The sequence below is a fragment of the Chiloscyllium plagiosum genome, unplaced genomic scaffold, assembly GCF_037043375.1.
Source record: "Chiloscyllium plagiosum isolate Xiang-an unplaced genomic scaffold, Cpla_swu_hap1 HiC_scaffold_1, whole genome shotgun sequence".
Lineage (NCBI taxonomy): Eukaryota > Metazoa > Chordata > Chondrichthyes > Orectolobiformes > Hemiscylliidae > Chiloscyllium > Chiloscyllium plagiosum.
In genome coordinates this window covers 36,039,326-36,183,504 of record NW_028270139.1, presented here as the reverse complement: position 1 = coordinate 36,183,504, position 144,179 = coordinate 36,039,326, and the positions used below count along the sequence as shown (strand labels likewise).

Genomic DNA, 144,179 nt, shown 5'->3' with positions numbered 1-144,179 from the left:
GGCCCCAGATCCCTCAAACCCTTCCTATTCATAAATCCAGACAGATGTCTTTTAAATTTTGAAATTGTACCAGCTTCCACCACTTCCTCTGGCAGATCATTCCATTCACACACCATCCTGTACATAAAATAAATGCTCCTTCAGTCCCTTTTAAAGCTTTCCCTGTCACCTTAAACCAAGGCCCTCTAGTTTTGGACTCCCCTAGTCTAGGGAAAAGACCTTGATTATTTACCCTATCCATGCCCCTCATGATTTTATAAACCTCTATAAGGTCACCCCTCAGCCTCCAATGCTTCAAGGAAAACAGCCCCAGCCTATTCAGCCTCTCCCTATAGCTCAAATTCTCCAACCCTAGCATCATCCTTGTAAAATTTTTTTGAACACCTTCAAGTTAAACAACATCTTCCTATCGCTGGGAGACCAGAATTGACGCAGTATTCCAAAATTGGCCTAACCAATGCCCTGTACAGCTGCAACATGACATCCTAACTCCTCTGCTCAATGTACTGACCAATAAAGGCAAGCGTAGTAAATGTTTCTTCACTATCCTCTCAAACTGTGACTCCACATTTAAGGAACAATGAACCTGCACTGCTTGGCAACAGCTTCCAGGGACCTACCATTAAATGTCCAGATTTGCCTTACCAAAATGTAACACCTCACATTTATTTAAATTAAGCCCCATTTTCCACTTCATGGTTCAGCTGCCTATCTGATCTTGTTTTACTCCAAGATAACTTTCTTCACTGTCCACCATACCATCAATTTTAGCCAGGAATGGTGATGAACATTGTGCGATCATTGGCAAACATCTCTGACTTTATGATGGAGAGTAGGTCATTGATGAAGCAGCTGAAGACTTTTTCACTCCTAGAATCCATAAAGTGTGGAAACAGGCCAATTGACTCACCAAGTCCACACTGACCAATCAAAGACCAGTCCCACCCTACTACCCTATCCCTGTAATCCTGCTTTCTGCATGGCTAATCCACCTAATTTACACTTCCCCTGGATACTATCAGCAATTTAGCTTGGCCAATCCACATAACCTACACATCTTGGAATGTAAAAGGAAACCAGAGTATGTGGAGGAAACCCACGCAGACACAGGGAGAATGTGCAAACTCCACATAGATAGTTGCCCGAGGGTGGAATTGAAACTGGATCCCTGGCACTATGAGACATCAGTGCTAACCACTGAGCCACCATACCACCGATGGTTGGCCCAAGGACATTACCCTGAGAAACCCCTTCACAGAGGTCCTGGAGCTGAGATGGTTAGGACATTTTACCTTTTAGTGAGGTAAACTAAGGCGAGTTAAGGTTTGTTAGAAATTTTAAGCTTGGGAAAACACCAACAGCTCAGAGAGATAGACTTTTCTTTCACTTTGTTTCGGGCAGTTCTGTGAAGGTCCTTTGGTGGGAGATCGTTGTATAGGGTAGCACTTGAAGTAAGGAATTAGTGATGGCCCCAAACCAGAAGTGTTTGGATAAAACCCTGATTAGATTATTTAGAGGTGACTATATTTAAGCTCGGCTTTGTAATACTTCTTCCTGGAGATATCAGCGTTTCCAATCTAGGAGTTAAAGTCATATTTAAGTGAAAGTGATAGTCAAATAATTTTCCTCAATTGAACCTCCTTCTGCCTCATTTCCGGGCAGTGCATTCCAGACATTAATTACTTGTTGAGTGATTTTTTTTCTTATATTACTCTTGTTTCTTTTGAAAAAAAACTTTAAATCTATGCCCTCTTTTTTTTGACCTTTTACGATGAGAAACAATTCTCCTCATCTATCCTGTGCAACCCAGTCATGATTTTGAAAAATTCCTTCATGACTCTGGAAAGGCAGATATATTAATTATTAAACCCTCTCATACACATGGACAAAAACCCACATGTCACTTGTTCAAAATCCAGGTTCGAAAATAAATGAAGTTCGCATGTATAAATTACACACCTGTCATCATAACAATTGGACCCACACTGCTATCCTGGTGATTATGATATAATTACAGATCTTTCATCAAAAACTCATTTTAATCCTCTGATAGCTAATTAGATAAAGGGGCCATATAGTTTGTTGCTGTGCTTAACATGTCATAAGTCTTATTAACTTGAAACATTTTGAGCCAGCCAGTCTCAGCTGTGATAATACTAAATTGCTAAAATTAGTGTCAGTATCTTCAAGCGGGAGGGAAGGGAGGAGTTAGCCTCAGTCTGTGTATATTTGCAAGCTTATTATTTGACTCAAGGGCGTGTGTGTGTGTGTGTGAGAGAGAGTGTGTGAGAGACTGTGTGAGTGTGAGAGAGAGAGAGACAGCGAGAGAGAGTAGGCATCAGTTGAGATCAGCAGTGCAGACAGCTGTGAGGGCCATGTTTGACTGAATGACCTGCTGACAGTAACTGCCCTGATGTTGCACATGCATAATGTCCATTTGGATAACGTATGCAAGGCCTCTTGCCATCTGTTGAATGATATCTCAGCATTAGTCTGGGGAAGGTGCTTTATTAGTGGAGAAAGATTAGCTTTGCTTTACTCATGAGAATAGACAAAATGTATCAGACCCTTTTTATTACTTGTTCCTTACAAAGCAACTTCTGGCGGTGGTTTAGCTTTCTAATGTGTTCTTCAGCAAAGTTGAAGAGATAGTAATTTTGTGACACAGTCATTTCCACTGAATTGAAAATATAAATAGCAATATGGGCATATGCCAGCATAAAGTAGACTCTTGCATAAATGAACCTCACTGTATAAGTCAGGGAACAGACGGCAAACAGCAAGAAGCAACAAAATTTATTCAGGAGATGGGAGCAACAGGATGCAACCTAAATCAGGATGATTGGCAATGATGCTGGCAACACGTGTGCAGTAAATAATACCAATAAATAACTGTTCTTTGTATGTATTTATTGACCGTGGAATAACTTGTGTTTGCCTGAAGGCACTCAGTGACAGTGATGAATCTTAACTCTACAAGCTGTCAATCATGGGAAATAATGCTGCGGATTTTCAGCTATTTATTTCAATGTTGTTTAATTTGAGAACAAGCTGATAATTAGGTCTGGACTTTAAGATCCTGACACAATGAAAGGGGGAAGGGGCAATCTAGTAGCATGAAGGATATTGTAAGAAAGAGAATGCAATACATTTGCCCGTGGAGCTTCTTTTTAACCTAAACATTGCATTTCTGGGTTTCACAGTCAATGATCTTGAGCAACATAATAACTACCTACGTTGATTTTGATTCCAGTATTTAAAGGTCACTCCAATCAGGTAACTAGATTGTGTTTGAAGGTGAAAGCAGAACGTGGATGGAATGAACTGCACCAGTTCCAAGGCCCACCTTATTTTAGAGATGCCTGCCTGGGTGAGATGTCTCATAAATAGTTTGCTGAATATGCACCCAAGTGTAAATAGGATTGATGACATTGCTTTGGATTCCTGTACTGCTAATGCCATCATTTTGGTTATCTTTGTCCTCATATCAGGTCAAGAGTCAAATGGCAATAGCAATACCAATGTTGGTCTAATATATTGGAGTTTCAAAGTTTAAGATTATAGAGAACAAAGTTGCTAAAGTAATCTCTAAAGTTGTGGAAATAAACCCTCAACAGAAGTATTGTGAGCAAAGCCTTTGATACGAAGGATTAGGTAAGCAGTTTGACACAAAGTTTTAGGAAAGCAATCATAAGATTTTAGTTCTTAATTGACATATTTCTCTGTCATGTTGTCAGCTCCTCAACTGCAGGTGTTATTTTAATGTGTGTTCCATAAAGCTCAAGCAAGCCTGTAGATACATAGTTATATTGTACAAGCTATGTTAATATAGCTGCAATGAACAATTAGCATATTAAATGTGACATCTTGCCTCTCTTGGGGACATTTTTCACATGCAGCCTTACATGCTGCTGTCAAATGCACAAAATTACCAGATTATAACAACTTGCTGATGTATTGTCAATTTCCTTTCTTTTAAATCCCTCACCCCTGTGCACTCACAAATTAAAACCCTAGGAAGATTGATGTCTGTAAGAAAAGAAATATTGAACCTCAGTTTCAATTTTATGAGATTTGTTAAATATCTTATAGTCCTGCTTGTGGATGGTATCTATTATAATCAAAGTGGTGATATGTTGCTATGGATTAGTGATGTTGAGAAATATGAACATCAATTTGCATAAACTGATTAAATATTGTTACAATTTATCCACCCTCTAGTGAAAGTGTATTGAATACCATAAGCTTTCTGACTGGTCAGCATATTTCAGATAATCAGTTTCAAGCTCCTTAAGTGACTGGTCAAATTTCAGCTAAAAAAAAAAGAAAAAGTAAGATTAAAATAAAAAATTGTTGAAAATATTGAACAGATCAGGCAGCGTCTGTGCAAGGAAGCAGAGGGAAAGTTTCAGGTCAAGCTGACTTCTCAACAGAAAGATTGTGAAAGTTTTTAAGACAATTGAAGGAGAATGGAGCCAAGAAAAACAAAAAGAAAGTTCTGATCTCATATTTATATCATGTTAGGTTTTAAATACTATTAAATAACCTCTCTGGCACTGAAAATTAAATCTTATAGAAGTCTTTACTACAGATTTGCATTATTGTTGGAGATTTTTAAGCATTAAGAAAAACTAATTTAGCTTTTGTTTTTTGTCGCTCTTTAATCTTTCTTCTATTTTGATGTTTGCACATGATTTGATATTGAATTGTACATGATGCTTCTTGGTTCAGACTCTACTTGTCGCAGTAATGGTTCTGTAATATGGTTAAATAGATATAACTTTATTCTCTGTTTATACAGGTCCCAGATACCCTGTAAGTAACACAATGCCAAAATGAATTTCTAGTCATTGCACGTTCTGCTGCATAACCCTATCTTTAAGTTTAAGTGTAGTGAAAGATTGGCACAGTTTGTTCATTACTAACTGTAAAACTGAATCCATTATGACCACATGGCTTTCTATATATCTTTATTTTAGAGCATGGAAAAATACCTTACAGGCACTTTAAACACTTCACAAGGAATATTTTAATAGTTTAGAATTCAATCAACAGTATTAGTCCCAGCATTTATATTAATAATCATGATAAGATTTTCAGTCATCACTACAAAATAGAATTGAGGAATTTGCTTGTCGAGAATCCAAGTGCAGCGTCATGGAAATATTTTCACAGGCAACTTAAAGTTTTTGATATTGGAAGCAAGTATTTCAACTATCCAGATGTGTCTGGTCAGTGATTCTTGGCTCAGCTAACTCTGAGTACTGTTGTACCAAATGACAGCTTTGGCTTTGACAGTAATGGGTCAGGTCAAAGATTCAATATAACTTTGTAGTGTTGATGTGGAAAGCAGAGATCATGTGTTTGTTTACTGTTTGATTTGGTTTTCTGCCTGAGGAAACATTGTTGCATAACTGGGAAAGAAAGAAAACGAACTTTTCCCTGCATCTAAAGGCAGAACACAGACTAAGATACACTAAATGCAAAATAATCCACACTTTTCCACGAGATTTACCTCATGAGGCTATAAAATGAACTTCCATGGTGAAGCATTTTACAAATTATTAATGTTGAAACTGGTATTATATAATACTTCTAATTACCATACTTCTAGTTTAATTTTTTTAAAGTTTTGCATCTATGTTTTTGAGAAATGAAATTTGGGAAATGAAAATTTCTTTTCAATGAAGTGATAGTTTATTGTGAATGAATAAATGAAAAGTTAAGGTGAAAAATGGGCATAGCGGCAGATTCTGGCACAAGGTGAATGGTGCTTCTAGAATGTGTGCCCAAAAATAGTGAACTCTCTCTAATGGAAAATTTATCTCACATAAAAGCAATGAGCTTCACAGATTAATCAATAATTCTGATGAAGCTTGCCGATCACAGCCTTCCAAACACCAACTCGTTCAGACACTGAACCAACCCACAAGGAAGTCTTTTACTAAAGGGTTCGAAGATGACAAGCATAATATTGGGGGGGTGAGGAGAGGAAGCAGAAGTTTAAACTGGCCCATGATTTTACTGTGGACCCCCACTGGACCAATCATGTTTTTCCCAGTTCCACATTGAACTACAAATAACCTAAGAAATTCTTCCACCTTTTGGTACTCAGTTGTCCATTTAAATTCTACTGGTTAGGTTGTGACACAACAGGAAAACTAATAATCAGAGCATTTTTGTGATTGTTCCAACCTTTGCCTAATTTAGCAGTGGTGTCCAAAATGAGTGATATGCCATGGTTAACATATCAAAGAGTATCATGTCTGTTTTAAGAGATGCCACCCATACTTCAAAGTCATTAGATGCTAAATTGACTAAATTTTGAGGGCAGTTAGGTTTGGCGCAAAAATTGATTCTCCATTCTGAATAAAAAAACCTAAATTTGGGGACGGAAGAGAACAATTAGAGTTCTGAAGGAGACAGCTGAAGAGATAGTGGAGGCTTTTAGTAGTGATCTTTCAGGTATCATTGGAGTCAAGGAGGGTCTCAGCGGACTGGAAAATCGCTCATGTAACCCTCCTGTTTTAAGAAGGGAGCATGGCAAAAGATGGGAAATTATAGGCTGATTTACCTGAACTCAGTTGTTGGCAAGATTTTGGAGCCCAATGTGAAGGCTGAGATTTCTGAATACTTGGAAGTGTATGGTAAAATAGGGCAAATTCAGCATGGTTTCATCAAGGGAAGGTCATGCCTGAAAAATCTGTTAGAATTCTTTGAGGAGATAATGGGCAGTTCAAATCAAGGAGAGCCAATGGATGTTATCTATCTGGCCTTCCAGAAGGCCTTTGATAAGGTGGCACACAGGAGGCTGCTGAGCAAGGTAAGGGCCCATGGTGCTAGAGGCAAGGTACTAGCATGGTTAGAAGCTTGGCTGTCTGGCACAGAGCAGAGAGTGGGGATCAAAGGGTCCTTCTCAGGATGGCAGCCAATGACAAGTGGTGTTCCACCAGGGTCGGTGTTGGGACCACAAATTTTCACTTTATACATTAATGGTCTAGATGAAGAAACTGAGGGCATTCTGCCTAATTTTGCAGATGACACAAAGATGATACAAAGAGAGAGGGCAGGTAGTATTGAGGAGGCAGGGATACTGCAGAAGGATTTGGACAAGTTAGGAGAGTGGGCAAAGAAGTGGCAGAAAGATTAAAATGTGGGAAAGTGTGAAGTCATGTGCACTTTGGAAGGAAGAATAGAGGCATGGACTATTTTCTAAATGGGGAGAAAATTCAGAAATCTGAAGTGCAAAGGGACTTGGCAGTCCTAGTCCAGGTTTCTCTTAAGGTAAACTTGCAGGTTGAGTTGGTAGTTAGGAAGGCAAAACAATGTTGTCATTCATTGCAAGAGGACTATTTTAATATAAAAGCAGGGATGTAATTCTGAGGCTTTATAAGGCTCTGGTTAGACTGTATTTAGAGTATTGTGAGCAATTTTGGGCCCCATATCACAGGAAAAATGCATTGGCCCTGGAGCGGGTCCAGAGGGGGTTCACGAGAATGATCCCAGGAATGAAACACTTAACATATAAGGAACATTTGAGGACTCTTGGAGGATACTTACTCTTGAAGTTTAGAAGAATGAAGGAGAATCTGATTGAAACTTTCATGCAACTGTAGTCGACTTGCCAAGTTTAAAGGCATTTAAATGGTCATTGGATAAACACATGGATGAAACTGGAATAGTGTAGGATAGATAGGCTTCAGATTGGTTCCACAGGTCGCGCAACGTTGAAGGCTGAAGGGCCTGTACTGCCCTGTAATGGTCTATGTTCTATGTTCTTCATATTGAATGGCCTGGACAGAGTGGACATTGGGAAGATGTTTTCATTAGCAGGAGAGATGAGGACCCAAGGGCACAGCCTAAAAGGAAAGACATTTTAGAACGGAGATAAGGGGAAACTTCTTTACCAAGAGAGTGTGAATCTGTGGAATTCATTGCCAAAGAAGACTTTGGGGGCCAGGTCATTGAGTATACTTAAAGCAAAAATAGATAAGTTCTTGATTGTCAAGAGGATCAAAGGTTATGGAGAGAAAGCGGGAAAATGGGGTTGAAAAATCTATCAACCATGTTTGAATGGTGGAGCAGACTCAATGGGCTGAATGGCCTAATATCTGCTCCTATGTCTTATGATCTTATGATCCAATTTTCTCCATTATGTTCTCACAACATAGTTGTGCAGATGGCAGAAATCCTGATTCTCTATTGGTCTCAGAAACCATGATTTCCTCTTTTATATGCTGTATTGAATATTTTGCTATCATCAACTGTCAAAAGTGATCTTACATTTCATTTATATACTTCAGTGTAAACAACTGGTGCTTGCAATGTTACTTCAGTCTACATGGCCTGTGCTATTTTTTTTGGGGGGAGTTTACTCCAATCATCTTTCAGAGAGTCAGCACCTTAGACAAGTTCTCTAGATGATCCCTCACTCTCTGCAAATTAGTGTGCCAGTCTCTGACATTGAATTGTCTCGGAATTGATGAAAAAACTTAAAAACACATCTGTCAAGCTCAAGTGGTAACCTTTATTAGGCATGAAAACACATGCCTACACTATTGTAATGAAATTGCCCCAGCTGCTGTTTTACTGCCCTATGACTTTCATATCATTTTATGTACTAATGCAAAAGTATTTTCCAACAAATGTAAGGATGAGTTAATCAAAAAACAGAACTATTTGTTTTTTGCTTACTTCAACATTCTGTGCATTGCACTGGAGGTTATTGTAAAAATGTCAATAAAGGACAGAAATACATTTTAATTGAGGTCCCCAGTATGGAGGGATAGCTGGTTATCTGAGGACTTTCTAAACAGTCACAAGTTAGTGACAAGTAGTACATACAACCAAAGATCAGACTGCTGGTCTATGGATGGGTTACACTCAGCGATGGGTTACTGTTTGCCTTTGAAGATAACATATGATTTTGGAAATTGTTGAACTATGCTATAATCTCATATGTATTCAGTTCACATTTCAGTGACCAATTTACCTTCATATAGTCTCAGTAGGTTTGAGCTATATTTGGCATGTTTATTTTTGTGTGGGTGTGTTTATTCAACAGGTTATATACAATCCAGAAATGTAATTTTGTGTATTGTCACAAAACATATTCTTAACAAAAAGGCATTTATTTGAATTTGACATTTTCTTTTAGGAAAGGGGGTTGATTTATCTTGAAAGCTTTCTTTGTCATTTAAATTTCAAACTGTCTATCAAAGAGTTTGTAGGTAACCAATTTCAAATATTCATGGTTTTAAGGAAAATCACAAAACTGACATGTCAGCTAAATTGAGAGTCCATAAATAAAAGAAAAGGAAAATACAGTCTGCAGTTCGGTGACTTGACTCGATTCAGGTTGAATTTGAAGGTTTCAATGCTCCCAATTTAAAGATGGAAACAAGCCAATGGTTTGTTCTTCTGGTGATATAGGTGTGGAGTTGAATTTTCCTTTACAATCTGTCTGCTGTAAGTGGAGAAACAGTTAAGCAATTGCATTCAGACCAAAAGCCTGAAATAAACTGAAGAACTTCAATGGATGAAATAAAAACATAACTTGCCATGTCTGTTCTGCAAAAGGGTCACCAGACTCAAAGTGTTAAGCCTGTCATTATTAGTGTTACAATGTTCTGTGCTGAATTCAGTGTGATGTTTAGCATTTGATGTGGGTCTGGGGTTGGGAGGGTACTGTTGTGCTGGAGGTATTCCCTTCTCTATGACATTGGGTTGTCACTTAGGTAGTGTGGCACCTTCACCAAGTGGTTGCACCCACTGAGCCTGAAGGTAGATGTTCCAATGCCATGCCTTCCCGTTATCTACATGCAGCCTGTCTCATTGTGTGGGTGAAGCTCTTATCTACAGCGTACAGCACCAATGACTGCTCTGAAATCAAAGAAATCCTTTGGTCCTTCTTTGCCCAATTTGTGTCCTTTCCACTGAGCGTACTGGAACCTGCCAGTGATGGGATGTTGATCCCTGTGGCTTATTTGCGCTAGTTTTACATTTGGACATTTACACTGTGCAAAGTCTTGCATTGAGCTTTTGCCTGAAAATAGGAGGTTGAATTTCCCATCTAATCACATTGCTGGACAGATACCCAGGCACTGGGTTTGTAATAGCACAACATAGGAGCAAATTACTGCAGATGTTGGAATTGGTACTGAAAACAAAAAATGCTGGAAATCACAGCGGGTCAGGAAGCATCCGTGAAGAGAGAGCAAACTAACATTTTGAGTCTAAATTGCTCTTCATCAGAGCTGACGTGACTTGTGGAAGAGGCAACATTTATGCAATATTGAGGGGGTGGAGTGCTGGGGGAGAAGGGGTTCAGATTAAGTCATGGAGTCATAGAGTCATAGAGATATGCAGCATGGAAACAGGCCCTTCCTATTCAAATACCCATCCAAATGTCTCTTAAATGTTGTAATTGCACCAGCTTCTGCCACTTCATCTGGCAGCTCATTCCATACATGCATCATCCTCTGTGCAGATAAAGTTACCTGTTAGGTCCCTTTTAAATCTTTCCCCTCTCACCTTAAACCTATGCTGCCTAGTTTTGGACAGTATAGGTTTAAGGTGAGAGGGGAAAGGTGATCGGAATGTGAAACTGTCAGAGCAATGGTGTGTCTGACTGACAGACTGGAAAGAACAGACAGTTCCACTGGAATCAGGGGAGGGGAGAGAGGACATGGTGACAGAGAATGTAACCAGTAAAGCTAAAAGGAGGGAAAGAAATGGGAGTGAATTCACAATCTGAAGGTGCTGAACTTAATATTATGTCCAGAAGGTTGTAAACTGCCTCACCTGAAAGTCAGATGTTGTTCCTCCAGTCTGTGCTGTGACTGGCTGGAGCATTGCAGCATGCCAAGGATAGATAAGTGGGCATGGGAGCAGTGGGCCCACTTTCCTTTATTTCCTTAGCTTCTCCGTCTCCATTTTGGGGATTAAACTGTCCACTGCCATCCACTACAAAGCCAATGACTCCTTTAGCCACCTTCACTACAACTCACACACCCCACATCCTGTAAGGATTCCATTCCATTTTCCCTGTTCCTTTGCTTACATTGTATCTGTTTGGATGATGTCACCTTCCAAAGCAGCATTGCTGGCGTGGGTTGCTTCTTCCATGACCGTGGTTTCCCACCTGCTGAGGTTGACAGGGCCCTCAACTGTATTCCTGAAGAAGGGCTCATGCCCGAAACGTCGATTCTCCTGCTCCTTGGATGTTGCCTGACCTGCTGCGCTTTTCCAGCAACACATTTTCACCTCAACTGTATCTGACCTATCACCCGTGTTTCACTCTTGCCCCTTCTCATCTCTCACAGCAGCATGATTGGGTCCCTCTTGTCCTCACTTTTCATCCCACCAGCCTCCACGTTCAAAGGATCAGTCTCCACCATTTCAGACCAGTCCAGCAGAGCGCCACCACTAGACACATCTTCCCCTAACTCCCCCCTCTGCATTTTGCAGGGATTGTTCCTTTCGAGACATCCGAGTCCGTTCCTTGATGACCACTAACAACTCCACCCCCACCCCATGGTACCTTCCCATGTAACTGCAGAAGGTGTAACACCTGTCCCTTCACCTCGTCACAGCTCACCATCCAAGAGCCTAAACAGTCTTTCCAGGTGAAGCAACATTTCACCTGTACCTCCACCAATCTTGTGTATTGCAGTTGCTGCACCCAATGGGGCCTACTCTACAGTGGAGAAACCAAAGCAGAACACCTCTGGTCTGTGCGCAAGCAGGACCCTGACCTTCCCATAATTTTAACACAGCATCCTGCTTGCACATCCACTTGTCTGTCCTGGCATACCACGATGCTTGCTCTCTCTGTCCACGAATGCTGTATGACCTGCTGTGATTTCTAGCATTTTTATTTTGTGATGTCCTGGTCATTGTTTCAGGGGTGTACCCCTCCATGTTGGCATTGTTCAATCACAGAATCAATCTTAGTGTATCTAGTAAACAATACACTTTTGAGTTCTATTGTGTTTAAAGGATATTCACATTTAGATTTTCAAAAGCATAAGGTTCAGCATCTGTTGATTTCCTCAATGAATTATTGCCAGATCCGTTAGTTGAACTGAAAACTGATTTGCATTAAGATGCAAACAGTGATAAAATTTGAAGAGACTCTGTCTAGGAAGATACAAGTAATCAAGATCTGCAGCAGCTGTTTTGAGGTCAGCTCTTTATGCTACCTATAAGTTAGTAGTGACTGGCTGATCAGCAAAGAGAATATTTAAAACATTGAAATTGATATAATTGGAATAATGAACAATGGAGGGCAAAATAATAGATTGACTTAATTGCAGGAAATGTAAATTGATATATGAAGGGACACCATATAATGTGAATGTTAACAGAGGTAAAAAATGAAAAGGATGTGTGATTACCTGTAATTTCCTGAAAGAACCCAATAACTGTCAGACTGCGCTCAATAAAGAGAGCACATCTATCAGACATGGGCCAAAACATCTATCAGACAGAACAGTTTTAAAACAGAAGCATTTTTTTCTGTCTTTTAATGAATTTCTTACATATTTGTTGTAGTAATGTCGCTGGATTGGAATATAACAGTTTCTTTTCATGAGGTGAAGAACTTGAGGGTATTTGATTTCCTTGTCCACATGGAGCCACAAGTGGAATGAGAAAACCAATACCAATTTTGAGAAATACTCTCTCAATGGCCAAAGCTCTCTGCTGATTGTAGCAGATTGGAAAATTACACTGGATATAAGACCATAAGACCATAAGACATAGGAGTGGAAGTAAGGCCATTCGGCCCATCGAGTCCACTCCGCCATTCAATCATGGCTGATGCGCATTTCAGCTCCACTTACCAGCGTTCTCCCCGTAGCCCTTAATTCCTCTAGACAACAAGAATCTATCAATCTCGGCCTTGAAGACATTTAGCGTCCCGGCTTCCACTGCACTCCGTGGCAATGAATTCCACAGGCCCACCACTGTCTGGCTGAAGAAATGTCTCCGCATTTCTGTTCTGAAATGACCCCCTCTAATTCTAAGGCTGTGTCCACGGGTCCTAGTCTCCTCGTCTAATGGAAACAATTTCCTAGCATCCACCTTTTCCAAGCCATGTATTATTTTGTACGTCTCTATTAAGTCTCCCCTTAATCTTCTAAACTCCAACGAATACAATCCCAGTATCCTCAGCCGTTCCTCATATGTTAGACCTGTCATTCCAGGGATCATCCGTGTGAATCTCCGCTGGACACGTTCCAGTGCCAGTATGTCCTTCCTGAGGTGTGGGGACCAAAACTGGACACAGTACTCCAAATGGGGCCTAACCAGAGCTTTATAAAGTCTTAGTAGTACATCTCTGCTTTTATATTCCAACCCTCTTGAGATAAGAGACAACATTGCATTCGCTTTCTTAATCACGGACTCAACCTGCATGTTTACCTTTAGAGAATCCTCGACTAGCACTCCCAGATCCCTTTGTGCTTTGGCTTTATTAATTTTCTCACCATTTAGAAAGTAGTCTATGCTTTTATTCTTTTTGCCAAAGTGCAAGGCCTCGCACTTACTCACGTTAAATTCCATCAGCCATTTCCTGGACCACTCTCCCAACCTGTCTAGATCCTTCTGTAGCCTCCCCACTTCCTCAGTACTACCTGCCTGTCCACCTAACTTCGTATCATTGGCAAACTTCGCTAGAATGCCCCCGGTTCCCTCATCCAAATCATTAATATATAATGCGAACAGCTGTGGCCCCAGCACCGAACCCTGCGGGACACCGCTCGTCACCGGCTGCCATTCTGAAAAAGAACCTTTTATCCCAACTCTCTGCCTTCTGTTAGACAGCCAATCCTCAATCCATCCCAGCAGCTCACCTTGAACACCATGGGCCCTCACCTTGCTCAGCAGCCTCCCGTGTGGCACCTTATCAAAGGCCTTTTGAAAGTCTAGATAGACCACATCCACTGGGTTTCCCTGGTCTAACCTACTTGTTACCTCTTCAAAAAATTCCAACAGGTTTGTCAGGCATGACCTCCCTTTACTAAATCCATGTTGACTTGTTCTAATCAGACTCTGCTCTTCCAAGAATTTAGAAACCTCATCCTTAATGATGGATTCTAGAATTTTACCAACAACCGAGGTTAAGCTGATTGGCCTATAATTTTCCATCTTTTGCCTTGATCCTTTCTTGAACAAGGGGGTTACAACAGCCATCTTCCAATCATCCGGGACCTTTCCTGACTCCAGTGACTCTTGAAAGATCTCAACCAATGCCTCTGCTATTTCCTCAGCCACCTCTCTCAGAACTCTAGGGTGTATCCCATCGGGGCCAGGAGATTTATCAATTTTAAGACTTTTTAACTTTTCTAGCACTATCTCTTTCGTAATGGCAACCATACTCAACTCAGCCCCGTGACACCCTTTAATTTTTGGGATATTACTCATGTCTTCCACTGTGAAAACTGATGCAAAGTACTTGTTAAGTTCTCCTGCTATTTCCTTATCTCCCAGCACTAGGCTTCCTGCATCAGTTTGAAGTGGCCCAATGTCTACTTTTACCTGTCGTTTGTTTCTTATGTACTGAAAGAAACTTTTACTATTATTTCTAATATTACTGGCTAGCCTATCTTCATATTTGATCCTCTCATTTCTTATTACACTCTTTGTTATCCTCTGTTTGCTTTTGTATCCTTCCCAATCTTCTGATTTCCCACTGTTCTTAGCCACTTTATAGGATCTCTCTTTTTCTTTAATACATTTCCTGACTTTCTTTGTCAGCCAAGGTTGTCTAATCCCTCCCCGGTTAATCTTTCTTTTCTTGGGAATGAACCTCTGTACAGTGTCCTCAATTATACCTCCAAACTCCTGCCATTTTTGCTCTACTGTCTTCCCGGTTAGCCTCTGCTTCCAGTCTATTTTAGTCAGTTCCTCTCTCATGCCCTCATAATTACCTTTATTCAACTGTAACACCATTACATCCGATTTTGCCTTCTCCCTTTCAAACTCCAGACTGAACTCTACCATATTATGGTTGCTACTTCCTAAGGGTTCCCTTACTTTAAGATCTTTTATAGAGTCTGGTTCATTGCAAAGCACTAGGTCCAGAATAGCCTGCTCTCTTGTGGGCTCCATGACAAGCTGTTCCAAAAAGCCATCCTGTAAGCATTCCATGAATTCTCTTTCTTTAGATCCACTAGCAACATTATTTACCCAGTCCACCTGCATATTGAAGTCTCCCATGATCAATGTAACCTTGCCTTTCTGACATGCCTTCTCTATATCCCGGTACATGTTGCGTCCCTGGTCCTGACCACTGTTAGGAGGTCTATACACAACTACATTTATGTTTTTTTTGCCTTTGTGGTTCCTCCATTCCACCCACACAGACTCCACATCATCCGACGCTATGTCATTCAATACCATAGATATGTAGCACTGTCAAATCTCATTCACTGATATCATAGAGATATGTGGTTATCATTGAGATAAGTATACTTGAAATAAAGTGACTGTAAAAAACACAATCGAATAACTATATATATTTTTAAAAATAAAATCAATCTTCAAGTGTAACTTGCAAGCTGTCAGAACATTCTGTGCTAACAAGGCACAACATGGCCCAATGGAGGGTTTAAATGCCTCTATTTGGAAATGAAGTGAACATTTTAATCTTTTCTTTAGCTTTAACACATATGGACAGATTAACTTTCCTGATCCTCTGTCTGATAACTATTTTTAAGTTAAAAATCACACAACACCAGGTTATAGTCCAACAGGTTTAATTGGAAGCACTAGCTTTTGGAGTGACGCTCCTTCATCAGGTGATAGTCAGTCCAACACCGGCATCTCCAAATCATATTTTTAAGTTGTATTCCACAGCCAGTATACCTACATACCACATTTGGGAACAAAATAACAGCTACTGCAGCCGTAACAGACAAGGGCTAACCCAGGGGGGATTTATGAGCCGTGAAAATTGTCTCGCAAAGTAACAGAAATATCAAAAATAATTGGCTTTTGTGGCAAACCTCTTTCTGAATATTTGTTTTGTTCCAAAATGATTGCAACGCTTTTTCTTGTAATCGGTATCAAACTGTGATGCAAATGACCAGAGATCAAATGTTACAGCAGAGGAAGGTATGGCGAACTTTGAAAAGTCATGAGAGTCCACTTTTGAAAGCTTTGGTGATACTTGTTGTGCCTGTATAAAGGTTATTATGTCAGACATATGTTAGTGCTGTAACTTCAATTTCAAACATTGGGACATCTCAGAAGTTCCGATTCGAGTGCACTCAGTGATGGCATTTTCATCAGCATAGTGGGAGGACTCATTGCATTCATCCCTGATACATTAGGTCTTTGTTTTGCCAGCTGTGATTTACAAAAGTTTTCTTAACATTTGACAGATATACATTTGATTGAATAAATATCTACAGAAGGTCCTTACTCACAAAACTGCCCTTTTAATTAGCCAGAACCTCTATTGTAACACTCCTTTCACAACTCATTGTTGAAGGGTTGGCTGCATTCTGACTGTATTGGAACACCAGAGTGAGAATCATAGAATCCCTACAAGGTGGAAACAGGCCCTTAGGCCCAACAAGTTCGCACCAACTCTCCGGCGAGTTACCCACCCAGACCCATTCCCCTACTTTTAACCTGACTAACGGACCTAACCTGCACACCTCTGAATACTATGGAAATTTATCACTGCCAGTTCACCTAACTTGCACATCTTTAGATTGTGGGATGAAACTGGAGCACCCGGAGGAAACCCACACAGAGAGAACATGCAAACTCTGCACAGACAGTTGTCTGAGGCTGGAATTGAAGCCTGGCGATGCGAGGCAGCAGTGCTAACCACTGAGCCACCATGCCACATTTGGCAGAAAGGAAGGAAACTGCTTTCCAAAAAGAACATTTAGCCCTCTGTATTTCTCTAAATTACAATAATAAGAGATAATAAACTGCAAAGTGTGACCAAGACCCGCAAAACAAATTAATGGGCCAATTATCACACTGTTGCTTTTCAGGACTTAAGTGAAGGCTGGATTCCACATTTGCCTACATCATAACTGTGGCCCTATTTCAAAAGCAATTCATTGATAATCAGTTACTTCCTGAGCATGATTTGGAGGTGCCGGTGTTGGACTGGGATGCACAAAATTAAAAATCACACAACCGCAGGTTATTTGGAAGCAATAAGATCGTAGGACACAGAACTTATTGCAAATGTTTACAGTGTAATCGAACTGAAATTATATTTTGGAAAAGATCTGGATTGTTTGTTATGTCTTTCATCTTTTAGAATGTCCATTTTGGTTTCAGTCCTTTCATATATAAATTCCAGAACTTTCTTAAGGTTACATTCTCAAATGAACTTTAACAATAGGTGCCATATTGGCCTAGATAATGCATTGAAGGTTTGCAGTGCCCCAATGTTCAGACTGATTCTTATCAAAAAAAGGGATTTACAGAATCTTACATGGATTCATGCAGTTTTTGAGCAAGCTAAAATGTAATTCTATAAACTTAGACGTGTGTGTGTACGCGGGGATATATGAGTGTCTGTGAGAGTTTGTGTGTATGTGTATGTGTATATGCATGTGAGTGTGAGTGTAAAGGGTTATACGTCTGCGAGAGGGTGCATATGTGAGTGTGGGAGGGTATGTGTGAGTGTATGAGAGAGAGCTTGTGTAATTAGGGGGTCAGCGTGAGTGTGAGTGTGCGTCTGTCTGGGTCGATGTGCATAGTGCAGTGGAGTCACCTGTAGCGTGTGTGTGTGTCTGTCTGTGTGTGTGTGTGTGTCTGTGTCTGTGTAGTGCACTGGGGTCACTTATAGTGTGACATGAATCCAAGGCCCCGGTTGAGGCCATCCCCATGGATACTGAACTTGGCGATCAGCCTCTGCTCAGGCACTTTGCGTTGTTGCCTGCCCCAAAGTCCTGAGTATGAGGAAGGTGCTATTTAAATGTAAGTTTCTTTTTAATTCTCATCTTGTTCAAAATTCAATAATTCAATTTAACAAATGCTTAAGGGCAAGATGACAAAATGAATTTAAACTAAAATCCTTAACAGCAAAAATACATGGAGTCTGAAATACCTGTTTATTTTATTTTTGTTAAAGTTTATTTCAGGAAACTGTGGTGTATTTCTGGCAGAAGTGACTGAAATTTTCCATTTTACGTCAGATGCACAAGATTGACCTATTCTAAATAAAACACTAACTCCTAGTGGAATAAAAATTGTATCTTTTGTCCTGACCTTAAGCTATAGGGACAGGTTCAGGTTAGGAACTTGAGGTATAAACAAATGTCCTATCCTGGATCTCTTGCTCTCACCAGGTAGGTCAGGTTAATATTGTACCTTTTGCTTCAGGTTTCTAGTTGCTGAAGCTTTTCAAAAACAAAAAAAACATTTTAGCTAAATTGCAGCAAACCTATTGCTGGTAGAATATATATCACAACTAAAGTTGTCCAGGTATCCGAATGATATAATAATAAGGTTCAAAGTTGTCATCTGAGAAATCCCAGCTTTTACACCAAAATTGTGTTCCATTTGACTTAATGCTATAAAGAAATGAGATCCTGGACATTTCACGAAACTGGTACAATGTTGAATTCACAGACTGTATTCACATTCTTTGTCTGAAATGTCATCTTTTGACTGGAGTGCTTCAAATTGAATGTTTAGAGTTCAATGCTGCCGAGACAGTTCAGCAGTTTTCACTCGGACTTTATTTTGCTTGCCAGCCTCTGTAATAAAACCACTGCCAATGGTTGTAAGTATTTCTTTCGTGGAAGTGAATAAGAGTGGGAGAAAGAAGATATGACAGAAGCAAGCAGAATAAGGTGACACAAATGGCAAAGAAAGCTACCTAAAGGTTATCTCACCCAAGAATCTATAGTCCACTTCTTTCATATGATGATGCATTGAAAGAAGTCTGCTTAGTCTCATCGGTTCAGTCAGCTAGTATGTCAGATCATGTGTCCTGTTTCAAACTAACATTTGAGCACCTTGAGAAGCCAACAGCTAACTTCAGTACTCAGCTTTGCAAATGGCTAAATTAGAAATACCAAAATTTACTAATTGTCCTTTTACAATCCTGTATATAGTCCCATGATACAAGGATAATGGAGTTACTGACTAAATATAGCAATCCACTTTTATCCATTAGTTTATTTGTGTACGACAATCACAGACACTCAGGGCACAGCCTCTACTCCTCATGGTCAAATCCCATTTCGATCTCTGACTTGACTCGTATTTTAAGAGAAATAAATGAAAAAGTGACATGAATATAAAGAGATGCAAAGAATGACCAGAAACAAACAGCTCATAAATAAAAACAGAAATTGATGGAAAAACTCAGCAGATCAAGTAGCATCTGTGGAAAGAAAGCATTGTTATCATTTCGAATTCAGTGACCTTTCTTCAGAGCTTCCAGTATCTGCAGTACTTTGAGTTTTTAGTTTAGAAGCAAACAGCTCACTTGGCTGCTCTGTTGAAGTTGTTAAATATTTTCTTGATGTTCAATGGAATTCTCAGGATGAGACACTGACTTTAATAACCGTCTTCCTCAACGAAGTACACACCACAGAGTCATGCTCATCATCTTCGTTATGAAGACACCAAGTTTGAGTCCATACCATTAGCTGTTTCAGTTTCAGTTTTATTACCATCTTCCTTGCTTTATCCTTTTACGTTAAACTTGCTCCATCAAGCAAAAGTAGGGTTTATATCCAGCTACAGCACTGGCATTTCTATTTCATCCCGCTTCCCTTCGATATACATTCATGGTCTGTGCCGGTAGCAATATTAGGAAACATTGCCTAGAAATGAAATTTCAAATCCAATTAAAATTAACAGTGATAATAGGAAAGGTGTCTGCGGAAAAAGTAAGCTGCATGATCAAAGGGAGAGACACTTTGCTAGAGTGAAGCAGAAAGCATAAATATTTGGAAATTTCTGTCAATATATAATTCAACTAGCAATTTTTTTTTGCAAGTTTAAATAAAAGTGAGAATTGAACTGAGAATCAAAAGCCTTTAAGGAAGTTAAGAATCGAGTTAAACAGGCAGCTGCCTGATAGTGGCATTTATCTATAAAACACCTGAATTATCTTGCCTGAAGTAGATGTTGAAGACTATAGCAGAAAGTTAAAATAAAAAGTGACTCATCAGAGGTGGTTCAAAATGCATGTTCAGAGGAAGCTGCATGGTCTGACTTTGCCGAAGTGAAATAGAGTGAACAAAGAGACCTTGGAGTGCAGGTTTATAGCTCCTTGAAAGGATAGATAGGTAGATAGGATAGTGAAGAAGGCGCTTGGCATGCTTTTCTTTATCCATCAGAGTATTGAGTACAGGAGCTGGGAGATCATGTTGCGGTTGTACAGGACATTGGTTAGGCCACTGTTGGAATATTGCATGCAATTCTGGTCTCCTTCCTGTCGGAAAGATGTTGTGAAACTTGAAAGGGTTCAGAAAAGATTTACAAGGATGTTGCCAAGGTTGGAGGATTTGAGCTATAGGGAGAGGCTGAACAGGCTGGGGCTGTTTTCCTTGGAGCATCGGAGGCTGAGCTGTGACCTTATAGAGGTTTATAAAATCATGAGGGGCATGGATAGGGTAAATAGACAAAGTATTTTTCTTGGGGTGGGGAGTCCAGAACTAGAGGCATAGGTTTAGGGTGAGAGGGGAAAGATATAAAAGAGACCTAAGGAGCAACATTTTCTTGCAGATGGTGCTACATGTATGGAATGAGCTGCCAGAAGAAGTGGTGGAGGCTGGTACAATTACAACATTTAAAAGGCATCTGGATGGTATATGAATAGGGAGGGTTTGGAGTGATCTGGGCCAGGTGGGACTAGATTGGGTTTGGATATCTGGTTGGCATGGACGAGTTGGACCGAAGGGTCTGTTTCCCTGCTGTACATCTCTATGACTCTATGACTCTATCTGAGAATTTGGACCAAAATGGGAATTTGTGGCTAAGGTTGACTGAGGTGGTCTAATTAAGGTTTACTGCTGGAACCAAAGTTTCTCGAATGAGAAGTGAGCAGGGAGAGGATATAAAGCTGTGATCAAGGTACATGCCTGCAAAAGGCAGAGTGAAATCACAAGTGAAGGGAAAGCACCTGACTGGCGACTAAGCTTAATCAGTATTTAAAGAGAAAGTTTAGGTATTTCATTTGTATTTTAGCCTCTAGTCATTTTTTCCCTCGCTTTCTGAGTAAAAAGCTTCTTAACTTTTCATAACAATTTAATACTTCTTTTCAGGTTAACAAATTGTTTTGACACTACAGGACAGCAAGGGAAAAGTGGAGTGTGCATTCTGTGGTATGTGTGAAGTCATGGACACCTACAAAAAATGTCACTGACTGTACAAGCGTGAGCTTTGCATTCCAAAGTCGCTGATCTGCATCCACGATGCAGAGGACTACACAGGTACCACACTTAGGGAGGTAGTCAGAACACAGATGAGGAAATTATAGGCAGACAGAGAGTGGGTGAGCAGCGGGGGGAGTTCAAGAAAACCAGACAGGTAGTGCAGGAGTCCCTTAAGTCTATCTTTCTTGTTATTTGCTCTTCCATTATGGAAACGTTTGAGGGTAATGGTTCCTCAGGGGAGATCAGCCAGAGCCAAATCCATGGCAGCACAGGTGGCTCAGCTCTACAAGGGAGATGGGGATTCAATAGTCCAGGCAACAGACTTGTATTTCTGTGTTATTACATGCGACTCCAGGATGGCATGATTCCTCCCTGGCCAAGGATGTCACAGTGAGGCTGCAGGGCATCCTCCTGTAAGAAGATGATCAGTCAGAAATCATGGTCCACATTGATAACACTGACATAGTTAGGAAGAAGGATAAGGTCTTGAAGGCAGATTGCAGGGAAATAGGAAGAAAATTAAAAAGCTATAATTGAGCAGCAATCTCAGGATTACACCCAATGAGGAGCATAAGAACAGGAGGATTGATCATTTGAATATGGTGTGGGAGGGAGGACATCAGATTTCTGAGGATTTGGGGCTAGTTCTCAGGGAAGTAGAACCTGTGCGAGCTGTAAAGGTTACACCTTAATGCAACTGCAACTGATATCCTGGTGCTGTTGTTTTAGGTTTAAACTCACTTGTCAATGGGATTGGAACCCTAATTGGAAAGAAACGTGCTAACAGGAAGTCAAAAGGATGTTACAGAGACTGGAAACAGGAGAAATAAAGTTGAGCACATAGTTTACTTTGAATGCAGAATGATGTCAGAAAGATAATGTTAAATGCACTCTATGTGAATGCTCACTGCATTCGCAACATGGTCAATGATCTAAAGGTGATAGATGAGAATGATTTAATTTCCATTGTAGAGAAATGGCAGAATGGTGACCAGGACTAGAAACTGAATATTCAAGGATATTCGATGTTTAGGAAAGACATACGAGAGAAAGGAACTAGAGCTGATAATAAAGCATGGCATCGGTACATTTGTAAGGAGGAATCTCAGATCGGGGGAACAATGTGTGTAATCTGTTTGGGTGGAGTTAAGAGACAGCTTGAAGCAGCAGACATTGGTCAGAATTATTTATAGGCCACCAAATAGCAGAATGAGTGTTGGGCAGAAGGAGAAAGAAACATGTAGCATGTGGAACACAGTAATGACAGGTAATCCAATCTACATATAGACTGGGTAACCCAACTGAGCACGAAATTTGTGTAGGACAGGTTTCTGGACTGTACAGAATGGTTTTCTTCAGCAGTTAACTAGAGGACATGTTAATTTAGATCTACTATTATGTAATGAAAAAGGGCTAATTAACAATCTTAGCGTTAAATAATGTTCAAGGATGTGTGACAACAATGTGATGTAATTTTACATTGTGTTTGAAAATGAGGTATATCAAAAAGAAACAAAGCTGTTAAATTTGCATAAGATAAAGTATAGAATCCCTACAGTGTGGAAGCAGGCCAATAGCCCATCGAATCCACACTGATCCGCCAAAGAGCATCCCAACCCCTACCCTATTCCCGTAACCCTACATTTCCCATGGCTAACCAACCTAACCTGCAAACTATGGACAATTTAGCATGGCCAATCTATCTGACTTGCACATCTTTGGACTGTGGAAGGAAACCAGAGCACCCGGAGGAAACCGACATGGACACAGGGAGAATGTGCAAAATCCACGTAGACAGTTGCCTGAGGGTAGAATTGAACATTAGTCCATGGCATTGTGAGGCAGCAGTGCTAACCACTGAACCACCATGCTGCCCCAGAACCCTATGGTGTGGAAGCAGGCCATTTGGCCCATCGAGTACATACCACCCCTCTGAACAGCATTCCATCCTACTACCCTAGCCCTGTAACCTGCATTTCCCATGGTTAATCCACCTACCCTGCACATCCTGGGACTCCAGAGGCAATTTAACATGGCCAATTCACCAAACCTGCACATCTTTAGACTGTGGGAGGAAACCACAGACATGGGGAGAATGTGCAAACTCCGCACAATCACTTGAGGGTGGAATTGAATGCAGGTCCCTGTCAGTATGAGGCAGCAGCACTAATCACTGAGCCAGCATGCAGATTGGTACAAGGGCATGAAGTTTAAATTGGCTGAGGAGGATTGGGAAAATCCATTAAACATATAGGCAATGATTAAATAAATGTTACATGACTTACTGCAACTCCATTCTCCTTCAAGGTGCATAAACTCAAAGGTTCAGTCAGCCATGGTAAACAATGGAAGTTCAGAATCATTTCAAATTAAAATGAAGGCCTATAAATTTGCCAAAAGTAGCAGTAAATCTGAGGATTGGAAAGTTTATGGAATGGAGAAAAGGAGGACCATTAAACTGATACCATAAATCTCCCAGAACAAGAAATCCAAGTGACTACTGAGAATGGGGAGTTGACGGAAATTCGCATCGGCAAAAAGATCATACTGGAGAAATTAATGGGCTGAAAGTTGATAAATTCCCAGTTCCTGATGGTCTATATCTCAGTGTTGAAGAATGTGGCTACAAGGATGTCACTACAAAATGCTATAGATTCTGAAATGATTCCTGTGGATTGGAAGATAACAAATGCCAACCCATTATTTAAGAATGACTACAAGAGAGAAAACAGGAAGCTTACAGAACTGTTAGCCTTACATTAGTAGGAGGGAAAATTTCTGAATCTATTATAAAGGATGAGATACCTTTTTGATAATGATCTGATTGTAAACAATCAGTGTGGATTGACATGTCAGAAATCATGTTTGATGAAGGCTTGAGATAAACTCCACTGCAGGAAGCTGGTTAGAATAATTAAAGCACATGGGATAGGAGGTGATGTATGAGTATGGATTCAGGATTAGTTAACAGATAAAAAACAGAGCGTAGGAATAAATGGATCATCCTTATTTTGTGACTAGTGGGGTACCACAGGATCAGTTTTACTTGGACCCAGCTATTCACCATAAATATCAATGATTTAGAGTTGGGTGGGGACCAGAAATGTAATATTTCAAACTATGCATTGAAACAAAGGTAAGTGGAGTGTGCTTTTGAGAAGGATGTAAATCGGCTTCATGAGCATTATTTCAACATAGTGAATGAACGAGAACATTGCACTTGGACTATAATGTGGAAAAATTAGGCCACCCACATAGATGGGAGGAACAGATGTACTGTCAGATGTGACAAATAATAAGTGGATGAACATTCTAGATGTACCAAGGGACATGGGTGTTCTTTTTGATCACTCACTGAAGCCTAGTAAGCAGGTGCATCAAACTATTAGGAAGGCTAATGGGATGTTAGTCTTCATTACAAAATGATTTGAGTAGTGAAGTCTTGCTTTAATTGAATACAAGCATGGTTAGACCATACTTGGAGTACTGTGTGCAGTTTTGGAGTTATTTCAAATGTAATACTGTATGATAAGGATGGGGTGGATAAAAGGCAATGAAGTGTCCAGTCATCCATAACTGTATTGAATAGTGGTGCAGGCTAAATGGCCTACTCCTGTTGCCATGGTTCTGTAACTTCAGTAGAAAGAAGCTTGGGTGTTGTGCAAATTCACTATGAGCCCATATTGTCGTCCTGTTTCCCTATTCCCTATCAGTCTAAGCAAACACTCAGAGACACAATATGACTTTACCTCTTTCATCTTTATTCTGGGCCCTGGAAGGAGAGAGAACAATCGCCATGTGCAAGGAGACATGAGCCCTTGGTCTTCTCTCGAACAGCAGAATCTTAAGGAATTACATAGTCACTAACAGGGAGCAGCATCCAAATACGGCAACACCTATATTGACTGGGTGACCGTTACAATCAGCGAGCATCAACAGTAAAGATTAAGCCATCTGGCATTATACAATTGATGTTCTTAACCTTGTTAATTGGCATTACACAATAGATGCTTTTTACCTTGTTAACCCACTACCCTTGCTTCCAGCACCTCATTGTTTACTGCAAGTTCTTATCTGGTCAAAGTCATGCTAGTTGAGCCTTTGTCAAGCAACCCTAAACTTAGGACAGCATGGTGACTCAGTGGTTAGCACTGCTGCCTCACAGCACCAGGGTCCCATGTTCGATTCCAGCCTCGGGCAACTGTCTGTGTGGAGTTTGCACATTCTCCCCGTGTCTGCATGGGTTTGCTCTGGTTTCCTCCCACAGTCCAAAGATGTGCAGGTCAGGTGAATTGACTATCCTAAATTGCTGATAGTGTTCGGTGCATTAGTCAGAGGGAAATGGGTCTGGGTGGGTTACTCTTCGGAGGGTCGGTGTGGACATGTTGGGCCGAAGGGCCTGTTTCCAGGGAATATAAACTAATCTCCCTGCTCATACTTTAGACACTTTCTCATTATCACATTGCTAGCATAGATCAATTCACACTTCAGTGCCTAATTCCCACCTTGATCTCAGTTAACTGCTCCAAAAGGTGTGATTAAAAATAACACACGAGTAGGGAAATAAATTTTAATGACACCAACAAATCCATGGTGAAGTTAGAAAAATATGTGATAAACGTGGTTTCTGGCATTCCCCTTTCTCATTGCTTACTGCTCTCACTACAACATTACAAGCTATTGGATGCCAAGAACAGGGCTAAAATATTTTCAGTTCTCAGAAATGTAATGAAGGTCATGGTCATGTACGGGATATGAGCTTTCTTTTGGTAAATTTGACAAAATAAAAACATGTTCCATGCAGGCATACATATTTTTAAGCACTTGGTAAGGTGAATTATGACAGTATCCTTCCTCATTCCTTTAAATGGGAATTTTGCATGTTTTCAGGCTAAATCAGTTACTGGACTGATCACAATAAACTGATAATACTTGGAGTGTCTTCTCTCCAAAAATTTGGATCATGCTGGAAAAACCTTGCAAAACTTCAGTTACTTTTGATTCAGGCTATCTCCGACAGCATTAACATTCTTCCTATTTTTTTCCCAGCTTGTTCCCTTGATGTCTTTTACTAGCTGCTGCATTTTTATTTACAATTTTTGGAGCTGCATGTCTTTGCCGTGTTAATTTCCATTTAAATTCTATTGAATCCCCATTGTGAGCAATCTGACCTGAGCCTGTTCATTTCAATCTGGCTGCAGTCTTTTTCTCTCTTCCCTTCTCATCTTTTTTCTTTTCCTTTACTTAATCTTCCTGATGTTGCGGTGAGACTGGACAGGTGTCGGCTGTGACTCCTGGCTTGTAGGCCCAATGCGTGGACTCATGGAATGGCAGCGAGGTGTTGGCTACAGCATTGGCAGAGCAGGAACTCCTGGCTTCGTAGGCCCGAGGCATGAACTCTTTTGGCAGTGTGAGTGTCAGTGCCTGGAACAGGGGCTCCTGGCTGCAGTAGGCTTAGAGTAGGGATCTTACAAAGGTTCTGGAGTCATATTTGGGAGCTGGGCTGATGAAGATGAATTCTATTTAAGTACTTTCTTCTTATTCTTTCGTATCCCAAAATGGTGCCATATCCTGGCAACAGAGCACATCTCCCTAGATATATGTGACAGTAAATCATTCATTCAATTGGACCCATAATTGGATGTGCAGTTGAATATATATCCATGCATTCATACATTAAGATGTAGGTGTCATCTTAATCATACATTGAATGGCAGAATGTGGTGTGGTACATATATATGAAGAATCTGCTTTTAATGGGTGTTTAACTTTAGACCTAATTACACCATAGCCTTGATATTCAACCACCTATCCCATTGTCCATTGAGGAACTGAAGGTAGTTTTGGGATGTTAAACTCAAAACATCCAGGAATATCTTACCAGTGTACCAACACCCACTACCAGAAATCTATCTAGGAGTTGTGAACACTTCATTAATGTGTTTAAATTGGACTCCCACAGTGTAGTCAGTCCCAGCCTAGCAGGGGTAAGCTGCAGTGACCGGGTCTCTGGCACGAGGTCCGGCTCTGAGTCTCAGAAGGGAAAGGGGGCGAGGAGGAGAGACTCTATAGTTAGAGGGACAGACAGGCGGTTCTGTGGACATGGGCGAGACTCTCGGTTGGTTTGTTGCCTCCCGGGTGCCAGGGTCCGAGACGTCTCGGACTGTGTCTTCAGAATCCTTAAGGGGGAGGGTGTGCAGCCAGAAGTCGTGGTGCACATTGGCACCAACGACATAGGTAGGAAGAGGGGTGCGGAGGTCATTCAGGAGCTCAGGGAGTTAGGCTGGAAGCTAAAAGCTAGGACGGACAGAGTCGTCATCTCTGGGTTGTTGCCGGTGCCACGTGACAGTGAGGCAAGGAATAGGGAGAGAGTGCAGTTGAATACGTGGCTGCAAGGATGGTGTAGGAGGGAGGGCTTCAGGTATTTGGACAATTGGACTGCATTCTGGGGAAGGTGGGACCTGTACAAGCAGGACGGGTTGCACCTGAACCAGAAGGGCACCAATATCCTGGGAGGTAGGTTTGCTAGCACTCTTCGGGGGGGGTTTAAACTAATTTGGCAGGGGGATGGGATCCGGACTTGTAGCCCAGCAAGTAGGTTAGCTGTTTTTCAGGATGTCCAAGAATGTAAGGAGGCTGTGGAGAAGGTAGCACTGACAGGGAATACTTGCGGACACTGAGATGGGTTCAAGTGTGTATACTTCAACGCAAGGAGTATCAGAAATAAGGTGGGTGAACTTAAGGCGTGGATTGGTACTTGGGACTACAATGTTGTGGCCATCACAGAAACGTGGATAGAAGAGGGACAGGAATGGTTGTTGGAGGTTCCTGGTTACAGATGTTTCAGTAAGATTAGGGCGGGTGGTAAAAAAGGAGGGGGGGGGTGGCGTTGCTAATTAGAAATGGTATAACGGCTGCAGAAAGGTAGTTCGAGGGGGATCTGCCTTTGGAGGTAGTATGGGTTGAAGTCAGAAATAGGAAAGGAGCAGTCACCTTGTTGGGTGTTTACTATAGGCCCCCCAATAGCAGCAGAGATGTGGAGAAACAGATTGGGAAACAGATTTTGGAAAGGTGCAGAAGCCACAGGGTAGTAGTCATGGGCGATTTCAACTTCTCAAATATTGATTGGAAGCTCTTTAGATCAAGTAGATTGGACGGGGCAGTGTTTGTGCAGTGTGTCCAGGAAGCTTTTCTAACTCAGTATGTAGATTGTCCGACCAGAGGGGAGGCCATACTGGATTTGGTACTCAGTAATGAACCGGGACAAGTGATGGGCTTGTTAGTGGGTGAGCATTTTGGTGATGGTGACCACAATTCTGTGACTTTCACCTTGGTTATGGAGAGAGATAGGCACATGCAACAGGGTAGGTTTTATAATTGGGGGAAGGGTAAATACGATGCTGCAAGATAGGATCTGAGGAGCATAAGTTGGGAGCATAGGCTGTCAGGGAAGGATGTCATTGAAATGTGGAACTTTTTCAAGGAACAGATACGACGTGTCCTTGATATGTATGTACCTTTCAGGTAGGAAAGAGATGGCCGTGTGAGGGAACCTTGGTTGACGAGGGAAGTTGAATGTCTAGTGAAGAGGAAGAAGGAGGCTTACATAAGGTTGAGGAAGCAAGGTTCAGACAGAGCGTTGGAGGGATACAGGATAGCCAGGAAGGAGCTGAAGAAAGGAATTAGGAGAGCTAAGAGAGGGCATGAAAAACCTTTGGCGGGTAGGATCAAGGATAACCCCAAGGCCTTTTATGCGTATGTGAGAAACATGAGAATGACGAGAAAGAGGGTAGGTCCGATCAAGGACAGTAGTGGGAGACTGTATTGAGTCAGAAGAGATAGGCGAGGTCTTGAATGAGTACTTTTCTTCAGTATTTAGAAATGAGAGGGACCGTATTGTTGAAGAGGAGAGTGTGAAACGGACTGGTAAGCTAGAGGAGATACTTGTTAGGACGGAAGATGTGTTGGGCATTTTGAAAAACTTGAGGATAGACAAGTCCCCCGGGCCTGAAGGGATATATCCTAGGATTATGTGGGAAGCAAGAGAGGAAATTGCAGAGCCGTTGGCAATAATCTTTTCGTCTTCACTGTCAACGGGGGTGGTACCAGGGGACTAGAAAGTGGCGAATGTTGTGCCCCTGTTCAAAAAAGGGAATAGGGATAACCTCGGGAATTACAGACCAGTTAGTCTTACTTCGGTGGTAGGAAAAGTAATGTAAAGGGTCCTGAGGGATAGGATTTATGAGTATCTGGAAAGACACTGCTTGATTAGGGACAGCCAGCACAGATTTGTGAGGGGTAGGTCTTGCCTTACAAGTCTTATTGAATTCTTTGAGGAGGTGACCAAGCATGTGGGTGAGGGTAGAGCAGTGGATGTAGTGTACATGGATTTTAGTAAGGCATTTGATAAGGTTCCCCATGGTAGGCTTATGCGGAAAGTCAGGAGGCATGGGATAGTGGAAAATTTGGCCAGTTGGATAGAGAACTGGCTAACCGGTCGAAGTCAGAGAGTGGTGGTAGATGGTAAATATTCAGCCTGGAGCCCAGTTACAAGTGGAGTTCCGCAAGGATCAGTTCTGGGTCCTCTGCTGTTTGTAATTTTTATTAATGACTTGGAAGAGGGAGTTGAAGGGTGGGTCAGTAAATTTGCAGACGATACGAAGATTGGTGGAGTTGTGGATAGTGAGGAGGGCTGTTGTCGGCTGCAAAGGGACTTAGATATGATACAGAGCTGGGCTGAGGAGTGGCAGATGGACTTCAACCCTATCAAGTCTGAGGTTGTCCATTTTGGAAGGACAAATAAGAATGCGGAATACAGAGTTAACGGTAGGGTTCTTAGTGAGGTGGAGGAGCAGAGAGATCTTGGGTCTATGTTCATAGATCTTTGAAAGTTGCCACTCAGGTGGATAGAGCTTGTAAGAAGGTCTATGGTGTATTAGTGTTCATTAGCAAAGGGATTGAATTCAAGAGTCGTGAGGTGATGTTGCAGCTGTACAGAAACTTGGTAAGGCCACATTTGGAGTACTGTGTGCAGTTCTGGTCGCCTCACTTTAGGAATGATGTGGAAGCTTTGAAGAGGGTGCAGAGGAGATTTACCAGGATGTTGCCTGGAATGGAGAATAGGTCGTACGAGGATAGGTTGAGAATGCTAGGCTTTTTCTCATTGGAACGGCGAAGGATGAGGGGTGACTTGATAGAGGTTTATAAGATGGTCAGGGGAAAAGATAGAGTAGACAGTCAGAGACTTTTTCCCCGGGTACAACAGAGTGTTACAAAGGGACATAAATTTAAGGTGAAGGGTGGAAGGTATAGTGGGGATGTCAGGGGTAGGTTTTTTACCCAGAGAGTGGTGGGGGCATGGAATGCGCTGCCTGTGGGAGTGGCAGAGTCAGGATCATTGGTGACCTTTAAGCGGCAATTGGATAGGTACATGGATAGGTGCTTAAGCTAGGACAAATGTTCGGCACAACATAGTGGGCCGAAGGGCCTGTTCTGTGCTGTATTGTTCTATGTTCTATGATTTTGGTTTAACGGCTGTCAAACAAGTTTCAAAGGCTTGGGAAAACTCACAGTGAAATTAAGGCAGGGGCATCAGAAAATAAATGCTTTTATTTGCTGCTTTTGTGGGTTAAGAGAAGTAGGATCTGAGCTGACTTGTAGCCTGCCCAAAAGCTGGTTCCTGACTGTGACTCACTGTGGATGGTTTACCAAATTTAAAAATTGGCAAGCAAGAATCAGAAAATATATTTTTAGTGAGGTCCTTAATCTCTCCTGCTCTTTCTTGCATTTGGATGCCCCCCGCACACTCTCTGCTTTTCTACAAATATCAGAGCCTTAATGGGAGAATGAAATAAAGCACAGCAATTTACAATAAAGTCAAGTGTAGTGATTTGCAGACCTGCCATAGAAAAAGCCTGTAGTGGGAAGCAAGACAAGTGCAACACTTTACTTTTTACTGGAATACATTAAAAGGAAGGAAGGTGATACAGTAAAATCACCTTTAATTTTGATGGAGTGATTTAATATACTCTTTTGAATTTGATTTCCAGTTCGCTGCTCATCACAGGAAAAAAGTCACATTACAGAGCACAACCAGCTATAAAAGTTTGAATTTAATTGAACTTATAGAGCAAGTACCATAGAAGCAATAACAGTTCCAACTTATCTGTGAAAGTAGAATATTGAAGGAAATAAATTTGACCTGAGAACTATTATAGAAATGTGGATGCAGGATGACAAGGGTTAGGTCCTGAATATTGAGAGGTATATGACATTTAAGAAGAACAGGAAGCTAGGTAAAGGTGGAGGGGTAATGCTGTTAATAAAAGATAGCATTTGTGCGATATTTAGAGATGACCTTGGTTCAGGAGATTAGGATATAGAATAAAATTGTGTGAAGGTGAGCAACAGTAGAGAAAGAAGTCAATACTGGAAATGGTCTCCAAGCCCTCTAAAAGTAGTCACAATTTAGGACAAAGTATACAAGAAGATAAAGGAACAGCAGTAATCTTAATAAGGGCAACTAATTAATCATGAAAGCTGAGTTTTCAGAAGTGAACTGGCAAAATAGTCTAGGACTAGATCAGTAGAAATTCAATGGCAGATGTTTAGGGAGATATTTCAGGTTACTGTAAATAAGTATATTCCAAATGAATGTAAATAAAATTCAAAATGAAGAACCCTTATGAAAAATTTAGAGAAAGGATCAAACTTCAGGAAAAAACATATATCCATGTAATGATGACTAGCAGATCAGATAACTGGTCGGAAGATAAAGAACAGCAGAGACTAATTGAACATTTCACTGAGATGAGTATGAGAGGAAGTTAGCTCAGAATGTAAAAATAGATTTTGGAAAAAAAGAGTAAATGTAGTTAGTGTTGGTCTTCTAGAGTGTCAATGGAGAGTTAAAATAGGTAATAAGGAAATGTCAGATGAACGGAGCAAATATTCCCTTGATTCAGGAAAGGTTCCGTATGAAAAGTAGCATTTATGACCCCACTATAAAGAAGGGAGGGAGACAAAATCTATAGGAGAATTTGCCTGACATCTGTTGTGAGGAAGGTGTTAGAATCGATCGCTAAAGACATCATACCTTTACACTAAGAAAAACTCAAGGAAATGAGGATGAATCAGCATCAAAGAGAAATCATGTTTAACCAATTTATTGGAGTTTTTTTGAAAGAGTAACATGTGCTGCGGACAAAGGGGATATACTTAGATTTCCAGAATACATTTGATAAGGTGGAACATCAAAAGTTACTGAGGAAAATAAGAGTACATGACATAGGAGACAACATGTTAGCACAGGTAGAATATTGACTGGCTGGTAGAAAACACAGTTTGCATAAATGGGTTTTTCATATGATTGGTTGGATGAGTGGAGTCCCATAGTGGTTTATACGAGGGCCTTCAAATTCTTACAATTCACATCAACCCCTTTGGGAGAATGAATGCATGATGTAGATGATACAAAGCTAGGTAGGAAAGTACATTGTAAAGAAGGCAGGAGAAAATTGCAGATGGTTCTGCAATAGGTTGAGTCAATGGGCAAACATCTGATAGGTGCAGCATAATGTGGGAAGTGGAAAGTTGCTCACTTTTGCAGGAAGAATGAAAGGCAGAGTGTTATTCAAATAGAAGTTGATGGCAGATTTCCAAGATGCAGACAGATTTATGTGTTTGACTGCCTAAGATGGGAAAGTTATCATGCAGGTAGGTTTCATCAAGAATGTAAATGGGATGCTATCCTTTATTGCAAGAGAAATTAAGTATAAAAGTAAGGAGGTTATTATACTTCAGTAATACAGAACATTGTGTCCCTCTCTCTGATCCAGGAGGCCCAAGTTCAAGTCCCTTCTACTCCAGAGGTGTCTATTGCCAACTCTGACAAGGTTGATTAGAAAATATCTACAGGGGGTTGGTGAAACCACATCTTGAATACTGTGTGCAGGTTTGGTCTCTTTATTTAAGGAAGGATGTTTATGCATTAGAGGAGATTTACTCAGATGATACCTGGAATGAATGAGTTGCCTTATGAGGGCAGGTTGGACAGATTGAGCTTCTTTCGACTGGAGTTTTGAAGCACGAGGGGGCTTGATGACCTGATGAAGTGTTTAAGATCCTAAATAGTTTTGACAAGTTGGATATGGAAGGATATTTCCTTTTGTGAACTAGTGGTGTTAAACTTAGGAGCCACCCTTTCAGTACAGAGATGAGAAGGTTTCTTTGACTTGGAGTGTTGTGTAACTTTCAAATTCTCTGCATCAGAATGTGGTGGAGGAGGTATCATTTAACATTCTTCAAGCAGAGGCAGATAGATTCTTGTTTGGCAAGTGAATCAAAGGGCACTGTGGGCAGATGGGAATGTGGAATTCAGAACACAGAGAGATCAGCCATGATCTTACTGAATAGTGAGGCAGTTTCAAGAGGCTGAATGATCTCCTTCTGCTCTGAATTCATAAGTTTTTTAAAAAGCTGGGATCCACGTGATTTTTTTCTTTAATTTTTCCCTAGAATGGGAAACTGTGACAAATTATGGAATCATACTGCTTCTGTCACTCGGTGTATGCAATTTCAGGATGGAACAGGCATTATTGGCCTGTGAATATTGATACTAGACATGTCCACCAAGAAAGGGCATAATATTTTGTATATATATTGAGAATTGGTCATCAGGAATTTACTACTTAAGAGAATCTCAGGGAGATTTCAACAGTCCATGACTCACTACAACCATACATTTGTTTAGTTAATGTGCTTTCTTTCCTTGACAATTATCCAATTCAAACATTGATTTCAGAGATATGTCATTCCCTTCACTTATTTGATAAACATGGCACATCAGAGGTTAATCCAATTTGCTGTCCTTGAAATTAGACATGAAAAAGTTGGTTCTTTTTGGTTCTTCTCCTGCCAGTTAGCCTATAAACATTGTGTACGTTTAATGGCTGAAAGCACGTTTACTGATATCTGATTATACATTGGCTTTGCAAAGATAACAAAGAGACTGTTTCCAGGACAGTTAGTATCTCGAATGATTGAAATGATAGTTATTATGCCAAATGTTGTGGTTGTCAAGAGATAAGGAAACTGCTGACGTTTGAGAGATATTTATTTCCTGTTTGACTTACAGCTGACATCTTCTAAGTAGGAAACAATTGGAAAATTCTGTGGCTGCTCTCCCCTCTGCATTTGGTGAAAACCTATTGTTCAATATGTTTTCTGCAGGAAGTATCAAGTCAGAAGTCATTGAAAAAGTTAGCAATAACAAGAAGGATGAAAATAATAGTGCATATTGATTTCTTCAGGGTTTCAGCAATAGCAGCATATTATACTTTTTTAAAATTATCACTGAAGTATTGCCATTGGTGGTGATGGAAAGCAGGGTAGAGTCGAATAGTCATCCAGTGGGTAGTTGATGAATTTGAACACAAAATGGACTAGTGTAGATTACTGCATGATAAATTCTGAGTAATAGTGCACATAGATGTTCCATTATAACAGCTTTCTCCCACTAATATAAGAATGTATGAAAACTTGAAATATGGCACAGCATCTGCATTATCTCCTCACAGTGGGAGACAAATTTAATATCATGCTGCAGCAGGATTCAGGATTGTGATGTACAATTAACCTGTTTGATTGCCATGTAGACAATGCCAACTTCACACTGCCTGCTCATTCCAATAACTTCAGCAACCAGCCAATGCAAATTATTGGCTGGGTGTATTATCAGGGGGCCAATACTGTGAGTAACCAGTAGCATATGAAATTAATTCTTAAAGGGCAGGTGCACAGTGACTAAAACAGGAGTGGCAGCGGCGCTGAAATTGACTGATCTGCGTACACCGAGTTGCGTAACATAGGAGAGAGCAGGTTTTGGACTCCACACTGGAAGGTTTGATGCTTAAGATGGAAAGGAGGGATGCTACATCATATCAGAATACCAAGCATCCTGAAAGACACTTGCTCAGAAGGCAATGGGAGCAGATAGTTGTTGAGACTAATATAAGAAGTCAAGCCCCATAAGGACATGGATGAGGGACTCCAAGATATTTAACAACTTCATGCGAGTGATCAAGGAATATAATTTCAACACCCAATTGCCTGCAATCTTTATGAATCAGGACATGTACCTGAAACCTGGTTGCTTCACAACCCTTCCTGATGAAGGGCTTATGCCCAAACATCGATTCTTCTGCTCCTCTGATGCTGCCTAACTGGCTGTGCTTTTCCAGCACCACACTCTTCAACTCTGATCTCCAGCATCTGCAGAGTCCTCAAGTTCTCCTGCTTCACAGTACCCTCAGGCACCAAGCATTTGCTGAAATCCTCACAACACAGCACACAACTTGCATTTATAGCTTTCAACCATTGTAGCCACATCAGTCAAACAGATTACACTGTACTCACTGGGACATGTCCTGACTCGGGCAGGATAAGACAGGAAGCAACAAGAGCTAACTGAAAGTGGATAACCTTGTCTGGTTTCTTTGACCGTGGAGAAGACGGTTCTGGTCATTGCTGAGGCTGTGTTCAGTGGTGGAGTTGCCATTGTTGAAGATGATGTTATACCCAGATCCAATAGCACCCACAACACACTTCCTCTCGTCCCATATGCTCTTATAATTTGCAAGATGCAAGTGAAGTTAGAACACATCTGTTACTTTAAACCTCTCCTGACATCACAATCTTACGCAAGTGTCTTCCTCTTTTTAGATACGCAGAAACTATAATAGGAAGTGGAGAAACAGCCATAAAAATAAAGTTCTATCTGATCTTATTCAAGCATACCATGCTGAAAAAAACCTCTTCTTCAAAAATAGTATTTATTTTTAAAAAAATCTCAAGTCAGCAATCTATTAACAAACATCTAATTCCCTATCATATAAAAACAGCTAACCTTTAGTAACCTCTTAAAACTGTCACAAAGTCTATACAAACCCTTGCTGAGAAACGTCATTCTGAAATTTAGTGAAGAATTCATGATGGGCTCAGAAATCATAACGAACAATGGAACCTAATAAAATTGCTACATTTTTCTCAGCTAATCCAGATGGTCTGTCAATCAATGCACTCTAGCAGAAGTTGTCTGTTTTTCATTGAAGTGAAGGTTTCACTCAAGTTCTTCATTCTGAGTAATTAAAATACTTCACATTATTACACTCGAGATCACAAGCAATGTTTTATTCAGTTTTGAAGGGTCCCTTGTGTCCGAGTGGTAGCCAGGAGGCTTAGGTTCAAATCCGACCTGTTCCTGAGGTGTGTTTCTTGATTAGAAAATATACTGAACACAAAACAGCACTTTTCGCAATAGAAAAAGTATCCTAATGTATCTCAGCACTGACACAATGCTAATCAATATAATGGTCAGCTTATCTTGGCCAAGAAAGAACCCTATAATCAGTCACTTTCCAAGTCCCAAGGAAAAAAAATCCTCTGGTGCATTTATGGCTGGAAACAACTAGATTGTGAAACATTTTTTTAACTTCTAACAACAATAGAAAAAAAATTGGAATACTTGCAGAAAAGTAGCAATAGACAGAGGAAATCAATCAGCACTTTTCCCATAAGCAGCTGATGTCCTTTTAAATAGTGCTCTTGGAAGTACATTCTTACTGATGAAAACTTGATTGAGTTATACAAGCTTAAGAGAGGGTATTGACTGGAGAGTTGAGCTCCAAAATGGTAACTCTTGCATCAAATCATTGTTGTGCACTGATTGACATGCTGATCACAACTCCTGTGGCCTTTGAATGCGTTGACAAAGTGCCCTCACCAAGATAGAGTTTCGTACTATGTTTTTCAAAATGTGGATATGCACCACAGATCCCATTCTGGAACTCTTAAGTCTACTTGCAGCATTCAAAAAGCAAGCACAAAGTATTCTAATTTCAAGCCTGGTATATCTAGCTTAATTTGACATGAAATGTCTCTTGTCTGTTTGATCTATTAAGGAAAAGTGCTAAAAGTGCTGTTAATTACCAAAGGGTGTTGATTACAGTGGCAGTTAAGTTTCAAATTCATCCTACTGCCCATCGGCACTTTTTTGGGTACCACTCACAATTCCAATTACTTCTATATCCTGAGTTTTGGGCAAAGAGAGAGTGCGTCACAAAAGTTGTGTGTTAATCTGTGATCTGAATGTATAATTGAAAGTTCATACACCTACATTCATGCATAGTTCTAGATGCCATCTGCTTGGTCTTCAGTTAAATGATGTTTACCGATTATGTAGACAGTAACAAAGGTACATGCATTTATCCCGTGCCTTTCAGTACAATTAGATGCCCCAAAGTGCGTAGCAATACGTAACAACACTTCACTACTTTTTTAAAATTATGATTGTGGTAATATAACAAATGTGGCGGCCAGTTTGCGTTCCACAAAGGCTGTCAAACAGCATGAAATAACGGTGAATTAATTGGTGAGTGAAGTTGGACTGAGGGTTAAATACTGGTGAGAATCTTCCTTCTGCTATTTGAATAGTGCAATGGGACCTTTTAGAAAGAGAGGGCAAGGCTTCACTTTAATTTACTCAGTTCTGAATTGATGTGTTAGTTCAGTCTTAAGTCCAAGTGTCTGGTTTCAGAATGGAGAGTGCTACCAACTGAACTACAGCTGTCTGTAAGAACTACAGCTGTCCACAACAGCCTTGTATGACAAGAATGTAAGAACGTATCCACTGCAAAGAGGCCATTTGGTTCATCATCCATCTCCTTCCACTGACTGTTTATAATCTGCATGATTATCTACACCCATTGAATCTGCTGAAGGATAAAGCCACCTAAATTTCTCTTGACTCCTGAGATCTCTCCATACATAGAGATGTGTTATTCACCCCTAGCTGATGGACCTCACCCACATGACATCCCACTGGCCCCAGCAGCTCAAGAACAATAGTTACTTTGTTCTTTCATTGCTAGGGGGATGCAGTTTAGGAATAGGGAGGTTATGCTGCAGTTGTGTAGGGCGCTGGTGAGGCTACACCTGGAGTACTGTGCACAGTTTTAGTCTGCTTACTTCAGAAAGGATGTACTGACACTGGAGGAGATGCAGAGGAGGTTCAATCAGTTGATTCCGGAGTTGGGAGGGGAGGAGGAGAGGTTGAGTAGACTCGGACGGTATGCATCGGAATTTAGAAGAATGAGCAGGGGAATCTTATAGCAACATATAAAATTAGGAAGGTAATACATAAGATAGAAACAGGAAGGTTGTTTCCACTGGTGGGTGAAACTAGAACTAGTGGGCATAGTCTAAAATAAGCAGGAGCAGACTTAGGATTAAGTCGAGGGGGAACTTCTTTACCCAAAGAGTTGGGAATCTGTGGAATTGTCTGCCTAGTGAAGCAGGTAAAAATCAACGAAGCAGTTGAGGCTATCTTGTTGAATATTTTTAAGGCAAAGGTAGATAGATTTTTGAACAGTAAAGGATCTAAAACTTGTGCTGAGTGGGGGGGGTAAGTGGAGCTGGATCTGCAAAAAGATCTTATTGAATGGGGGAGCAGGCTTGATGGGCCAGATGGCCTATTTCAGTTCATATTCCTTATGTTCCAATGTCTATAATTATCACTAATATCACCAATTCAATTTCTAGCTTGATATTTACCAAGCTTTTTTTAAGGGGAACAAGTGACAAAATGTCAACTGTTGAAATTGAAGACTGGTCATACATCCAGTCGTCCTTTATTTTACGAGTGTGCTTTAGTTTTGCTTCAGCCATATTTATTTTGAACCCATGCACTATGATTTTCTCTTCATAGCTCAAGTAAAATAGCTTGCTTGCCAATTCTATGTCAATGATTTAGATGTGGAAACGCAGGGAAATATTCCCATGTTTGTGTGTGTTGTGAAGTTAATGCAAAGAGGCTTCAATGCCATTTTGACACATAGAGTCAGTGGGCAGAAAGCGTCGAGTTATGCATTTTAGTGAGAGAAATAGTATTTATATTTCATTTAGCATTGTAAAAACCTGCATTATAATGTCCATTTTAGTACTTTTTCAAGATTCTCTTTATGAATTTCCATTGGGTTGTTCCACTTATCAACCTTATTTTGGTAGAAGTGCTATGTAAACCCTGAGAAATTGACGCATTTATTTGAATGGTGCTTTTTATCGAACTTTTGCAGATCCTGCAAGGAGAATTGCCAAATAAATTCACCTCTTAAAGTGCAAAGTCCAGTCATTTGTAATATTTTTCTCTGAATTTTAAACATATCTTGTTGAAGGTAAAATTACCAAACTGTCAGACAATATTATGAATATGGTCTCACCAATGCATACAAAGTTAAAATAACTTGATTTGAAGCATTTGAATTACTTTAATGCTATTATCGTAGTATTTTGTATGCCTTGAGTGCAGATTAGGATTTCTGGGGCTCACGTAATTTTACATTCTTTGTTGTAAACATTCCAGGCACAAACTTTACCGAGAGCAAATTCATGAATACTCTTACAGTGTGCAAAATTGCTATGCTGGAAGAAATATGTACAAACATTTATTGCATATGCAGATTCTTATGAGACGCATCTCAATGCTTGATTAGGTTTGTTGCTTGCAGCTTTGCATTGAATGGGAATATGCAGTGAATGATCAATAATCAATTTTTTTCCCATCTTTGCTAATAGAGATCTCTCCATCATGTACATGTGTCATGCTGAGAGGAAATGTGCTGATTATGGAAACGTGTTCCTTATTCAGATGATGATACAGACTTTGAATGAGTTCTGGAGATACACTTGGAAATAATCATATGAATGTACAGTTACAGATCAACTTAAGCAAGATAAGTAACAGTATTTAATCTGTTCATGTATCAGATTCAATTGTTCAGAGTTGCTGTGGACATCACTCATAAAGTGCTGGTCAATCTGCATATGAACTCATTGATGCCACATATAGGGCTAAACTTTCCCAATTTTTAGGTCAAGTATAAGTTTTGGGGAGTTTCTTGGAGGGTTTCCCATTGTAGCCTCTTTTCTTGCGCAGTTTTTGATGCTCACCTCATTAATTCTGCATCCGATCTCTATCTTGTCTCTATCTTATTGCAGCAGAAAATAACCAGGCAGAGAGAGTCAAAATGGACAGTAGGCTGGTTGACATTCAGCTTGTCACCTAATATGAGAAGAAGATCCTTTAGATAGTTGGAGAAGATCAAGTTGCACAAGTGGGGACATTGAGGTCTCCATGTACCAAGGCAATGCAGTCAGCTTTGTTGTTCTGTGCAATACTGCCCAGTTTTCTGAAATCATGTTGTTCACTTCATCTTAAGATGCTCAACTTCTACCTCCTATTGCACAATGATTGGCCTTTCTTGTCCTATGCAGACACCAGCTGCACCCAGACACATGAACTTTGCCTCCATCTCCAGAGGAAGAAGCTGCAACTCCCACATAAGACATACTGGTGAGGTTTTCTCTTGCATCCTACTCCAGTTCAGAGATCTTTACTTCAGTGGGTTTACTGTCTAGATTTGAAGAGCACCTCACTGACACATCTCCGCAGCTGCTCGAGGAGGAGATGCCCAGGTCTCTGACACTCAGATGCCTGATGGAGATAGGTAGATGACCTCACAGTGTCAGTCATTAATAATTTGGTATGAATGTTAGACACAGTCATGGGTACTGTAGTCAGATCTCCAGTAATTGAAGGTTGGAGGAGTACATTGATGTTATCAGTATCTAGCTCTGACATACATGTTTCTGACTGTTTCCAGGAATAGATTGGTAGCGGCCATGGAAAGTCAGGTCCAGTAGGACAACCAATTCTGAGGAAGAGTCAGATTGGACACAAAATGCGAAAACTGTTTCTCTTTCCACAGATGCTAGCACTTTGTGTGATTGTTCCAGCAGAAAAGTTAGTGGCTGCGATACATGCAGACCAACACTATTGCTTTAGCCAATGGTGCTCTACATCGGTGGCTTGGCAGGAGAGAAATGAGGGACCTTACCCCAGGTGCCCTTCATCTCAAGGGATCAGAGTTACGCCAACAGGGGAAGCTACATATAAGCCTTGAGAATTTTTCTCTGAGGACACTCCAAGCTTTCCCACATCAACTGTGTAGATGTTGCAACCATGGAGGGTGAGTCTGCCTCTGGACAGGACATTCTCAGTATGACTGAGTACTGTAACCACAAAAAGTTCCACTGTTGTGTGTCCAAATCTTTCAGGCCTACTTCACAGCTGGCTCCCTCTAACCCAACTGAGGAGACTGGAACTATCCCTGAATGTAGTCAGAGGCAAAGGGCTAAAGAATATGCTTAGCGTACATAAGAAGCACAGCTGCCACATCATTGTAAAGACACTTCCACATCTATAGGTATTTCTGCACTTTTAATTTGATTGACTTTCATTTTAGCAGTATGACCTGGTTAAGGAGCTACCTTGTAAGAATTAAACAGCTTCTTCATGATGCCATGCTGACTCAATCCTATTTTATGTGAAAACTTATGCAAAGTGACAATTCAGTTCCTCTGCCATTTCATTGTTCTCTAATGTTACTTCTCCAGCCTTATTTTCTTGTGGTCCAATGTCCATCCTTGCCTCTCTCTCATGTATATCTAAAAAAGCTCTTGAAGACCTCAATTAACTTGCTTATTCTCATATTTTGAGGAGAAAGTGAGGTCTGCAGATGCTGGAGATCAGAGCTGAAAATGTGTTGCTGGAGAAGCGCAGCAGGTCAGGCAGCATCCAGGGAACAGGAGAATCGACGTTTCGGGCATAAGCCTGAAGAAGGGCTTATGCCCGAAACGTCGATTCTCCTGTTCCCTGGATGCTGCCTGACCTGCTGCGCTTCTCCAGCAACACATTTTCAGCGCTATTCTCATATTTTATCTTCTTCCACCTTAATGTTTTTTTCAATTATCCTCCACTGGTTTGTAAAAGCTTCCCAATCCTCTGGCTTCCTACTAATTTTAATTTTCTTTTGCTTTTATGCTGTCCCTGACTTCCCTTGTCAGCCATGGTTAACCTGTCCCCTCCTGTGTATGTTTCTTCTCTGGGATGAATTTCTGCTGTGCCTCCTGAATTACCCCCAGAAACTCTTGCCACTGCTGCTCCACTACCTTCCCTGTTCGGCTCCCCTCATGCCTTTGCAGTTCCCTCTACTCAACTGTAATACTGTTACGTCTAAGGATGAATTCTATCATATTATGGTCACTGCCCCCTACGGGTCCTTTCACCTTAAGCTCCCTAATCAAGTCTGCCTCATTGCACATCACCAACTCCAGAACTGCCTACTGCCTAGTGGGCTGGACCATAAGCTGCTCCAAAAAAGACATTGTGGACATTCCACAAATTCCTTTTCTTGGGATCTGCTACCAACTTGATTTTTCCAGTCCATCTGCATATTAACTTCTAAAGATTTTTGCAATAATGCCTTTCTTACAGGCCTTTTCTATCTCCTGATTTATTTTCTGCCCCACATCCTGACTACTACTAGAAGGCCTGTACATAACTCTCATCAGGGAGTTTTTTTTTTCTTTGAGGTTTCTCACTCTACCCACACAGGTTCTACACTTTCTGACTTTATATCGCTTCTTGCTATCAAATTAATTTCACTTTTTACTAACAAGACAAGCTGCCTGTCCTTTTAATAGGATGCGTATCCTTAAATATGTAGTCCCCAGCCCTGATTCCATTGCAGCCATGTCTTTCTGATATCCACAACATTGTACTTGCCAATTTCAATCTGCACTACAAGCACATTTACCTTGTTTCATAAACTGTTTGTGTTTAAGTACAATACCCTCAGTCCTGCATCGACCGCCCCCTTCTCATAGTTGCCTCTTTATCTGCTGTGCCTGAAGTTAGATTCCTGACCATCTCCAGACTCCGTCCTATCACTTGTTCTGGAAGCTTTAATAAACTTTAATAAATGAGCTGTCCTCCACTTTAACTATTTCCATAATTTTCCATGCAACTGAACTCACCCCCCTATTATTTACTTTAAAGCCCTATCCACAGCCCTCGTCATGCAATTGGCCAGGAGTCTGGTCCCAGTATGATTCAGATGGACCCCATCTCATCAGAACAGTTCCTTCCTTCCCAAGTACTGGAGCTAAGGTCCTATGAATTTGAATCTGTTTCTCCTATATCAACTTTGAGCCAAGTGATTACGTTTTTGATCTTGTTGACCCTATGCCAATTTGCTTGTGGCTCAGATAGTAACCTAGAGATTATTACCTCTTTGGTTTTGCTTTTTAATTTAGCCCCAGGTTGGACATATTCCCTCAGCAGAACATTTTTCTTCTTTCTATCATGTCTTGCCTTCATCAATCAAAGCATTGAGTACAGGAGTTGAGACGTCATGTTACAGCTGTACAAGACATTGGTAAAGTCACATTTGGAGTACTGCATACAATTCTGTTTGCCCTTTTATAGGAAGAATGTTATTAAACTGGAAAGGGTGAAACAAAGATTCATAAGGACTTTTTCTCATGCAGCAGAGGAGGTTGAAGGGTGACCTTATAGAGGCTTATAGAATCATGAGGGGCATAGGTAAGGTAAATAGCCAAGGTTTTTCTCCCAGTCTAGGGGATTCCAAAACAAGAGGACATAGGTTGAAGGTAAGAGGGAGAAGACATAAAAGAGATCTAAGGGGTACCTTTTTCACACAGAGGAGTGTGTGGAGACAGAATGATCTGCCAGGGGAGTGGTAAAGGTGGGTACAGTTACAACATTTAAAAGACATTTGGACAGATACATGACTAGAAAAGGTTTAGAGGGATAGGGACCAAACATAGGCAAATGAAACTAGTTCAGGTTGGAATGGACGAGTTGGACTGAAGGGTCTGTTTCTACACTATATAACTCTATGACTCTATATCATTGGTATGTTCACGTACTGTGACATGTGACCTTCCCCTCCCACTCCAAGTTCCTCTCTGGCCCAGAGGAAATATCTCGAATCCTTGCACCAGGCAGGTAACAAAGCCTTCAGGACTCGATCCTGGCAACAGAGAATAGTATCTATTCTCCTAACTGTATTATCCCTGATTACAACTTCATTTCTCTTTTCTGCCCCCTTTTGAATGGTTCCCTGTCCCATGTGGCTATGGTCAGTTTGGTCATCCTCCCTACAGCCCACAATTTTATACACATGGAGCAAGAATCTCAAACTTGCTGGAGAAACTCAAGGGATAAGGCTCCTTCAGCATTACCTTCTGGAACCCTCTTCCTGCCTCACTCATAATCACACTCTCCTCTCCCTGACCACTGACCAAAGTTGAGATAGTTATTCTAAAAGATGTGACTGTTTCCTGAAACACAACATCCAGGTAACTCTCCCACTTCCTAATGTCTCACAGCATTCAAAACTTGGACTCCAGCTCATCAACTCTGAGCCAGCATTCATTATGCAACCAACACTTGCTATAGATGTGGTCACTATGAACCACAGTGGGGTCCATCAGCTCCTGCATCATGCAGGTACAACACATCGCCTGGCTCCGTATCTCTATTTTATTTACCTAGTTCTGAATTTGATTTTTAAAATTTTAAAGATTTCCTATGGGTCTTTTAGTTTGTAACCTGTAAATATTTCGCCTAGTTAGACAGTCAACTTAGTAGCTATCACCTTTGGTATTGACTGTCCATACGGTTTCCTACTTCAACCCTATATCATCCATCAAAAAAGCAGAAGTTCCAAAAGGTCCACCTCTGCAATGGTGATGGCAACATCGAAATATCAGCATGTGGGCTCCTGCCCTGCTCTTTCCTGGCACAGATAGAAATTGCTGAGCTAAATGTGAGGGTGGAAATTCTGGATCCAGGCCATTTTGGATGCTCACACATACTCACTTTGTGTTTGGACTGAAAACCATGGCCCTCTAAAAGAAAAATGATCGCTTTCATTATGAATTATGGTTGAATTTTAATGATGCATGATTCAAATTTTTCTGCCAACATGATGCAGCAACTCTTTACCTTCAAGAGGGTGCAAGACCAAACTGCAAAATTATTTCTAATTTCCCAGTTCACATGTGGAAGTATAGTTAGCACCCAACTTTACAATATTGTATTTTTCAATACATGCCCCCTCATACACTTACTGTGCTGGCACTGCTGTGTTTTGTCTGGAGTGGTAGGAAAAACAAGTGTAAATAATAATATTAAAGTGGCCATACCACTCAAACCTTCTAAGATTCATTTGACATCATCAATCTTTTATTATTGTGAAACAAAGTAAAGTCACTGCATGTTGGGCCTTCAAGAAGAAATGGCAGATCTAAAAGTTAAAGTTCTAAATTGGAGAAAGGCCAATTTTGACGGTATAAGGCAAGAACTTTTGAAAGCTGATTGGAGGCAGATGTTCGCAGGTAAAGGGACGGCTGGAAAATGGGAAGCCTTCAGAAATGAGATAACAAGAACCCAGAGAAAGTATATTCCTGTCAGGGTGAAAGGGAAGGCTGGTAGATAAAGGGAATGCTGAATGACTAAAGAAATTGAGGAGAAAGTGAGGTCTGCAGATGCTGGAGATCAGAGCTGAAAATGTGTTGCTGGAAAAGCGCAGCAGGTCAGGCAGCATTCAGGGAACAGGAGAATCGACGTTTCGGGCATAAGCCCTTCTTCAGGAATGAGGAAAGTTTGTCCAGCAGGCTAAGATAAAAGGTAGGGAGGAGGGACTTGGGGGAGGGGTGTCGGAAATGTGATAGGTGGAAAGAGGTCAAGGTGAGGGTGATAGGTCAGACTGGGGTGGGGGCGGAGAGGTCAGGAAGAAAATTGCAGGTTAGGAAGGCAGTGCTGAATTCGATGGATTTGACTGAGACAAGGTGGGGGGAGGGGAAATGAGGAAACTGGTGAAATCCGAGTTCATCCCTTGTGGTTGGAGGGTTCCTAGGCGGAAGATGAGGCGCTCTTCCTCCAACCGTCGTGTTGTTGTGGTCTGGCGATGGAGGAGTCCAAAGACCTGCATATCCTTGGTGGAGTGGGAGGGGGAGTTGAAGTGTTGAGCCACAGGGTGGTTTGGTTGGTTGGTCCGGGTATCCCAGAGGTGTTCTCTGAAGTGCTCCGCAAGTAGGCGGCCTGTCTCCCCAATATAGAGGAGGCCACATCAGGTGCAGAGGATGCAATAGATGATGTGTGTGGAGGTGCAGGTGAATCTGTGTCGGATATGGAAGTTTCCTTTGGAGCTTGGAGGGAGGTGAGGGGGGAGGTGTGGGCGCAAGTCTTGCACCTCCTGCGGTTGCAGGGGAAGGTGCCGGGAGTGGAGGTTGGGTTGGTGGGGTGTGTGGATCTGACGAGGGAGTCACGGAGAGAGTGGTCTTTACGGAATGCTGATAGGGGAGGGAAGGGAAATATATCCTTGGTGGTGGGGTCCGTTTGGATGTGGCGGAAATGACGGCGGATGATGCGCTGTACATGGAGATTGGTGGGGTGGTAGGTCGACGATGCCTTCCACCGCATCTCTTCCACTTCCCGCTCCTCTGCCCTTGAGCCCTGCCCCTCCAACCGCCACCAGGACAGAACCCCACTGGTCCTCACCTACCACCCTACCAATCTCCATGTACAGCGCATCATCCGCCGTCATTTCCGCCACATCCAAACGGACCCCACCACCAAGGATATATTTCCCTCCCCTCCCCTATCAGCATTCCGTAAAGACCACTCCCTCCGTGACTCCCTCGTCAGATCCACACCCCCCACCAACCCAACCTCCACTCCCGGCACCTTCCCCTGCAACCGCAGGAGGTGCAAGACTTGCGCCCACACCTCCCCCCTCACCTCCCTCCAAGCTCCAAAGGAAACTTCCATATCCGCCACAGATTCACCTGTACCTCCACACACATCATCTATTGCATCCTCTGCACCTGATGTGGCCTCCTCTATATTGGGGAGACAGGCCGCCTATTTGCGGAGCGCTTCAGAGAACACCTCTGGGACACCCGGACCAACCAACCCAATCACCCTGTGGCTCAACACTTCAACTCCCCCTTCCACTCCACCAAGGATATGCAGGTCTTTGGACTCCTCCATCGCCAGACCACAACAACACGACGGTTGGAGGAAGAGCGCCTCATCTTCCGCCTAGGAACCCTCCAACCACAAGGGATGAACTCGGATTTCACCAGTTTCCTCATTTCCCCTCCCCCCACCTTGTCTCAGTCAAATCCATCGAATTCAGCACCGCCTTCCTAACCTGCAATTTTCTTCCTGACCTCTCCGCCCCCACCCCAGTCTGACCTATCACTCTCACCTTGACCTCTTTCCATCTATCACATTTCCGACACCCCTCCCCCAAGTCCCTCCTCCCTACCTTTTATCTTAGCCTGCTGGACAAACTTTCCTCATTCCTGAAGAAGGGCTTATGCCCGAAACGTCGATTCTCCTGTTTCCTGGATGCTGCCTGACCTGCTGCGCTTTTCCAGCAACACATTGTCAGCTAAAGAAATTGAGGGTTTGGTTAAGAAAAAGAAGGAAGCATATATCAGGTATAGACAGGATAGATCAAGTGAATCCTTAGAAGAGTACAAAGAAAGTAGGGGTATACTTAAGAGGGAAATCAGGAGGGCAAAACGGGGACATGAGATAGCGTTGACAAATAGAATTAAGGAGAATCCAGAGGGTTTTTACAAATACATTAAGGACAAAAGGGTAACTGGGGAGAGAATAGGGCCCTTCAAAGATCAGCAAGGTGGCCTTTGTGTGGAGCCACAGAAAATGGGGGAGATACTAAATGAATATTTTGCATCAGTAGTTACTGTGGAAAAGGATATGAAAGAAATAGACTGTAGGGAAATAGATGGTAACATCTTGCAAAATGTCCAGATTACAGAGGAGGAAGTGCTGGATGTCTTGAAATGGTTAAAGGTGGATAAATCCCCAGGACCTGATCACGTGTACCCGAGAACGCTGTGGGAAACTAGGGAAGTGATTCCTGGGCCTCTTGTGAGATATTTGTATCATCGATAGTCACAGGTGAGGTGCCGGAAGACTGGAGGTTGGCAAACATGGTGCCACTGTTTAAAAAGGGCTGTAAAGGCAAGCCAGGGAACTATAGACCAGTGAGCCTGACCTCGGTGGTGGGTAAGTTGTTGGAGGGAATCCTGAGGGACAGGATGTACATGTATTTGGAAAGGCAAGGACTGATTCGGGATAGTCAACATGGCTTTGTGCGTGGGAAATCATGTCTCACAAATTTGATTGAGTTTTTTGAAGAAGTAACAAAGAAGATTGATGAGGGCAGAGCGGGAGATGTGATCTACATGGACTTCAGTAAGGCGTTTGACAAGGTTGCGCATGGGAGACTGATTGACAAGGTTAGATCTCATGGAATACAGGGAGAACTAGCCATTTGGATACAAAACTAGCTCAAAGGTAGAAGACAGAGTGTGGTGGTGGAGGGTTGTTTTTCAGACTGGAGGCCTGTGACCAGTGAAGTGCCACAAGGATCGGTGCTGGGCCCTCAACTCTTGTCATTTATATAAATGATTTGGATGCGAGCATAAGAGGTACAGTTCGTAAGTTTGCAGCTGACACCAAAATTGGAGGTGTCGTGGACAGCAAAGAGGATTACCTCAGATTACAACAGGATCTTGACCAGATGGGCCAATGGGCTGAGGAGTGGCAGATGGAGTTTAATTCAGATAAATGTGAAGTGCTGTATTTTGGGAAAGCAAATCTTAGCAGGACTTATACACTTAATGGTAAGGTCCTAGGGAGTGTTGCTGAACAAAGAGACCTTGGAGTGCAGGTTCATAGCTCCTTGAAAGTGGAGTTGTAGGTAGATAGGATAGTGAAGAAGGCGTTTGGTATGCTTTCTTTTATTGGTCAGAGTATTGAGTACAGGAGTTGGGAGGTCATGTTGCAGCTGTACAGGAGATTGGTTAGGCCACTGTTGGAATATTCGTGCAATTCTGGTCTCCTTCCTATCGGAAAGATGTTGTGAAACTTGAAAGGCTTCAGAAAAGATTTACAAGGATATTGCCAATGTTGGAGGATCTGAGCTACAGGGAGAGGCTGAACAGGCTGGGGCTGTTTTCCCTGGAACGTCGAAGGCTGAGGGGTGACCTTATAGAGGTTTATAAAATTATGAGGGGTGCGGATAGGATAAATGGACAAAATCGTTTCCTTGAGGACGGGGAGTCCAGAACTTGAGGGCATAGGTTTAGGGTGAGAGGGGAAAGATATAAAAGAGACCTAAGGGGCAACGTTTTCATGCAGAGGGTGGTACGTGTATGGAATGAGCTGCCAGAGGATGTGGTGGAGGCTGGTACAATTGCAACATTTAAGAGGCATTTGGATGGGTATATGAATATGAAGGGTTCGGAGGGATATGGGCCGGGTGCTGGCAGGTGGGACTAGATTGGGTTGAGATATCTGGTCTGCATGGACGGGTTGGACCGAAGGGTCTGTTTCCATGCTGCACATCTCTATGACTCTATGGCAACATCAGCACCATTGGTCATAAGGAAATCTTAAGCTACATTGAACAAAAGATGATTTGAGTGACACTTGAAACATTGCAATTCTGAAATTGTTCCTAACCTTCAAGTCCTGGGCATGTAATTTGACAACATAATCTACCCTGAAGTTTCAAAGCAAACTTGTTGATTTATTTCTCATGTTGATCAAGTTGGGGATCATTGAAACAAGTTAATGGAACATTTTTCTATTTGTGGCAGGTGACCTCGATTTCAACAGGGAGCTGGGCTTCATTTGTTGATTTAAAAGTTAACATTTCACCAGCTAGCTCAAAAATTAAAGATTAGGTTAATTTTAACTTTTGGACTAGGTTTACATTGTGTCAGACATGTCCTTGCCAAAAAGGGAGATAAAGAAGCATTGGGCTATTGTTGGGCTGTGAATATTGGGTGGCCTGTGGCCTGATATCTTGCATTCAGCTGAGGCTGGGCGTTTCAAGAAGGACATGCAGATTGGAAACAAGGAGTAAGAATGGGTAATTGGAAGGAATGAGAACAATACTACTCCTTCTGGTTGCATATGGACAAATTTGAGAATTACCTTTTTTCCTCTCTGCTTCCTCTTCAACAAATTATAATGAGCTTAATGTCTGTGATGAGTGCACTATATATTCTGCACTCAAAACACCTTCAGGCCTCCTCTGCCATAATACAATCTAATTTGGCAGACTCCTGATTCAGGCAAGTATCTCCTTTAAAGCGAATGAAAATCAAAGGAAATAGAGAAAGGGTGCTTGAGCCCAGATCAATGGTCATACATTATTGCTCCAAGTTCAAATTATCCCCCATGATTTAAATCTAATGAGTCATGGCCTTGGCCTGATGGATATTAGCAATACTTTCTCAGGATGCATCTTGCTTCCTGCAGTATACAACAAATACCTTCGTGTAAGATAACAAATTAACAGCTCTTTCTCTGTTTGGGAAATATTTCTGTGGCTTGTGTTTTGATTTATGTAAATTGAACATATAATAGTGACATGTCTCAGCATTAAATGGATTCTTCTCCTTGTATATCTAGACTATTATCAGACTATTAATACATAATCTTGTAGCCTTCTAACACATGAAATAATTTAACTTAATTAATTTTGGCCAAGCAAATCATTAGATCAAAGAAACTCATCTATATTGACAAGTGATTAAATCAGGTAGTAGTCTGAAAGACTCAATAATTCTTAGTGTGCAGTGCACAGACTTTAAGAACTAATTAATGATAATCCCCGCACACAATTTAGGCATATATTACTTTGAGATATTCATTTTAATTACTAATCTGAATGATTTAAATATGATTTTACCTCTTGGGGTGATTAAAATTGAGTATCTCTTTCTTTCACTTTATAGTCACAAGTGTAGATTACTTTTAAAATTAATCACAGGTGTAAAGGTTATTTTATACTTTATCCATTATAAGTGCTCTGTATGGGATGCTTTGTCCTTGACCTGGCCAGCAAAGCAGATATTTTGATTTGCAATCCTGTTGCAATTGAGGTTCACCAGTTTCAAGAATAATTTTTTTGTGAATTATTGGACACGTGAGCCATTAAACTAAACTCAACTTCATTCTTGTCACAGAGTAATGTACTACTTTAACCGATAAAATCTCTTTTTTTAATGTAGTTTGTGAGTGACTTGAACAATTCCTACTTTTACTATTTTAAAAGCTGCAGAGAATTGAACTTCGGAAAACAAGGCTACTTCCTAAAAAATAACCTTTGCAAATATAAATACATTTTGGAAACCTGCTATAAATTGTGAAAACATCCAAGAAGTGAAATTCATTGACACTCCAGTGAGAATTACAATACCTAATTCATCTATTTTTGTTTTATTTACCAGCCAATATAACAGCTCAGATTTTGGGTTAAAGATGACTGCTAGACTGATAGCAACTAGTAACAGCTCTGGAGTCTCAGAAAATTAACAGTTAATAGCTTACACATTGTTGTGAGAAAAAAACAGCAGAAGAATCAAAGGAACATTAAATTACTTGAGCTTTTAAATTTTATTTGAGTACTTTTATTTATTACATATCAAAATAATGGAAATGAAAAAAGTGATGTTTGACTGGAGATGACAAGTCATGTGACAAACCCTCTGGGCTTCCATCCAGAGTTGCAAGCCCTAACTTGGACTTGATCCATTATCCAAATTAGCCATTATAGGGTAAGACCATTTAGCATTATAAAGTGGATTTATTTGCATTAAGAAAGCATATTCTTTAGAAGTCAAATCCATAATTCTTATTCATGCTTATTAGTTGAAACTGCTTTTTAGCCTTTCATTTGACCATAAGCCTGAGTAAAGATCCTGCCATACATAGGCAATATGTTCATTCTAATATGATTTGACAGCTATATGTACCAGATGATAAAAGCAATGCAAAGCTACCTGAAGACTTGATTTTCTGACCGACTCCTGTAATTGGTAACAATGCAAGCAGCTGATTGAGGTGCCAGATGACCTGATTATGGCCGAAATAAAATAAGCCTCAAAATTGTAAATATAAGAATAAACTACATTAAACTGCCAGCATAATTAAGGTGTGTTAAGTCTGAAATTGAGTCATGCAATGATAATAAGTAATTATGAGCAGTTTTCTGGTATAGCAACAATCTGGGATATTTGTGGATGGTGTAAGTGATGGGAACTCAACAGATCTTGCTAGAACATGAAAAGCTATTTGTGGCATGCCAATCTACTTTTAATTTAAATCAGAACAAGCAGACAACACAAAAAGAGGTCACTGGACACATTAGGGAAATCCTACTTCTTAGCTAACACATTCCAAAATGATCCCCGTTGCTGTACCTTCTCCCAGCAGTCTTGTGTCACTCTCTGGCTTAAATATCTATCTACTTTTCTCTTAAATAGACACACTGCTCTTTATTTAGTTTATTCCATGCTGTGAATTATTCCTAGGTTTCAATAACTCCCATGCAAAGATACCTTTCTTCCCAAAATCCTTTATTCATGTCATCATCATTTTAAATTTGTTATTTTATTATTAACTCCACAATTAAAAAAAAACAGAGGAGGGTACTAATTGAGAGGGTGAAGGATAGGGTGATTGTCAAACATTTCCCCATATTCCCTACTGTCCCTCCCCAATCCCAGCCACCATCACACAACATCAATTTGAGCTATTTCAATTCCCAATCTATGTACATATCCCACACATCAGCTGCCATCTGAAAAGACCCGCAAAATGCTATAGCTGGCAGGTAGCTAGAAAAAAAGACAAGACTCACTGACTCAAAGTAAAAGGTATGGTCTAACTCCAGCGGTAATATTTTTAATTTAAGAAGTTCGTAACGACATGTGATCTGTATTCTCTTGCACTTTTTATTAAAGGTAAAGTAATCATAGTCCCAGAGGCCCGCTCTCTCATTAGAGAAAGCAACTGGTGGTAAGTTTAACCTGAGGGGGACTATGCCTCAGACTAGGGGTGAGGTTGTGAAGATAGGTCCTTCATGATGACCTCAGCTGGTACAGGAATTGAACCTGCACTGTTGGTGTCACTGTATTGGAAACCAGACATTCAGGGAAATAACCTCCTTCATGTTGAATTGTCTGCTTTTCCTAATCAATGTTTATCAGTTGCTGTGCTACTGGTAAATAAAAATGTAACTCTTTATGTGATTTATTTCCATCAGTAATTATCATAAACTTCCTTTAGACATGTCTTTGTATGAATCCAAACAGTCAAGAGTTAATTCAGTCCATTGATTCTAGTTAATACATCCCATTCAGGAGGAAGAATTCTAAGACAGGGATAACTAATGAAGGCTAACCAAGGTAGTTAATGAACATATTAAATAGACAGAAAAAATATACAAGGAAGCAAAAGTTGGCGATAACCCTGAAGGTGAGTTCAGAATCCAGTAAAGGAGGATGAAGAAAGTAAAAGAGAGAGAATAAACCACGATTGCAAACTAGTGAGAAATATAAAAACTGACAATACGAAATCCTTAAGTATATAAAAAGGAAGAGACAGGTCAAAGTGAATATAAAATTTGAGACTGTTCCTCTTTGAGAAATAAAGACTAAGGAATCTGAGAGAAGTTTTGAAAATCATGAAGGATTGGGACAAATTGTTAAGGGGAAACTGATCTTGCTCATTAAAGGATTGATACCGAGAGGGCACAGTTTAAATGGATTTGCCAAGGAAGCAAATGCAAGTTGAGAAAAGACTTTTGCATTCAATGAGTAGTTAGGATTTGGAATGCACTGCTTGGAGGTGAGATGGAGTCAGGTTCAACTGAAGCATTCATGACAGCATTGGATGAATATTGAAACAGAACCCGTGTGCAGGGTTATGGGAAAAAGACAGGAAGTTGGAACTAAATCAAAATGCTCAGGGAGCCAGAACAGTTCTGAGAAACTGAAGAGAACTATTCTGAAGAAAGGCCATTGGACCTGAAGCTTTGAATCTGTTTTCTGTCGACAGTTGCTGCCAGATCTGCTGAGTTTCTCCTGTTATTACTCTTTGTGTTTACCATCATTCCATTCTTGCTGCATTCACCCAAATTTTTCACCTTCACCCATGCTGCTCAAGGACTGGGAAAATTCCACTGTCTGCCTACTTGATCAAATGAATGCATGAAATTCCACAGCAATCAATGAAGAAGAGCAGGCTATTTTCCCAGTGTCCTAACTGAAATTCAAGCCTCATTCAATATCACCAAAGATCTGATTTCTGGTCATTGCTCTCATTTGCTGATTGTGTGGCCTTGCCGTCTGCGAACTACTAGATGTGGGTCCCCACAAAACAATAATGACTACATTTCAAATGCAAGCTATCCCATTATTTTGGTCTCACTTATTTCCTCATTTCTTATTTCAGTTGAAGCTTCTCTCATGCAGCCCTTATAACTGCTTTACACAGGAATTCCCTGGTAAAGTTACAAAGGACAAGTGGGTAAATTCCTTCAGAATCGCACTCCCTATATAATTACTATGGCATATTTACATTTGAGGTCAAGCCTGTTCTACAATACCCTTAAAGGAGAGATTAGAGAGATGTGCTAAAATGCTGGCGTAAATCAGTTATGAACTGACTCCTCCTGATGGACTAGATACCAAACTCATACGAAGAAGGTCAGCAAGGTACAAGGTCAACCTTTGACTTATGTAGCTGAAACATAAGGAAACGATACAACTCTAGACCTCACTAAGCTGGATTAATGGGGAAGTCATAGATAATGTAGCACATGCAACTGACTCACTGAAACACAAGAGAAATTTAAAGGAGTTACTATCTTCTTGCAATCATAAACTTTCTTGAAGCTAAATTGGATCTAATACTTAGTAAACTGATACCAGGGCTCCCAAGATATTATATTGAGGTACATGCCTTGTGTGAAAGGCTGTGTAATCAGTCTTTGTTTTATGATATATTTTGAATGAAATGTGAGCACATTTACAAGCATTTCCTCTTTTAAGATCATGTCAGATCATTAGGAGAACTCAATGCTGACTATTAACCTAAAGAAAATTGTGGAAACATCTACTTAAATTTTTCTTCACCCCCAACTCTCCTTAAAATCTTTCTGCATTTTTTCTACTCATCCTGTCAAAATGTCATCCCCACCTCCAGGTTAATAATAATTGGCCAGTCCCTTATGTCTCACAGAGAGTCCTGTAGGGATGGTCCAAATCCTATGCAGTTGTTTTGTGAAAGAACAGTGCTTTAAAATCTCATATTTGCATATCTTTTGTTACAAGCATGCTGAAACCCTGAGATCTCAGCTGTTTATTTGAAAAGGACATTTTTAATGGCCTGAAATAGTTCTGAGCATTGTTGCAAACAACAAAATGTATTTTAGAGATTTCAAAACAGCATGCCACAGGAATAAAAAAAGATATGTCATTGTGCCGGTTTTAGTAAAACATGGTTTATGGATTGAACTATGAAGATTTCTCAAAAAAAGTCACTGCCTAAATTTAAAGTGAGCTGCTTAATGCCTTGATGTTTATTCAAGTGTTGAAGAGAACTGGCAGATGTCAGAGTAAATGGGGGTCTGTCAATTGCTAAATTACTGCCTTTCACAGGGTGATTTTCATGGTCTGTCAGGTGGGATTTGTATGCACATCACGCAGATTGCTGAACAAAAAAGGGGGAAACAGCAAACCCAGCACAAAAACTTTATAGTCACAGATGTTGTTGCTTCAATTGCAGTTTACTTAGCTTTCTTGAAAATGTTGTGGTTTTATTTTAAACTCATGCTAACAGATTGACTAAGTGTTAATCACAAAGGATAGCACTGCACAAGATGGACATCATCCATTAGTTAAATTAGGGCCAATGTTGATGGGGGAGAAACTGTGGAGAGTATTGTTTCTAAATATCTCTCAATAATAGTGTCTTTGTACTTACACTTCTTCTCCATTTAGTTTCAGTACTGTACTATTCATGAGCTACTTTACTGTTTTGGGATACTCTGTAGGGTTCTGGAACTCAATTTTTGTACTCATGTTCTACATCTACCATTGGTCTTTGTGCACATGCTTTTGGACTCTGTGGTGAAAATTCTTGAAGCAAGTCCTGTGTGCCTGCAGTCATTTGCACTCGTATGTTGTAATGGCACCAAGAGACATTAATTAAAATAATAAATTATTTTAAAGTACTGCCTATAGATTGCACCAAATGTAAAAATTCCTAATTATCATCTGCATTGTTTATAAGTTACATTATACATAGCAATTATTATTGAACTGAACTGAAATGAAAATGCAAATTTATCTGTTCATGAAAGATAAAACTGATCTTTCTTGGTGGGAAACCAAGCAGAGTAAGTAAAGCAGGAGCTAATCAACAGGGAGAAGCAGGTAGATTTGTTGGAAGAGAAACATGTTTTGCAGAATTGTGGCCCAGAACTTGTGACAAAGTCCTGCTGCATTAGAGGCCAACTGCAATATGTTGTTTTGATTCAGTGGAGAAGGCATTTTATTACCATCAAAAGACCTTTGCCTGGAGTTACTTTGGTCCAAGCTTTTCTGGATTTCTAGCTTTGAATATGATGACTGTTCTCCAGTTCTGAAGAATTTTCAGATTTCCAGCATCCGCAGTATTCTTTCTTTATTACTGGATTTCTCATTGGCTTTATGTAGATGGTGGACATGGTCATTTTCATTTATATATCATCAATTATGCAACTGTACTTTCAAATCCTCTATAAGTCTCTTTTATTGCTGGAATTTTTTTTTGCTGGAATACATCCTGACTTACATTAAGGCTAAAACGTAGCTGCACAAATTTTTACAGTGCAACATGGTAATGTATGTTATCAACAACAAAGTTTCACATTTCAGTAGCTATTTCTGGTATTAAGTTTGCTAAAATATTTGCTCTCACCAGTGCTGATGTGATCTCTTGCAATGTTGGAAAAGGGTGGTGATTCTTCTTTCTTACTTGATGAAGATCTTTACTCATGATATTCATATGGCTTTCTTCTCACTACAATGGAAATGATCCAATCTGTAGGCTCTGTGATTCTGGCAATAGCTTTGTTTTCTCCTATATTTTGATACCAACTTTCAAGCCTTCCATTTAGTTTTATTGATATGTTGCAGGGGAATGAATCACTGATTTCTTCTCTGGGTCAATAGCGATGTGATTTGTCAAATCTTCAAAGCATGTAACCGTCTCTTCAGATTTCCTTGCTTCTGATCAGAAGGCCCATTTCACTGGATGCCCTTCAAATCCTCTGTAAGGGTGCCTTCATTTCATGCATTATTGGAATCATTTGCATCCCTAGCAATTGCTCAACATCCAGATAAGACAATAATTGGTTTCAATGATGGACAACATGTCTATTCCCTTTCATGGTCCTTCTGATTTAGCTTGTTCCTAACTGTTGATTCTCAGCTCCATTCCCTTGAACCCATGTGTTGGCTTTATTTCCAATTTTGTCACAAAATTGTCAATAAGCTCACCCTATTCCTGGCTGAGGCCAGACATTCATTTTGGTAGATCCAATGATTTGACTTTGTGTGGAGATGTGTGATGAACTTTTCTAAAATGCTGTCTGGATTTTTACTGTCATCCCAACTGCTTCATTGCTTTTAAGAAATTATTTATTTTCCTTGTAGAATGGTTTCAAATAAAATTTATCACTTTCCAATCTCTCCCCAGAGTGTGATCCCTGGGATGAAGGGCTTGTTGTACGAGGAATAGTTGAGGATTCTGTCTCTGTACTCAATGAAGTTTAAAGGATAATTGTGTGTGTGTGTGTGTGTGTGTGTGTGGGTGGGGGGGGGGGGGGGTGGGGTTGGTGGTAGGTGGGACTCTCATTGAAACTTATAGAGTGGATGTGGAAAAAGTGTGTTTCTACTAGTAGGAGAGACGAGGACCTGAGGGCACAGCCTCAGAGTGAAGGGATGACCCTTTAGAACTGAGAAGAGGAGGAATTTCTTCAGCCAGAGGATGATTAATCTAAGGTACTTATTGCAGTAGAGGATTGTAGAGGCCAACTCTTTGAGAGTATTTAAGACAGAGATAGATAAGTTCTTGATTGATAGGGGGATCAAGGGTTATGGGAAGAAGACAGGAGAATGGGCTTGAGAAACATATCAGTTGTGATTGAATGGCAGAGCAGACTCGATGGCTGAATGGCCTAATTGTGTTCCTATATCTATGGTCTTAAGGTCTTGAGGATGAAATATTCAGGTACAGTCCCTTGACACCCAGAAAACGTGGTGAGTCTTTGATTTTCAGGCTACTCTTTGTTAAGCAAGTCCGCTGGTATCATTAATGTCATTGTTGAACATTTCTCTTCCTTAGAGGCTCTGTAGTTTCCTCAAATCACATCAGCAAAGATCAAGTTGAAAATGACACAACACAAAGTTATAGTCCAACAGGTTTATTTGGAAGCACTAGCTTTTGGAGCGCTGCTCCATCATCAGGTAGTTTTTAACTTTGTACATCCTAGTCCAACACCGGTATCTCCAAATCATGACTATCAGCAAAGATAGTTAAGCTTGGAAAAGGATTAATTTTTATGGCTCAAGTTGTGGACTAGTGCATTGAAAATCAAGCTCCACTATTGTCACAAATGTGAAAATTTGATTAAACCATCAAACTGTCCAGTTCTACTTGTCTAATCTTGGATACAAGACTACAAACTGCAGGGCTTTCCATGAACAGGAAAATAACTATTTGTGGTAATCAAACTATTTTTAACAAATGGCAAACAAAAACATGAATTACTAATGTATATCTCTATACCTTAACCCTTTTCCTAAAATTCCCATACACATAAAAACTGTATTGTAAACACGAAAGGCTGTACCCACCTGCCCAGGAACCAATGAAGTACTTGTTACTAGGCTGAGTCCTTCTGAACCCACAACAATTGGTGCTGATTGAAAAGCCAGTCAATAGACTGTGTCTAGGCAAAATTGCCTTGAACATACACAGGCAGTGCCAATTTTGTCTGGAATCCTCGAATAAGGTAATATCATACATACAACTCTCAATGTGTTCAGTAATTTGTTTTTAAACCTGTAAGCATTTCCTTACATGGTTACCTTAGTTTAAAGCAGTAGCTTTTCTCCTTTTTATACCATAGTCCAAAAACGTAACTGTTATGTAATCTTTTCCTTTTTATACTTTAGTGAGATATGATTGCACATGATCCATTCATTCTTGCTTGTATTTTTTGGATAATATTGTGATTTTACTAGGTTCAATCATAGACAATAGACTGACTGGGCAGGTTTGGTATTCTTCTGCTAAGCAGGTGAATTGGTTTTATCAACAGTCTACCGGTAACTCCTAGGGAAATCCTAGGATTTTGATGATGTTTCTGCAATAGAAAATATTTGGTTAATTCCTCCAAAACTGTGTAATTAGAAGTATCTTTTGATCCATCTATGGTGAAGAGTGTTCATTCACCAACATAATTAATGTTGACTGCTGTATTTTGTTTTGGTTTACTGAACAGTCTTCCGAGATCTATGATGCCTTTCTCTTGTTCAGTAGAGTTATGCTGATCACTAGCAATTGACTTTTGAGCTGGTTGATGTTATTCATCTTACTAAAGGATTTAAAAAACAAAGCATGCTTTATTGCTCAGAAGTGAGAAATGTTCCAGATGGTGTACACCTGTTCCAGAGTGTTTGCCTATTTTAAGAATATTCCTTTGATCTTGAAAAGTGAACTTCTTGTGCCATGCAGTGCTCTCTTGTACAATTGCAGTGTCATTCTCTTCAACTAAGAAACTTGTTTTCAAACATAATACTGACATTTGCTGCAGTACTTAGTTTGAAACTAATTGAATGATAGTTAAATTGTGTCATCTTTGTCCCAACTGGTTCAGATGCAACACATATTAACCTTAAGAAAGATTGATGTGTTTTTTCAAAGGTCACGTATTATCATATCTCAATATGTGTTCTAATAAAGATAATTTTTGGTAATCTGGGTTTTATTCAACTGCATATTGTAAGGTGTTAACCTTTTTGTGCATATTAACTTTAATAATTTTGAAAAGCGATTCAAAGTTTATTTTGATTTTTGATATTTTCTCTGGGAGTGTCTTATTTTCTTACGCATTCCATTGGTGTGATCAAGCTGGACAGTAGTTCTGTTTATGTGGGTTTCCCACCCCACATTTGAAACAGAGGCTGAAACAGTAACTTCTAGCCTCAATGTAAAACCATTGTGTATTTGTCCATTATGTGATGTTTTGTTCTTTTTGCACTTTAGAAAGTTGAGAAAGTTTGATGAGCTTCTTGAACTAGGTTAGCCTTCTGTTTCTATCATTCTCTAGCACTGTTTTTAGATTTTAGCTTTTGGCACTATCTCCAAGCTCTTTCCAATGTGAGATCTCTTTTGATTGTAACACATGAAAAAGACCTGTATCAGTAATTTTGACAACAACTTTATCTCAAATGAGTTGTGGTTGTAAATCACAATATTTAGAAATATAGAAAGATTATTAATAAAGTTACAATAGGAAGCCGTGTTCTGTGAATTTGGCTTTCTATGTTATATGATTGGCAGTTGATAGAAAATAATAACATATTCTTACATATTATCAAAGATATCCATCTCTTATCTTACCTCCTTTCTTGTTAATATATGATCTGAAAGCAGACCTACACAGTAAAGAACTTTATTGACTTGTTCTTCTCTAGGTTTCTTATGTATACTTGAAGCAATTCTATTTGCACAATTTGTCTCTTCCATATCATCTAGTTCTATTCCCTGATTGAAGGATTTGTGATTTTAAATCTGCTTGATTATAATATCTTTTCCCATGGTCATCAAGTGTATTTTAAATGATTAGCTTAAAAGCTGTTTCATGATCATTTATTTTGGTTTGTAGATGTCGCAGATTTTCTTTTTAACTTTTTAATATTGTACAATCACTGCAATTAAATTTTAGCTTCTGAGTCTAGAATTTTCCTTTTAAATGAAAACTTTTTCACCCTTCCTCTAAGGGTCAATCACGTATCACGTGTCCAGTATTTGACGGCTATATGGTGAAATTTTGACTTGGATTTTCCCCTTTGCAGTTTCAGTCAGAATGCTTGGTCTTGGTCAGCTTTTTCAATATTTTTCAATGATTCTGGTTGGTATGAACCTTACCAGGCAGCCTCAGTGCTGCTATGGCTGCTGCAGACTGTTTTAAACTCCTGGTTGCTGACAGTGTCTGTATGTTCATCAGTGGCTGAATACTTAAAGATGAACTCGGCTTGATTTTTTTCCATCTTTCTTCTCCTTAGATGGCTGTTGTTTTGTGAACTAGGTAAAAACAATGACTGCAGATGCTGGAAACCAGATTCTGGATTAGTTGTGTTGGAAGAGCACAGCAGTTCAGGCAGCATCCGAGGAGCAGTAAAATCGACGTTTCGGGCAAAAGCCCTTCATCAGGAATACAGGCAGAGAGCCTGAAGGGTGGAGAGATAAGTGAGCGGAGGGTGGGGGTGGGGAGAAAGTAGCATAGAGTACAATAGGTGAGTGGGGGAGGGAATGAAGGTGATGGGTCGGGGAGGGGGGGAAGGGTGGAGTGGATAGCCAATCAACCACACCGCCCTGTGGCCCAACATTTCAACTCCCCCTCCCACTCTGCCGAGGACATGGAGGTCCTGGGCCTCCTTTACCGCCGCTCCCTCACCAGCAGATGCCTGGAGGAAGAACGCCTCATCTTCCGCCTCGGAACACTTCAACCCCAGGGCATCAATGTGGACCAACAGTTTCCTCATTTCCCCTTCCCCTACCTCACCCCAGTTCCAAACTTCCAGCTCAGCACTGTCCCCATGACTTGTCCTACCTGCCTATCTTCTTTTCCACCTATCCACTCCACCCTTCCCCCCCCGACCTATCACCTTCATCCCCTCCCCCACTCACCTATTGTACTCTATGCTACTTTCTCCCCACCCCACCCTTCTCTCTTTTAACTCTCCACCCTTCAGGCTCTCTGTCTGTATTCCTGATGAAGGGCTTTTGCCCGAAACATCGATTTTACTGCTCCTTGGATGCTGCCTGACCTGCTGTGCTCTTCCAGCACCAGTAATCCAGCATGTTGTTTTGTCAAGCTAAACAGTTTTCACGATATTACTGCTACTAGCATATTTTATAAGGCCGTCATGTCCATGGTTACTACAATTCTGTAAATGTGGGTTGTTAAAGTTTCTGTTCATGGGATGGGGGTGTTGCAGGCCAGACTTTATTGGCCAGAGGGCAGTTAAGAGTCAACCACATTGCTGTGGGTCAGACCAGGTAAGGATAGCAGTTTTCTTCTGTAAAGGACATCAGTGAACCAGATGGGTTTTTCTGACAATCATGGTCACCACTAACCCCTTAATTCCACTTTTGTTTTATTGAATTCAAATTCCTCCATCTGCTGTGGCAGGATTAAAACCACAATCCCTAGAACATGACCTGGGTCTCAGTGACAATATTGCTAGTCTATCACTTCCCCACATTGGAACCATCTGGATGATCCTGGGTAGATTCACCACCATCAATCCTTCTTGATGGTATCTAATTTAAGTGACTGATACCATATGGGGAAGGATGTCTTCCGCCCAATAGCGATAAACATTAAATAGGTTTATTATATATTACTGAATAGTTAGCTATACTCAATTGACAATACATGGTGGTACTTGCGAGACATCAAGCTCAATGCAGGTATAGATTCACATTACAATCACTAAGACGTCTGAAACAGCGTTGGTGACAATCATAAAACTCCAACCTCTCTACGACTCTTGGAAAACCGGTTAACCCCGCCCTGTAACAAACCTTTGTGTCCTGATGGGAGCTTATTCCGTGATGTCATTTAACCCTTTCAAGTACGAACTGTTTTATACAATACTATTTTACCTGTATTTCCGTCATCCCTCCGTGAACTATCTATGAGTTTTTTAAATTAAAGATAGTACATAAATGCTAATTTATTCCTGTTGATTTACGCAAAAATGTTTCACATTTACGTATAATCTGTGCAACATTAAATCACTGTTAGTCACTGAACGGCGCATAATTCTCAACACACTTTGGGCTAATTTGTATATTTTAACATGTTAGTACCGGTCCAACAAGCTGTAATTCCCCTCAGAACAAATACCCCAGGAGACATTGCATGAAGGAGCCGTGGTGCTTCTTATTTGCATAAACGCTGACATCCTTCACAAGGTTGGCTCCTGCTTATCCCAGCTCCACTCACTCCTGTGAACGCTGTATGTGTGTCATTCAAGTGGGTGGAAGCCTGCATCAGGCACATGTGCATTGAACAAAAACAACAGCACTTGTGTTCACTGAAGGTTGTTTATGGCTGTGAGTGAAGCTGAAAGTAAGAGCTCTGTTCTGTACTGGTGCTCCGAATGAAGAGGAGGCAGGAGAAAAGCAATGACTGTGGTGGAACTGTCTGTGCCTGCATGAAATGAAACATTTACTCCCTACTCTTTTTTTTAGGTGGAAGCTTGAAATTTGGGTTCTGTGACCCTCTTCGTTGGTTTTAGCTGTACATTTTCGAAAGGTATGCTTCCCTTTTTTTTAACGACTTAATGAAATAGGACAAGTAATCTGTGCTAAATCGGTGTTTCTGTTTTGTGTTGCATTCAGCCTAAAGGGTGGATTTGGTTGATGACTATAAGCGACCCTTTTTACTTTGTGCGGTTTGGATTGATAGAAATGAAAGCGAAGCAACACAGAATGGGATGCACATCAAATTGATTGCAAACTTGCCGAGAGCTTCTTGCCCGATACGTGCGTCGCTGCAGATGAGGGCAGTCTGCCGACAGTGTATTTTCAGACGAGTCTGAATAAGTAATTTAAAAAAATTAGTCCCAAATTAGCGGGGTTTACGTCTTCTTGCTCCTTTGTTTACAAAGGACAACAGAATGAGTCCGAAACAAGTAGAAAGTTCTTAAAATAAATATGCTCGCGAAAAAAAAACATTAAAATAGTCAAAAACGCATCAGATGCAAGGTTAGTGATGGATTGTGAGATCTGGTTCTGGATTTTTCTAGCAATCACGTTTATTTCTCTGTTCTTTTGCATCAGCTTGGTAGTACTTTTTGCCACGAACTCAGATGGCTGTGGCTTCAAACCAATACTTTAGCCGAGCTAGCACTCCGCTGCATTCCGCCGGGAGTGCTGTCCTTTGGATGAGGCATTGCACTGAAGCCAGGCTGGTTCGATGGACATTAGGGATTTTCCTGCACTGTTTTTGAAGGGGAGCAGCAAGTTTTTTCTGGTATAAAGCTGGCTAGCATTTCTTACAACTGAACCACCACTATCCAGAAGCAGAATGACGGCTCATTTCATCGCGTTTCGTTGCGTTGTTTTAAAATAGTTGTCACATGAGGCTGCAGCAGCAACTGCACTTGTGAAGTAATTCATTGCATGTGAAGCATTTTCCAGTGCGCCCGGACAGTGCCTCGAAAAGCGAAGTAAATGATTCCTTTCCCTTCTGTCGAATGAACAAAATAAGGCACGAAGTGTGATGTGTAATGAAAGAGTTAATAGACCTGATGAGTAATGAATACGTTGCTAAAGCGCGGTGACAACAATTTCCCGCCAGTCTCTCCTGAATGACAGGTATTAGGGCTTGAGCAGTACTCACCCAGCTAAGATGTGAAGCTATTCACGGGGAGATAAGAGTAAGCTACATATAACAGGATTTAACAAGATGTAGAGTAGAATAACCATATTTCTTACTGGTAATAAAAACTTACTTGAACCTGTAAATTTGGATACCTGATTGTAAAGTGTACTTTGAAATCTAATTAATGGAGAATAGGATTACAGAATACTCCAGTGATTCTATTAATTGTATAGGCGGATTGATGTTTGTGTAGCAATGCATATTTTATTTTATTTTTTGGAATGTGGTTAAGTTTGATTATATATTAGGAATGCGTGCTGGTCTACTGGGAGAGTGGAATGCAATAACATATTTGAGATTGTTGGTTATCTGTGGTACTGTACATTGTAACAACTTATAAACCTTGCATTTTTCCATTGTTTTTATTCTTGCAGCCCTAATTTGCATATTTGAATTTCTATCAGTGTCATTTATATTGTAGTAGTGTAAATATCCTTGTGTCGAAAATGCCTTGGGATGTTTTCCTACATTAAAGGCAATAATCAAATGCAAGCTGTGGTTACTGTGAATATTATCTGAGGCTGAATCAAGTCATTTTTGACTGTATGGTATAGTAAGTGAGAGTGAATGCACATTAAGAAGCACTTAAGAAACTGCTGCGGGCAGATCTCAAGGCAAGTAGAAAGTGCAGAGTTTTCTCATCTATTGTGCAAACAGATTTGTGGCACAGTGTAAATAGAAACAAAAGTCTTGTTTATTTAAAAGATTAACCTATCACAGAGAAAGGTAAAACTAATTGATCACAGAAGCAAGTACAACATTGGAAACCATTCTGCAATCCACTTGACTGGACCAAACAGTTACTACTTCAAGTATCTATCCACTGTACATTTTTTCACATGGTCTTTTACTGCATCCCTGGGCAGTCCATTCAGCATACTCACTGTCTTTTGTGGAAAGTAGATCAAAACTTCCTGTCTTCTCCCCTTTGCAATATTTGAGCCTGTGACCCCTGGTTCTAGAGATTGTAACATCCCTGAATATATTACCAGGGTTCAGTTTATCTGCTCTGGTGAGTGCCTTGACTACTAGAATAATACGTCACCTGAGCTTTCCTTTCTGCATGATACATAATTACACACTCTTCAGTTGTTCACTGTAGTTCATATGCTGCAGGTTAGTTATCAGGAGGCTTGCAACTGTTGTGTTTCCTGTGATGTATGACTATCCCCGCTATAATACTGGAGTTCTGCCGATGCTGTGACGATACCACATCACGGTACACTCATTGTCAACTCTCAGATTTGTGCTACATCATTTTATTATAAGTGCCTCGATCCAGTTAATTTTTCTTATTGTTTTTGTCCACTGAGCAATTGATGTTAATTAATTATCTTACTGATTCCTCCCCAATTCCTTTGATTCCATAGATTAAAACATTTTATTTTATCTTCATATTGCTTACATCCATACCATAGCCACATTAATTAGCTTTGTTTACATTAAATTATATTTGCTTTTCATTGACCAACCTTTCAAATCTATAAAAAAGCTTTGTATTTTCACACAGAATACAGATTCACACAGAGAGATTATTTGTACATGATATTGGAAGCTAATTACTTTATTTGTGAATCATTGACGTTTCAAACATTGTTTTTTATTGTCTTGCCTCCCATTTGTTAAATATTTTGCCATGTATGCACCCTTACCTGCATAATACAGGAAACCTAGACCTATGTCAGTTTTAGCAAACAGCAATATGTTATTGGCTGCCAAGAAAAGTATGAAAATAATTGGAATTATTCAGTGGATGAATCCAGTCTTCCTTCTCTCCTTGATGAAAATCCCACTGTTAGTAACAACATGACCAGGACTGGCAGAGCTACCTTATTGGAACTAAAGCAGAAAATCCAGATCCTTCACATCTTTTATCATGCTGGGATTCATTGCATAATTCTGAACCTCTTCTTGTTTGTAAAAGAATGGGAGAAATTATTCATAGAGACAGGATAATTCTATCTTACCCAGAAAAAGAAATCATAGGACTCTATAAGAATAAGACTAATTCATGACAACAAAGTTATTAAGTAATGCTATTTGTAATACATGGGTTTCTGTTTAATTATGTACTTTTTCCCCATTGTGAGCTGGGACCTTGGCTATAGTGTTGTTAATGCAATAATGAACAGGATAATATAGATAAATGAAGAGATAGTTGTTGATGAGAGGCTACTTATCCAGTCTTTGGTTTTAGCAAGACAGACTTTAATGCTAAGGGAGTCACCAGTGCAGAGTAAAACCTTTTATTTAGTATTTTCACGTTTGTATGTTAGTCAGAATCAATTGTACTTACCAATTTAGAACCAAACTTTAAACAAACAATGATAAGTATCTGCATCAGCTGTATGTAAAGTTTTTACATAGGAAGATATAGAAGACATGATTACCACTTTCAATTGTGAGCCATAACCACAAAAATTGATATGGATTTCATGCAAAAATGACTTTTGATATTCATAGGTGAAAGTGAGGACTGCAGGTGCTGGAGATCCGAGTCTAGATTAGAGCGGTGCTGGAAAAGCACAGCAGGTCAGGCAGCATCTGAGGAGCAGGAAAATCGACGTTTCGGGCAAAAGCCCTTCATCAGGAATGAGGATGAAGGGTTTTGTCCGAAACGTCAATTTTCCTGCTCCTCGGATGCTGCCTGACCTGCTGTGTTTTTCCAGCACCACTCTAATCTAGACTTTTGATATTCATAGTCTATCTCATACAATGTTAAGTCATACTTGGCCTGATTTTGTTAGCATATATTTAATTTGGTTGTCAGAGGGTTGATATTTTTTGCAGAAGATGAATATTCCCACTAATGGAAACTAATATAGCACTTGTAGAAGTTGATAATTAAAGATCTTGGTATTCCAATAGATGAAATGTTTTTGATGTATTCTTATTTTTCTGCATCAATGAATAATGCACCCTTATTTTTGATAATGGACAATGTGAAGTGCTATCCTATAACAGAGTGATGCCAATTTTTTTGTACAGCTGTTAGCTCAGGCTGGTGTATGGTCACTTTGAATAGTGATCCTTTTTTTGCGAGCTGTTTGTCTTCAGAAACAGGGAAGTAGCATTATGCCTCAGCAAGTGGAGTATGTTCTTGTTCAAGAGACAAATAAAATGCTCAGTCTTAAAATGTTGCCAACTTTATGCATTATTTGGATGCAAGATTTTTTTCATTAAGTGTTGGTTATGATTAATTTAGATCAAATAAAAATAATCCTAACAAAAAGCTTCTCAGTTACAAATATGTTGCAGGTTTTTGTATAATTGGAATAGTGCAAATAACAAGCTGTTGGGCGGGTTGAATGGGTATAAAATCTTTCTAGCTGCACCCAGATTACTAGGTCCTGGCATATGACTATAGACCTCATGAGAGTAATGGTTAAAAATAGCATAGATGTGAAACCACGTTCTCTGAAGAAATTTTTGCAAATAAAGTATATATGTTGGATTCCTTCCCAATCGCAAACCAATAATTTAAAACATTACATGCTTCATCTTCAAGGTAGTCCTGCATAACTGTTTCATTTGTGCATTCTAATTATATATGTGTTTTCTGTTTAATTTTCCTAAATGCTACCCACTTACGCAAGGGTATATGAATGATTGAATCCCAGTTGATCATATTTCTTGATTACAGATTTTAATTTTTAAAATTTTTTTTGGTTTTCAACTAAAGTATTAATTATCTATTCAGAGTCATGTGTTGGTGCAAAACAGATCAGATATTATTTATTAAATAAGACTTTGTTCACAGTTTTAGGATGCTGGAAAAATATAGATGTTATTCCTTATTATTTTGTGCTCAATATTTAACTGCACTGTCAGATTTATGAGTTTGTACTGCGATAACAGATTGTATAATTGGTGCTTATAGTTACTTAGATGAGGAAAGATTGTATAATTGGTTCTTATAGTTATTTAAGTGAGGAAAGATTTCTTTTGTGCAATAGGTTTATAATATTATAAATTTTATAAATAATGACTTAATTATTTCATCACACCCTACTGCACAGATATGTTTTTTCCTCAAAGTCAAAATGGTTGGTTGGTTGAACATAAATGATATCAGTGTTTCACATCAGAAAACATGAAAGTCACCATATCCCAGAGGACCGTAGGCTGCTGTCTCATTAGAAAGAGAGAGTCAGATGACTAGTGGTGAGTTTAAGCTGAGGGTCACCACACCTCGGGCGAGGGATGAGGTTGAGAAGGCAGGCCTTCATCGTGACCTCAGGTGGTACAGGAATTGAACCCTCGAAGTTGGCATCATTCAGCATCACAAACCAGCTATTTAGTCTTTGAACTAACAGACTCCAAAATCTACATGGAGAACTTTCAAGTTAAGAAGGGGTTAAACAGAATCATCAAGACAGTATACGATAAGGAGAAAGTGAGGTCTGCAGATGCTGGAGATCAGAGCTGAAAATGTGTTGCTGGAAAAGCGCAGCAGGTCAGGCAGCATCCAAGGAACAGGAGAATCGACAGAAGCCCTTCTTCAGGAATGAGGAAAATGTGTCCAGCAGGCTAAGATAAAAGGTAGGGAGGAGGGACTTGGGGGAGGGGCGTTGGAAATGCGATAGGTGGAGGGAGGTCAAGGTGAGGGTGATAGGCCGGAGTAGGAGAGGTCAGGAAGAAGATTGCAGGTTAGGAAGGCGGTGCTGAGTTCGAGGGATTTGACTGAGTCAAGGTGGGGGGAGGGGAAATGAGGAAACTAGAGAAATCCGAGTTCATCCCTTGTGGTTGGAGGGTTCCCAGGCAGAAGATGAGGCGCTTCCCACGAGGAGGTTGAACAGTTCATCCACTTTACCAACACCTTCCACCCTGACCTCAAATTCACCTGGACCGTCTCAGACTCCTCCCTCCCCTTCCTAGACCTTTCCATTTCTATCTCGGGTGACCGAATCGACACGGACATTTACGAGAAACCGACCGACTCCCACAGCTATCTAGACTACACCTCCTCCCACCCTGCCCCCTGTAAAAATGCCATCCCATATTCCCAATTCCTTCGTCTCCACCGCATCTGCTCCCAGGAGGACCAGTACCAAAACCGTACAACCCAGATGGCCTCCTTCTTCAAGGACCGCAATTTCCCGCCAGATGTAGTCGACGATGCCCTCCACCGCATCTCTTCCACTTCCCCCTCCTCCGCCCTTGAGCCCCGCCCCTCCAACCGCTACCAGGACAGAACCCCACTGGTCCTCACCTACCACCCCACCAACCTCCATGTACAACGTATCATCCGCCGTCATTTCCGCCACCTCCAAACGGACCCCACTACCAGGGATATATTTCCCTCCCCTCCCCTAATCAGCGTTCCGAAAAGACCACTCCCTCCGTGACTCCCTCGTCAGGTCCACACCCCCCACCAACCCAACCTCCACTCCCGGCACCTTCCCCTACAACCGCAAGAAATGCTAAACTTGCGCCCACACCTCCCCCCTCACTTCCCTCCAAGGCCCCAAGGGACACTTCCATATCCGCCACAAATTCACCTGCACCTCCACACACATCATCTATTGCATCCGCTGCATCCGATGTGGCCTCCTCTATATTGGGGAGACAGGCGGAACGTTTCAGAGAACACTTCTGGGACACCCGGACCAACCAACCCAACCACCCTGTAGCCCAACACTTTAACTCCCCCTCTCACTCCACCAAGGACATGCAGGTCCTTGGACTCCTCCATCGCCAGACCATGGCAACACGACGGTTGGAGGAAGAGTGCCTCATCTTCTGCCTGGGAACCCTCCAACCACAAGGGATGAACTCAGATTTCTCCAGTTTCCTCATTTCCCTTCACCCCCACCTTGTCTCAGTCAAATCCCTCAAACTCAGCACCGCCTTCCTAACCTGCAATCTTCTTCCTGACCTCTCCGCCCCCACCCTACTCCGGCCTATCACCCTCACCTTGACCTCCCTCCACCTATCGCATTTCCAATGCCCCTCCCCCAAGTCCCTCCTCCCTACCTTTTATCTTAGCCTGCTGGACACACTTTCCTCATTCCTGAAGAAGGGCTTATGCCCGAAACGTCAATTCTCCTGTTCCTTGGATGCTGCCTGACCTGCTGCGCTTTTCCAGCAACACCTTTTCAGTATACGATAAGAACAAGCTGGCTATATTTTTCACAAATTTTCCAACACTTATTAATTAGTAGATAGTGAATATAAATTTAATCACTTAAATGTTGTCAAATTGATATGTGCACTTCCAACAACGAATGCAAATTCATATATTGAATGCACTCAAGCACAAAATATTTGTACTTAAGTCACTCAATGAATGCATTTTACTTGTACATTATGTATTTGCATACCCTGCAACAATTTCAATTTTAAAGTAAACATTCTTTTTAAAATTAATTCAGGATGTGGGTATCACTGTCTAGGTCAGCATTTATTACCCTTCCCAAATTACTCAGAGCAGTTGAGAGTCAACATCATTGCTGTGGGAATAGAATTTGGGTTAACAATTTAGGAATAGTACCATTAAGTCATTGTCTCCCCTTATCTTTGTTAAAATTAAACCAAGTCTCTTTCTGCCCGAAGAAAAAAAATAATGGAAATGTGAAATAAAAATGAGAAGTCGTGTGGCACGGTGGCTCAGTGGTTAGCACTGCTGCCTCACAGCGCCAGGGACCCAGTTTCAACTCCTACCTCATGCGACTGTCTGTGTGGAGTTTGCACATTCTCCCTGTGTCTGCGTGGGTTTCCTCCTGGGTGCTCTGGTTTTCTCCCACATTCCAAAAGATGTGCAGGTTAGGTGAATTGGCCAGACTAAATTGCCCGTAGTGTTAGGTGCATTAGTCAGAAGTAAATGTAGGGAAATGGGTCTGGGTGGATTACTCCTTCGGAGGGTCGGTGTGGACTTGTTGGGTCGAAGGACCTGTTTCCACACTGTAGGGAATCTTAAAAGAAAGTCCTGGAAAATCTCAGCAGATCACGCAGTATCCATAGACAGAAACAGAGTTGATGTTTCTGATTCAGATGAAACATCAATTCTGTTTGCACAGATTCTGCCTGAACTGCTGTCCCAGGAACTGGTAAGAGATATTCACACGAAGAGCAGCGGGTAGATCCTTAGTGTTTTGCTTAATATTTATCATCGTTCAATTTAATTGAAAACAAAGTATCTGATTATCGCATTGTTGTAGATGGCAACATTCTGTGCATAAATTGGTTTCTTCACTTCCTGTATTATAACAGGGACCCTACTTCAAAAAGCAGTGCAATGACTGTAAAGCATTTGATGTCATGAAACATGCTGCATAAATTCAAATCTTTCTTTCTTAGCAATATGAACGACCTGGTTAAATCTATGAAAACAAACCAGTTGAATGTGCTGGAAGTTTCTTGTTCTGGGTTGAATAATTTCTTCTTCTGAATTGAATTGAATTGAATTTATTGTCATGTGTAACGAGGCACAGTGAAAAGCTTTATCTTGCAAGCAATACAGGCAGATCACAGAGTTAAATAGCATAGATAAGTAAATAACAGGTAAACAGCAGCAAAAACAAAAACACAGGTACAGGCAAATGCTAAGAGTTTGTGAGTCCATTCAGTATCCTAACAACAGTAGGGTAGAAACTGTTTTGAAACTGGCTGGATCCTCTTCCCAAAGGCAGGTTGATATACAGTACCAGGACCTTTGGTACAATTAATTGGAGAGCCCTGGATAGTGCTGTAGAACAGAGAGACCTGGGACATAGGCACATAATTTTTGAAATTTGTGTCACAGCTAGACAGGGTGGTTTAGAAGGCGTTTAGCATGCTTGTCTTCAATGTTCTTTTGAGTATAGGAATTGTGATGTCATGTTGTGGTTGTGCAGGATGTTGGTGAGGCCTCTATTCGAGTACTGTATGCTGTTCTGGTCACCCTGCTATAAACTTTAGAGGATTCAGAAAAGGTTTACCAGGATGTTCCTGAGAATGGAGGGTTTGAAATATAAGAATAGACTGGAAAGATTGGGATAGTTTTCACTAGCATGTAGGAGGTTGAGGGGTGACCTTATTGAGGTTAATAAAATCATGAAGGGCATAGATACAGTGAATGACAAGGCTCTTTTCCCTAGGGTGGGGAAGTTCAAAACTTGCAGGCACATTTTTAGGGTGAGAAGAGAAAAGATTTAAAAAGGACATGAGGGGCAACGTTTTTACACAGATTGGTTTGATTCCACCCTTGGGTGACTGTCCATGTGGAGTTTGCATGTTCGCCCCGTATCTGCCTGAGTTTCCATCAGGTGCTCCGGTTTCCATCCACAGTCCAAAGGTGTGCAAGTGAAGTGGATTGGTCATGCTAATTCACCCATAGTGTTTGGGAAAGTGTAGGTTAAGTGCTATAGCCATGCGAAATGCAAGGTTACAGGGATGGGTTAGGAGGATGGGTCTGGCTGGGATGCTGTTTGGAGGGTCAGTATGGACTCTTTGGGCTGAATGGCCTGTATCCATTCTGTAGGGACTCTATAAAATCTCCAGTGGATGACTAGAGCCTCTTTAACAATGATAAATATAAGGGAAGAATTTGCTTAGTGCTGATATAATTCACCCGAGGAAGGTAGTGACCTGTACCGTTGCCTTCTCAGGTGAATCGATGTAAATGAAAGAAGTGCCCCTACATCACTTCAATATATTGGAGCCAACTTTAGAAATTTGCCACAACGTCCTGTATTGAACATGTAACCAGGAGTAAACTGGCCTGGGTAGAACAGCAAGGTCTGAATCTGCCTTTTGGATTTTGTGCTTTTACAACACTTTATGTATAATATGTACATGTAGTAATCTTTTAGTTAATTTAAAACACAAGCTAATTTGCTTTAAGCTGCTGTCAAACCTGTGTTGTATAATTTTACATATTTTTAGTACATTCTTATTTTCTTTTGAATTCAATCTGTATTTGAATATTCTTTCAGACTACCAATTTATTTCTGTGCTACATAAGATTTCATTGCAAGTTATTTTTGCATTTTGTATCTATTACTATAAAAAAGTTCAGCACAAGATAGAACAGATGTGAATGTTGGCAATGTGACTGCATCAGCAGACACATCCTTCATTTGGATGTAAATTTTAATGGCATTATGAAAAGGATTAATTAGGTCTGCAGGAGATTGAAATGCACTCTCTTTTACTTCTCTATTCCTGTCTCTCAGTAGGGATGTAATTTTCTGCCATTATCATTTATTTCTGTATCGCTCTGGCTTGCACTGTCCTGAATACAATCACTGTGAGACCAGATTGCAAGATGTATCACACCCCAGTCTCACAAAGAATCCATCTAAAAGCTTATAAACTGATTTGAAACTATAAAAGCCTCGATTAGGAGCTAGTTATTGTTGAGGATCCTGGTAGTCACTATTAAAGTAATGTGGCTCAAGCGCCAGATAAAATATTTATTTTCAAGGAGCTATTGCAAATGCATGGCTTTGGGTAAAAGAAGTAGCATGCGTATGCACTGATGGTGAGACTGGAATGAACCAAATTTAGAAACAGTGAATATTCAAACTCCCAGCATTATCTGGATAGGTTTGTGCCATATATTGTGTGTACCACAGTACCATCATTGACCATACAATTAACAACTATATTCTATTGATGACCACATAGAGAAATTTTGATGGTACAGTAATGCATAATACTATATTAACATTTCCTAACAATCTGGCAAATTTGCAGGAATAGTATCTTGAAAGAGAATAGAAGAATACCAATTATTTTAATAATATCATGCTTTCTAATCAACTGAGATAAAAGCAAGTCTGTGGAAGCTTCATTGAACTCAAGATCTCTGAACCCTTATAAAATTCCCCCTATATACACATACAGCAAGACAAAGGAATGGTGCTGTGGGTGGAGGGAAAGACTGGGAAGGTGGTTCAATGGTCCCTGTTTGCTGAGATGATCATTTTGACTTGTCAAACCTTGCTGCTATTCGATCTCTCTTCTTGAGTATTTTCACTTGTTTTCAGAAGGCACAGAGCGGCTGGTTCTGTCTTATCAGTTAAGTGCCACAGCTTACTGCTGATAAGGGGAAATAAACTGATTTTCTTAAGGATTGAAGTGTTTTTACTGCAGAAAGAAGGACAGCTTCTTCCTTCTCAGAGGTCCAACGGCTTTTCAGCAAAGATTCACAGCCACAAGTTGTTCAGCTACCTGGGAGCAAATCATTATTATTGTTGGCAGGCAGAAAGCCTTTGTCATCAATAGTGGTTCATCATCACTTCCTCGACCAAACAGGTACTTGTTGCTGGCTGAATTTCCATTCGTCCACATCACTTCGCTCCAGCTCGTGTAACTAGATCTGCTCCCCACCCAAGCCCGGCCCATCCACCCCAATGCTTAACGAAAAAAAGCAGTGTAAACAGCACTTAAAATGAATATCAAGTATCTTGCTTTTAAAAGGGCATTTAACATAATTGGTTTTCAAAACAGAACTTTACCCAATACAGTTCTCAATAAGAAATACTTTTAAAATCAGAAGAAAAGATCTTTACCACAGCCGCTTGACAAAGGGAGTAAACCTCAACACATTTTGCAAAAGAAGGGAGAGCAACTGGATGTTACAGTCCACTTTGACAGCAAATGAAAGTTTGAAGCCCTGAAAATTAATTTAAGAGATTAGAAGTGATATTTAGAAGCAGGACTTCACGGTTAATCATCTCAGGGCTATATCAGGTAAAGTGTTTGAAAGGGTTGATGATGGAGACTATAAATCGAGTTCAAGAATCTAATGGGATTAAATGCATCATCTGTGGCTTCTGATAATCTTAAGAATTATGTCGAACTAACCACTATAACCTGTACCCATTGCTAACTTGCAAAGAACTATAGTTTGTTGTAAAGTGCCTCCTCTTGTTGAGATTCACTAGTGATTTATCCTCCAATGCTGTTAACGAAACAGGTCCTTAGGTCCAGTATCACAGATATACAAAAGTGTTACAATGTAGAACGAGGTTATTTGGTGCATTGTGTCTGCAATGGCCTTCCAAATTTAATTTCTTCAGCCAAGGATGGTTATTCCGTGGAAGTCATCGCCAAAGAAAGCTGTGGAGGCCATGTCTTTGAACGTATTTAAGACAGAGATCGACAGGTTTTTGATTAGTAAGGGAACAAGGGTTATTGGGAGAAGTCAGGAGAAAAGGGTTGAGAACATATCAGTCATGATCAAACTGCAGAGCAGACCGGATAGGCTGAATGATCTAATTCTGCTCCTATGTTTTATGGTCTTATGAGCATTATGTTTCAGTGCCATTCTCATGCTTTTTCCACATATCATTGTGCTCAGCATACATTATACTCCAGCTGAAGTCTAATAAGTGTCTTGTATAAACTTAGCGTCATCTCTTTGTTCCTGTACTCTTTGCCTCTATTAGTAAAATCCAGGGTATGATGTGTAATTAACTGTTCTCTCCATCTTCAGTGATCTGTGCACATGTGCACCTGGGTCTGTCTGCTGCTGCTGCATCTCCTCAAGAATTGTACCCCTTATTTTGTATTGTCTGTCTAAGTTCTTCCTATCAAAACGCATCACCTTACACTTCGCCACATTGAACGTTATCTGCCATCTAACTGCTCACTCTACCAACTTGTCTGTGTCCTTTTGGATTCTCATTGTCCTCCACACAGTTTACAGTGCTGCTGAATTTTGATTCAGGGAATAAATTTGAAATTGTGTCCTGTACATCACAATTTAGCTCATTAATGTATACCAGGAAAAGCAAGAGTCTTAATGTCATCCCCAGAGAACTCCATGACAAACCTTCTTCCAGGCCAAAAATACTGATTGTATTTTGTTGCCTTTTCCTATCACTCAGCCAATATGTTGTTACTGTGCCTTTTAATTTTTTCAGAAGTCTGTTCTGTATTGAATACTTTTTGAAAGTCTATTGTTACCCTCATCAACAATGTATTTTAACTGTTCAGAAAGCTTCAGGAAGTTAGTTAAATATGATTCTGAGGAAGGGTCACCGGACCCGAAATGTTAACTTTGATTTCTCTTCATAGATGCTGCCTGACCTGCTGAGCTTTTCTAGTACCTTCTGTTTTCGTTTCTGATTTACAGCATCCTCAGTTCTTTTGGTTTTTCGATAAGTATGATTGCTTAATTGGTTTGTAAACAACCCATCTATCTCAAATAGCTTTTTCTAGAGACTTCTCTACCACTGAAGTTAATCTGACTAGATTGTAAATGCTGGGATTATCCTTACAGACCTTTTTGTAATATTTGCAATGTTTCAGTCTTCTGGCACTAACCCAAAGTCAAGAGAAGACTATGACTTTGCAACTTCCCTCTCACTTCCTTCAATATCCTTGGATACATCATATCCGGTCCTGGTGACTTGTTAGTTTCAAAATCCTTGTGTCTACCAACACTTCCTCCTGATCCGTTTTGGACCGTTCTAGTGACAGAGTTACCATGGCCAGAGTAGCGCTTCACAGGAGGCTCCCAAGCACTGAGGATGTCACCTAGACAGGGGACGAAACGTCTGCCACACAAATTCTCAGCTCGGCGAACATAACCACAGCAATGAGCACCCGAGCTACAAATCTTCTCTCAAACGTTAACAGAGTTCCCTCCTCTGTTACCATGGCCAGAGTAGCATTCATCTCCGAGGGAAAGACAGATGCAAAATATTCATCAAGTATTTCTTTCATATCCCATGCCACCAAATGTAAATTCCTTCTTTGGCCCCTAATTACCCTACTCCTCATTTTACCACCTTTTTACTATTTGTTTACCTACAGAGCACTTTGGGATTCTCTTTATCTTAGTCACCAGTCTTTTATCATAATCCATATTAGATTTTTGTCTTTGCTTTTACATCTCTTCTCTGAACCTTCTGTATTTCTGTAGATTCTCAATTATATTTTCTACCTGATACCTATCATAAGCATACATTTTTTTCTTTACCATATTTTCTGTGTTCCTTTTAAAGGAATATATTTTGACTGTGCCTGGACCATTTGTTTTTGAAGGCAGCCCATTATTCAGCTGCAGTTTTTCCTGCCAAAGTTTTATTCCTGCTTATCCAGAACAGCTCTGTTCTTGTTTCCTTGAAGTTGGATCTTCATCAGTTAATAATTCTTACTCTGATTGCCTGATGTCCTCACCAACCATCATCATCCTTAATCTTACAATACAAAGTTTGCTGTCCCCCAAATGTTCCCCCATTGACACTCAATCTTTTTGCCTCACCTCACTTCCAAGAAGGATAAAGAGGAAGATAGGCAGTGGCACTTTACCCCAACCCCATTAGTAATAGCCATCAATTCCTCAGACAGAAGTGAAGGATTACGACCCCAGCCAAGCATTAGAATGGGGAAAGTGAGGAAACTGAAGACAGGAATACCCATACATGGCTGCAATTCTAATACCTGTGGAGCACATTCTAGTTTTTTGAACCCAGTTCTAAGACGGACCCGAACCATTTCCCAATGACGTAAAATTGTGAATTAGAAAAGTAACAAAACATGTCAACTAGGAAATGGGTCAGCGTTCTGGGAAAATAAAACCAACCAGGACCAGTTCATAATAGTGAGGGGAAATTTAGATGAGGATGCCATCCAAGCAGAAAGCAAGCTATCAAGGGAGGTATAAGAGATGATTTTAACTCCTAACACAGGCTGATACTGTGAGGCAAAAGCCCAGCAGGAATTCCAGTCAAGAGCTAATTAAAATGTTACATCATTGATTTGTATGTGGTGGTGACACCCCTCCAGAGTTGAGCAGAAGCCTCATCTATCGTCATTCCTGATGAAGGGCTTTTGCCCGAAACGTCGATTTTGCTACTCGTCGGATGCTGCCTGAATTGCTGTGCTCTTCCAGCACCACTGATCCAGAATCTGGTTTCCAGCATCTGCAGTCATTGTTTTTACCTCATCTATGGTCATACCTAGCAGTATTAACACTGTAGATTAGAGTACAGCCAAATAGAGATATTCCTTGTAACTGCTTGCCTGCTTTGTTCTGCTGATAAAGCAGTTGTAAAATCATTGCTATAGACTTGAAGAGTAGAATCAAATTGATGTTTTATAGACAGAGAAGCAGTTAAAGTCAAGGCAGAGAGGAATGACTTAGACAGTGAAATGAATAGAAATGAGTAGTTTTAAAAAGGAATAGTTTCAAAAACAATGCTGAAAAGGCTTGGTTACACGCATAGTTGGTAAATAAATTGGATGGGTTAATGGGAAACATAAGTCTGAAACAAAGCCATGAAGGAACCTTGACATAGAATTTGTAGTCTAAGGCTTTCCTCTTCACTACCACACCACACAGTTTTCTGTCATTTGCAAACTCGCTAATCATACTTCCTACATTCATGTCAAGTCATTAATGTATACAACATAGAGCAAGGGCCCCAGCACCGAACATCACTGGACTTGGGCTTCCAGTTACAAAAGGAGAAAGTGAGGACTGCAGATGCTGGAGATCAGAGCTGAAAATGTGTTGCTGGAAAAGCACAGCAGGTCAGGCAGCATCCAAGGAACAGGAGAATCGACGTTTCAGGCATGAGCCCTTCTTCAGGAATGAGGAAAGTGTATCCAGCAGGCTAAGATAAAAGGTAGGGAGGAAGGACTTGGGGGAGGGGCGCTGGAAATGTGATAGGTGGAAGGAGGTCAAGGTGAGGGTGATAGGCCGGAGTGGGGGTGAGGGCGGAGAGGTCAGGAAGAAGATTGCAGGTTAGGAAGGTGGTGCTGAGTTCGAGGGATTTGACTGAGACAAGGTGGGGGGAGGAGAATTGAGGAAACTGGAGAAATCTGAGTTCATCCCTTGTGGTTGGAGGGTTCCTAGGCGGAAGATGAGGCGCTCTTCCTCCAGCCGTCGTGTTGCTATGGTCTGGCGATGGAGGAGTCCAAGGACCTGCATGTCCTTGGTGGAGTGGGAGGGGGAGTTAAAGTGTTGAGCCACGGGGTGGTTGGGTTGGTTGGTCCGGGTGTCCCAGAGGTGTTCTCTGAAACGTTCCGCAAGTAGGCGGCCTGTCTCCCCAATATAGAGGAGGCCACATCGGGTGCAGAGGATGCAATAAATGATATGTGTGGAAGTGCAGGTGAATTTGTGGCGGATATGGAAGTAATCCTTGGGGCCTTGGAGGGAAGTGAGGGGGGAGGTGTGGGCGCAAGTTTTGCATTTCTTGCGGTTGCAGGGGAAGGTGCCGGGAATGGAGTTTGGGTTGGTGGGGGGTGTGGACCTGATGAGGGAGTCACGGAGGGAGTGGTTTTTTCGGAACGCTGATAGGGGAGGGGAGGGAAATATATCCTTGGTGGTGGGGTCCGTTTGGAGGTGGCAGAAATGACGACGGATGATACGATGTATCTGGAGGTTGGTGGGGTGGTAGGTGAGGACCAGTGGGGTTCTGTCCTGGTGGCGATTGTAGGGGCGGGAAGTGGAGGAGATGCGGTGGAGGGCATCGTCGATCACGTCTGGGGGGAAATTGCGGTCTTTGAAGAAGGAGGCCATCTGGGTTGTATGGTATTGGAACTGGTCCTCCTGGGAGCAGATGCGGTGGAGACGAAGGAATTGGGAATATGGGATGGCGTTTTTACAGGGGGCAGGATGGGAGGAGGTGTAGTCTAGGTAGCTGTGGGAGTCGGTCGGTTTATAGTAAATGTCCATGTTGATTCGGTCGCCCGAGATAGAAATGGAAAGGTCTAGGAAGGGGAGGGAAGAGTCTGAGACAGTCCAGGTGAATTTGAGGTCGGGGTGGAAGGTGTTAGTAAAGTGGATGAACTGTTCAATCTCGTCGTGGGAGCACGAGGCAGCGCCGATACAGTCATCGATGTAGCGGAGGAAAAGGTGGGGGGTGGTGCCAGTGTAGCTGCGGAAGATGGACTGTTCCACATATCCTAAGAAGAGGCAGGCATAGCTGGGGCCCATGCGGGTGCCCATGGCTACTCCTTTGGTTTGGAGGAAGTGGGAGGATTGGAAAGAGAAGTTGTTCAGGGTGAGGACCAGTTCAGTCAGTTGAAGGAGGGTGTCAGTGGCAGGGTACTGATTGGTACGGTGGGAAAGGAAGAAGCGGAGGGCTTTGAGTCCTTTGTGATGGGGAATTGAGGGACTGGATGACCATGGTGAAGATAAGGCGTTGGGGACCGGGGAAGCAAAAATCATGGAGGAGGTGAAGGGCGTGGATGGTGTCCCGAACGTAGGTGGGGAGTTCTTGGACTAAGGGGGACAGGACCATATCGAGGTGTGCAGAGATGAGTATGGTGGGGCAGGAGCAGGCTGAGACAATGGGTCGGCCGGGGCAGTCAGGTTTGTGGATTTTGGGCAGGAGGTAGAAACGGGCGGTGCCGGGTTGTGGGACTATGAGGTTGGAGGCGGTGGATGGGAGATCCCCCGAGGTGATGAGGTTATGGACGGTCTGGGAGATGATGGTTTAGTGGTGGGAGGGGGTCATGGTCAAGGGGGCAGTAGGAGGAGGTATCCATGAGCTGGTGTTTAGTCTCAGCGGTGTAAAGGTCGGTGTGCCAAACTACTACAGCGCCTCCCTTGTCTGCCGGTTTGATAGTGAGGTTGGGGTTGGAACGGAGGGAGTGGAGGGCTGCACGTTCCGAGGGTGAGAGGTTGGAGTGGGTGAGAGGGGTGGAGAGGTTGAGGCGGTTAATGTTGCGGCGGTAGTTGGCTATGAAGAGATCGAGGGCAGGTAAGAGGCCAGCACGGGCTGTCCAGATGGATGGGGTGTGTTGGAGGTGGGAGAAGGGGTTGTCAGAGGGTGGGCGAGAGTCTTGGTTGAAGAAGTAGGCGCGGAGGCGAAGGCGGCGGAAGAATTGTTCGTGTCACGCCGTGTGTTGAACTCGTTAATCCGAGAGCGTAGGGGGATGAAGGTGAGGCCTCTGCTGACGACTGATCTTTCATCCTCAGAGAGGGGGAGGTCTGGAGGGATGGTGAAAACACGGCAGGGCTGGGAGCTAGGACCTGGTGTGGGGCTGGAGATTGGAGTGGGGGCGGGGTTGGGCGTGGTGAATGAGATCCAGTTACAAAACCATACTTTGAACATCACCATCTGCTTCCTGTCTAATTTTGGATTCAGTTTGCCAAACTACCCTGGAACCCATGAACTCATCGCTTCTTAACAAGTCTGCCATGTGAGACCTTGTCAAATGTCTTGCTGAAGTCCATGTATGTTGTATCAATTGCACCGCTCTCGTCTGCACACCTAGTCACCTCAAAAAAAAATTCAGTCAAATTTGTTAGACATAATTAGTCCATACCTTTCCAAGTGGAAATGAATTCAGTGTCTCAGCATTTTTTACAATATTTGTCCTTCCACTGTTAGTCTCACCGGCCTTAATCAGTGGTTCCACATTATCTCTCCTTTGGTCCTCTGGCACTCCTTCTGTGTCAGAGAGGATGCAAAAATTCGTGTCAGGACTTCTGCTAGCTCCGTGTTTGCCACCCATAGCAGCCTGGGATAGATCTCATCTGGGCCTGAGGATTTATCCACTGACAAGCCCTGCATACCTCCTCCCCGTCAATGTTAATTTGTTCAAGTATATCACAGTCTACCTCCATGAGTTCCATACATACATCATCCATTCATATCTAATTGTGGTGAGGGAGGACGGAATTAATGAGGTCTTACTTCAGGACTCTGCTAAGTGCGGATGTTAGAATCTGTGGATTGCAGTTCATACATTTTACAGACCCCCCCTCCTTTCACCTTTCACGAGAGGGTAGTCACTGAGGAAGCTTTCCATGCAGCTATCCATCAGTTTTCCACCACTTCCACAATGGAGAGGGGGGGCTTTAAGCTCTTTGCCAAACTGGAAACTGAAGTCCTCCAGAATTCTTGACAATCGCGTTCGGATTTCTGGCAAACCTGCCAGTGAGTCAAGCATTCCAGGGTGAAGTCCTCATTGGAGGCTTTTGATACAGAACTCAGGGGAGATATCACCCTGTAGGACCTTGCAGCTACAGTATCCCTTTTCCCTGTCCTGGGTGCAACCAGTCCACACGTGGTGCCTCCGCATGTGCAGATTCCCTCAATGCTATCCTCAATGGAACAAACAGCTCCTGAACCAGAACAGGTGGAAGTGTGAGAATGAGTGCTTCTTCCCCACGAGTCTCTTGCCCCTCTTGCACTTCACAGTGGCACACTAATGGTTGACCAGATTGTAGTTTCTGTGTTGGTGTAAAGATAAAGGCACAAAAGTGGGGTTGGGGGCTGAGGGAACCAAGGGAAAAGTGAGAGGTGCATGCTTATGGTATCTGCTACATGAAGCTTTCAAGAGATTACAGGATGAGAGAAAGCAGGATGTGAGTAAGGTGAATTTGGTCAAAGGATGACACCTTCCTCTATAGATTCAGCATCACCATTAGCCACAACCTCTGTTGTGACTGCACCAATAATAACCACCAGGCAAATTCTCATGATTGTTTGGATATGTAGCTGTGGTCGCCCCCTGCTGGTGAGTTCGTTCTGTTTGTGGTTATGCACCATCTTGTCATACAGGGGAGAGGGAACTGTGTTTGTGAGTTAGATACAATATGTTTGGGTGATATGCCTGTCATAGATGAACAGGTGGCAGTGTGTAGAGGCTACCTGTGGATTCGGAAGATCTGTTTTAATTTGAAAGCAAATACTGCAGATGCTGGAGGTCTGAAATAAAAACAAAGTGCTGGAGAAACACAGCAGGTCTTGGCAGCATCTGTGGAGAGATACACAGAGATAACATTTTTGAGTCCAAAGTGACTGTTTGGTTTCTTTTTCTCTCCACAGTCGCAGCCAGACTGCTGCATTTCTCAAGCACTCTCTGTTTTACTTCTGCCTTAGTTTGTTCACCCAGAAAAATCGTACGTTCTTCTTCCTCTTGTAATTTCCAGTTTATTCTTGGGTGATTCAATGACCTCCATTACTTTAGCTAAGAATCTAATCAGGCATCTACCTCCTTTATATAAAGCAGAACTTCCTGATATCATTCCTGAATATACCCTTTACTATTTTCACTCTATGTTCCATCTTCTTGTGAGTTAATTGAAAGCAATTTTGCTTTTATTGCTTTGGTTTCTATTTCATTAAGTTCTGTAAAGTCAGTTCTCTGTTCTTCAGTGAGGTCAGAAACTCACTGGGGTGGAGGAAGTTAACCTGTCTCCAACTTTTCTGTGATGACATCTGCTGGTGTGACAATGCACAGTATGAGAAGAATTTAAAGTTAAATTCAAAACCGCAACAAAGATAGTACAGGATCAGGGTGTTTAAGACAAATTACCATTGAAAGATTTCCATAAGCACGTTCAACTCACTAATTATCATTAGATTTGGATTATAGCAACAATTTTGCTGACCTGTTTAAAAATATATTTTAAAACGTTGAGATGGGTTTAGGATGCATCATGTAAATTGTGCTGTTTAACGAAATTACATTTTCTAGAACTATATCACATTCTAAATATACTAGTTTTTACATTTAAAACTAATGATTCTACCATGTGGATGTTGTTGGTTTTTAAATGAGCTAAAATCTTGTCCAGTATGTATGATTGGTAATCAGTCACTGAGAATAGCCTAGCAGCATTATCTAATAACATCTGATCATATTTGATTTACATCAAGTTTTACTTCAGTTAATATACCATCTTTTTAATTGAGGATGTGAGCTGGGTTGCAAAATATAGCCAGCCTAAGTAAAGAAAGGAGTAAAAGTCGGTAAGAGAGCATTGTCAGGTTGCAGGCTGCCTTCTTGTTCTTTGTCCTCACACTACATATAGTAAATTTGAATAGAAGTAAGTGCATGTTGACGGTTTCTGCAATTTCAAGGCAGTTTGAGAGAGGGAGGAACGGACAGCATTCCTCCTAGTGGTGAAACTTCAATTGGACCTTTCACCACTACTGGGACCCTAACCCGGGGATTCGTACTGTATGCAAAACGGTTACCTGTCAGGTTTCTTCAGGAACCCTGATGATGCCTCTTTATACATTCCTACAGGCCACTGCCACAACATAACAATATGGCAGTAACAAGCAGGGATGGGAACAAATGATGGCCATAATGTTAATTTCTGGGAAATATGAACTAGGCTTCAGTTTCACAAAGAAGTTATCCAGTCTACATCATTACTAATCAGCAGCTCTGACCTCTGCACTGATTTATAAATTGGCAATCAATGACGTCTCTCTCTATGTTCTTCTGATATGCAGGAAATCATGCCACAAACACCAACCTTTGCAGCAATGTTTAACAGCAGTGGTTACAGCCGACACCTGTACTCATCCAGTGAGGAGAATTGTGGAGGCCTATTTTACCATGACAACAACCTCGTCTCAGGGTCTTTGGAGGCACTGATCCAACACCTTGTGCCTACAGTAGACTACTATCCTGATGTATGTATAATTCAACTGTGGTTCATAGTGAAATTGTTTTGCATAAAAATACATGCCTATGGAAAGATCTGTACCATGGCACAGTGGCACAGAAGTAATTTGGCCTTTAGCACTGATCAAAGCAGAAAATGTGAAACAGCTGATGTACCAAGAGTAATTCACTCAGTCTACTAGCAGCATTAATAAAAATAACAGACAGTACATTAATGATGGAGACTTTGATTTTCTTGTCCCTAAAAACAGCCCACTTATTTTAAGAATATGCCTTTGGTGTAAATTATGCTTACGTATCAAAGCTTAAAGTGAAAATGGATCGAAAAAGATAACTTACTTGCTTTTACCAGCTCAACAGGAGTCCAACATTTTTAAATGATAATCTCCGAGCAATTTTAAACTTTGCTGCAAAGCATACAGGTTTGTTGTGATGGGAACAGCATGAATTTGGCGACATGGCAAATATTATTAGATTTTTCTATCTCTTTGCTACTTTTTCTGGGCAGCCATGCAGACCTTTCATTTCAGGACAAGAGTAATTTTCTTTATTGGACTTTTGTTTTTACACCATTTTTGGTGTATTTGGGTTTCTTGGGAGCTAAGGCAGGGTAAAAAAGTAACAGGACTTTGTAAGCAACAAACTAATTTTAAAAATTAGCGGAAATTGCAGACAGGCAGATTAACTGAGTGCTATTAAAGCTTTTGCCCCCCCTTCTTATTTACGATCATCAAAAGGTAATTAGGAAGTTACCTATTGTTTTGCTTTCAGATTCCTGCAGAGAGTGAAATGGTCATTAGCGCAGAGTGAAGACTGTGACTCAGCATGTCTAGATTATAAATACACATTAAGCATAAATATTTAATGCCAACTTGGCAAATGAAAATTTCTGTGTTAGATTTGTGATGCAGATTTTGATGTTACTAATTTGAGAGAGTGAGTTTAATTGCATTAATCCATAACAGTATACATTTCAGTAATTATATCTTCAGCATTCCCCACCGATTTCTGGTTTTATTCTGCATACACATCGATGCGGAACAAGCTTGTGCTTTCAACAAACATCTTTATTAGGACTATATATAACTATTATAAGAATACTCTTATTCTTATAGGCTGAGGCACTTGGGGCTGTTTTCATTGGAGAAAAGAAGGTTTAGGGGTGACTTGATGAGGTGTACAAGATGATTAGGGGTTTAGATAGGTTTGATCATGAGAACCTTTTTCCATGTATGGAGTCAGCTATTACGAGGGGGCATAGCTTTAAATTAAGGGGTGGTAGGTATAGGACAGATGTTAGGGGTAGATTCTTTACTCAGCGAGTCGTGAGTTCATGGAATGCTCTGCCAGTAGCAGTGGTGGACTCTCCCTCTTTATGGGCATTTAAACGGGCATTGGATAGGCATATGGAGGACAGTGGGCTAGTGTAGGTTAGGTGGGCTTGGACCGGCGCAACATTGAGGGCCAAAGGGCCTGTACTGCGCTGTATTTTTCTATGTTCTATGTTCAAGACCAGCAATTAGCCTTTCAATTAGAAAGAGTCCAACCTTGGGTGGTGGATTCATTGAACAAGATGTCTGCACACTCCATTCGTTGACCAGGCCACTCTTACTTGATGATTGTTTGCCCTTACTCTTTTAAGCTTCTGGTGTTTGTATTGTGAAGTATGTTACTCATACCCAGCATCATAACCCCATTTGGAATGACCAACAACATGGCACATATTATCTGGGCTTCTTGTCTAGCAATTTTCTTGCGTCAAACGAAGTTTACAAGATGCACAGAGTTCAACCTTCAACTAAGAAAACACCATTACATATTTACTCAGACTTTCTTAAAGGGAAATAATCTCTGTTAGTATCTTGTCAGGCCTAGACACTGAATTCCTTATCCACAGTTTGCAAGTGGTGACCTTTTCTTTAAAGCAAAACTGGAAAACATTATTTTAACCTTGTTCAACCACATCTGCAACCACTATTATCTTCCTTTCTTTAACCTTCCTTTGCCCATCTATGCAGGACTATCTAGTGCAATCTGCATACAAGTGTGTAGGTACAAAAGATCAGATCACTTCAAAGCACTAATAATAATGGGATACTATGACTAAAAATTGCTATCTTTAAGATTATAATCAACATTCTGATCAACACTAGCTGAATCTAGCTTGTTGGCCAGGGGCATTTCAACTGGTAGCTCCATCATTAATAAGGCTTCTCCTTCTCTTCTGTTTTCTTACTGTATCATTTTGACTCTAGTTTTCCTGTTGATGGCACTCATCACTCCACACACACACTACTTCCAAGGATTTTTTTTAATGTAAAGCTTTGATTCCTGTTTGCAGTTCATGAGGTACAATACCACTGATATCACTTCATGGTGTACATCATGATATAAAATCTTCCCTGTTAATGTTAAGAGCAATTCATTTTTCAGGTCCGATGTAAATCTGGCCATGAAGTGTTTTTAAATTTTGTTTCTGGAAGTGATAATTGTAACTCATACTCCTAACCCCTGTCTGTCTCATATCTTTTGACAAGTGGTCCTGGTTAGGGTGACCCCCTTCACCATGATTCCCTCAAAATGCTCTTTCCTGCATTAGGATACACCCTGGAGATAAACATGCTGTTTAATATGAGTTTGAACATTGTATACAAAATTGGATGCCTATCCTTAACTGCAATCTTGGTTAAATGCTGTTGGTTATTCCCCTCTCTCACACATGACAGAATATTCACATAAAGTCTTTCCATACCTCATTTAAGCCCATCTATTTCTGCTTTGATTTTCCTGATGTTTTGGGAGGAACAGCTCTTTCTTGCGCCTTTCCTGTTGTAGATGTGTTCCCTTGTACAGGCTCACCATTGTCTACCTTGTCCAAATTCTATAAAACAGGTCAAGAAAAAAATGAATTTGCAGCTGTCTGAGCAAGGCGCATTAACTGGCATGATTGGGGGAGAGATTGGAGCCTGAATGCGGATGAGGTTGAATACTTTGAGTGGAAGCCTCTTGTCCTTGTGGAGGGCAGAGGGTGTGTGGCAGACGCTCCTAGGGTAGGCACCTGGATTCAGAGGGTAAGTGTGAGGCTATTATTTGCAGAATCCACCAGGTCTTTGCCTAGAGGGAGCTGCTGTGTTCCTTGTTTTGGGAAACCCAGTTGGTAGCTGTTAAAGTCCAAAGGTGAGATTTGTGGCCTCATTAGTATAAGGCTTGCAGCCCACCCTCATGAATCATGTTGGCTGTCTCAGCTTTTGACCTGAGTGAAAGTTGGAAATGGATGGGCTGGGTAGAGGATTATATTTCTCAGACTTTTACCTTCTTCCACCCCTCAAAGGACCCATTTTGTTTTTCAGTTAAAGCTTGTCTCCAAATGCAATCTGTTGCCAAAGAGGATATTTAAGCACCAATCAGGCTTTGATTCTTTATGTGAGATTTTCTTGTGTTTCTTTCTTCCAGAGAACATACATATTTACCTTTCTGCTGAGCTCACGTCTTTTTATTCGGCCGTATGAGCTCCTAGCAAAAGTTTGTCTCATGTGCATTGAGCAACAGCGACTGAATGAGGCCATTTTAGATAAGGTAAGATTATCAAGGGTGGTTTTATGTTTGCCTATGACTGGTGCATTTGCAAATATAAATAAAATAGCAAATCATGGGAGTCTTTCCTTTCATGACTGTTGGAATAAGGGCTCCATTTATGTGAGGAGAAAGTGAGGACTGCAGATGCTGGAGATCAGGGCTGAAAAATGTGTTGCTGGAAAAGCGCAGCAGGTCAGGCAGCATCCAAGGAGCAGGAGAATCAATGTTTCGGGCATCAGCTTCTTCCTGAAGAAGGGTTTATGCCCGAAACGCCAATTCTCCTGCTCCTTGGATGCTGCCTGACCTGCTGCGCTTTTCCAGCAACACATTTTTCAGCTCCATTTATGTGATGTGACTTTTTTTTCCAATAATTTGTAATAACAGAAGGGACGGTTAATGTCTACATATGTTGGTGCCTCATGATGCTAATATTGTTCTTTAGACAAAATACATATTAGTATACATCTTGCATTTATGTCTATCATCTCTGTAAGTCCAATAATTAAGCACAATTTTCTGGATAATTCTAGGCTAAATTAAGAAAATTTGCACCAAAAATAGTGCAGCTGTTGGCTGAATGGACTGAGATATTTCCCTATGATTTTCGAGATGAGAGGATGATGAGAAACCTGAAGGACATGACGCTGAAGATAGCTACTTTGGATGAGGTTAGTTATTTGAAAACAGCAACTCATTTATGTATGGAGCTATTGAGTAATAATTAATGGTGATTGCATGAAGAGTAAAAATAAACACTAAGCTGAGCAATTCACTAAATAACGTAAAGAAGAAGGAATCAAATCCAACCAGGTGATGGATATGTAACTCGTAATTTGTTGCAAATTCTATCATTTATGCCTAACCATAATTATTATCTTTACAGAAGGAACTGCAGACACCTTGTGATTAAACACAACAAACTAATTTGGCTCCATGTTAATTTATTTTTCAGAAATATACTTCTTATTCTGAAAACAAGTCTAGACTTTATACCATATTGTTTTGAAGCATGGCCTATGCTATTACATATTTTAGCATCTGACTGACCCCATCGATCCATTTTTTGGATCAAGATTCACCACATTATCTCTTGGAAATGCAATGCCTATGAATAAAACAAAGAGTACATTTGAGAATGTGACATTTTTGTAACGCAAGATCAACAATAAAAACAGATTCTTGTGGACTAGAGTTGGTGAGCTGGTTCAGTTCATTCACAGGATTTAGGACTCCTAAATTCAAGCCTATATTTCCTGGGAATTCTTCTCTGAATAGTTCTCGACAAAATCACAACTGGCATCCTGTGTTACTGTAATAAGGGTAAAGCCCTTCCTTTCCTTTCTTTGACCTGTCTGCAGACTTGAATATGATTCTTTAAGTACTACTGTACAGTTAGCCAGCTGGGTGAGACTGCTTTCCTCTGATTCCATTCTTTGTTGTTAGTATCCAGAGTAACATTTGCAATACCCCAATACATCTGTTGCCTTGTTATTCTAGATGCATGTGGTCGTGGTTTTGGAAGGTGCTGTCTAAGGAGGCTCTTTTTTTTTGAGAATATCTTGTAGATGGTGCACATTGCTGCTGAGTATTGATGGTGGGAGAAGTGAAAGTTTGTGGATGTGGTGCCAATCAGAGCAAGGCTGTTTCATTCAGAAACATAGGGATTAGGACTGGGAGTAGGCAATTCAGCCATTAGGGTCCGCTCTGCTATTTAACATGATGCTGGCTGATCTTATCCTGGCCTCAACTCTACTGTCTGCTCCCCGTAGCCCTTTATCCCGCTTTTCATCAGAAGCATATCTGTTTCTTTCTTGAATCCGTTGATTGATACTGCACTCTGGGGCACTGAATTCCACAGATACATAACCCCCTGAGAAAAGTCGTTTCTCCTCATTCTCAGTTTTGAACCTGCCTCCTCTTACTCTGTGACTTTTTGTTCGAGACTGTCCCATAAAGGGAACCATATGTTCAACATCCATCTTATCCATCCTCTTTAGAATTTTATATACCTCAATCAGAACCTCTCCCATTCCTCTGAACTCTAGTGCGTACAGAAGTGGGGCACGATCATAGAACACAGAATTTAAAGTCCCACGAAGGGGGAAAATCTGTTCAATGCCCATCTTATCAATCTCCTTTAGAGTTTTATATACCTCAATCAGATCACCCCCTTATTCTTCTGAACTCTAGTGAGTACAAGCCCAAGCTATTCAACTACTCCTTGTACAGTAGCCCTTTAATTCCTGGGATCAACCCGGTGAACCCCCTCTGAACTGCTGCCAGTGCCACCATATCCTTCCTCAAGTAAAACTGGACACAGTATTCCGGATGTAGTCTCACTAATGCCTTATTTAATTGTAACAACACTGTTACTTTTATTATCCAGTCCATTTGTAATAAATGCCAGGATTCTATTTGCCTTTCTTATTATATGCTGCACCTGCATACCCACTCGCTGTTATTCATGTACAAGGAGGCCCAGATCCCTCTGCACTGATGCACTTTGAATCTGTTCCCCATTTAAATAATAATTTGCCGTTTTATTTTTTCAGCCATAATGGACAACCATGCACTTATCCACATTAAATTCCATCTACTAAATTCTGGCCAATTCTCTTCGATTATCAACATTGGTCTGTAATCTCTTTATCTTTTCATCACTGCCTGCTTTTTCATCAATTTTAGTATTACCCACAAATTTTATGTTGCACTCTGTCCCTACTTGCAGACTTTTTATAAAGTTTGCAAGAAGTTGAGATCTGAGAACTGAACCACTGTGGCACCTCACTAGTTAAGTTCACTATCCAGAGAATGACCCATCGATCCTGACCCTCTGCTTTCTATCAGTCAGCCAATCCTCTATCAAAGCCAATACTCTACCCTTAACCCCCCTGGGATGTAACCTCCTGGATCAGTCTATTATATTGCATCTTGTCAAATGCCTTCTGGAAGTCCAGGATGCCGTAAAGCTTCTTGAGTGTTGTTGGAGCTGCACTCATCCAGGCAAGTGGGGAGTGTGCCATCACACTCCTGACTTGTAATTGATAGACTGGATTTGGAGAGTCAGGAAGTTAGTTACTCACTGCAATAGTCCTAGCCTCTGATGTGCTGTTGTAGCAGTATTTGTGTTGCTGGTCCAGTTCAGGTTCTGATCAATAATAACTCCCAGGATGTTGATATTGGGGGCTTTGATAGTAGTAATGACTTTGAATGTCAAAGGGCCTTGGTAAAATTCTGTTTGTTAGAAATGGTCATGTATGTTTTTTTTATTCATTCACGAGATGAGGACATCCCTGGCTACCCTAGCATTTATTGCCCATTGCAAAATATCCAAACAGCAGTTAAGAGTCAACCATGTTGCTGTCGGTCTGGATTATACGAAGGTAATTTCCTTCCCTAAAGTAAGTTAGTGAACCAGATGGGTTCTTCCAACAATCAGTTCATTACTGGATACTTAATTCTAAGTTTGTTTTGATTTAATTCAAATTCCACCATCCACCGTGGCAAGATTCAAACCCAGGTCTCCAGAACATTACCTGTGTCTCTGGGTTAACAGTCAGTGGTAATACCACGGGACTATCACTCCCCACTTTTGATGTAAATATTACTTATTGAACAAGGGATGTCATACAGGTTTACCAGGTGATAAGAGGTTAAGTCTTGAGGTCTGGTTGTATATATTAGATTTTTATTTCTTTAAGTTCACAAGTTTGAGGAATACGTGTTTAAAATTATCAATGACTTGTTGGGTTAGACACACAGAAACTATTTTGTCTTATGGAGCAACCTGAGACAAAAGCATGAGTTAAGCTACTTGGATGTAAAATCAGGGACAGTCTTCCACACAAAGTACAGTGAAAATCTGCAACTCACTCTCAAAAAGCTGTGAACATTCAATCATTTGAGATTTCTAAGTTAGGATTTGATAACTCTTTGATAATATTGCCTAACAAAAAGTTATTGAGCAGAGGCAGTTATTTCATTAAATGGTGCTGCAGGCTCAAAATGCTGATTAGCCCACTCCAGTTGCTATGATTCTTTAGGATGAACTGTCATGGACTCTATTCCTTGAGCCAGCATTTCCAGCCATGAGGGAGTATGCAGTAGTGAGTCAGAACAGGAGACTGTTTGTTTGAGGGTCTACTCTATGTCAAGCTGGCAGTTCCTGGCATGGAAGAGGCCAAGATAGAGAGGGCAACCTGACATGGTGAGATGAGATGGATGGGAGGTGCCTCCACTGGAGGCCTGCTAAAGAGGAACCCTCTTTCTGCTACCTCTCTGTGCAGGGATCATGATGGTTGTCTGGTGTGGGACTCTCGCACTGCAGGTTAAATACTGGTGGCAGTGGGAGTGAAGTGAACGTTAGTTAAGAGCCTCAATGAGACTATTGGCTGAACTGCACAATGCCCATCCCAATGATGGTGTAATTGCCATATAGAGGCCGGCTGATGCGGAGAGGAGAGTGTGCCCACTATGTGCACCCCTACCTTCGAACCATTGCCAATAGGAACATAACATCCAGCTGTATGCTCAGCACAGCTAAGATCAGGAATGGAACAGAATGTGGGAAACCTCAATATCAATGGCAGTGAATTGCCAATGAGCCATAGTCCTTCGTTGCTTAATCATGCTCTGTTGTTCTCTCTAATTATTCATTCTAATTAGATTTTAAATTACATTGTTCCATTTGTTCAGGAGTCATATGATAGGATCTGTGGCTTTTTAAAATGTGAAATGATACTTGAGCATTGCAGCACTTAATACAAGGGATGGCATGGTGGCTCATTGGTTAGCACTGCTGCCTCACAGGGCCAGGAACCTGGGTTTGATTCCAGTCTTGAGTGACTGTGCAAACTCCATACAGACAATCTCCCTGTGTCAGTGTGGGTTCCCTCTGGGTGCTCCAGTTTCCTTGCGAAGTCCAAAGATACATAGGTTAGGTAGATTGACCATGCTAAATTGTCCCATAGTGTGCAGTCTACATATGTTTGCTATGGTCACTATATGGATGGGTAGGATGCTGTTGAGAGGGTTGGAGCAGGTTCAATAGGCCAATGGTCTCTATCTGCACTGTAGGGATTCTGTGATTTGTCAGGCCTTCTGAAATGGCTGACATAGACCTGTCACTGACTCTGCACTCAGTGGACAAGACCCTTATTACATCCATTAAGTACTGCACACAGTCTCATTAGCTTTCCACAAGTTTGAGACAGTTTTAGTTGTTACCAAAATAAAGACAAACTACTGTGCATGCTGAAATAAAAGCTTAATTTTAGATTTATTAGACATAGATAAACATCTCCCAGGAAAAGAAGCTGACATACAATCCTCTGAATAGCCTGCTGAATTTTAATAAGCTTCAGCGAGACAATAAGCATTTTAAAGGTCCAGGATTTCTCTCTTCAGAATATACACTTAAGAAAGCCTTTAAGAGATCAGAGTTTGACTCAGTTGCAACCGAAAACCTAAATGACATGATTAATGAACTTCACAGTTTTATTAACAAGCAAAGCACTTTAAATCGTTAAGAATACCACCGGTTCAAAAACTATTGCCAAAAGAGAAAATGCTGGAAAATCTCAGCAGGTCTGGCAGCATCTATAAGGAGAGAAAAGAGCTGAAGTTTCAAGTCTAACTGACCCTTTGTCAAAGCTGATTGAATGAATGTTTTCATGTCAAATATAATAGAATCCATTTTGATGGCATTTATTAACATTCAATAATGTCAAAGAATGTCTAGGGATATCTAAGAAACATTTTAAGTAGTGTTTTACCTTAAAGCCCTGAGTGTGTAACCAGGAAAGCATATCTTTGAGTGTTCTGAAGACTTCTGAAATTTCAGTGAAAGGATTTTTTTTTAAACATCATCTGTACAGGTCCCTTCAGAATACTTCAGAAATATTTATCAGTGAAGATGTTTAATTTCTCTGTCTTTGAGTGTTATCCTAGTTTCAAATGGTATTCTTGAAATAAAGATCATTGCAATTCTTCTCAGTTCAATGATTCCAGTTGTAATTACAATTTTCCTTTCATGCCCAGGTATGATTTTGCTATGCCTTTATAAGTCTCCATTTTAATGATTAAATAGTGGTTATATCTTTTTGTTGTCTGTGCTGAGCATTTCCCCTTTTAGTTATATCCTTTTCCTTCTAATTGCAACAGTGTTTTTCATGCTTAACTCCGAGACGAATCTTTATCATTAAATATTTCTAATATTTATATGTGTCCTACCTAATTAGTTACACTTATTTCTGAATCAAATCAAAAAACTATAAGATGCAGAAGCAAAAATAGGCCAGTTAGCCCATCGAGTCTGCACTGTCATTCATTGACATAATGGCTGGTCTGATTCCTCAATTCCACTTTTCTGCCTTTGCCCCTTAAGATTGATTTGCTTCCCGATTAAAAATGTGACTATATCGGCCTTGAATGTACTTGCCGACCTGTGGAATATTACCCTCTGAGAGAATAAATTCCTCCTTGTTTCTACACTAACCAATTATACTGTCTGGTCCTAGCTTCTCCCACAAAGGGAAACAACCCCTCCTCAAATACCCTACCCCTAAGAATCTTATATATTTCAAAAAAGTCACCTCTTACTCTTCTAAACTCTGAGTACAGGCCCAATCTTTTTGACCTAGCCTCATAAAACAATCCTCCACAACCTAGTGAAACCTTCTTTGGACTGCTTCCAATGCACATATATATTTCCCTAGATTAGGGGACGAAAACTGTTCTCAATACTCCAGGCATGGTCTAACTTATTCATTGTGTAATTTTAGCGAAACATTTCTATTTCTATCCTCCATAAGCTTTGAAATAAAGGCCAATATTCCATTTGCTTTCCTATTACCTGCTGATCTTGTATGCCAACTTTTTGTGATTTATGTATGATGATTCACAAATCCTTCTGTGCTGTAGCTTTCTGCAGTCTTTCTCAATTTCAACCTTCAGCTCCTCAGTTCTTTCTGCCAGATGGCACGACCTCACACTTATCCACATTACATTCCATGTGCCACATTTTTTCCCACTTGTTTATTCTGTCTATCCCTCTGCTCTCTTCTTGTCATTTTCACCACTTGCCTTCTCACCTATTTTTGTGTCTTCCTCAAACTTCGTGACTATAGTACATTCACTTTCCCCAGTCATTAATATATATTGTACATAATTGTGGCTGCAGCCCTGATCCTTGTGGTACTCCACTAATTACAGTGGTTGTCCTGAAAATACCCCCTTATTTTCTCTTAGTTATCCTATCCTCTATCAGTGATAATACATTACCTCCAACACCAAATGTTCTCGTCTTATTAAGTAATTTAAAATGTGGTCCCCATCAAGCAACTTCTCGAAATCCAAATACAGAGGAACCTTGATTATCCGAATATCAATTATTCGAATTTCGGATGATCTGAAGAAGATCTCAAGATCCCACAAAAATGTTACATCAAAAGATTAAGTGTACTTGATTTCCCTGTACTGAAGAACATGTGTAAATGCTGGCAAAAACAAAGAAACACAAGCACCTTAAGCACCAGCGACTGGATATTTTTTAGGTAAGAGTTAGTTGCACACCCTTTGCAAAAGTAAGTGTTTTACAGGGTATTGCCATTACTTTGCCGTGCCGTTCATGACAAAATAGCCAAGAAAATAAACGCATGTGCGAGGCAGTGCTTCTGTCTTCCTATCGCAACACTGAGTTCCCGCAAACTGACAAATGCTCTTGCAATCTTGTTTAATGGCTTCCCTTGTTTAAGGTAAAATCCACCCATCTCATTCAGATAATCGAGGTTGCTCTGTACATTTCATATACTGCTTCCCCTTTATCTATCTTGCTTGTTAACCTCTCAAAGAATTCTAATGAAATTTTCAGGCATGATTTTCCCTTCATGAATGTTACAGTTTGCATTTCAAAATGCTCCACAATTGCATCCTATATAATAGATTCTAACATTTTTCCATTAACTGATGTCAAGCTAACTGGCCTGTAGTAACTGATTTTTTTTTGTTTTCTCATTTTGGAGAAAAGCGTTACATTGTCAGGTTTCCAATCCTCTTGCATTTTTTTCCAGAATCTATGGATTAGAATGCTAAATCTAAAGATTACTACCAGTGTATCCATTATCTCGTAGCCACTTCTAATATTCCCGGATGCCATCTATTAGTTCCAGAAGATCCCTCTTTCTTTAGCTTCCATATTATATTTTTTCTAGTGACAGTCATTGCATTTATTTTCTCTCCCCTTTTTGCCCCTTGAATGTTCAGTATTTTTGGAAGTCTGAACAGATATTGTTAGAGTATGCTGATCCTTGCACTGCCAACAAGAAACAACTTTAATTAGCTATCGGATGTGTACCGTACAGACAACAACACTGGCCCTTTTTCTCCCAGGGAGTTTTATCTCAGTGCAGCTTATGCAGCACAAGATTATCAATGTTGACCTCTTTTCATTTGCAAGTGGTGATTATGGTAAGAAACAGAAATAGAAGTCTGTATTTGCTAACCCAGCTAGTATTTCTTCCCAGTTGCTTACAGCCCTGTTATTTTGTTTCACTGCCATTATGAAAGCAATACATTTAAAGCTTATGGTTGACTTTAAATAAAAGGAAACAGGGTCTGTCAATTATTTAAAGATGCTTTTTATGTAGGACATTGTTGCATTGCCTACAGGTATCCGTATTAATACTTCAGATAGCACAGCTTGAAAGACTTGCATGAATGCAAAAACCCATGAAATCATGTGGAGTTTTACATTGGCTTTAGTACAAGAATAATAAATCTATGATTCTGGCAATTTCATTTGCCCTCTAAGCTCAGTGCCGTGATTTCCTTAAGCATACCAACATTATAACTTTAAATCACTTGCAGTTGGAAAGATTTGAACTCCGGTAGAGGTCAGTATTCCAACCTGTTCACCACTGGCTGTGATGAGCTTTCGTGGTTCTCAGTTGCCTCACTGGTGAGAGCAAACAGATGGCAGGACATTAGACAAAGTAATGAACGGAAAGGGAGAAGAAACATGTCAGAAAATAATGCTGCAATTTTTCTCCACAGAAAATTTAGTTATATTTTTGAAAATGTGATGCTACTTCTTGATGGTGTTGTAGCTGAAAATTGATCAAGCACAAATTAGTCTTGCTACCATATTTATGGACATCAGAAATGTGTTTATGAAGACTGATTTTAGTTACTTCCACAGAAAATATTCTCTTTTTGAATGTGTTTAAGTTTTACCAGGAGCACCAAACAGGAAAGAACCATCATTGCGTTTAAATTGTCACTGAAAGTAGCTACAGTGAAATTTGTACTCCAGATTCTTCTTGAAGAGATTTAAACTGTTTTTGTAAATATCCAATAACCTGTTTTTAGTGTTAAAAATATAAAATCTATTTCTAACTGGTTAACTTTACATGGATGGAAGGTAGGATTAGGATACAGTGACATAAGCACACTTTAATTATGCTGCATTTTTAAGCTTGTCAAAAAACCTACAATTTGACATTTATTAAAAACATATTTATAGATAACTGTGGAGTTACCACCTGCTTTCAAGTGAGTTAGAGAATGATTGCAGCACAGAAGGAAGCCATTCATTGCAGTACACACTGCTTCTCAGTGTGATACTCTAAGAGAATCTGTATTTGAAATATTTCTTGAAAAGTTCTACAGAGCGTTGGTGTAACCACTTGCTTGTGATCTCAGTTGTTTTTTTTCATTAAATTTAAAAATATTTTGACCAAATTTCTCTCCATTAAACCTGTCATGTCTGACAGTGTCTCATACCAGGGCCAGGGAACTGAAGTCGGAAAGTCCAGGAGGGCCTTGATGTTCTACTCCCATCCCCTTTGTCCAGGGCCCTGCCCCAAGCTATAGTTCATTTTCAAGTTTCCACATGTCATTCCAGTATCAAGAAGCCATTCTTGTATTTCAGCAGATATAATGAGCATTGACAGGCTATTCAAATATGGGCAGTGCAGTGGGGAGGAGGGAGCTTTTGAGCTCAAGCCTATTTTCTAAATAGCCTCTGGAGTTCTCTGCATTACTCAGAGGCCATCCTTCAGTCATAAGCGATCGAGGAAACCTTTTGCTTATCTGTCTTAATGAGATGCCAGCAGCTGCAGTGTTTTCCTTTGTAGAATTATCTATATACTGGCTTTACTTGTATTTGTTCTTTTCTTTCTGTGGCAGTTACATCGGAACACCATGCAGCAGATTACTCAGAATCTGATCCAGAAGCTGGCTACCCTTAACCAGTATGAAGAAGTTCTGTCAAAATTAAATGCAACTGTCACAGACCGACTTACTGTGCTAAAGACCAAACCGCAGTCCATTCAGAGAGATATAGTGACCATCTGCAGTGACCCGTACACTTTAGCTCAGCAGCTAACACATATAGAACTGGTTAGTGCTTCATGAATTATCGTTACAACAGTAATACCATTGGATTATGTTTATAGTGCATCATTGCATTTCTGATTTGTTTCTTTTCTAATTTGCATATGGTGTTTCTGTCTCATTTTCTGGTACATTTCCCTCAGTTTTGGAGGATTATGTTCAGTAAGTTTTTGTGGATCCACGATAAAGGTCTGGAGGTTATTTAACAGTCCTGTTACAGTGCGTAAGTGATGGCTGTTAAGAGGGTGGATTAAGTAATTTTAGAAGGACGACATGAATACTCAAGAAGTTACTTCAGTGGGCTTCAAGGAAGTGGAAATTGGGTAGCTTTTCTGCTTACGACCCATCATCCACACTCTTCCACCACAAATCCAAACTAGCAGATTGCTAATCAGATAGTGGAGGCAAAATTCCATCTGATGGAATTGGTTGAAACATAGAACTGTACAAGATTGGGTCAGGAATAGGCATTCTGTCTGATCGTAGCTGATTCTGTTCCTCAAATCTATATTCCTGTTCTCACCCAATAATACTTTAGTACCTAGAGATCTTTTCTTTTCTTAAATGGGCGGCATGGTGGCACAGTGGTTAGCACTGCTGCCTCACAGCGCCTGAGACCTGGGTTCAATTCCTGCCTCAGGCGACTGACTGTGTGGAGTTTGCACGTTCTCCCCGTGTCTGCGTGGGTTTCCTCCGGGTGCTCCGGTTTCCTCCCACAGTCCAAAGATGTGCAGGGTTAGGTGAATTGGCCATACTAAATTGCCCGTAGTGTTAGGTAAGGGGTAAATGTAGGGGTATGGGTGGGTTTCGCTTCGGCGGGTCGGTGTGGACTTGTTGGGCTGAAGGGCCTGTTTCCACACTGTAATGTAATGTAATCTAATCTAATCTAAATATATTCAGTAATTTATCCAATGCCATGGCCTGTAAAAACATTCTGTGGAGAGTGTTCCCCAGGTTTACCACCTTCTGAGTGAAGATATTTCTCCTCATCTAAGTCCTAAATGGTTGACCTTGTATCCTGAGACTGTGGCTCCTTGTTCTACACATCTTCACCACCACCGGGCCAGGGGAAACATCATCCTGCATCCAATCTCTCTAGACTTGTCAGAGTTTAAGTGTTTCAGAAATGTCCTGTCATCCCAGTAATTGGTCTGGTGACTCTTTGCTGCACTTCTTAAATGTTAAGTATATACTTTCTTGGGAAAGGAGATTAAAACTGTGCACAATACTCCAGACATGTTCTCACCAAGATCTGATCACCAGCAGTAAGACATACTTGCTTCTGTACTCAAATCCTCTTGTAATAAATGCCAGGATATCATTTGTCTGCCTACCTACTTTTAATGTCTGGTATTCAAGGAACACCCAGGTCCCTTTATACATCAACATTATCCAATCTACCACAATTTTAATAATATTGTCATTTGGTTTTGCCCACCAAAAGTGGATAGCGTCACGCTCATCCATATTATACAGCACCTACTATGTATTTGACCACTCACTCAACTTTTCCAAATTGTCCTGAAGCCTTTTTAAATTCTCCTTATCATATACACTCTTATCCAGTTTTGTGTCATTAGCATGCTACAGAATATTATACTTTATTCCTTCATCCAAATCATTTATATATACCAAATCATATATTTTGAATAGCTGGGATCCAAGCTTTGTAGTACTCCACTACTCATTGTCTTCCATTACAAAAAATATCCATTTATTCCTGCTGACTAATCTCTATCTGCTAAACTAGTTCTCAACTGGGATTTTATCAAAAGCTTTCTCCAAATATTCCATTGATTCTTTCTAATCCTTTCTACCAGTTACATCCTCAAAATTTTAGTAGTTTTGTCAAACATGATTCCCTTTTTGTAAATTCTTGTTGATATTGTCTAATCTTTTTATTTTCTAAGTGCCCTATTATTACACCCTTTATAATTGACTTGATCACTTTTCCATACCACTGCTGTACTTGTCTGTTCTCTCCATCCCTTCTTCTTTTAAATAATGGGGTTACATTACCACCTTCCAATCTGCCAGGACTGTTTCAGAATCAAACAGACAATCAACTTATCCACTTTTTTCATGATAACCTTCTTGTTAGTTTTAACCTTGGGATATAGATTATCAGGCCCTGGAGATTTATCAATTTTCAGTCTTGTTAGTTTTTCCATTTTGTTTAACTAACAATTCATTTTTCTCAATAGAACCTTGCTTCCCTGGCATTTCTGAAAGGTTATTCAAGTCTTCTTCTATGAAGACAGAATTAAAGTCGTTGTTTAATTGTTTGTCATTTCCTTGCTTTCCATTATCAGTTCTCCCATTTCAGACCTTAAGGAATCTACACTTGTGTTCCCTAATCTTTTCCTTTTCTGCATTTGTTTAGGTTTTACTGTCCACTTCTTTATTTACTTCCAAATTCGATTCTCTTCACTAATCAATCTCTTTGCTGAATTTTAAACTGCTTCCAGTGCTCAGGCTTGCTACATTTTCTAGCAACTTCATATGTCTCCACTTGGATTTATTACTATTTTTAATTACTTTTGTTAGAGATGATAGAAATATTCTTCCTATTGTGTTCCAGAAAGGAATATATAACTGTTGGTATGTAGTCAGTCATGCTTTAAATATTAGCTGTTGCGTATTCATCATCATGCCATCTTCTAATGAAGTTACTTAATCGCTGGTAGCTAACCCATCACTCATGTATTCAGAGACTTATTTGTTTACTTTAAGGACTCTCGTCTCAGATTGGACTACTTCACTTTCCCAATGAACAATTCCATCATGTTATGGTCAATCTTCCCTAAAATTCCATAATGATTAACTAACCCCTTGTAATTACAAAATCCAAATCCAGGATTACCTGTTCCCGAGCTAGCACCTCAATATACTGGAATGAAAAATAAATATTGTCCACACTCTACTGTTCATCCACCACACTACTATGAGTGGTTTGCTGAGCCTTTATTCATGTCTCCTCTAATTATCGAAGCACGCTTGTGTCATTATTCTCCAATTTCCTATTTAATGCCATCTCCCACTACTGTTTGGAGACCTATAGACATCTTCCACTAACATTTTCAGCCCTTGTTGCTTCTTAGCTCTGCCCAGACTGATTCCACATCTCAAATTTCTGAGCTAATATCTGTTGTGACTAAAATAAGCACAAAGAACTCAAAAGCAGAGTACTGGAGAAATGCATTGGATCAGGCAGCAGCTATTGTGAGAAAAACAGAGTTAACGTTTCGAATCTGGTGACCTTTTGTCAGAACTGTTCTGCAAGTATCCTGCATGCTTTCTTAACGACCCTATTAACCTGCCTTGCCACCTTCAAGGATCTGTGGACAAACACCCTAAGATCCCTCTGTTTCTCTGAGCTTCCTAGGTCCTGATATTCATTGAATACTCCTCTGTCTTGTTATTTCTTCCAAAATGCATGTTTACACATCATATTTGTACTATGGACCTGTTTTCTGCTTGTTGCTATTTTCTACCCCTTCCACTTTTGCTTTTGATTTTTCAATCTTTCATTTCTATCTCTGCTTCACTCTCTTGTGTATCCCTGCTCAGGTTCCCATCCAAAGATTGAAGAATAAATGTTGTCAAGTGATTAGGAGAATTTCCCTGCTTGCCTTTGGATTGACTCTTGGATTGATGTTGTGTCTGAAAGACAGCAGCTCTAAGAAAGTTGCACTCTGTCAACACAGTATTGAAATGCTTGCTTAACTTATAGACTAAAGTCTAAATGCAAATTCTTTTGAATGAGAAAAGAATTTCGCTAAACCGTGCTACTGCATATGTGAAGTTCTGTAATGTTTTCTAAATTGATGATTTAAACTTCTTAATAAATGCAAGTGAGCTTGAGTTCAATCAATCGTTGTGCTACTTGCCATTAATCAGGGATATGTATAGGGTAGAAGCATGCATTTATCAACTGGACGAACATTGTGGAGTGCACTGGTCACTCAGATATATCTTAAGTTGTGCAGAACATTAAGTTTAAGTTTGTAAAATGTGCAGGAACGGAATACGCCTGTATTCACACAGCACTGCTTCTACATTGATTTTCCAAAGACCCACAGTGCTGTGTGTTGCTATCTGCACAGCATTCTTCAGTGATTCAATGAAGAGAGTCATGCAAGTAGCAGCTGGAGAATTGATGTAATTCTGTATGCACAAACAACTATCTCCCTGTGTACTTGCTCACAGAAGATGATATTTTTCTTGAGCAGAACTGAAAAATTATGCAGAGACCTCAGATAATAAATTGGCCAACACTACATTTTTACTTCAGGCAAATTTGCTATCAGCTGCTCCTTTGTGCTGAAGGTGCAGCTGAGTTCAATACCAACAGTGTTTGCCCCACAAATGAACTTGAACTTATTCACTAAAGCTTCTCCTGGTTATTGTTGAGTTGAACTGTTCTATTTATTTATGTTCATGTATACTTTGACACTCTGGAGTACCGTTTGGATTGGGTGAGATGGCACTCATTGGGCTGACAACTTTCACAGTGTTTATCTTTGAGCATCTAGTGGTTAGGAACTGACATTGGAAATAACATATAAGGTGGGGGCTGGATTCTCTCCAAATCCTGCCCTTCATCTAGCGCAGGAGCCATTGCTGGGAATGAATTAAAAATTAATAATTAATTTCAAAATTTAATAGGCAGCTACTGTATGTGATTATTAATGAAGGGAAGGTTATTGTTCATATTCTGCTGTACATGGTTAGGCATACCAAGCTGTTGAGAGAATCTAGCCAATATAGCTCATTTTATATGGAAGCCTGAATAAATCCATTTAAATCTCATTTGGATGTCCTGTGTGGAGCAAAGATAAAGCAAGATTTTATAAAGCATGGGATTTAGGAAGAGCTTGCAATTGGATACAAAATTGGCTTGATGGTAGGAGACAGAGGATGGTAGTGGAGGGTTGTTTCTTGGACTGGAGGCCTGTGACCATTGGTGTTCCACAGGGATCAGTACTGGGTCAACTTTTGTTTGTCATTTATGTAAATAATTTGGATGAGAATTTAGGAGGCATGGTAGTACATTTGCAGATGATGCCAAAATTGGTGGTATACTGAACAGTGAGAAAGGTTATCTAAGATTACAAAGAGGTCTTGACAAATTGGGCCACTAGGCAGAGGAATGGCAGATGAAGTTTAATTTGGATAAATGTGAGGTGTTGCATTTTGGTAAAACAAACAAGGTCAGGACTTATGTAGTTAATGTTAGGGCCCTGGATAGTGTTTTCGAACAGAGAGACCTAGGAGTTCAGGTACATAATTCTTTGGAAGTTGTACCACAGGTAGACAGGGTGGTTAAGAAGGCATTTAGTACACTTACCTTCATTGCTCAGACCATTGAGTATAGGAGTTGGGATGCCGTGCTGAGATTGTACAGCTACTTTGGGAGTACTGTGTACCGTTCTGGGGAGGGTTCAGATAAGATGTTGCCAGGAATGGAAGGTTTGAGTTATAGGATAAGCCAGGAATTTTTGTTTTACAGCAGTGTAGGAGATTGAGGGGTGACCATGTGGAGACTTTATAAAATCATGAGGATATAGATAAGGTGAATAGCAGACGTCTTTTCCCTTGGGCGGGTGTGGTTCAAATCTAGAGTGTTTCGTAGGTGAAATGAACTACAAAGGAAGTGATAGATGCAGATACAGCGACAACATTTGAAAGACATGATTAAGAAAGGTTTAGAGGGATATGGACCAAACACTGGCAAAGGGTATTGGTTTAGTTTTAGAAACTTGTCTGGCATGGATTAGTTGGACCGAAGGGTCTGTTTCCATGCTGTATGACTCTCTGATGCTATAAGATAGGAATAGGATATACATAACCTCTGACAGATCTGAGCAGAAGCTTGCTGTATAGCCTATAGTGTTACGAGATCATAATTAGGTTTTTCTTAGATGGCAGGGTGTTGAAAATATAGCAACAGTTGAATTCTTAAGAATTTTTTGATCTTGTAATGCAGTGATTGTGTCCCTGCCCCTGGGCTAGGAGATTGACTAATGTCCAGGAGATTCCAAATCATGACCCATCTGCTCCAACTATATGTCAAAACATGTCTAAACAGGTTAATTAAAAATATCTGTAGTGACTCAGAGGTAATTTCACATGCAACATCTTGACCAAATTCTAGAAAAAAAATTTAAAAATGAGTAAGCTTTTCTATGCATGGTACATAAAAAATAAACATGTCAATAAATTAAGTTTGGCTTTCCATTGACTTTAGTTTATTTCTGTAGGAACGACTCAGTCATATCGGACCTGAGGAATTTGTTCAAGCCTTTGCACACAAAGACACTTTAGACAACAACAAGGTACAGTTCTCTCCACTGTTACAAATTAATACTGTCTTCAATGTTCTTTAGCTCAAGTGTCTGCTTGGCAGCTGTACAGTGTGTTTTTAATGTTCTTTCTCATTTCAACATTTCTGCAACTTCTGATCTCTCTTACATTAACATTTAAAACAATCAGGTCTAGTCAAACTTGGCTGGCATGGATTAGTTGATCTCTGTTAATATCTGAATGGAGGTATTGACAGAAGAAAGTTCTCCTGGATAGAGTACAGAGCTTCCTTATTTTGTCACAATGTCATAAGAAAGAAACTTCTGACACATCCTAAGTTTTTTTCTCTCTCTTAGCTTAAATAAGAAAAGATAACAAAGAGAAAATAAGTATTTGATGTTATTTCTATATAATTAGAGGCGGAGAGATTATAACCACACTTAAAAGGAAGCTGAATAAATATTTGAGAAAAAAAATGGAAAAAGGATTAAGGATAGAGCAGAGAAATAAGAACAGGTATTATAGTTCCTGACACTGATACAGGAACTATGTGTCAGTGGGGTGAATGGCGTACTTTGTTCAATTTTCTATGTTGTCTGTTAAGGATCTAATATTTAAGATAAGATGCAGCATGTCAAATGATTTTTTTTTAATATGTATTAATCATTCTGATAACATATAACTTGATGCATTAAAGGAACTACCACAAGGACTTTGGTAAATGCTAAGCTAAATGTGACATTCAGCCAAAGACATCCAAAAAGGCTCAGTTGCTGTTGTTTCTTACTCTCACTGAGGGTAGCATTTAATAAGGTTTACCTCTCACAGCACCTCAATTTATTCACAGGATGTGAGAAGCTTTGAGATGTGATAACATATAAATGTAAATTGTAATTAAGAAAACAGTTCAGTATTAAATTATCCAAATGACAGGGTTCATTATGATAGTATCCACTATATCTTTCCCTCTATAATAACCCCTGAACTTTTGCAACCTAAGAGAATGGAGGTGATGTTGAACTTGTATAAGACATTTGTTAGACCTCACCTGGAGTACTGTGTACAGTTGAGGGCACCACATTACATGTGGAGTGTGAAGGCACTGGAGAGTGTTCAGAAGCGTTTTACTAGTACAGTTCTAGAGAAGAGAAACATTAGCTATGAGGATAGATTGAAGAATTAGGACTTCAAGTTGGAGTGAAGAAGGCTGAGAGGACATCTGACATAGGTTTTTGAAATCTTCTGTAGAAGACCATTCTGAAGTGTAATCACTGGACCCAAAACATTAACTCAGATTTATCTCCACAGATGCTGCTGGACCTGCTGAGCTTTTCCAGCATTTTCTATTTTTGTTTGTGGGTAGAGGGAAACTGTTTCTGTTTGTGAAAGGAACAAGCACAGGATGAGCAGATTTAGATTCATGTGCACAAAGAGCTAGGGTGACATGACAAAAAATATTTTCTCTCTGCAAGTACTTAGGATGTGAAATTCACTACCTGGAAGTGTGGTGGAGGCAGTTTCAATTGAGGCTTTCTAGAGGCCATTGCACATGATGCCATGAGACTTCATGGGGTTGGAACTTGATGTTGAGGACTCCCAGATTAACTCCCTCATAACTGTGTACTGCATTGCTACCATCTTCTCCAATGGCATAGCATTTGACCTGGTAAAGGAGTCATCTTGGACAAGTCGACAGCTGGCAAGAGGATAGTGGTGATCAGGTCTTTGGGCAGCAGTACTGCAAGATGTTAGAATGTGTGAGGGAGAGTGCTGGAGAATGTATCAGGTTTTGACCTGTTGCGTGCAATCAGTTATTGCAATAGTCTTGTCCTATGTGTGTGAGAGAAGCAGCTTTCTCCACAATGCAGGCCATCGAGCAGAGGAGAGCTATCTACTCAGAAACTGTAGAGGTCCATCTGGAGTGGGGACAGGTCTCTGAGGGAGAGGGTTGATAGATACCAAGATCAAGTCAAGGATGGTGGAAGGAAACTCCAAATAATGGCAGGAAATTCGAGGAGGATGGGGAGATGGCAGAATTGAATTTGAAAGATGGAAACTCTATCGTGACAGACGGAGGAGAGGGGCGAAAGGGTGGCTGCAGCTGCAGGGTCACAGTGTCAGTATCCATCGACATGTTGCGAAGAATGTTTGAGCTCACAGGAGATGAGGTTATTGTGGGAGGATGCCATTGTGGGATTGGCGGAGTTCTGGGAATGATCCATGTGAAGATCATGCATTCCTATCGGTCAAATAGAATTACTGTCGGAATGATGGCGTTTGTAAACAATCTTGCCCTGTCTTTCCCACACGGTTTACTTTGTGAGTTCATAATGAATCTCAGAAACCCAATCTTTTTCTACAATTACAGACAGTGGAGGAGAGAAGTCACCAGGGGAGGTTCCCAGTCAACACAGGTCATGGGGTCAATGTTTAACAACAGGCCGGAGGAGGGAGGTCATTCCTGCAGTGCTGTGGCTTTGGAAGGAAGCCGATGACAGTCACCTTCAATGCAGCAGTGACTGTGAATTTGTACACCCCCATTCCAGGGCTCCCCAGGGGACATATGTGGCATTGTCCAGGCCTCAGTATTTAGATACTTAATGGAAGGTAGGAAAGTAAGTTGTGAACAGGACACAAGAGGGATATAGTTGAGTTAGGTGTGTGGGCAAAGATTAGCAAATGAAATATAATGCGGGAAAATATGAAAGTGCCAATTTTCAGGAAGAATAAACATGAAACATTTTATCTAAATGAGCAGTTTGTAGTGGTCTGTGATGCACAGCGATCTGGATGGCCTCATGTTTGAATCGCAAAAAGGCATATAGAGCACAAAATTAGGAAATCAAATAGAATGTAATTGATTCTTCCAAAAGAGGAATTGAATCCAAACACAGAAAGGTTATATTTCAGTTACATAGAGCCTTGGTGGAGACATCTGGAGTACAGGTGTACAGTATTGGTCTCTTTATTTAAGGAAGAATGGAAATGCATGGAAAGCAATTCAGAGAAGGTTTTCAGTAGACTAATAGCTGGAATGGGGGGCTTACCTTATGAAGAAAAGTTGGACAAGCTAGGCTTTTATCCACTGGCGATGAAACAATTAAGGTTGAATGAGTGATTGAAACATATAAAATCCTGAGAGATCTTGACAGGTGTGGTAAATGCTTATCTTTTTTGTGGGAGACTCTGAAAGGAGATATCACTGTTAGATGCTCACCCGTACTGAACAGAGATAAGGAGAATCTTTTTCTCAGGTTTCTTTGGAACCCTCTTCTTCAAAAGGGAGCAGAAGCAGGGTTTGAATCTTTTTAAGTGGGAGGCAGATAGATTCTTGTTAAGTAAGAAGGTGAAAGTTAACAGAGGTAGATGGGACTGTGAAGTAATCGGATTGCCATGGTCTTACTGAATCTTATTAGGAGCAGCCTTGAAGGGCCAAGTGGCCTGTTGTTGTTCCTAATTTGTATGCCAAGTGTCCTATAAACTCCTGTAATTACTCAAAATGTCTCAGTTGTTGGCTTGTGCCATTATGCTTGAGTTGATTTGATTTATTGTTGTCACCTGGACTGAGGTACAGTGAAAAGCATTGTTTTGTGTACTAATCAGACAAGTCATACTTCACACAAATACATCAAGGTAATAGAACAGGATGCAGAGTATAGGGTTACAGCTACAGAGAAGGTGCAGTGAAAGATTAACTCCAATATATGACCGGTCCATTCATAAGGCTGATAACAGCTTTGGTGTTATTCTGATATCAACAGACAAATAGCCAGCAAGTTGAGGGCAATGACCTCTGGTGGTGTAAAGCCTTCATTTACCTTGTCTTGCTGGAATCTCCTGCACAGGGCATTTTCCTCAGCTCTGCCTGCTGGAGACTCACTATCATAGGGGAAAAGGAGTGCACAATCACCCTGAGAGGTCCTTGAAAGGTTGGCCCAAGGGCAGGTAGGTCTGGCATTCCTTCTCTGTCTCAATGTGCAATAGCACCTCCCTGTATCCCTGAGACCAATGGGCACCCGGAGGGAGCTAGAAGTGTGGTGTTCCTCTCTCTAGTCACTGTTGGACGGAGCCAGAGAGAGGGAATGCAAGTCCTCGTGTGCAAGGGATGTGCGGTGGACTAGGTTCTCCACGAGAATCGTCCAGTTTGTTCATGGAGGCAGTCTTCTGATTGTATGGCAGCACCATGGCAGAACTCAAGTCTTGGAGGGGCATGTTCCATGCATAATCCTTGGCACTTCTACCAGGTTTTCCCCTGCCTCTAGTTGGTATCATGCTGTTGTGCATGCCACAGCTTCTGCCATGTGAATGAAGTGCCCACTTTGACCCGTCATTGGGAAATGCGCTTTTCAGATTAACTTTCCGCTGTTATGTATTACGACAAAGCCAGGCTGTTCACTGTGCTACTGTTTTTGGTTATGACTCTCAGAATGAGAATGAATTGATTATAATAATACTAAAAGCATTTGTATAAAGAAAATGTTAAACTGAGTAACCATAAGATGTGCAATTATACAGTGTTAAACGCAAGAAAATTTATGACTGTGGCGTAATAACAGCTTTTTCTGACTGTAGCCAACAAAATGAAAACACTGAAGTTCTTAAACACTTGTACTGAGAGAATGTGACAGCTCATGAATTTCAGTGTTAAATTGCATAGCAAATCACGTTGTTGCCTTTTACTGAGCCCAAAGCTAAACAAAGTGGATAATGGCTTCAGTTGATGAAATTTGCAGTGCATAATTTTGATTCATTTTACATGATGTTTAGAGATACCAATCAACATCCAAATACAGGTGGTTGCATTGGCTTTCCAGGCGTTTTGGAAACAAACCTTCTAATTGCACAAGCTGTACTTGATGGCGGTAAGATGTGAAACAGCAGGTGGTTCAATTTCTGCTTAGAAAATGCAGTGCAGATATCAAGATCTATTGAATGGTGTCCTGATCAAACATATTGCCTTCCAGGACTTTAGAACTACGTGAACTCCTTACCTGCCTCATCCTTCCATTCATTCTATAATCTGCAGACTTCTAATACCCAGCACAACATTTATTTTTGACTTATTTCATTTTCTGTCCTACTAAATTTTAGCATAGTGATTTACTGCATGTTTTATTCCTTAGCCAGTACTCCTACTAAATATAGTAAAACAGCCATGTCTTTCAAACTGATGTAAATAAGCATTGTAGAGCAAGTAGAGTTGGAAGAAACCAAAATAGACTTTGCTGGAGAAACTCAGTAGGTCTGGCAGTATCTGTGAGAAGAAAACAGAGTTAACGTTTCAAGTTCAGTGACTCTTCATCAGAAGAACTTTATTGTCCATTTCAATTAAGGTTATGAACACATGCCTGATAACATTTTTAAAGATCTCTTTAATTATTCTTGCGTTTAAGGCTATAAAGTTGGGTTTTTGTTTGTGTTAAAACATCTCAATATCTTCTAGGAAATGCTTCATTTAGCAGCCACAATTGTTACTTTGATGAGGGCTTTGCTGGGTTATAACTTCATGTATTCTGGTGAAGCTCCCCTGTCTGAGCTGTATAATTGTGTTATCCCATTGTCCGGACATTTAACGGCAGGAATCATTGTTGCCACTGTGTTTGTTGTACTTACCTGTCGCTAGTAGGTGCATTTTTAACATGTGTCGCTGCATAAAGCTCAAGCACAGGACTGTGGTCACAGGGTTTATACCCAATTACCCACAGGATTAATGTCAATTATTATACTACCACAGCTGCCAGTCTAATACCTAGTAACTACTCATAGGGTTGAACACGACATTGGCATGTGTCCATTGGAACCATTAATTGGCTTGAGGCAAGGACTGCGTGGACAGGGCTGTTATGGACAGGAAATGTGTTATGAAGGGTTGCCCTTGGAGATGCAGTACAATTAGCGCAGGGATGCCAACAAGGATACAAGACGTACTTGCCTGGCCGTCAGCTAACCAGGTTTTAATGGATAGGCTGGACTGTTGCATCAACCACCCCTGTGAGAATAAAATCACAGGAACAAAGGGAGGAAATGCTTAAGTGACCATTATTGGCCCCCTAAAGGCCTCAATCAATTCACAGATGGCCAGGTTTCCTGATCTACCTGCGCTCTCACCCCCACCCCCAGCCCGCTCCTGCTTGTAGAATTATAGCAGAGGTTGGGGCAAGATGGTTGGCACTGAGAATGACATCACTGGCATGATGCCCAGTTTGGAAATCTGGGAAACCAGATGTCTGGCCATCTGCTTAGCCTGCATCTGTTGATTCAGTTGCCAGATTGCCTCATTATGAAGGCTTTAGTGCGTTCTAAGATGTATTCATTCATTCAACCCTGTCGGCTGCAAGTGGGAGTACTAGCATTGTTTTATCAGCACCTTTATTAGCATTCGATAAGTTTTTTTTTCTTTCTTAAAGTGGATTTTCATTTCCAGTATGTTCATTTGAACAGGATGAGGAGATGTCAAGAGGACTAAAGCTTTGTCAATCGATACTTCTTAACATTTCTGTATGGTTGTAAGAGAAACATTTTTTTTTCCTGGAGGAGGTTTCCAAAGCTTGTTGTCTTAGTTGATCAGTTTCAGAAACAATTCGAAGAATTGTCAGTGGTCTTATATGACTTATTGGTTCTGTGCACAGTGGATACTGGAGGAGAGGGTGTAGATGATGTAAGAGGTCACGAGGAAATGGAAGGGGCATTGGGGGCAGAGGTCCATTTAGTATTGAGGAAATATGATGGGGGTGTGAAGGGGTCATGGGAGATATGAGGGGGCATGGCGTGTGTTTTGGGAATGTGAGAGAGCTTTGGCAAAACTTTTTCAAATTAACTGTCAAAAGGTTCTTGACACCACAGCTTCCCCCAAAGTTCACAACTTGATTTAATCAGCAGGGCTCCTTCAGCCATTGAGAACCCACCTATCTCAGGGAAAATACTGTCGGTAGGGACGTTTGAAATTGCAGCAGAGAATTAGATTGTGAACCCAAAAGCATTTTAAGTGCTCGGCAGGTTGCAATTGCCACATTTTCCGACCCAACAAAAATGGTGGGAGAAGTAAGTGAGCTGGCAATTTTCAAATAGTGGCTAAGTGGCTAGCACTGCAACCTCAGTGCCAGGAATCCAAGTTCAATTCTGCCCTTTGACAGCTGGCTGTGTGGAGTTTGCATGTTCTCCCCATGTCTGTATGGGTTTCCTCCAGTTGCTCTGGTTTCATCGCACAGTCTAAAGATGTGCAGTATAGGTGGATTGGCCATGCTAAATTTCTCATAGTGTCCAGCGCTGTGTAGGTTAGGTAGGAAATGCAGGGTTACAGGGATAGAGTAGGGGGGTCGGTCTGGGTGAGATGCTCTTTCGAGAGTCAGTGTGGACTTGATGGGCCGCATGGCCTGATTTCATACTGTAGCAATTCTATGATTGTACATTGTGGTCCGGCACGTCCTATGTCTTTTCCTTCTGAACTGGATTTGATCTGTGTCAGAAGGGCAAAAGCAGGCCCAGGGAGCCAGGATGAAAATTGTGTGAATTTGTACATCCACAGCAAATTTCACTGTGTTTTTGAAAATGATTCTTTATAACAGTCTTGTCGAGAAATGTCAGAACAAATACCATACTTCACACTGGCACAATGTTACAATGAAAAATCAATATCCAAAAATGCCACCAACTGAGTTTTTGGTGCTTTGGGAATGAATGTTATATGTTTTATACACATTTGATTGTTTCCAGTTGAAAATCAGTGACAAAGTTTAGAATGAAATAAACCATGACAAATTGTGCAATGTCAGCATTGCCTGATATTAACAAAATGCCATTATACTTACTGTTTATCTCGTATGCTTTTATATGTGGAATTCAGTAGGACATTCTGCACTGTCTGTGAAAATAAAACTTGTTGGTTTTCTCTTATTTCAGAACTGTTTTAATCATCTGAAAAAAGCAAGCAATCTGGAAGCATATGTGGAGTGGTTCAACAGACTGAGCTATCTCGTCGCGACAGAGATTTGCATGGTGAGGCAGCCCTTTCCATGTTCTAATATGGGAGTTATTGCTTTGTGCCTGTCACAATAATTGTCTCATTATTATGCATTTCAACTGTCAGTTTCCTTTAGTGAAAAATATTGTCTCATCCACAGTCCAATTTTTTCACCTGTCATTCACACACAGCCAGTGAAGAAGAAGCACAGGGCACGAGTAATAGAATACTTCATCGATGTAGCTCGGGAATGCTTCAACATCGGCAACTTCAATTCCTTGATGGCAATTATTTGTAAGTATTGCTCATAAACTGAGATTTAATTTACACAGGACAGACTAATCACTTGGTAAATTCTCATTAAATTCCGACGGTATTATTCATGAAATATGTTAGTGATATGCTTTCTAAATTATAATTAGTCAGCAGCTGTGGTATCCAGGCAGATGTCATACTATTAGACCAGGAGAGAGTGAGGTCTGCAAATGCAGGAGATCAGAATTGAGAGTCTGTCGCTGGAAAAGCACAGCAGGTCAGGCAGCATCCGAGGAGCAGAAAATCGACGTTTTGGGCTGGAGGCCTTCGTCAGGAATGAGCTCCCATTCCTGATGAAGGGTTCCGGCCCGAAACATCAATTTTCCTGCTCCTCAGATGCTGCCTGACCTGCTGTGCCTTTCCAGCGACATTCTCTCATACTATTAGACCACTCAGCTACATATATGCTATTGATTATGAGTTTAATGTTCAGAAAACAAAAACAACCTAGTGAGTCTAGAAGAATGTACCATGCAAGCACAGTAGATTTAAATTGTTAGTACATCGTTGACTTTAGGGACTTTTAACAAAACGCTGCTCTATAATTTATGTCTTTTGAGCTAAGTTAATACAATGTTATCAACAAATATAATGTTCTGGGTTGTATCTCAAGGGCATTCAAGTATCAGTCAAAACAATTATACTAACATTTTATAGATCATTGACTGGTCCACATATGAAACAGCATTTGGAAATTGTGAGCACCATACCTTCAAGGTGACATTGCAGCATTGGAAATGATCCAAAAAATGATTGACAGGGATAATTTGTGGCTTGAGAGCTCTCTGTTATGAAGGCAGACTCAGTGAACTGATTATTTTCATTCAATAATAATTGAGTGTGGATGAAATCCAAGTTTTAAAATACTGACAATAAAAGGTTATGTGGATTTTGGTGAGTTACATTGTTTGGACATAAATTTGCAGAATATAAAAATTAACCAGTAAGCTTCAAGCAACATTTTAAATGAGAAGAAATTACTTCCCTCAATAGAATAAAATATGGGTGGACTAGATCACCAACTGAAACTGATAACTATTTCTGATCATTTTTAAAAAGCTGAGTAAAGACTTTTTAGAAGTATTATTGATGGTTCTAAGTACAACAGTATGATAAAGGATATAATAGTTGATAATAATTGAACCTCTGGGATTGCTGCACTTAATATCACAAGGTGGGTCAGGGATAAATGTGTGTTTTGTATATTTTGTGTGTAACAGGGAGAAATATTATAAAATGTGTCTTCAGGTAAATAAATGGATTGGATTGAAATGCAGAGTATATATAAGCTAGGGAGCAAAATACTTCACTGATGACATGGTTCTTTTCATGATATTTAAATTGTTTCTGAAGTCCCACCAAATATTAAGGTAGAATTTGTATGATGCAGGCTCTTAATACTACTAATTTGATGCTATGCCAATTATGATGAAAAAAAGCACATTCCATAATGTGTTGTCGAACCTGAAACCAAGATATTCCCATGCAATTGCTTTCATGTTGACCTTGGGTTTGTTTATTTCATTTCCTGACTGGAACTACTGAACCAGTGGCCAGAGAGGGGCAATCAAGGTTACTCACCAGAATTCACAAGCCATAAGTTTCTTTATTGTAACAACATGGAGGAACATTAAATTCTACTTGTGCTAGTGGACCACTCATTTCATGGTGCTGGCATGGCGTCTTCTGTTGCAGGTTCACCATCTGGTTCAACATTTGAATAGGTTGACTAAAATGCACAATTTCTGGGCTGTGATTTATGACTGTGATGAAATATATGAATGTTTGGTTTAAGTTCTGATAGATAAAGAGGTTAATTTTGGATCGCAAACCCCATTTATGTTTTCAGGAACTTTCAAATTTAGCCCTAATATAGAGAAATGTTCCTTATCATCTTTTTGACAAAGTTCATACCACTGAACTAGATATTACCAGCAAAATAGATCCTAATTATTCCTAAACTTCTTGCTAATCACCCTTTGTCTCCTCAAGAATATTGAATATGTATTGTTCACTGAAGAAACTTGTTCGTTTTCAGTATATTAACTAAGCATGGGAATTTTAATTTACTTCTTTTCAGCTGGTATGAACATGAGCCCTGTTTCTAGACTAAAGAAAACCTGGGCAAAAATCAAAACAGCTAAGTTTGATATCCTTGAGGTAAGTGCCACTAACACAATATTTAGCCTGAGGGTACTTTAGCTACATGCATTTATCACTTGAATAATGTATGTTCTATGTTATGAGAGTCTAATTTTAATTCAGGTATTAGGCATTATTCAATGAATTACAATTTTGGTTCATGATCTAATATTGCAAATTTACTGAGATGCACTGGTTAATATTTGTGACCTATCCTTGCTAGTTTGTTTTATTGCTTTCAGAGTACATACGTTTTCAATGGCTGTTATATCACTCTTTTAAGTCAGTTTAGGAATTGAATTCTCACTGGATTGCAATCTCTTTTCCAGCATTATTTTCCTGAAATTGCAAAGCTTTCAGGAAATCACTGCAAAAGATCAAGAAATTTAGCTCGAGTTAGGTTCACTGCAGTCTGGGCTTTCACAGGACTTTGCAGAGAATGTGCAGACCATCCTTTCAAGCATCTGCACTGGTTTTTAAAAACATCAAATGGGAACCTACTTTCATCCACAAAACTGATCACACCCTAGATTAGCTAATCACATGATGGGATTCCAAAAATTACATTACTTTGAAGCCCTTGATATTAAACAGTTTTTAGTCACAAAAGTACTAATTTTACAGTTTATAGAAGTTAATAAATATTTAACTTACTAAGAAACTGACCAAAGTTCTTTATTTAACCCAACAAATGATTATATATAGTCTGAAGTAATCTAAGGCCAACTTAGTGGTAGTGAGCTAAATTAAAGTTATCATAGACTTGCTGAAACACAGGACTGTACTCTCATTAGAGAGGGATGACTGATGATAGTTTAGTTTGAAGGTCATTACTCTTCAGGCAATGGGAGAGGTTGAGAAGGAGAATCCTTGATGAAAACCTCAGCCAGTGCAGTGAGCCTACAATGTTCGTGTTACTCTCTGTGTCAAATGAGCTAACCTGTCCTCACAAGCAAACTGGTATTATTATCATACTTTTCTTTGTGACAAACCTATTTTCAGAAGTATGCATAAAATTGAACCACCTTATTATTAAACTTATCAAGAAATGTCTTTATTCGAGTAAATCAGATTAAAATTTATTCACTTAATCGTAAGGTCCTGGGGAGTGTTGCTGAACAAAGAGACCTTGGAGTGTAGGTTCATAGTTCCTTGAAAGTGGAGTCACTGGTCGATAGGATAGTGAAGAAGGTGTTTGATATGCTTTCCTGAATTGGTCAGCACATTGATTATAGGAGTTAGGGTGTCATAGTGCGGCTGCACAGGATGTTGGTTCGGCCACTTTTGGAGTATTTCATGCAATTCTAGTCTCCCTCCTGTTGGAAGGATGTTCTGAAACTTGTAAGGATTCAGAAAAGATTTACAAGGATGTTGCCAGGGTTGGAGGGTTTGAACTAGAGGGACAGGCTGAATAGGCTGGGGCTGTTTTCCCTGGAACATTTGACGCTGAAGGGTGACCATATAGAGGTTTATAAAATCTTAAGTAGCATGGATACAATAAATAGACAAAGTCTTCTCCTTGGAGTGAGGGAGTTCAAAAATGGAGGGCATACGTTTAAGGTGAGAGGAGAAAGATTTAAAAGGGACCTAGGGGCAATCTTTCATGCAGAGAGTGAAGCGTGTATGGAATGACCTTCCAGAGGAAGTGGTGGAGGCTGGTACAATTAGAACATTTAAAAGGCATCTGGGTGGGTATTTGAATAGGAAGGATTTAGAGAGACATCGTCCAAATACTGGCAAATGGGACTAGATTAGGTTAGGATATCTGGTCACATGGTCAAGTTGGACCGAATGGTCTGTTTCCATGCTGTATATCTCTTTGGCTACGACCCTATAAAGAAAAATGAAATGTTTTGTTCTAAAGAGAAGCTGAATTGCAAGGTTTAATGGAAGATATTGTCTTTGTGATTATGCAGGTGAATTTGAATGGACTTGCACCACATCTTCACTTTGGAAAACTAGATGCGATATGCACACATGTTGATGATTCTGCCTAAAGGATAGATTTTACCCTCAAAATGTTATTTAATGCAGCTAATTTCTTTCATGTTGTGGTTTTTAATTTCCCTTTTTAAGTAGTAGTGCAAGAAAATCAGTTATATAGTGTAGCATTATGAAGGATATGCAGTATTACGTGGTGAATAATTAATCACAATTAAAACACATCTATGTGGGTACAGTTGTATATCCAGAGGGATTCGGAGGCAAAATCAAAGCATCCTGATTAACGCAAAGTTCTGAATGCCATCCTGATTGAGTCCAATGTAAATGTTGACAATCTTAAAGCAGCTTAACACTATTCCATACACATCTACCACCTCCCAAGCCCCCCCCCAAGCCTTCAACAACCTTTTAATGGTTTTGGTTAGAAAGAAGGAAGCATATGTCAGGTATAGACGGGAGAGATCGAATGAATCCTTAGAAGAGCATAAAGGCAGTAGGAGTATACTTAATAGGGAAATCAGGAGGGCAAAAAGGGAACATGAGATAGCTTTGGCAAATAGGGTTAAGGAGAATCCAAAGAGATTTTACAAATATGTTAGGGTCAAAAGGAGAGAATGTGGCTCCTCAAAGATCAGCAAGGCGGCCTGTGTGTGGAGCCACAGGAGATGGGAGCGATACTAAATGAGTATTTTGCATCAGTGTTTACTGTGGAGAAGGACATGGGAGATATAGAATGTGGAGAAATAGATGGTGACACCTTGAAAAATGTCCATACTGCAGAGGAAGAGGAGGTGCTGGATGTCTTAAAACGCATAAATGTGGATAAATCCCCAGGACCTGATCAGATGTACCCTAGAACTCTGTGGGAAGCTAGGGAAGTGATTGCTGGGCGTCTTACTGAGATATTTATATCATCAATAGTCACAGGTGAGGTGCTGGAAGACTGGAGATTGGCAAACGTGGTGCCACTGTTTAAAAGAAGGATGGTAAAGACAAGCCAGGGAACTATAGACCAGTGAGCCTGACCTCGGTGGTGGGCAAGTTGTTGGAGGGAATCCCGATGGACTGGATGTACATGTATTTGGAAAGGCAAGGACTGATTAGGGATAGTCAACATGGCTTTGTGCGTGGGAAATCATGTCTCACAAACTCGATTGTGTTTTTTGAAGAAGTAACAAGGAGAATTGATGAGGGCAGAGCAGTAGATGTGATCTATATGGACTTCAGTAAGGCTTCGACAAGGTTCCTCATGGTAGACTGGCTAGCAAGGTTAAATCTCATGGAATACAGGGAGAACTAGCCATTTGCATACAGAACTGGCTCGAAGGTAGAAGACAGGATGGTGGTGGAGGGTTGCTTTTCAGACTGAAGGCCTGTGACCAGTGGTGTGCCACCAGGATCAGTGCTGGGTCCGCTGCTTTTAATCATTTATATAAATAATTTGGATGTGAACATAGGAGGTATAGTTAGTAGGTTTGCAGATGACAGCAAAATTGGATGTGTAGTGGACAGCGAAGAAGGTTACCTCAGATTACAATTGATAGATGGGCCAATGCACTGAGGAGTAACAGATGGAGTTTAATTTAGATAACTGTGAGGTGCTGCAATTTGGAAAAGCAAATCAGAGCAGGACTTATACACTTAATGGTAAGGTCCTAGGGAGTGTTGCTGAACAAAGAGACTTCGGAGTGCAGGTTCATAGTTCCTTGAAAGTAGAGTCACAGGTGGATAGGATAGTGAAGAAGGCATTTGGTATGCTTTCCTTTATTGGTCAGTGCATTGTGTACAGGAGTTGGGAGGTCATGTTGCGGCTGTACAGGACGTTGGTTAGGCCATTTTGGAATATTGCGTGTAATTCTGGTGTCCTTCCTATTGGTAGGGTGTTGTGAAACTTGAAAGGGTTCAGGAGAGATTTACAAGGATGTTGCCAGGATTGGAGGATTTGAGCTATAGGGAGAGGTTGAATAGGCTGGGGCTGTTTTCCTGCAGCGTCGGAGGCTAAGGGTTGACTGTATAGAGATTTATAAAATCATGAGGGGCATGGATAGGATAAATAGGCAAAGTCTTTTCTCTGGGATGGGGTAGTCCAGAACTGGAGGGCATTGATTTAGGGTGAGAGGGGAAAGATATAAAAGGGTCCTAAGGGGCATACAGAGGGTGGTGCGTGTATGGAGTGAGCTGCCAGGAAGTGGTGGAGGCTAGTAAAATTACAGCATTTAAAAGGCATCTGGATGGGTATATGAATAGGAGGGTTTGGAGGGAGTTGGGCCATGTGCTGGCAAATGGGACAAGATTAGGTTAGGATATCTGGTCTGCATGGACGAGTTGGACCGAAGGGACTATTTCCATGCTGTACATCTTTATTACTCTATGACTCGAATACTGTTGTTCAAAATAGAAATAATATGCAAAACAATGCATTAATACTTACAAATGCCTCGAATAAACCTCTGCAACCACTGTTTTACAATTCCTTGAAACGAATGCAATATTCAAATACTTGCATACATGCTCTCTTTAGCCATTGAACAAACCATTATATTGGATATTTAATGCAATTATTAGGTTCACCCCTATTAGATTTCATACATCATCTCTATTTAAGATCAAGACATCCTTTGCCAAACTGCTGTTAAAGTTGGCTGCCAGGTGGTACTCTTCCATTTGCCAATCTTCATCTTCTCCTCTATTGAATGCAGCTTAAAAGCAATTTAAAAGTAGAAAATCATGATCAGAAAATTGTCAAGCAATTTCCTATGTTTATACAATAAGCATTGAGCCAACACAAATAAATGTTCTTCCTTTGCTTGTAGGATCCTTATAAGTTTAGCATTAAGAACAATTATCATTTTATTTTCAGATTGATTAATTATAATGCAATTTGTAAATGTTATTTCAATTTTAATTCAATTAATACAAACTTTTCATGCTTTAAAATGATTACTAAGTGAACTTTTGTTTCATCCCAGCATCAAATGGATCCTTCCAGTAATTTCTACAACTATAGAACGGCTTTGCGAGGAGCAGCTCAAAGATCAATGACAGCCCATAGCACCAGGGAAAAGGTAAGAAACTGAAAGTTTTGGTTATAATATAAACTCGTAGAGTTGTATCTTGAGATTTCTGATGTGAATTAGAATTGAAATGTTAAATGGAGGATTCTTGAATTTATTGAGCTGGATTTTGTTCTCCTTAGTGACAGCAGAATTGTCATTCACCTTCTGTTAGCTGCACATAGACCTGTTACATGCTTGTCAATGAAGACTTGCCTAATGGGCAGCATGGTGGCTAAGTTGTTAGCACTGCTGCCTCGTAATTCCAGAGACCTGGGCTTGACTCCATCCTTGGGCAACTGACTGTGTGGAGTTTGCACATTCTCCCTGTGTCTGAGTGGGTTTCCTCTGGGTGCTCTGGTTTTCTTCCACTGTCCAAAGATGTGTAGATTAGGTGGAATCGGCCATGGGAAATGCAGGGTTGCAGGGATGGGATGCGTCAGGGTAGGATGCTGTTCAGAGGGCCAGTGTAGACTTGATGGGCTGAATGGCCTTCTTCCACACTGTAGAGATTCTATGATTCTAACTCAGGTCCAGTGCCTTCTGTAGGAGTTCTGCTTTGCCTGCAGACAAGGCAAGCAACAATAAAGTCCTTCAACTAATAAGATTTAATCATTGTTACTGAGATGAGTAGATAAGGAAGTCGAGAGCAGAAAATAAATGTTAGATTTAAATGATGTATAGAAAGCCAGATGAAATGAAGGGAAGGAGATCAAAGGGAGAGACAAGTAAATGAAGAAGAATTCTGTTGTTTATTTAGAACATATTTCCAATTTTAATAATCATTATTAGGTTGTTATAAATCTCATTTAGCTCTGAATGCGCTAACTCTATTTTTTCAGCTGTTTTTAATTTGAAAGTAGTGGGCATGTACAGCAGTTTGATGCTTTTGCAGTTGTTTTAGTACCAAAACCATTGGGGAAGTATGGATTTTCACTGTGGAGACAGAAAAGAGAATATGGATTTATTTTTGAAAACCACTCTTTGGTGGGAAACTAATTAAAATTAAGATTTTCCCAGGGGGTGACCTCTTAATTGGCATGGAAATGAACTTGCTATCCACTTAGAGTCAGTGAGGTGTGAACAGAAGCAGTTCAGATGAAGTTTAGGATTAATTCATATATCTCTTGGCAGCCATCACTTATTGTCTTGAGGGCGAGATCAGATTGTGCTAAAACACTGTAGCAGAGGGAAGTGATCTGTCACAGGAGAGCTAGAGTGTCCCTTGTTCTCTCCCTAGCATCCATCTAAACACCTTGAGGGTTGGCGTGAAGATCTAAGAGAGTGTGGTTTGGTGGAGGATGAAGGGGTCATTGCAGCTGCCAGGAAAGCGAACATATGGAGGTCGCTATTGGTGTGGATGCAGGTCAGTTAGAAATTGAGGGAGTGATGGCCTTGATAGCCACATGAGTGTATTTGATAAGTCCCTACATCTGAATAAATTAGAAATGGAGAGGAAACTCAATGCCCTGTGTTCCTTCAATGTGGTGGCAGTACTTAAATGATCAGTAATAATGCAGTGTTCGTGGCCTCTTTGATATACCACCGAGGCCTGCAGCTGATACTTGGAATGAGGCAGAATGAAGAAGGCCATAGTGACTTTGACCATTACTGGCAGAGTATGGATGGCAGTGCTGTGAGTCATGAGAGCTTTAGAGATGAATATTCTGAATGTCTGAGACTCTTTGCTGGGTGTGCCGATGTTTCCTGAGGCACTGGATCTCCATCATCTCCAACTCTCTTGGATGCAGATCCTGTGTTGAAGATTCGGCCTTTGTTATCTTCCAGCCTTTCTTTCTTCTCATGTGGCCTTCAGATACATGAGGCTCTTCACTCTCTGTTGATGGTGTTGCTCCTCATCACTACAGAACCCAATATCAGTACAGTCTTTCCCATTCTTCAGTACAACCTTTCTTCAGGGCTGTCCATTTGTCCTGGAAACCATGCTGCATGCTCTCCTGTTCCCATGCTGCAGAAGAATCTGAATCTTTTTCACAGCCTGAGCAGTGAATTCCTACTCTTCCTTCTATTTGCAAAGCACCAAGAACACCTCCTTAGCACCTGCCCAGTCCCCTTTGCTCCATTGACTGGCTTATGAGGCTGGGTTGCTGCTCTGCTGCAACCATCATTGATCAACCCGCGGCAGCCATCACACTCCGGCGCGCGCATGCACGCACACACAGCACCACCATCCCATCATGAGAATGTTAACAGCAAACCTTGACCATTATTGTCATTGTTGGGAACACACCTTGACATTGGGATGCCACTTCACACTGTTATTTTCAGGACCTCTGTCCACTTGCATTCCTAACAGAAATGTCCCAAGTATCTCCTAAAGCAACCTCTGGATTTCCACATTTTGCTGTGCATATGCATACTCCAAATAAAGGTGTCAGGTTTCCTCAATTGTACAAAAAATGCTGGTAATTCTGCACCATTATATGTCAGCCAACCCTAAAATGGGATGTTCATACTGGGTGGATGCCAAGACCGTTCAGTGTATTTATTCTGTTGACAGTATAAAGCAACAAATATCAGCTGTCTGTTTATTCCCTCTGACCTGTTCCATTGCTTTATCTAAATGTCTGATGGTATATTCTTTCCTCTTTTATCTCAGGATTATTGTAATTGTTTGTTTAAATGGTTTTATTATTAACCATACAAAAAAACATTATTTTTTTTTGCTCTGTCTTTTAAGTGTGTCTGTGTCAATCAAATCATCAGTCAATTAATATTGGAGAATTAGTGTAACATTTTTTTTCGAAGTCTCAAACATATTGTAGTCAAAACTCAGAAATTCTCTGGGGGCATTTCATAGTCCACCACCAGAAACTTGACCAGAAATGTGACAGGAACCCCATGTTAGGCCATTGAAACAATGCAATAACTGTAGAAATTCCTGACCAAGGCTATTCTTCTGCAACTGAGATATAAAGTGTATGAACATAGTATTATCCTATTCATACTATTCATAAGATTTTAATTTGTTTTAGGCAAGGTAGTTTTAAAGGTAATGTATGATTATAATGGGTGGGCACTGTCTCCGCAACTTTTCATTTTTACACAGTGCTGTCAACCTCATAGGCATGAGTTGAGTTACTGAATTTGTCATCCCATCCCATGTCCAAAAATACTTCATTGTGGGGACTACAGTTATTTCTAAAGCTCTGTGCACATTGTGGACTCTGATTAGATTAATGCATATAATGTGAAACACTGAAGAATAATCCAGACTAGTGCATTTCCCAATTTTTCAGGCAACTTATCAGATCTTAACAGATCTCTACAGTATATGAGTTGTATTGTGTTCGCACGCATTTGCCATGACCTTGCTCCTCAAGGAATGGACAGGAAGAATTGTTCAGTAGTTAGAATGATTTGCATGCATGCATACTTCCATGAACCATATTGGATCAGACATCAGTAAAGTCTTGAGATGTTTCTCTTTATCAACAACAAGAACAATTACGAGCGTTTATATAGCCCAAAATAGTAAAACCTTGCAAGATGCTTTATAGCGATGATATCAAACAAAATTTGATACAAAGATATTAGGACAGTTGTCAAAGAGATGGGTTTTCGAAGACTGTCCTGAAGGAGGAGAGAGATGTAGAGAGACAGAGAGTCTTATGGAAGGAATTCCTAAGCATAGATGCCAGGAACTGAAGGCATGGACACCAATGGTGGAATGATTCAGAGGCCAGTACCGGAGGTATATAAGATCCGAAAGGATCTTAAAGCAGAGAGAGATGACAGAAACAAGGAAGTGTGATGTCTTGGAGAGAGTTAGCAAGAGAAAATGAGCAGTTTACAAATCAAGGTATTGCTGGACTGGAAACCATCATTGATCAGCAAGTTCAAGATTGATGAAGGACAGGACTTGGTGTGAATTAAAAGAGCAGAGAGTTTGAACAAGTTTAAGTTTATAGAGAACTCAAAATAAGAGTCTGACCAAGAAAGCATTAATACAGTCAAGGTGAGAGGTAGCAGAAATATGGCTGGGGTTTCAGGAGCAAATGAACTGATGCAAGGGAGGATATAGACGATGGTAAAGATTGGAAGTACAGGGTCTTGGTGATGCCACAGATAGGTAGTCGGAAGCTAACACTGAGTACTATAGGACACCAAAGATGCAAATGGTCTGGTTCAATTTCAATGACCACCCAACAATGACACAAGATTCCTCATGGGAGACTGGTTAGCAAGGTTCGATCTCATGGAATACAGGGAGAACTAGCCATTGGATACAGAACTGGCTTGAAGGTAGAAGACAGAGGGTTGTGGTGGGGGGTTGCTTTTCAGACTAGAGACCTGTGACCAGCGATGTGCCACAAGGATCAGTGCTGGGTCCACTGCTTTTCATCATTTACATAAGTAATTTGGATGTGAACATAGGAGGTACATTTAGTAGGTTTGTAGAAGACACCAATGTTGGAGGTGTAGTGGACAGTGAAGAAGGTTACCTCAGAGTACAATGGGATCTTGATCAGATGGGCCAATGGGCTGAGGAGTGGCAGATGGAGTTTAATTTAGATAACTGAGGTGCTGCAATTTGGAAAAGCAAATCTGAGCAGGATTTATACACTTAATGGTAAGGTCCTGCGGAGTGTTGCTGATCAAAGAGACCTTGGAGTGCAGGTTCATAATTCCTTGAAAATGGAGTCGCAGGTAGTGAAGTGAAGGCATTTGGTATGCTTTCCTTTATTGGTCAGAGTACTGAGTACAGGAGTTGGGAGGTCATGTTGCAGCTGTACAGGAGATTGGTTTGGCCACCTTTGGAATATTACGTGTAATTCCGGTCTCCTTCCTATTGCTAGGATGTTGTGAAGCTTGAAAGGGTTCAGAAAAGATTTACAAGGAAAATGCCAGCGTTGGAGGATTTGAGGTATAGGGCGAGGCTGAACAGGCTGTGACTGTTTTCTCTGGAGAGTCAAAGGCTGAGGCATGACCTTTTGGAGGTTTATAACATCATGAGGGGCATGAATAGGATAAAGAGACAAGGTCTTTTCTCTGGTATGGGGTAGTCGAGAACTAAAGGGCATAGGTTTAGGGTGAGAGGGGAAAGATGTAAAAGGGTCCTAAGGGAAAACCTTTTCATACAGAGGGTGGTGTGTGTATGGAATAAGCAGCCAGAGGAAGTGGTGGAGGCTGATACAATTACAGCACTTAAAAGGCATCTGGATGGGTATATGAATAGGAGGATTAGTAGTGATATGGACCATGTGCTGGCAAATGGGACAAGATTAGGTTAGGATATCTGGTCTACATGGACGAGTTGGCCCGAAGGGTCTGTTTCCATGATGGACATCCCTATGACTCTGACCACCCAGAGGGATAACATTGGTGACTGGAGAATGAAAAATTGGCAGACACTAATTTCTGATTTTCAGTTATAAGAAATTTACCTGGAATGGTATGTTGGATAAACTGTGGGATAAATTGAGAGATATGGGGGCGGGGGTGGCAGGCATTGGATGGTGTTTAGGAATGTTTAGTTGTTCTACTTGGTCAGCTTTATCAGTGCACTACATCTTTAAACTTCCTGTTTATCATGGCACAAGGCCTGCCCGATACATTTCATGCTGCTGTGTGGCTACTGCAGTGCATCTCATTGAGAAATTTAATCAGAAATGAGGCTGATTAAAGTGGATCTGAGTGTTGTCATTGTACATGCAGAACCCTGTATTGAGCTTTCAGATTGTTTCATTGTGGTGTAGAGTGTAGATGAGAAATAGCAAGGAATACTGGATAAATCCTTGGTGGATATTAGATGTAATAGTTCAGGGCTGGCATTGAAACCATAGCAAGTATTTCTCTGGCTATGACAAGAAGCTGTGAGTGCAATCCCATCCAATTGGGGTATCTCTGGAAAAGTACAAAAGATAAAACATGCTGGAAATCACAGTAGGTCAGGCAGAACTGTGGAGAGAGAGCAAACTAATATTTCAAGCCACTGTGATTTCCAGTATTTTTTGTTTTCATTACAGATTCCAACATCTGGAGTACTTTGCTCCTAACTGTGGAGAAGTATTGGAGGAAGATGGTGTTAGCCATGTGCAAGGCAACAGGAATCCAAAGGGTTTTCGCAAATATATTAAGGACAAAAGGGTAACTAGGGAGAGAATAGGGTCCCTCAAAGATCAGCAAGGCGGCCTTTGTGTGGAGCCACAGAAAATGGGGGAGATACTAAATGAATATTTTGCATCAGTATGTACTGTGGAAAAGGATATGGAAGATATAGACTGTAGGGAAATAGATGGTGACATCTTGCAAAATGTCCAGATTACAGAGGAGTAAGTGCTGGATGTCTTGAAATGGTTAACGGTGGATAAATCCCCAGGACCTGATCAGGTGTACCCGAGAACTCTGTGGGAAGCTAGAGAAGTGATTGCTGGGCCTCTTGCTGAGATATTTGTGTCATCGATAGTCACAGGTGAGGTGGCGGAAGACTGGAGGTTGGCAAACGTGGTGTCACTGTTTAAGAAGGGCGGTAAAGACAAGCCAGGGAACTATAGACCGGTGAGCCTGACCTCAGTGGTGGGCAAGTTGTTGGAGGGAATCCTGAGGGACAGGATGTACATGTATTTGGAAAGGCAAGGACTGATTCGGGATAGTCAACATGGCTTTGTGTGTGGGAAATCATGTCTCACAAACTTGATTGCGTTTTTTGAAGTAACAAAGAGGATTGATGAGGGCAGAGCAGTAGATGTGATCTATATGGACTTCAGTAAGGCGTTTGACAAGGTTCCCCACGGGAGACTGATTAGCAAGGTTAGATCTCATGGAATACAGGGAGAACTAACCATTTGGATACAGAACTGGCTCGAAGGTAGAGGACAGAGGGTGGTGGTGGAGGGTTATTTTTCAGACTGGAGGCCTGTGACCAGTGGAGTGCCACAAGGATCGGTGCTGGGTCCTCTACTTTTTGTCATTTACATAAATAATTTGGATGCGAGCATAAGAGGTACAGTTAGTAAGTTTGCAGATGACACCAAAAATTGGAGGTGTAGTGGACAGCGAAGAGGGTTACCTCAGATTACAACAGGATCTTGACCAGATGGGCCAATGGGCTGAGAATTGGCTGATGGAGTTTAATTCAGATAAATGCGAGGTTCTGCATTTTGGGAAAGCAAGTCTTAGCAGGACTTATACACTTAATGGTAAGGTCCTAAGGAGTGTTGCTGAACAAAGAGACCTTGGAGTGCAGGTTCATAGCTCCTTGAAAGTGGAATCGCACGTAGATAGGATAGTGAAGAAGGAGTTTGGTATGCTTTCTTTTATTGGTCAGAGTATTGAGTACAGGAGTTGGGAGGTCATGTTGCAGCTGTACAGGACATTGGTTAGGCCACTGTTGCAATATTGCATGCAATTCTGGTCTCCTTCCTATCGGAAAGATGTTGTGAAACTTGAAAGTGTTCAGAAAAGATTTACAAGGATGTTGCCAGGGTTGGAGGATTTGAGCTATAGAGAGAGGCTGGGGCTGTTTTCCTTGGAGCGTCGGAGACTGAAGGGTGACCTTATAGAGGTTTACAAAATTATGAGGGGCATGGATAAGATAAATGGACAAAATCTTTTCCCTGGGGTCGGGGAGTCCCGAACTAGAGGGCATAGGTTTAGGGTGAGGGGAAAGATATAGAAGAGACCTAAGGGGCAACCATTTCACGCAGAGGGTGGTACGTGTATGGAATGAGCTGCCAGAGGATGTGGTGGAAGCTGGTACAATTGCAAAATTTAAGAGGCATTTGGATGGGTATATGAATAGGAAGTGTTTGGAGGGATATGGGCCGGGTGCTGGCAGGTGGGACTAGATTGGGTTGGGATATCAGGTCAGCATGGACGGGTTGGACCGAAGGGTCTGTTTCCATGCTGTACATCTCTATGACTCTATAAGTCGAAAATGACTTTTTATAAATACGTGTTACTGTGATAGTACTCAGAAAGCCAGCAGTTCACAAAGTATTGTTTGCTACGTGGACAAAATTCAATTTTCAAATCACAGCATTTTAACAGTTCAGTGAAAATTCTGTAATTTGAAGTCAATGGCAAAGAAAATCTGAGGAAGAGTATAAATCAGATGACTACAGTTATTCATTTTGCATTCTTACTCAATACAAACTTCATCACATGCAAATTCAAAATGGAGTAAATTTGAGTCATAGACCTGCAACTCATTGAGTCTGCTGCAGTAAATGAAAACCACCTATTTACTCAAATCCCATTTTCCAGCACTTGACGCATAGCCTTGTATGTTTTGAAATCACAAGTACACACCGAAAGACTTTTTAAAAATGTTATGAGGGTTTTTGCCTCGATCATCTTTACTGTTCCAGATTCCCATCATCCCTTGGGTGGGAGAATGTTTCCTCACATCCCCTCTGAACCTCCTTCTCCTGACTTTAAAATTATGCCCCCTCGTCTTTGGGAGTCCACCATGGGAATACAAATTTCATCCTGTCAATGTACGTCATAATTTTAAACATCACAATGATGTCTTCCCTCAGCCTCCTCTGCTCCCTCCCCATGACTGGTGATGAAATTTGTTTTTACAGCATTGACATAATGGGCTGAAGAACCTGTTTCTATGCTGTATGACTCTATCCAATCTCTATTCATAACTAAACCTCTAGCCCATGCCACATCCCGTCCTCTGCACACTCTCCTGTGCTATCACATGCCTCCTAGCATGTGGATTCCAGGACTGCACATATTACTCTAGCTGTGGCCTAACCAAGTTTTATATAGTTCTGGCATAACTCGCTGCTGTTAAACTCTATGCCTTCACTAATAAAGGCTAATATCCCATATGCCTTCTAAACCACATTATCTGTCTGACCTGTCACTTAGTGGACCAATGGACATGGCATCAAAGTCCTTCTAATGCTCAGTGCTTCTCAGGATCCAACTGCTCATCATGTATTGCCTTGACTTGCTTATTCTACCCAAGGGCATCACCTCACACTTATCCAGATTGAATTCCATTTGCCATGGAGCAACTTATCTGATCACCCCAACTGCATCCTCTTAGAATGTCAATTCTTGTATCATGCACAAACTCACCGATCAACCCTTCTACATTAAAGTCTAAATTGTTTATATATACCACAAGCAGCAAGGGCCCAATGCGGATACCTGTGGGATTCCACTGTACACAGGTTTTCAATCTCCAAACACCCCTTGACCATTGCCTTTTCCTTCCTGCCACTTAGCCAATTCTGGATTAGTCAAATTTCCTTGGATCCCATGGGCATTTGCCATCGCTATCCGTCTTTCTTTCGGAACCTTATCCAAACCTTTGATGTCCAAGTTGACTGCATCAAATGAATTGCTATTTTCTTAGCTTTAGCTGTAATTGTTTTTTTCTCTTTGTCAAGTGGTTAATTAGTTCATTTCCTTCCTATATTTAGCCTGGGTTACGGTTTCTGACTTCAGCCATTCCCCAGTACTCTGACCAAGTAGCTATTATTCAAAAAGTGTGTAGTGGCATTAAGTTTATTCAAGCAAAGAAGGGACTACATTGCAGTCAAATTTTGCTCTTATCTGTTATGATGTACATGTACAGCCAGATTGCCAAATATATAGTCAGTGGATATTAATGATATTCTCAGCCACAATCCAAGTGTTGAAGTCAGTTCATAACAAATCAGAATACTCAATGCAGATTGGGAATGGAACCTGGTCATTCCGCATCTCGGATTTTTTTGCTGAATAATCAGGATGGAATATCAGGATGTCAGTGAACTATTTTTAAAAACGCAAAGATGGCAAGAGAACCCAGCTATTGGCATCAGTTGCAATCTCATAATATAAAAGCAGTTTTAGAATTTAACATGGCCCAGTAGGTGAATTTACATTTCTATTTGTTTTTACTTTAATGTAGCTCGTTGTTTTGAAGTCAGATCTCCCGGTTAGCAATTATAATCTCCATATCTACATAAAATAATTACTTGGTGGTTGCTATGTTTGTCAGACTTTTAAACAACATTTGGAGCGTATAAAGATAAGGTAATGTGATGCAACAATATTGAAAGCTAAAAACCAATGACCTTGAAATTACACTATTTGGATATCACCGTTCAGCCATGCAACTCACATGAAATTACTTTTCTAATATTTCTGTGGAGGTGTTAATATGTTTAAAATAAGCAGTATGATGTCTCCATTAACCTGACAAGTCTATTATTAGCTACTCACTTTGTGAACTGCTGCACCTTGAGAATGTGATAAATAGACACTTTGGATAATAATAATCTGATTGGGCAGAGCCAGCATGGTTCAGCTAATCCAGAAATTGGCTAAGTGGCAAGAAGCAGACGGAACAGAATTGTGAAGGAGAAATTGTTTTACAGATCTGTTCAAGTTTTGTTTTCTGGAAGTTACTAACAGAATTTAAATCTTGAATTTTCAGATGTTGTTTGAACAGCACCCAGGAGGAGGTTAGCTAAACTGAAACACACAAACTAGGAGGTAATATGTTGACAAGAATTAAGGATTGGCCAATAGGCAGGAAGCAAAGAGTAAGAATAAACAAATAATGTTCTTGTGTTGGCAAGCTGTGACTGGCTGGGTACTGAAAGGTTCATACTTGGACCCTAGTTATTTGCAGTATGTACAGTGACTGGAACATGGGGACCAAATGTAATATTCCATCTTCACAGAAGACTCGAAGCTAGTTGGGAAGTGTGCTGTAAAATAAATGCAAAGCTGAGTCAAGAAGGTTTGAACAGACTTAGTAAGTGGGCAAGTACTTAGCATATGGAAAATAATGCGGGAAGATGTCAGATTACCCGCTTTGTTAGGAAAAACAGATATGCTAAGTAGTTCTTAAATGATAAAAGATATATCATTTTATCCTAGTTGTACAAAGGGATTGTGTGACCTTGTCAATACGTTACTGAAGGCTTATGTGCAGAAATGCAGCAGGCAATTAAAAAAGCTAATGGTATATTAGCCTTTACTACAAGAAGATTTGAGTATAGGAGTAACAAGACTTACTTCAGTTGTATAGAAGCTTGGTTAGACAGCACATGGCGTATTGTGTGCAGTTTTGGTCCCTTTATAGAGGCTGCCATAGAGGGAGTGATATAAAGATTAATTATACTTGCTCCCAGATATGTGAAAGGAAATTGGGGAAATCAGGGCTGAATTCTTTAGAATTTTGTGGAATGAGAGGTGAACTTGAAACCTATAAAATACGTAAAAGGAAAGGGTAGATATAGGTAAGCCTTTTTTTGCCCTGGTTTGGGGAGTCTAAAACCAGAGGACACAGTTTCAAAGAAGAGGAAAGCTACTTAAGACCAAAGGTGATTTTGTTTTTACTGAGTTTTGAATCTTTGGAATTCTGTGTCCCAGAGAGCCACGGAAGCTCTGTCATTGAGCGTGTTTAAGGCAGAGATTGACAGATTCTGAATATCAATGTCATTATCGGATTATGAGTCGGTGTAGGAAAAGAAAGAATAATTTAGATGATTAGTCATGACAACAAGAATGGTGAAGTGGCTTCACAGGGCAGAATGGCTTATCCCTGCTCCTATGCTCCTAAAACATTCCAGTAGGTTTTATTAATATCTGTAATTGATTGTTAAGTAATAGGATGTAAGATTCAATTCAAACTTATAACTAATTTGTATTTTATGATCCTTTTGTTTTGACAGATTGTTATTCCTTTCTGCAGTTTGTTAATCAAGGATATTTACTTTCTAAATGAGGGTTGTGCCAATCGTTTACTAAATGGGCATGTCAATTTTGAGGTAATTCTAATATTATTTTGAGTTAATTTTGATATTATTCTGTCTGTTTTTAAAGCCCTGGTTACCCCCGAAATGTAGTAAGGGACACCCCACATGAAGATTGAGTGAAATCAAACTTTCTGAAGGAAGAACTCCTTTATTATTTGGCTGCTATCTAGCCATTAGGCACTGTGCAGATTTGCATTACTATAGGCTGTTTTCCGGTTCATCTCTTACCGTTGATGTGCACCCATGAACTTTTCCCTTTCTTTATTTTGGCTCTATTTGATCTTCATCCATTTATCACAATAATTCTGTCATGTAACTATCTCTGAGATGTCTTGTGACCATTTGCTCTCAAACTGATTTCTTGCTTTAATCCTTGGGCCAGTCCCCTTGCCTGCTACATTTCTGATATTAGTTTGTGAGTCACTTCATTTGAGTTATTTCTGTCTTTCTAAAATAATTTCTAGCATTTCTTTAGTCTGCATTTCGCTAGATGTTTCAGCAGAATGTGTGGCTGTCTCTCTTTTGACATTTTATTTTTCTAATCTCCCTGTTCTTTCAAATCTTTGCCCCTGTTGAACTCTGCCACTTGGTCATCTGTTCTCTATCTCTAACTGTTGGCCTCTTTTTTGCCCCTGCCAAATGATTTATAAACTGCATTTCATGAGTAGGAATTGACTTCTGAAAGAATGAATCTAAAGGTAGATAGTACCATCAGGAATACAATCACACAAGTGATTTCATGTGATTTTACCAAATTCCATTTCCTGTCTTCAGATATACACAAGAACATTAAAACAACTAACATTAAATGTATTATTGATTCTGTCAAAAGTGTGGAGGGTAACTTTATGATATGAATGTTATGAATTTACACAATAACATTATTGACAGTATATTTTACATTGTGTGTTATTTTATACAAAATGCTTTTCATCCAAGACTCATAATCAACTTGGTAGGCAGTTTGCGGTATGTCCTCTGCTATAGGAACATCAAGAACAAAGATGAAAGACTGGGAAGAGCAGTACAATAAAATACGTGCCTTTACAATTTCAGAGCATGCAAGTTGAAGTTTTATTTGCACTTATTTCACCACAACACCACCCCCCCATCCCTCTGCAACATGGAGTGCAGCTCCAACAACTCTCAAGAAGCGTGATGCCATCCAGGACGAAGCACCCTACTCGATTGGCACCATATCCACAAGCGTCCATTCTCTCCACTACCAATGCTCAGTAGCAGCAGTGTGTGTACCATCTACAAGATGGACTACAAAAGCTACTCATAATCCTGTCTTGGAAATATATTGCCAGCAGTTCACTGTTGCTGGGTCAAACTTCTGAAACTTCCTTCCCTGAGGATATTGTGGGTCTACTTACAGCACATGGACAGCAGTGGTCCAAGCTCACTATCACCTTCTTAAGGACAACTCTTCTCCAGGGTTGAAGGGTTTGAGCCATAGGGAGTGGCTGAATAGGCTGGGACTGTTTTCCCTGGAGCATCAGAGGCTGAAGGGTGACCTTATAGAGGTTTATAAAATCATGAAGGGCATGGACTCTTTCCTGGGGTGGAGGAGTCCAGAACTGGAAGGCGTAGGTTTAAGGTGAGAGGGAAAAAAATTAAAAAGAACCCAAGGGGCAACCTTTTCACCCGGAGGGTGGTGCGGGTATGAATGAGTCGACACAGGACGTGGAGGAGGCTGGTACAATTACTGCATTTAAAAGGCGTCTGGATGGGTATATGAATAGGAAGGGTTTAGAGGGATATGGGCCAAGTGTTGGCAGGTGGGACTAGATTAGTTTAGGATGTCTGATCGGCATGGACGAGTTGGACCGAAGTGTTTGTTTCCATGCTGTACATCTCTATGATTCTAATTAGAGTTGGCAATAAATGCTGGCCAACCAGCGACACCCACTTCCCACGAGTGAATAAAAACATTATAAGGAAAGAGGGACAGGTACTCTGCCAAACACTGACAATGCTGGGTTTGTAGTTATGGAGGTTGGTGAGTCCAGCCTGAGTAATGTGTCTCAAACTCATCAGAGCTTCACTTGGCATCACACCGTTGCAGAGTTTGAAAACACAGCAGGTCAGAGGATTGAATCTGAATTCAACCATGTTGTAATTCTGTGGAATTCACCACCCCAGAGTGCAGTGAATGCTGGAACATTGAATAAATTTAAGGAAGAGATATACAGATTTTTAGTTGGGTTACAGAGACCAGTAACGAGAGTAGAGTGGACACTGAGACAAAATCATTAATGATTGTATTGCTTAGTGGAACAGGCTTGAGGGGCTGAATTGCCCACTATTGCTTCTAGTTCTTGCGTTCCTATATGAACAGTGCTTCTCCAATGCCCAATTCACCCAATTATTTTCAAGAATGTTTTTTAAGCTCATAGGTGTATGTGTTGGTAAATATTGTTTTTCTGTTAACTACACATTGTTTAAAATATTCAATTTGATGTCAGTAATGTGTTACATTTCACATCCTCCTTTTTTCATTTTCTGCGCAGACCACTAGGATCTTGGTCCAAGGGCATAAAGTTTGTGAAGTATTTTATGTTTAAAACCATTCAAAAATGATTTCTCTTTAATTTCCTCTAAGATTATACTTGGAGCCATTGAATAAAACAAATTTATGACTTCTCCTTTTAGAAATTCTGGGAGCTTGCAAAGCAAGTCAGTGAGTTTATGACCTGGAAACAAGTTGAATGTCCCTTCGAGCATGATCGCAAAATTCTTCAATATCTTCTCACAGCTCCTGTCTTCTCTGAAGATAGTAAGTCATTAAGAACATTTGGAAATGTATTGTGCTGTCCAGGTAATACACTGGACAGAGTTTGTTGAGGGCCAGCCTGCCAGCCAGCTGCGCAGCCAACAAGATACCCACACGGCTTCTTTGTAGGAAGGTCTGCTGAATCCACAGTCAAGTGCTGGCCTTCCTCTCGAATCGAGACCCTGGGGGTAGAGCTATTGAATATAGTCAACGCAGCACTCTAGAATTATAAACAGTTTCCAATGTTTATTTACAATTACGATTTTCAAGAAAAAACTACAAGGTATGCAACCTTGGCCTGTGGACCAGGGGCCAGTTTTTCTTTTAGAGCTCCTCTTTAGATTTTTTGAATGCTACTTTCTGATTTTCAGGGAACCATCTCTTGTGCAGGAGATGCAGTCACACAGCTACAATACCTTTTGTTGGTATATGGATAATGTTTCAGTTACACAGAAACTGAATGAGACGAACACATCCAATATCATCAATAATCATCACTGCCTCAATAAACGTAAAGCCACAAAACATAAGAAAAGCATTAATTACCTAAAACCATTGTGTTTAAATTTTCACAAGACAGTAGGTATAAGTTAGCAACAATTTTTTTTCAAGTGTCTGACACACACTTAAATACACAAAGGGCAATCACTCTAAACACACTCTCAGCAGATTGCTGAAGTCACAGCTAAATAGTTGCATGTTGAGCTGTAAGCAGTCACAGTACCTGAAGTAATTCACACTCTGTGAGACTCTTGGAGGTGTGATAACACATAAATACAAATCTTTATGAAATAAAACTGTTCAGTATCAACTTATCCAACTAACACTATTCAATTACAATAACATCTACTGCAATTTCATTGCCTTGGTGAAATTTCAGTCAGCTTGTCTCTTGTGAGTCACATTGGTTTTCTGAAACCTGGTTAGCCTGTGTGGCTCAGTTGATGCCCACGGTCATTTTAAATCATCATCTTTGATCCCTTTTTTAACCAAAATTATTGTACCTTACACAGAAATACCACTCAGTGTCAGTTTTATTAACTGTGTTGCCTAGAACACCATTCAAGGCTACTACATAAGTTTGATTGAAATATAATTATGTTTTAAGTGCCCAAGAACAAAGATTTAAACAAATTAGTGTTTAGATTTCAGAGAAACATCTGTCTGCATTTGCCCTTTGATAAAGTGCTGTTTTCACTATACTTGGCAAGGAGTTAGTTTAGATTGGTGGCACTACTCTATTCTTTGTGTCAGATGCTTACAATTGAAGCTACAATTTTGGAAATTGAGTACATAATCTAAGCAAACATTTCAGGCAAGCTTTGAAACATTCTGTTACATTAAAGCTACTATATAAATGCAGGCTGCCAATGCAGAATAGAAAAAATTATTTCCTAGGATTGGTGAAAGAATAAGTCAAACTATGGATATCTATTTTCTAATCACACTTACATTTCTCTGTACTGTAACATAGGTTTGAATTCAGATCATAAATCCTTCCTTTTAAAATCACTGTTTCAAACACGGCAAGTAAGCACAACATTTTAAACTGGTCTAGTGCACTGATATCTGTCTTTATCGTTTTCTAGCAGTTTGTTTATTACAATTGTTACTTTATTACAATTTTCGGTCTTGATCCTTGATCCATGTGATGTTACACACAATTGTAAGGTAGCCCAATGATGAACGACCCACCCTAGTCATTGCAATTTGCTCACTGAAGATTGCATAAGCCTTCTAATATATTTCTAGACTTTGAATAACATAACAAACACTCTCATGAATAATTGTGTCTGTTATTTAGCTAAGCATAAAGATTAACAGCACATTTCACCTGATTACAGGATGCTTAATCTGCACATCCTGAATTATTAAATAATTATAACACTACATTTTGTAATGTCTTCTAATGATGCAGAATCTAATTCAGTAGCTGTACAACAAACATCAGCTTTAATTTACTCTTGACTGTGCATGCTTCCCTCTATATGGATTATAAAGCAGGGAAAACTAAAGTATTGCTGCAGGCTGAGGTGAGATATATCTCCTGCTGTCATTGAAATTCAAATTTGAACAAATCAAATCAAATATATATATCTTTCCCAATTACATAAAGCTGTCAATCTTCTATGGCATTTAAAGCGAAGGTTTCTGCTGAGCCTCAGCAAACAAGTCTAGTGAATCAATATCAGAGATCACCCTGTCTTTCAGTTGCAAATTGCCATGGATATGAATCCTTTTTATGTCACACATTTCGCCTTCTAATCATGATGAAACTTAACTTGTTTCTAAAACTTGGATGGACAGGAAGACTTCTTTTTCCAGTTCATTTTTTGTGTAGTTTTCCTGAGTTGACAAAAACCACAGCAAAGCGAACAGCCTGACTCCATGCCATCTATGGTTAGGTTACATTCCAGAATGGATTGGATGTGAATTCATCCCTTAGATTCAGTGGCAGAAGGATACAGGAAAGGAGCAGAAAAATGGTATTGAAAAGAGAATCGAACATGACAAGTTGCAGATTGCACAGGCTTAAGATCCTTCTGTGCTGTAATTTCTTTGTGTTTTAGAACTGTATCAGACAAATTTTGCTTTTTATTGAAATTATACAGTTAGCAACAATGTATCATTATTATTATTTCTGTTGTTTTCCTCAGCACTGTACTTGGCATCGTATGATAGTGAAAGCCCTGAGAACCACGTTGAGAAGGAACGGTGGAAGTCTCTAAGGTCGACATCAAAGCTCATTAAACAGCAGTTTTAGTCTGAGGGCATTTATAAAGAAAAGCATATACTTAAATTCATATACAAATCTGAGATAATTAGTATTTTCCTTTACTTATTTTTGTTTATGGTTCAATAGAAGTAGTATGTTTTTGATCTGTTCAGATTGTGATTATGTGCTTTTATTTCAATTCTCCATTGAAAGTTTGCCAAACCATACCCAACATTTGCGATTGAAAAATTGAAAACAAAAGGAAATCAAACATTTTTGTTTGCAAGTGGTTGTATGTGTCACTAATCCCTCTATCAGGATTGGTATGGAGCAAGCATTCCACAAAGGGCTCTGCTTACCCAGTAACATTCCCTTGCCTGGGTCCTGTAAAATCTGCAAGTGCAGACTTTCATCAGGAAGCCTGTAACTTTTTTTATTCATTCATTGGATGTTGGCCTCACTGGATATGCTAATGTGTATTGTCCATCCCTAATTGCTTAGAGGGCAGTTAAGAGTCAAGCGCATTGCTGTGGGTCTGGAGTCACGTGTAGACCCAGGTAAGGGCAGTAGATTTTTCTCCCTACAGGATATTAGCAAACCAGATGGAATCTTAAAATTGACAATGGTCTCCATGAAACTAGCTTTTTAATACCGGATTTTAAAAAATACATCAAATATCATTATCTCCATGGTGAGATTCGAACCTATTCCCTCAGAACATTACCACCTCCCCAATGAGTAAATTGATGTTTACTAGAAATAGATGAGGAAGAACGCAGACTTTAAGCTGGGTATGCAGACTTAATACACTGTACTTAACAAGTTCCTCCCAAGTTTACCCAAGCAGTTTTGTTTTAGATATTACAACCATTTGCCAATACATTTGGATAATATATACCATGTCTTCATGACAGTAACTTTTAAAATGTAATTCAGGATTGTAATCTTACCTACATTCTAAGTATATTTTATAAATATAAATTATTGAACATTTTCAAAGTGGTAAAACATCCTGAGATGCTTCAAGGGAACACTATCAAAATAAAATTTGCTGTCAAACCATATAAAATGATTTTAGGACGGATGATCAGAAAGGTAAATTTTAATGATTGCCATAAAGGAGCAAAGAGAGGTCAAGGCTTAGTGAGAAACAAAAACAGATGTTGTTGGAAAAGCTCAGCAGGTCTGGCAACATCTGTGAAGAGAAATCAAAGTTAATGTTTCGGGTCCGGTGACCCTTCCTCAAAACTCTAATTTAATAAGGTTCAGAGAGGGAATTGCAGTATTGAGGGCTTTGGAAGTAAAAGTGTGACCACCAAGGGCAGATCAATTAAATGTGGGGATGCATAGAATCCCTAGAGTGTGGAAGCAGGCCATTCAGCCCACATCAACTCTCTGAAGAGCATCCTGCATTCCCCATGGCTGATCCACCTAGCCTGCATATCCCTGGACAACCTAGCATGGCCAGTCCACCTAACCTGCACACCTTTGGACTGTGGAAGGAAACCAGAGCACCCGGAGGAAACCTACACAGGTATAGTGAGAATGTACAACTCCACATAGACAGTCACCTAAGGGTAGAATTGAACCCAGGCCCCTGGTACTGTGAGGCAGCAGTGCTAACCACTGAGTCACCATGCTGCCCACTGAAGAGGTCTAATCTGAGGGAGCACAGAAATATTTTAAAGCCCTTTTGTGGAGCTGTTGTAGCATCCCTATCCCTGGATTGAGATGCCTGCATTCAAATGCCATCTGCTCTAAAGGTGTGTAATAACATCTCCAAACATGCTGATTGAAAAAAAGAGGTACAGTTGTAGGACTGATGGAAATAGTGGAGGTGGGCAGGGTAGTGTCTGTGAAGTGATTTAAAAATAAAAATGAAAATTTTTAAATCAAAGCATATCCTTCTGAAGAGCCAGTATATGCCAGCGAGCATTGGTTTGGCAGTTGGCAGCGACTTGGTGTGAGTTATCACAGCCAGTAGAGATTTGGATGATCTCATACTCAAGGGTAGAAAGTGGGAGGCATTGTCACAGTTCATTTGACTTGCGTGTTTACAGCTCACCAGAAATATATTGTTTTAATTCTGATTATGGATAACAATTATAAGTAATCATAAATAGAAAGTAATTGATAAAGTAATTAACCCAAGGAAAGAGTTTGAGTAATCTTCTGATGTTATGATTAAAGTGCTGCTTTGCTTTATCACAAAAGTTAAGCTTTACATTGTGCTTTCAAGTTCCTATTTCACACTTTGTGCACTTAAAATAATGTACTTCTTTTTCTTTCAGATCTACGCTTCTAACAAGGGTTTAGCTTTGATGTTAACCTCTGATGTAAATTGGCCCCAAATCAAAGATGTTTTGCAGTAGTTGCCATCTGAGGACAAGGCAGTTGGCATACAGTAGTCCAGAACTCCTATGTCAGTACAAAGGAGGCTGAATCTCAGTGAGAGCCAAAACAGACATTGGATGCCTGTATTTCATCGGCCACTGATTAGTTCAAATGTGTCATCTACTTTTTTGTTCAACTAGATGGAGGTCAATTCATTATGAATTGAACGTTGAGAGTGTCACCGTGATTGCACATCTCAATATTTGCTCTCAAGTTGTGGACTAAACATCAGGGTGTTCAGTTGGTTATTCTCTGCTGTTTCAGACAGAAACTCAAAAATTGGTGCTGGTCTCAACATGGTCTACAGATTACTGGAATTAAAACTGAACAGTGAGATGGCTGCTGGTTAGCCTACTCAGTTTTATGAGAAGAAACTGTTAATTTAATGATGTTTATGACAATGGTCACAGAAATGTAGTACAGGAATGCAGTAGGTTTATGTAATATGAGAAATATGGTTACATCCATGACCAAATTGATCCTGTAGAATACTTTATAAACATTCCACATGGGTATGTGATTCACACCCGGGTACGTTTTAACACATTATGTGATGTAGATTAACTCAAAAGAATAGAAATCCCCAAATGCATTATTCTGGCAGAGATAAGAGTTAAAGAGCATTCTAGTTGCTTTTAGAAGGTGTTTGTAATTTTCGCAACTTACATTAAAATAGTGATGTGAAAGCAATAGTGTACCCTATCAGCAGAAGCAACACAGGGACATGTTCTGTAGGAAGACTTGTAGATTCATTAATGAATTTGTAGTTGGTTAATTATCCTATGAAATGCACTGTTTAGATAGTCATATCAGCATTAGGATTGTGCAATACCTTGTTTTTTAGAATTCTTTGACTTGCTTTCAGTAGGTGCAAGCACTTAAAGATATTAATTCCATATGTCATGACAGACATCATGGGACTATAAAAAATAATGAATGTGATTCAGAAAAATATAATTGCCAGTAATTCACTAACAGAGCTGACAAGATAATGTACATGTCTTTATAAACTACTTGAACAAAGGTGAAATTTTGCAGGCGTTTTGTCCTGCTATTTGTCTTTTTGTGTTTCTTTTTTAAAATCACAGTTTGTGGTTAATTTATCTGTGTATGTAATTTATACTTTTATGTATATATCATAATGTATTTAAATGTTAAGATTGCTCAAAATTTTTAAAATTTTATGTGGCTGAAATGGAGCTTTTGTATATAATGAAGGTTTCTTCTTTCACCAATTGTACAAGTGAAATTGTTTTACACCGAACCATTGGCATAGCTAAATCTACAGATTAATGAAGCAATAGAGAAAAATATATTCTAGTCATGCATAGCAGCTTTCATAATTTGGTGCAGCACATAGTACTTCTGCAAGTAAATGATTATTACTGAGTCTATATACCCAAGGGAAGCAAACCCTATTATTCCTATGTGGTAGGAGTAATTTCTCGGCACCATAAACTATATAGGCAAAAGTGAGGACTGCAGATGCTGGAGATCAGAGTCTAGATTAGAGTGGTTTCTGGAAAAGCACAACAGGCCAGGCAGCATTTGAGGAGCAGGAAAATCGAAGTTTCAGGCAAAAGCCCTATTTCAGGAATGAAGGCTGCCTGAGCTGCTGTGCTTTTCCAGCACCACTCTAATCTAGACCATAAAATATATGTCTCAAGTTACCCACTAGATGTCAAACTCGTCTCCACCTCAGCAGGAATTGTGTTCAAACTCTGTCATTTCTGATGCAAAGTTAGGAATGCTATGGCTAAGTCAAAGAGTTGGCTGGTCAATTCATGTTGTTGGCAGTTTACATGGACCAGAACAGGATTTTTCTGCCAAAGTTACGTAAAGTCACCATCATTAGTATCTGTACAAAATTGAAAAATTACAATCTGTACTTATGTCAAATTGACCTAACACATATACTAAAGCAGGGAACAGATAGATGCTGATGCAAAATTCATTTTGATGTAACTTAAGATGAATAATGTTGAGTTTATATGTGACTCCTCGAATTATACCAATGATGAGCACATGAATTAACTTCATCTGAATGAATGCTCTGATGAAGTTCCCTTTTTTATAAGCATGAATTCTTAGAGTGACTTGATAATATATCACTGAACAGTTTCAGTACCTATCAACCATAGTTGTTTTAGGCATGGATGCTCACAGGTTCAATAAAATCTATAATAAAGAAATGGGACTTCTTCGAGTCATACAACACGGAAATCGACCCTTTGGTGCAACCAGTCCAAGCCGACCATAATCCCAAACTAGACTAGTCCCACCTGCCTGCTCTTGGCCCATATCCCTCCAAATCTTTCCTATTCATGTACTTCTCCAAATGACTTTTAAATGTTGTATCCACATCCACCACTTCATCCTGAAGTTCACTCCACATGCAAGCCACCCTTCCTGTAAATATTCATAACTTTTTTTCAAATTAACCTATTTTTCTAATCAACCTGTTCAGAGATGTTATTACACACTCCTAGAGCAGATAAGACTTGAAACCCTGTCTCTAGGTTCAGAGGTAGGGACACTACCATTGTGCCACAAGAGAGCCCCTCCATTACTCGGTTTGTTATTGGTGGTATATTAAGTATCAGTCATAGCTTATTAATCAATGAATGGAGGAGAACCTAGTAGATAATCATCAATTTGTAGCTATTTGTGGAGTTGAAAGTAATGCCTTTGCTCCCCATTAATGCAATAAATAAAAATCTATTCCAAAACCACATGTTCATGGGAGAAGTGTTTATATTCTGTTCTTATTCTCAGCAGAACTTAGTTAAGCAACAAAACTGATATTTGGACTCCAAAAGTTGGGAGTTAGAAAACATTAGCCAGGCTATGTTGCAACCTGGAATGGTTGGAAATTCCTTTGGATTTCAAGGAGACTTTGGGAATACCAAACTTGCAACAATGGGCCGTGTTAAAGGAAGTGGCTTGTCAGTTTCTCTGAAATAAACCGTTGTTGACACTTGCACCTCGGCTGCAAACCAAGCATCAGTTCATCTCATGTTTTTTTTCTCTCTCTCTTACTCATCGTCTGTTGCACTTTTGTTCTGAAGTGTATTAATGAATGCAGGGCAGTTATGTCAAAGTGGATCACATGAATGCATAAGTTGTCAACTTTTTGACTTTGCAGACCTTTCTAATATTAAAAATATCCATGTTTTGCTCACAGAAAATGTTGAATATGGAAAGAACAATAGTTATGTTAAGAGGACATATAGTAGAGACAAATGAAATAAATTGTTCATAGAATTTTACCCAATTTTCAATTATCTCTTGCATGTCTTTTAAAAAAAACAAATCCTGGAACACAATAGGATAAATTTAACTTGGAGTGAAGTTTGGAGGCCATAGTAGGGACATCAATTTAGGTCAACTGTCAGGTGGTGATGAGCCTGTTACATTTTGCCACCCTTAGTATTTTACCAGTAATAGCTGCTCACTGTGCCAAAAGTGGAGGCCGCCATACCGTGACAGCTTACTTCTAGGCTTGGGGAAAACCAAGCTTTGGTTGAGAAGGACGCCGTCCCTTCTGGATTAATCCACAACCCCACCCATGCCAGGCTCTGCCTGACTTCTTTCAGTGAACCCGAAAAACTCACCTTAATTCTG

The 144,179-nt window shown here is 40.4% G+C and overlaps 1 protein-coding gene across 2 annotated transcripts; it reads left to right on the top strand.

Moving 5' to 3' along the window:
• Positions 1-63,504: 63,504 nt before the first annotated feature.
• On the top strand, positions 63,505-143,823 carry rasgef1ba (RasGEF domain family, member 1Ba). 2 transcript variants are annotated; one of them, XM_043696166.2, is made up of 14 exons: positions 63,505-63,793; positions 85,066-85,248; positions 88,694-88,816; positions 89,347-89,484; positions 99,002-99,214; positions 105,472-105,546; positions 113,414-113,509; positions 113,666-113,768; positions 115,870-115,949; positions 120,845-120,940; positions 132,583-132,678; positions 135,325-135,448; positions 138,103-138,175; positions 140,453-143,823. In XM_043696166.2, exons 2-14 carry the CDS (start codon positions 85,072-85,074, stop codon positions 140,475-140,477), a joined length of 1,419 nt encoding a protein of 472 aa, XP_043552101.1. In that variant the 5' UTR covers positions 63,505-63,793; positions 85,066-85,071; the 3' UTR covers positions 140,478-143,823. The 2 variants fall into 2 exon arrangements, with proteins under 2 accessions (XP_043552101.1, XP_087841922.1); XM_087985796.1 differs by lacking the exon at positions 63,505-63,793 and having other exon boundaries at positions 85,060-85,248.
• Positions 143,824-144,179: the final 356 nt, after the last annotated feature.

Excerpts from the sequence above, each read along its gene's own strand:
- rasgef1ba (XM_087985796.1), top strand. The coding sequence starts at position 85,060 with ATGCAGGAAATCATGCCACAAACACCAACCTTTGCAGCAATGTTTAAC. Across the intron at positions 105,547-113,413 it reads ACACTTTAGACAACAACAAG|AACTGTTTTAATCATCTGAA; the intron begins GTACAGTTCTCT and ends CTCTTATTTCAG. Across the intron at positions 135,449-138,102 it reads TCCTGTCTTCTCTGAAGATA|CACTGTACTTGGCATCGTAT; the intron begins GTAAGTCATTAA and ends TGTTTTCCTCAG.